Raw genomic sequence first — 118811 nt, forward strand, 5'->3', positions numbered from 1 at the left:
CTTTAACAGAATGTTAATAATGTTAATGCCATCTTGTTGATTTATTGTTATAATAAACAAATACAGTACTTATGTACCATATGTTGAATGTATATATCCATCTTGTGTCTTATCTTTCCATTCCAACAATAATTTACAGAAAAATATGGCATATTTTATAGATGGTTTGAATTGCGATTAATTACGATTAATTAATTTTTAAGCTGTAATTAACTCTATTAAAAATTTTAATCGTTTGACAGCCCAAGTTTTTCGGCTTCATGCTCATACAGCCTCTCACTCTCCCCCTGCTGCTTTTTCTAGTCAGCAGTGCCATGGAGTTTGCTATTTAAAGTTAACGATGATTGATGTTGGCGGAGAAGCTTGGTAGCACTACCATCAAAGCCGCAGATGTGTCAATCATCGTTTAGCTTGTTAAACACTAGCAGTAGTGTGCTGTGGCAACTCATTGTGTAAGTGAGGGGCTGTTCTCAGCAGCATGAGCGTCAAAGCGTGAGTGGATTTCAGTGGACTCACTCAGTAACGCATTTGATAAAGACAATCATGTTTCTATGTTTTTCTTGTTTAAAAATAATTCACATTATGAAGGCGGCATGGTGGGACAGTAACATGTTTAAAACTTTTTTTTTCCTTTAAACAAGTTAAGGTAAAATATGGCACATCATCGCTACAGCTAGAGCTCGACATTCATGGTGGAGTCAATGCTGCTGACAATGACAACTGCGTGTCTTTACACAGTGAAATAACTTTTTTTTTTTTTCGGTATCAGCAGATTCTCAAAATCAGGTGACTCGGACTTTGGTGCAAAAATATGCGATCGGGATGTACCTGTAAAATACTACAGGGTGAAATTAAAGATTTAGATAAGCATCATTTCTAAAAAAAAAAAAAAAAAATTGTCCGAATAAAAGAGACTGAAGTTATAACCCGTTTATTCTTAATATATGTATGATGTTCTGTAAATAATAAAATACAATACAGTAGTTATAGTTTTGGAATTGACCCAAAATAGTCACTTTGCCTGTAATGGGTTGAAGGTCTTCAGTGTCAACTTTTGAATAACCATCTGATGTAGTGACCACAGTCCATGAAAGGGTTAAAAAATATCGTAAAATATGCTAAAGAAATCCAACAAAGCAGCTCTGAGATATGGCAGACTTTGAGCATTTGAACAAATTCACTTGAATTTTTTCACTCAAAGATTTCAATTTGTGTCAGACGTGAATCAATCCTGGATGTAATGGACCCACAGTGAAAAATGTTGTTATCCTTGTAGAGGTAAAAATGTCTATCCCTTGACTGGTCTCCTATAGTTTCTGGCGAGGAAATACCTCTCAGCGGAGTCTTTCCGGCTTGCGTTTGGCTTTAAACTCTGAACGCTCCCAAACGCGAGACAGAATTTGTCCTGGAGATGACGGGCCAGGGCACCATCCCAGTATTTGCACACCAGAGTGCCTCCCGGCCGCAAAATTTTCTCTGCCAAGACCAGCAGAGATGCGCACAACTTGACGAGTCTCTCGTGGTCCAGCTCCCGAAAGCCGCTGGCGTTGGGCGCCATGTCGCTAAGGAGGATGTGAGCCTGTCCGCCGGGAAGGAGGTCCAGCAGCTTGGCGTGTGTGATGCAGTCGGCGACGTCGTGGTTGGACAGGAAGTGCGCGCCGTCCAGAGGTGGTATGTTTAGGAGGTCGATGCCGACTACAGTACCCAGGGGTGACGTTGAATCTTCAGTTAAAACACAGTGCTAATTAATTCATCTCTCTTTACGTGAAAAGACAACACTGAGTAAACATGACCATGTTGCTGAAAATACTGACGCATGCAAACCATGCAACCATTTCTTAGAGCTTTGATGTAGAAAATAATATTTAACACAATAAAACACTACTTACAAGTGCAACCATCTTGTGGCAGCAGTTATAGACTAGTCCGAGCAAAGCGACCGGAAGTACCCCGTCCGCCATTGCTGAGGTGTGGCGCACACAGCCAATAGCAGCTCACGTTTCTGTTTACATTGTCTGACGCTGGGCTGCTATAGGTGCGCAAACACCCCAGTGATGGCGGCCAACCACAAAAGGGAGATGTCCACAAATCTCTATGCGGATTAGTTAATACCAACGCAACATTGCTATACAGCTGCACGGGATAATGAGCATTAAAGACGTAATGAGAAAGGGCGGGCAATCTAGGATACCCACATTGATTGACTAAAATAGTACTGGCATTGATAAAATGGCTGCCACCACTTACGATGGCCACTTTCTACAAATAAAGTGTTACCTCGACAAACGAATCTTTTCGACATCTAACGTAAAATTTGACTAGCCATTTGTTTCTAAATACGACGATGAAATATGGTGATTTATGACGGCGCCGCAGTTATTTTGTTTTCCCTCAAGACAGACGCACGGCGGATTTTCTTGTGAGAGAAATCAACATGGGTCCCAAGAATGTTAAAGCAGTTGGTGAAAAAAAAAAAGGTCAGGTTTACCATTGAAATGAAGATGGAAATTATAGAAAAATATAAGCACGGTGTGCGCGTCCGAACTACTTGACAATACAGACGTAGATCTCGATGGTCTTCCTCCGACCCTCTGTTCGCCAGTCTTTATAAGTTAAGGTGACCAATATTATGATTGTAACATCGTCAAAAAAAAAAAATCGCCAGCTTCGTCAAGTTTTTAATCATTTATTTCAGAACTTGTGCAACATAACATGCCTACTGTCTGCCTAATTCCAACCCAATTTGTTACATTATTACGAGTATTATTATTATTACAATTTTTATTCACAACTTATTTGTTTGTCTCTGTGCAATTGCTATAGTATCAGCAGCATTTATTAAGGATTTAATGTAGGTCTTCGGGCTTTGGAACGAATTAATGGAATTAAGATGTATTCTTATGGGAAAATTCTGCTCGACATACGGCCATTTCGACTTACAAACAAGGTCCTGGAACGAATTAAATTCATATGTAGAGGTACCATTTTACTGATTTATTGTTTTCATACACTATTGCATCAATCTATTTGTTTTCTTTCCCTTATGGAAATACATACAGGGAGGATTGATGAGACTTTTGAGACTTTTCACTATTGAGTTGAGTGAGGAAAAAGTCAACATTCAATCCAGAAAGTACTTGTTGTACAGTTTTCAAGGACCTTTGTTTGAAAATAATAATTGGACAGTTTCAGTGTACATTATATAGTATTTAAAACGTCAAACAAAAAAGTATTTGTTTCTAAAATTGCAACTTAACCCTTTATTGCCAAATGTATCATATTTGATACGCTTAAAATTTCATGATTTTGAGACTAATTCAGAAATTTGACATTTCTTTTTGAAAAAAAAAAAAAAAAAGATGGATGCAAGTCAACACATGCATCCGCAGGTTCCATGAGAAAAAGAAACAGGATTTAGCAAGGGTTATAGATATTACAGCGCTTATTACACATATTCATTTTGACTTTACTTTTTACAAATTTGAAAAAAAAAAAGGTTTCTTTAAAGTGAGCCTCTAACTTAAATACATGTAGCCTCTAATAAACCACAATTGTTCTCTTGTACTAAAATATGTTGTTAGAAACACATAAAATGTTAAATCAACGGCAATATTTTATAATATTTAGTCCATATTTTGACCGTTAGTTGGTGCCATGGTTTGCGGGCTCGCAGTGATGACGTCATTGGCATCTTTCCAAATGTGTAGCGTGTTCAACAATTGCTTATTGCTGCCTAAACTCGCGAAGTAAAATGCCACGATGTGCTGCTTTTGGATGCAATTTCCAGTCAAATGGAAACAAGGGGAGTGAAGTGAGTGGTCAAGGTGGAATTATTATTTTTAGTGAATAAATGTGCATAAGTGGAAGCTTCTCCCCCTTTTTGGTCTCTGTATGCACGTATCCTACCAACCACCGTTACATCTGGCGCCAGAACATTTTTCCTGGATCCTCAGTCAAGTAAGGGATCCGTCTATCATCTGGATCCGACGGTCCCACCGCCTATGTAATATTGGTTTCGGATCTGTCCATTTTTTTGATTCGTCGGTCCCACAGCAGCTTTTCGGATCACTCTATTTTGTGGAATCGACGGCCTGATCGCGGTTGCGACAGTGCCATGGGATCGGTCTAATTCCTGGATTATCGAGTGAGTAAAAAACACGGATTTGGATTACTATTGCTATCTTTTATGTTGACTATTCTTCGTGGGAGTTTTCCCCAAATCATACTAAATAATTAAAGCACTATGGCACGCTACAGTGACGACAGTGACTCTGACGTGGACCTCACAACAATGTTGGAGTTCATCAGGAAACGCGTGTTTGCTTACTGCTGAGCTCCCGAGTGAAGAGTGGTCAAGGTGGAAATATTATTTTTTGTGAATAAATGTGCATAGTCGAAGCTTCTCCCCTTTTTGGTACTTATACACGTATCCTAGCTACCGCGCGTTACAATGTACTAGACATGGATTACACAAGGTGTGCTCTTTGGGCTGTACTGTATGTAAAGCACATAACAGCTCTGGATGCTAACAATCTACATAATTATATTGGGATAAGTTTGAAAACGCAATATGCTTACCTTGAATATCTGAGTTCCAAACTGTATACACTCTTGCTCCCAACCGGAGTTCCAAACAGCATACACTTTCGCATCACTAGTTTTGCCCAACTTTTGTCTTATCAAGTATTTGCTGCACACATTTTTCTTGAAGCTCGTCTTGTGAACGATCGACAGTGCTGTCCTGCTCTTCACTTTTCAGATCTGGTTCAAATAGACCCTACTCACATGACGTCACAACCACGCCCCCGCGCCATATTGTCCGTCAACTCGTCACTGTTGATGCATTACCGCTACGTAAATTCCTCCTATTATGGCGTGTTTTTCTGCTCGTTAACATTAATAGTCAAAATGGTGAAGGCGTGTGTGGCGGTCGGTTGCAATAACAGAGAAGATAGACGGAGAGACTTGAAGTTCTACCGGATTCCGAGAGACCCGGAGAGGAGAGCGAGATGGGCTGCTGCAATTCGACGAGAAAACTGGGCTCCAAACGATTACCACAGATTATGTAGTAGTCATTTTATATCTGGTAAGATGCATTTCATATATATTTAGAGGGTTTTGGGCTGACAACCACAATTAAGATCATCGCTAGGCTAATCGCCGACAACATACACTCAGACGTTGCGAATGAACTACCTGAAAATATATAATTATAAGGGGATAATAAGACAGTTGTCATACAATTAATTTACAATTTCACTATTGAGGTCAAAAGCCAAAAAATAAATTCAACTAGGGGCAATCTGGAGAAGTGCTATCGCACTTCATATTTATTACATATTATATATGTATGTAGTGAGAGTGCTAACGCTAAACCATATAAACATTAAAAGCCCTAGCTCCATTGACAAATGACATGAAATACATTAGACTTGACAGTGGATGTTAGCAAGAACAAAAGATTTTGAATTGAAAATTTCGTAACTCACCTTCCCGAGCACAAGATAGATTCCTGCCGAATTTTCGTGGACGAGGACCTGTTTCACCCAACCAGCAACGAAGTATTCATAAGCCTCCAAGCTCTTTAAGTTTTTCAAACTTTCGTGAGAATAGGCTGATTTTGTGTGGACAAGATAGTTGTAAATATCAGGGTAGCTAGCAGATGTCAGGCAGAGACGGCGAAGACAGCGGGTCGAAAACCATCGATTTAGGCATCAAATATGGATCTGGCGAATGGATAAACTGAAGCTTTTCCACATAACGCCTTTTATGCAACGCATCCAATGAGTTTACAGCGTCTGAAAGCACCGGGGCTTCCATGAATTGCTCTATAAATTGCGCGACTAATTGAAACCATTAAGAATAGGGCTAAAAAATGATGGGCAATATGGCGGCCGGATACAGCGACACGTCATTTTGTGACGTAGGTGAGTAGGGTCTATAGGAAGGGTAGAACTGACGACATGTTGGGAAAGCTAACGAGTGACACGCTGGAATTTCCGCAAGGGGACCAGTGACGTCACGCGCTGCGACATAACAAGAATGGCGACCTATCACTTAAAATAATTTTACAAACTTTATTAAAACAAAAACATTAAGAGGGGTTTTAATATCAAATTATTATAACTCATACTAACATTTATCTTTTAAGAATTACTTGTCTTAAAAATTGAGGATCCCTTTAAGACCTTATTTTTAAAATTTTGTGATTCTCTGACAATTGCATCATATTGCTGGCATTAAAGGGTTAACAATCCCCTACAATGCACTCACCGGTCCCCGCTGAGTTGACCCGGTGCACGGCCACCTGGCTCCAGGCTCCGGGCGCCGCTCCACAGTCCACCACGGAGAAACCCGGTTGTAGGAGGCGGAACTTGTCGTCGATCTCCAGCAACTTGAAGGCGCTCCTACAGCGAAAGTTGAGGGTGTGCGAAGCTTTGACGAAAGGGTCCTTCGACTGCCGCGTGAGCCACCTGTGCTCTGCGTTGGTTTTCTTCTTCGCGAGACAACTCGACGAATTGAAAAATCTACGGTGTAGATGACAAAACATGTTTTGTGGAGGTAATTCGGGGTGCAGAGTGATAGGTAGAAGCATATGTCTACGGGACATATGTAAATATGGGTAGAGTATTAAAGGTGGAGTCAGCGGCGTAAGTAACTAACGGCCATCTTGCATCATATGATAAAATGAAATATGATAAAAATACTATTAACCCGCAAGATATACAAACGATTCAGTTTATAACAAACCGTATTATCTCGTATTTTGTGGTAATGTCATACATTCTCTTCAGTATGCAGTACAATTACTGCATCTCTAACTTTGGTGAAAAACCAAGCCATTTGAAATTGTTTAAAAATTGAGCAATTCACTGCTATTTCAAAGTATATTGTGTTATGTTTATCGAATGTCACAGACGGAAAATGCCCGACGAGTGACGACGCCCGTCCAAATTGGTTTACATCGCGCACCACACATCTAGCCTTATACGTAAGATATCAATAGAGTAGTTGCAAGCGGTTGCGTTATAAAATGCGCATGCGTAGAAAATGTATCCTTCATGTATTAATGTCCTCTAAAACAAGTCGCACAGAGTTATTCCCGCCTGAACTTATTTTTCTTCATTGAAAAAGACATTTGCCTTACTTTACAGGGTATTTTAATTTCTATAAATATATAAATCACTTAAAGCTTCGTTTTCATTTTGTCGGTTACGGAAATATGAATTGGTTATGTGTGGGAAACGCAACATTTGTTTCCAGTCGATTGTGTTTAAGTGTAACGCGTTACAAGCGGGAGGAGTGAAACATTAATCATTTCATTCGTTTTAATCCGTTGGTCTGAAACGGAACAGGTGATCATTTTAGAGGTGAAACGTTCATGAAGTATCAGTGACTGAATTGATTGAAATACTTAAATTTCTTTCCAATCCGTTTCTTAATTGTTGAAGTTAGGTGAGATGGTGAGTCCCAAGCTGCTCACTCTTGTTATGGTGGTCCAACCTGGAAGGGTGCTGTTGGGCATGAAGAAGAGGGGATTCGGGGCTGGGAAGTGGAATGGTTTTGGAGGCAAAGTTCAAGATGGAGAAACTGTTGAGGAAGGTGCAAGAAGGTATGTCCATTTTTGAGGATAGGGTATTGTTGTCCAATTACATTTATATCTGTATTAAAATAATGGGGAATAAAGGTGAATCTTTTACAATATTATTTCTGGTTGTAGTTTAGTCAAAGAAAACATAAAAGAATCAAAATTACTAGTGATGCAACGAATAATCGATTAACTCTAGTAATTCGATTATATTAAAAGATTTGAATTAAACTTTGCTACTTCGAGTATTTGTTTAATTAAAGTGGCGTTGTCATGGTTTGTTTTGAAAGTTTTACTGAATTGGATACTCTGCCCCTGTAGTGGCAACAGTGAATACGATATAACTCATTTCACATGGCTTGATCCAGCGACTCTCTGTTAAGACCAACATAAGCTAAGTTTTTGTTTGAGCTAATGTTTTTTTTCATGCATTCGTAATTTAGTTTTAAGGTATATTTAGTTCTGTTTAGTTAGTATCTGTTTTCCGAGGCACCCTGAAGTGCACGCTACAGTGATGTTGTTTTGTTCATGTGATGCGGGAGTGAGACAGTCTACCGTTGAGGAAGTGTTAGCGCCGTTTGTTAATAAAAACAAAGTTGTCAGCACGTGTGTTTGATATCATTGCCGGAAAAACACGCATAATAGGACATCTTGCAGCTTCCTTTTTAATCCTGTCCTTATAGTAATGATCTGCTGCATCATAAATCACTTTGTGACTTTCCACTTCCATGATGAAACGTCTTCGTTCATGTTTGTTGGTGTTTAAACCGTGAATAAGACACTGGGCTGTTGACTCCAGGCCTGAATCCGCCCCATTTTGACGGATGCGTCTACGGCAAAAACAGAAAATAGCCAAAACCATCTGGCGGGCTCCGGCGCACCGGAGATGGTCCACAGTCAATCCGGAGCACTGACGCGGCCGGTACACAATGAACAATAGGATATAATGGGAACGGATTGGCTTACCACCTTCATTTTTACAGTGTCATCCATAATTATTGGCACCCCTGAAAAAGATGTGTTTTTAGCTTCTAATAATTTTTTTAAATTCAAATAATATGGGATCTTAATGGAAAAAAGTGAAAAACCCAACCTTCAATACAAGTACATTCATTCAGTGGGGAAAAAATCCCACATAAAGAAAAAATTATTTGACATCAAATAATGTGTGTCACAATTATTAGCACCCCTGGTGTTAATACTTGGGCAAAAGGGGGTTGTTCAACAAAACAGGGTCTGGGGACTGAGATGGCCATGGGAGGAGCTTGATTTTGTGTCTGCTGAACCATTTCTGTGTAGATTTGGTCATATGTTTAGGGTCATTGTCTTGCTGAAAGACCCAGTGACGACCCATCTTCAGCTTTCGGGCAGAGGGCAACAGATTTTGATTTAAAATGTCCTGGTATTTCTAAGCATTCATGATGCTTTGCACCCTAACAAGGTTCCCAGGGCCTTTGGAAGCGAAACAGCCCCACAGCATCACTGAGCCACCCCCATACTTCATACAGTCCCCAGACCTTGTTTTGTTGGCAAAAGGGGGTTCTACAAAGTATTAACACCAGGGGTGCTAATAATTGTGACACACATTATTTGATGTCAAATAATTTTTTCTTTATGTGGGATTTTTTCCCCACCGAATGAATGCACTTGTATTGAAGGTTGGATTTTTCTCTTTTTTTCCATTAATGTCCCATATTATTTGAATAAAAAAAATATTAGAAGCTAAAAAACACATCTTTTTCAGGGGTGCCAATAATTATGGATGGCACTGTATTTACGTTGCGATAAGTGGAATTATTGCATATTGCGACAGGCTTAATGATAAGTGCTTGGAACTCAATAGTCACAGAATGAATTCGACTCATAATTCAAGACGACACTGTATTTTCATTTTAGGGAACTCATTGAAGAAAGTGGCCTCACAGTTGATGCACTGGAAAAGGTGGGAAATATACAATTTGAATTTGTCGGCGAGACACAGCTGCTTGATGTCCATATTTTTCGGGCTGATTCGTACATTGGAGAGCCAACGGAAACAGAAGGTATGTTCCCTTCCAGCACTACAGTGCATTGTAAAGCGCTTAGTCAGGGACATTTAATCATACTATTTTGCATTCTCGTCCTTGTAGAAATGAGACCTCAGTGGTTCGACTGCGACAAAATCCCTTATGACCAAATGTGGCCTGACGACAAGCTTTGGTATCCGCTGCTGCTGCAGAAGAAAAAATTCGTGGGCTACTTTCTCTTCCAGGGCCACGATGTCATTCTCCGCCAAAAGCTGGACGAAGTGAAGGAGCTGTGAGATGACAATGTGTAGCTGTGTAGGAGGTGTCACATTTGTCAGTGCCTGATGCTCAGGAAATAAAGATTCGGTGGTACTGATGTGGGAAATAACCGTTTCTGAAATTGCCAATTCCTCAGCAATTGAATGTAAATACTAGTAAAATCCCAAATAGATGACCAAAACATCACTGCACACAAATTTGGGATGGGGCCAAAAACATTTGTCAATTTTATGGAATTTGAATGACTGTAAACCCCAGGGCCTGTGTTGGCGAATTTATCTTCTACCGTAATTTCCCGAATATAAGGTGCACCCGTGTATAATGCGCACCCCAAATTTACTTGTAAAATTTGGGGAAAATTATTGTACCCGTTTATAACGCGCACCCTAATTTTAGCACCAATAAATAGAAGAATACAAGAAAACAGAGCTCGTGTACAGATACAGAGATGTCATTTTACTGACTGGTGAAACACAGCACAAGCATAGCACATTGGTAGTTCAAAACATTACCGTAAACTGACAATATTTACGGTAATAATATGATTTGACAACTTCTCCAACTTACCAGAATCTAGGAGAAAACAAAACGGATGTGACTTTTCTTTTAAAGGCTGCTGTATAACTTGCTCGTTTCCTCATGATGAATAAATGTTTCTTCCATGGATTGATACGGTAAAACTACTGAACTATTGTTATTTGGGTTTGAGTTTCCCGAGGGACCGATATAGTTGACGGACACAGGAAGTGTGTGTCCTTACATTTGTTATGCTCCGAATTGTGGAGCTGCAATAAACGTCGACTCAAATGAGTTCAAGAAACTAAATTCTGTGCTTTATGAAGAGTGAAAAAAGCAGAATTGAACACAGACGAAATCATTCGGCCGATAGTGTGAAGTATTACCGAAACAAAATGGTGAAGTCACGTACCATAATGGTCGGCAACGGGTCGCCGCATACGTTTCTTCAACACAACGTGGCCGTGTCAATGAAAAAAAAATCGGTTTACATATATATGTAATACATAGATATTTCTGTCTCCATCCATGTACCCGTTTATAATGCGCACCATGAGTTTACAAGTTGATTTTGGGGAAAAAAAGTGTGCGTTATATTCGGGAAATTACGGTATTCGTTACTTTGATGCTGAGACCAAAACCCTAAAATATTGCTTTTTTTGCCAAGTGCCCATGTTGAACCATGTTAAGGGAGCTTTGTGCTGTGGTTTAACACCAATTTTCATTGAATTGCACTGCATTGAAACCAAATTGCACTGGAATGCCACCTAATGTTTGAGTGGTGTCACAGCAACAACAAAAAAAGCTGCTTAGTTAAAGCAACACTAGATAACTTTTCAACCTTTATAAAATATTTTCATAACATTTCTGATATGTCGACTGGCAACTAGTTGAATGGCACCTCTTTTATATCTTTAGGGTGTCTATCGCTTTCAACAGCACTAATTTGAGGGAAAAAACATTTTGCCAACTGCTTTACTGCATACGGCTTTCGCAAGAGTTCTGCAAAGACGGCAGAGCAACAAAAAAAAAAAAAGTTTTGTCTAAGGGGGACAAAAAGGGAGGCTACCATATACAGAATAAACATTAGCCCGGCTTAACGTGCCTACATGATGCCTCCCTGCCCTCAACTGAACTTGTCAACGCTGACGAATTCGGGTGAGGTAGTGGGGTTAGCCACACAGTTGCTAACCGTCGTATGCCATTGCTTAGCCACAACTGATTTCATTACCCTATTACTATTCGTGCTTCACACAGCCGCTGGAAACAAATATTTTTTAATCCGTCTGCAGGCGATTGGGAGAATGAATTCTGATTGGTTGATTTTACAACACTGTGCAGGTGTGCGCTGGTCCTCATGGGAAGCGCAGTCTTCCTTGAGGCAAAACACGGCCGCTTTTGTCCACCGAACTCACTAAAATCGACCAAAACTGAAAAGTTACCAAGTGTTGCTTTAAGCGCTTTATTCCAGTATCTCCCAATGAAGCAACAGAGTTTTCCTATTGAAATCATTCAATGCCTAATATGTATAAAGTCATATGGTGATCATTCACTGCCAGTTAAAAGGAGTTGGATGTCCATTGAAGTTAATTATGTCAGCGAAAAATAGTTTTAGTATTGGGTGATTGATGAAAAATAACAAGGTATTTTCATTTGTATTCGTTTATTTTTCAGAAAAATATCAACATATTTCAGTCAACTCTAAATCTGTTTGCCATATAGTTCAAACAAAAGACATGTTTGTGCAGTATTGTTTGTGCAACTGTATCCAAGTTTTCCTTTTTCTAAAAGGTGTCAAGTTTCTTTAGGAATTAAAGTGTTCAAAAGCAGCTTTGACCCTGGAGTTGCCTCGTTTGTCCAATTTCTGTGATACATATTGCACATTTGGAGTACGATGCATCAGGTCAGCTAGTGTTATCACTGTAATAATGTGCAGATTTGAGCTAAGGCACATTAAATTAGCTTATCAACTAACAGCACATGGGCCAAGAATGAACAATAAGGTACAACAGAAAGCATGCAAATAAAATGTCATCATTTCTATCAAAAATCTGGGATTTTGGGAGTAAAAATAGAAAAATTCCCAAGGTTTAAATAAAGTAAAATGCTTGATTTATTTCCCCCCCCCAACTTCATACACAATAACTTAGGAACAAAAAGGGCTGGAATATCCACTGTGCTAACGGGTCCCTTGCAACCTGTAGAATTTCCTGCCTCTTTGGCGGTAAAAGTTGATTTGGACATACACGCATTAACCAACAGCCAACATGTCAAAAGGCCAAACCTAATAAATCCAGTGAGGGGTAGGAAAATCCACTTGTGTTGAATTACGATGCAAAGTGTGCAGTAGGAACTTTTTTTTTCTTTTTTTCCCCCTCTTGTGTCACAATTCCGTTTATTTCACACCATTTTTTTCACCAAAGAGACAGCTGAGCTTTGGCTGGAGTTCTTTCCACACCGCACCCATCTGGAAAGAAAGAAAACACCCTATAACGCCAATATTTGTTATGACGCATTAAAACCAAAAACAACTACCATAATTTTCTGACTATAAGCCGCTCCTTTTTTCCTTAATTTTGAATCCTGCGGCTTATTTGTTGATTTTTGGGGGGTTAATAGGTATCACTGTATTTGACAGCGGTGTCATAAGACTGTCGAAAGACCGTCATAATTATGACATGACACTCACATGGGCATTATTGAATGCTTATGACAGATGTCATTCAGTGTCATCCGCCAGATTATGTCACTAACTCCATTTATGTCCAGTTTGGATCTTTTACATCCATTCAAAAGTGAGATAATTTGCCTGATAGCACGAAATGACATCTGTTATAAGTAGGGCTGTCAAATGATTAAAATTTTTAACCGAGTTAATTACAGCTTAAAAATTAATTAATCGCAATTCAAACCATCTATAAAATAGGCCATATTTTTCTGTAAATTATTGTTTGAATTCAACATCTGTACATAAGTCCTGTATTTTTTTTATTATAACAATAAATCAACAAGATGGAATTAACATTATTAACATTCTGTGAAAGCGATCCATGGATAGAAAGACTTGTAGTTCTTAAAAGATAAATGTTAGAATAAGTTATAGAAATTTTATATTAAAATTTTCGTGTTTTCGTTTTAATAAAATTTGTAATATTTTCAATGAAAAAATAAAAAAACTAGCTCGCCATTGTTGATGTCAATAATTACACAATGCTCATGGCGCTGAAACCCATAAAATCAGTCGCACCCAAGCGCCAGCAGAGGACGACAAAACGCCAAAAAACAAGTAACAAGTGGACATTACACTGTGCTGTCATTTTAATCTGAGCGGGGCATGTGCGTTAAATGCGTCAAATATTTTAACGGGAATAATTTTAAAAATTAATTACCGCCCGTTAACGCGATAATTTTGACAGCCCTAGTTATTGTAGTGACAATCAAACACTTGTGAGGTTAAGTGGTTCATAAGATGAATGAATTATATAACTGTTAATGGAGAGTTATTACAAGTATGGCGTTAAAGGGGATACAATGTAAAATGTGGGTGCGCCTACATTTTGTGCTGGTGCACCTTAAGAAAACAAGTTAGGCGCACCAGTGCAACCAATGCAAAATGTTAGTGTGGATGCCGATCGATCGGGTCCGATCACGTCATTTTCAAAGTATCGGAATCGTCAAAAAATTATCGGACATGCCTTAATATATATATATTTTTTAATTAAATCGTTTTCTAATTGTATTTAACGGTACAGACATAATATGTTACACTCATCCAGAGTCTTTAGACTTAAGGTAGGGTTATCAAATTCATCCCGTTAACGGCAGTAATTTTTTTTTTTTTTTAATTTATCACGTTAAAATATTTAATGCAATTAACGCATGCGCTGCACGACCCACTCACGCATTGTCGCGTTCAATCTGTAATGGCGACTTTTTACCTATATATAGAACTAAAAGGCAGCGTAAAATGAGTAAAGTGAATTTTGGCAGCCTTTGGAGCCTTTTTTTATTAATTAATTTAATCTAAAGCCTTACAATCCCTCTCCCTACGATAAGAAATATCGTGGGAAGCAATGTGGGGAAGAAAGGTACTAATTGATCTTTTTCTTAACACCCTATGTCATTTCCCAACTCAGAGAAGATATATCAATTGGTACCACTACGCACAGTCATGGTTGCACTTCCCATCATGCATTTGGGCAGAACAGTTAAATGGCTACAGTATCATTTACTGAAAGCTCAACAAATACACTAGATGGCAATATTTAGTCACAATATACAAAGTCACATTTATCCTTTAAGAATTACAAGTCTTTCTATCCGTGGACCCCTCTCACAGAAAGAATGTTAATAATGTAAATGCCATCTTGAGGATTTATTGTCATAATAAACAAATACAGTACTTATGTACTGTATGGTGAATGTATATATTAATCCGAGTTTTATTCATTTTTTTTCTTAATGCATTGCAATGTATATGGTCGGGAAAAATTATCGGGAATGATTGGAATTGAATCGGGAGCAAAAAAAAAAAAAAAAAAGCAATCGGATCGGGAAATATCGGGATTGGCAGATACTCAAACTAAAACGATCGGGATCGGATCGGGAGCAAAAAACATGATCGGAACAACCCTAGTGTGGAGCCTTAGCAAGATTTATCGCAATGTTAATTTTTCACAATATTGTTCTAGCCTAATTCATATTTGTATAAATGTTTTTTTTTTTTTTGGTTGTTCAAATAAAAACACTCTCCACTCGGTTTTTAACTACCACAACACATAAAATGTGACCTGGGCTGGCAGTGAAGTGAATGAGTTTTGAATTGATGCCCACTGTTTTGACCACTATCCCAGAAAGGGTTAACTTTAGAACTGTTAAGTTTTGGCCCAAGATATTTTCTATTTGCTTTTCCACCGTATTGCATTGAAAAGTAATCCATATGTATGCACCACCTCTTGGTGTCCTTGCACTTGGGAGTGGACAAAGGCTCCCAGGATGTGGGACGTGATGGGCAGGTAGTTGAAGATGAGCTGGGTCTCTTGGTGGAGACAGAACAGCGAGAAGTAGTTACGCAACTCCATGACCTGAATGGCATTCTCTTGCTAGGAATAGAATCAAAGTATAAGAACAGAAAAACATGAGTGTTCTCTAGTTACATTTTACATGATTTCACACTGGATAACGCGAAAGCCTCACCTGAACGATTCGCGATTCGAGCTGCTCCACTGAATTCTGCTCTTTGGGCTGTGCAGTAGCGCTCATCATCTGCCGCTTCATCACGCCATACTTGTGCAGGGCCCGCTGATGCTCGTGGAGCACGCCCTTCTCGTGGCGCTCGCACAGGTCCTGAAGAAGAGGCGGGAAGGTTAAGATTTCTTTTTTAAAACACATGAAAGAAGCTTAAATAGCAGACTCACTCTGTATGACTGCAGCAAATCAAGAAAAAGATTCAGTCTTTCCACGACGTCATCCTCTTCCCGTCTGCCCTGAGATCATGGAGTAAAACTGCATGTTTACTTCCCAAAGTCACTTATAGCAGGGGTAGTCGATGTGCGAGTTTTACCTGCACAGCCGCTTTTTCTGAGAGCACAGAAAATTCCGCGGATAGACTTTTCAAACTCTGACACAGGCGTCCCCATGTGCTCTGTGACGAGGCCAACGGCGGGAGAACCGTCTGTGAGCCCAGTGTTCTGTGGAGGAAATGATCTTGTGTAGCAAAATAACTTAAATTTTGTTATAATGGCATCATGATTGAATGAATGATCAACACAAAGTGACCCAATATTAACAGGAAGTGACTTCATACAGTGGGGCAAATAAGTATTTAGTCAACTACTAATTGTGCAAGTTCTCCCACTTGAAAATATTAGAGAGGCCTGTAATTGTCAACATGGGTAAACCTCAACCATGGGAGACAGAATGTGGGGGGGAAAAAACAGAAAATCACAGTGTTTGATTTTTAAAGAATTTATTTGCAAATCATGGTGGAAAATAAGTATTTGGTCAATACCAAAAGTTCATCTCAATACTTTGTTATGTACCCTTTGTTGGTAATAACGGAGGCCAAACGTTTTCTGTAACTCCTCACAAGCTTTTCACACACTGTTGCTGGTATTTTGGCCCATTCCTCCATGCAGATCTCCTTTAGAGCAGTGAAGTTTTGGGGCTGTCGTTGGGCAACACGGACTTTCACCTCCCTCCACAGATTTTCTATGGGGTTGAGATCCGGAGACTGGCTAGGCCACTCCAGGACCTTGAAATGCTTCTTACGAAGCCACTCCTTTGTTGCCCTGGCTGTGTGTTTGGGATCATTGTCATGCTGAAAGACCCAGCCACATCTCATCTTCAATGCCCTTGCTGATGGAAGGAGATTTTCACTCAAAATCTCTCGATACATGGCCCCGTTCATTCTTTCCTTTAAGCAGATCAGTCGTCCTGGTCCCTTTGCAGAAAAACAGCCCCAAAGCATGATGTATCCACCCCCATGCTTCACAGTGGGTATGGTGTTCTTCGGATGCAATTCAGTATTCTTTCTCCTCCAAACACGAGAATCTGTGTTTCTACCAAAAAGTGTTATTTTGGTTTCATCTGACCATAACACATTCTCCCAGTCCTCGTCTGGATCATCCAAATGCTCTCTAGCGAGCCGCAGACGGTCCTGGACATGTACTTTCTTCAGCAGGGGGACACGTCCTGGCGGCGCATTGTGTTACTGATAGTAACCTTTGTTACTGTGGTCCCAGCTCTCTGTAGGTCATTCACTAGGTCGCCCCATGTGGTTCTGGGATTTTTGCTCACCTACCTTGTTATCATTTTGACGCCACGGGGTGAGAGCTTGCATGGAGCCCCAGATCGAGGGAGATTATCAGTGGTCTTATATGTCTTCCATTTTCTAATAATTGCTCCCACATTTGATTTCTTTACACCAAGCGTTTTACCTATTGCAGATTCAGTCTTCCCAGCCTGGTGCAGGTCTACAATTTTGTGTCTGGTGTCCTTCGACAGCTCTTTGGTCTTGGCCATAGTGTTGTTTGGAGTGTGACTGACTGAGGTTATGAACAGGTGTCTTTTATACAGATAATGAGTTAAAACAGGTGCCATTAATACAGGTAACGAGTGGAGCCTCGTTAGACCTCATTAGACCTCGTGTTGATCGATACTCTCAGAATTTAAAATTCTAGTACGAGTTCCCATGGGATGTTGAACTTGTGGGGGGTTCGGATTCAGAATCACTTTTGTTTTCCCAAGCCGCTGGAATGACACTCATCCAATAACAAAATACCTGAGCTCATTGCCAAACATGAGGAGGTCACTGGCGTTTCCCTTGGAGCGCTCGGCAATCTTCTCAGCTCGCTCGCGCAGCTTGTAAAAGCTGTTGTGGATGTTCTTGATCAGCTCTCTGCTTGCAGTGAACTGCACTTGGATGTCTGCAGGGAGGTATTCCTGCAGAAACACACCTAAATCCTTAAATCTGAGTGGAATTTGCAAGCTTTTTATTACAACATTACAAACAGGGTTCGTACGCCTTTTCATGGGTTAATTTAAGCACTTTTTAAGGACTTTGAAGACCAGTTTTCCATTTTTTTCAGTACCTTTTAAATGTTTTCCCGAGGCTTTTTTACGATGATGAAATTAAATATGGGCCTACTCACAAGTACACAAATGTCTTCCAAAATATGTTCTACAACCCTGGAGGCTCGAGAAATTTAGTATGAAAGGTGCCTGATCTGAACCCCCCTGGGAGAGTGCGTTTTCCCCTGCAAGGAATGTTTTGTGGCAAACTGAGCTCGTCCTATTGCAGAGGTGATTGTATGCTGTTCGGTGGACGGAGACACACACGTCACGGCCGAGGAAACCATGATAAGTGCGCTCTTTTGAAGTTTGGGACCCTCGAAAAATGGCTGTCACACCTCCAACTTCTAAGCTACATGATATCTTGATGTACGTTTGTGTGAAACTGTAGTTTGCAACAACAACAAAAAAACTATTCCTTTCGCACCAAAACTAGTAAAGTGCTTTACAAGGCTGTTACTATCACTCCTACACCTTAAAATAAAACATTTTCTTGTATAAGAAGGGTAGACGATCAAGAGCCAGACTCCAAACTACTTAGTCAAATGCACTGTGGGAGAAGGGGTGGGGACCTATGGGTCGCTCATGATAGGATACGATTTGCAGTACAAGGCTCACAATAACGATTATCTCACGATATGGCGAAACAACAATTATCGACACAGGTTTAGGATATCATGTATCTTACGATACAAACAGGAAAACAAGCTTGTTTCATCCTTTTCTGCTTTGAATTGAAATGTCTGTGGCCGACCCTGCTGGTAATTTTAGGCCATTTCAGGTCAACTTCTGTTGATTTTTGGTCACCTACTGTTAATTTTGGTGCATTTCTGGGTCACTTCCTTTTGATTTTAGGTTACTAAACAGGGAGGGACCTGGGAATTTCCCAAAAGGAATATGAAGTGACAAAGTCAACAACAAGTGACCAGTAAATACCCTAAAATTAACAGAAAGTGACCTGTAAATGCCCCCAACACATGAAGAATGACTGCGAATGCTCCGATTTCATTGCAAGCGCTAACGTCCAATCCATTTTTTAATGAATTCCATGTCGAAATTAATAACATAAACAATATTCTAGTAGAAAAATTTGCTAGCGACCTGTTGGTTCTTTTTTTCCTAAACCCAACACCTTTTTAAAATGGTATTTCAATTCTTGGTGGAAAGAAATCGATAACCTATTGGAATAAAAAGTATCGTGATTTTAAACCTTGAAAACTCAACAGTAAAGTCCGAGCAATTTCAAGGACCTGTATGAACCCTTTAAAAAATGAACAAACCTTTGCCAGCGTTGCAATTCTGTTGGTCATGAACTCATCCCCCATTTTCTTATAAGCGTCACGCAGCCTAATCTGGACATCCTGTTTGCCAAGCGCAGGGAAGAATACAATGAATAACTGGAAGTTGCCATGGCGCTTTCACTCCAATGTTTGTGGAGCCAGCAAATTTGGAAAAAGGAAAACATACAGAGCCGGAGAAAGTGAGGAAGGTCTTGACTAATTCATCTTTTGACAAGATATGGTGCTGCGCCACCAGATTGAGGAATCTGGACAGTGCCCGTCTCCTCCCCTCAATGAAATCCTGCTCGGAAACTGACGTCAGGACTGAAAAAAAAATGCTTTATATTACCTTACAAGTGTCAGCAAGTAGTACTGATTACAGAAGAGCTGAGCGTACGAAAAGGAAATGGGTTACACAGCAATCAAACTGTCAAGATCTACATCCTGTTTTGTTCCAGGATCCCTATGTGAAGTTGTTGCACTGTACCTCCTTTTAACATTCTTTTAGGCGGAAGCGAAGGCACCACTCTGTATGAGAATCTCTGAAGAAGGATCTCGTGGAAGACATCGAAGTCACTGTAGCGTCGATAAACTGACATTTTGTATTGCTGGGGGGAAAAGGAAGCAAAAATAATCAAGAGATTGGAATTATTGTGTGTTCAAACTTATGTCAGTGTTGATATGTAAGATACAAAACAGGGATTCTTCCCTTGGGTTACCTTGAAGCTAATTTTAGCATCATTATAGTCCATGTTTTATTAACAAGGTCACTTCATGTAGTTTTAGTTAAGGTAAATAAATAAAACTGTCATTCATTTACATGAATATTCATCCATTAAGGAGCAAATATACTATCAGGCTTACCTGACTATAAGCCGCACCCACCCAATTTTACAAGAAAATGGTATTTATTAATACAGTCATGTGAAAAAAATAGGACCCCCTATAGTGTTTCCAAACATATTTGGTGATATGGATATTATTTCATTTTTTCAATTCATTGAACTAAACAATTAAAACTGAAAAAAAGATATTTTATAACTTTATGTAAAATGTCATTTTAAATAAATGCAATTTCTGTTGAGGAATAAATCAGGAAACCCCCACATTCAACCCCACTTATAATGGCTAAAATCACACACAAGGTGCACATGATTAGATTATCATTACCCAGTGTTTTGAAGGAGGCTTGCCTTATTTAAACCTCACATTTAGTTTGTTGTGCCCCTGACTGTTGAAGTGAGAGAAAACACCATAGTGAGATCAAAGGAGCTGTCTGAGACTTCAGAAATAAGATTGTAGATGCTTATGAGTCTGGTAAGGGATTTCAAAAGATCTCAAAAGAATATAAAATCAGCCATTCCAGTGTTCGGAAAATAGTCTATAAGTGGAGGACATTCAAAACAACTGACAACATGCCCAGGTCTGGCCGTCCGAGCAAGTTGACCTCGACAGCAGACCGCAAGATGCTAAAAGAAGTCTCAAAAAACCCTAAAATGTCATCACGGGACCTATAGCAGGCTCTTGCTACTGTTGATGTGAAAGTGCATGCCTCTACAATCAGAAAGACACTTCACAAGTTTAACCTTCATGGGAGGTGTGCAAGGGGAAACCTTTGCACTCCAAGAAGAACATGAAGGACAGTCTGAAGTTTGTCAGAGTGAATGTAGACAAAGATCAGGACTTCTGGAATAATCTTCTTTGGACAGATGAAACTAAAATTGAATTTGGACACCAGAACAGAGGACATGTTTGGCGCAACCCAATACAGCATTCCAGGAAAAGAACCTAATACCAATTGTGAAGCATGGATGTGGAAGTGTCATGGTTTGGGGATGCTTTGCTACAGCAGGACCTGGCCAGCTCACCATCATGGAATCCACCATGAACTTGGGGAACATGTGAAATCATCCATGAAAAAATGAAAGCTGAAGTGAAATTGGACTCTGCAACATGACAATGACCCAAAACATACCAGTAAATCCAACATGGACTGGCTGAAAAGGAAGAAATGGAGAGTCCTGGAATGGCCGAGTCAAAGCCCAGATCTTAAACCTATTGAGATGCTGTGGGGTTACTTGAAATGGGCTGTACATGCAAGAAACCCCTCAAAAATCTCATAGCTGAAAGTATTCAGCATTGAGGAGTGGGGCAAACTTTCTTCAGACCGATGTCAAAGACTGGTAGATGGCTACAACAGCGTCTCACTGAAGTTATTTCAGTGAAGGTGGTTGGGTGTCCTAACTTTTTCCTCAGTTAGAATATGCAATTTTGTTGATCATTTTTGGTTTAATGAGTAAAACAATGATAATGTTTGTTGTTTACCTGCAATTAAATTACTTTCTTTTCCAGAGAAAAACAAAATCAAACATTGATATGTGAACATTTCTTAATAAAGAACTGAATATTTCATGGGGTGCCCAAATATTTTCTCATGACTGTATATAAGCCGCACTGGACTATAAATCTATCCAATTGTGACACTCTCAAAACAGGGTTTCTACAGGTATCAGCATATCTCATTTACCATAATGCCTTTTAATGCCGCTTTCAACTAATTTACTGCCCAACTGCAGTTAGTTTCAAACAAAGAAATTGTGAGTTGTCTGATAATGACTTTTTGACACATAACCCGATATTGTCCAACTCCAAAAACCCAATATCAAACCGATAGCAATCTAATGTGGTCGTGGACTTAACATATTATGGCTAATTGTATTGTGATGCCCCACTGGATACTTTAATAATGAAAAATGTAACAACATAAAATGTTTTCCAATAAACATTCTCTCAAAAGTAAGAGAACAACTTCAAATGAAGTTATGGAAAAACTGCTTATATTGCACCACTATATGTAATGTTGAAATCAAAATGGTGCAAACATCAGTTTTTTGGATGAAATGCAAGCGCAAAGTGCCAATAAGGCACTGCCAGATGACATTTGACTCACACAGTGCTTCTGGCTCAAAATAACAACAAAGCCACATAGTTTCAGTACAGTGATGAGGGATGTCATGAGTTTATAATTCATTATTTTGTGATGTTCACTTAATTCTTGCACCATGAATGCAAATGGTCTGCTGGCATAACAATTCCAAACCTCTTAGTTTTGAGACATCTACAGTAATGGTCAATCAGTATAACTGCTGTGCTCAGCTGTGACCAGCCCTTGGACAAGGCAGAAGGTTTCTACATACACTTTGAAGGCAACATGCATATTGGCCCAAAACCGATCATGGAAAACCGATGTTGATATTATCCAATTTCATTTCAAAATGCTTTTATCATCCGATATTATTAGCTACCCGATAATATCGTACAGCTCTAAAACATTATGTTTAAAAAAAAAAAAAATTAACAGTCAAGTTTGTATAATTTTTTTATACTTTGAACATTTGATTTAATGCTTTTTAAGGCCTGGATTTTGACAAAATCCATTTAATGACTTTTAATGCTTTTTAATGACTTGCATAAACTAAATTAAAACTCATTTAAAGAGTTTATCACTAGTAGATGTCCAGCACCGTCAATGACAGACAATTACAATTACGATTTGAACAGAAGCGCATTTAAAAAAAAAAAAAAAAAAAAAGTTTTTTAAACAGCAAAACCCTATCTGGAGGTGAGAACACGTGAGAGCAGAATTACAGACGCCATGACTTTGACGAGATATTATCGCGTACTTACCTTGTTTCGATCCAAAAACTCCATGTTGCATGTATCACTGAGTGTCAAGCCACAGCTGTGAATGGCCACAGCTAGATTTTGGGGGGATTTTATGGGTGAAACATGGTAATATAACAAGGGTCGCGATGCAGAAATCGCAGACATCAAGGAGTGGTCGAGATGTTCTTTTTCATATACAGTGCCTTGCAAAAGTATTCGGCCCCCTTGAATCTTGCAACCTTTCGCCACATTTCAGGCTTCAAACATAAAGATATGAAATTTAATTTTTTTGTCAAGAATCAACAACAAGTGGGACACAATCGTGAAGTGGAACAACATTTATTGGATAATTTAAACTTTTTTAACAAATAAAAAACTGAAAAGTGGGGCGTGCGATATTATTCGGCCCCTTTACTTTCAGTGCAGCAAACTCACTCCAGAAGTTCAGTGAGGATCTCTGAATGATCCAATGTTGTCCTAAATGACCGATGATGATAAATAGAATCCAAATGTGTGTAATCAAGTCTCCGTATAAATGCACCTGCTCTGTGATAGTCTCAGGGTTCTGTTTAAAGTGCCGAGAGCATTATGAAAACCAAGGAACACACCAGGCAGGTCCGAGATACTGTTGTGGAGAAGTTTAAAGCCGGATTTGGATACAAAAAGATTTCCCAAGCTTTAAACATCTCAAGGAGCACTGTGCAAGTCATCATATTGAAATGGAAGGAGCATCAGACCACTGCAAATCTACCAAGACCCGGCCGTCCTTCCAAACTTTCTTCTCAAACAAGGAGAAAACTGATCAGAGGTGCAGCCAAGAGGCCCATGATCACTCTGGATGACCTGCAGAGATCTACAGCTGAGGTGGGAGAGTCTGTCCATAGGACAACAATCAGTCGTACACTGCACAAATCTGGCCTTTATGGAAGAGTGGCAAGAAGAAAGCCATTTCTCAAAGATATCCATAAAAAGTCTCGTTTAAAGTTTGCCACAAGCCACCTGGGAGACACACCAAACATGTGGAAGAAGGTGCTCTGGTCAGATGAAACCAAAATTGAACTTTTAGGCCACAATGCAAAACGATATGTTTGGCGTAAAAGCAACACAGCTCATCACCCTGAACACACCATCCCCACTGTCAAACATGGTGGTGGCAGCATCATGGTTTGGGCCTGCTTTTCTTCAGCAGGGACAGGGAAGATGGTTAAAATTGACGGGAAGATGGATGCAGCCAAATACAGGAACATTCTGGAAGAAAACCTGTTGGTATCTGCACAAGACCTGAGACTGGGACGGAGATTTATCTTCCAACAGGACAATGATCCAAAACATAAAGCCAAATCGACAATGGAATGGTTAAAAAATAAACGTATCCAGGTGTTAGAATGGCCAAGTCAAAGTCCAGACCTGAATCCAATCGAGAATTTGTGGAAAGAGCTGAAGAATGCTGTTCACAAACACTCTCCATCCAACCTCACTGAGCTCGAGCTGTTTTGCAAGGAAGAATGGGCAAGAATGTCAGTCTCTCGATGTGCAAAACTGATAGAAACATACCCCAAGCGACTTGCAGCTGTAATTGGAGCAAAAGGTGGCGCTACAAAGTATTAACGCAAGGGGGCCGAATAATATTGCACGCCCCACTTTTCAGTTTTTTATTTGTTAAAAAAGTTTAAATTATCCAATAAATGTTGTTCCACTTCACGATTGTGTCCCACTTGTTGTTGATTCTTGACAAAAAATTAAAATTTTATATCTTTATGTTTGAAGCCTGAAATGTGGCGAAAGGTTGCAAGATTCAAGGGGGCCGAATACTTTTGCAAGGCACTGTATTTACCCTTTTAAACGTTTTTTTAAATCTATTTTTCTTTGTTTGGATTGATTATTTATCATCTAACATATCGGAGAAAATGCGACAGTAACAAAAAAAAATGCAATTAAGCAATAGTTATGAGGTAGATATCCGTGACTTTTTTACAGACGCAATTTTTATCATTGTGACGTCACTAGTTTAAAAGTTTAAAATATGCGAGTGAATAATTTTTTTGTGTTTTTTTTTTTTTTTACACGAAATATTTGACATCAATTAATGATTCTAAGCTAAAAATGACAGACATTTTGAACGATAAATATAATTAATTACCTTCGTTTTATTACTGGGTCGAAACAAAAGCGGTTGCGCGACGTCTGTAATTGGGGGTTTTCAGGGTAAAATGGACAAATTAAAAATAGTTTGGGGGCTTAATGCGCCATGAATCTGCTATGGCAGCATATAGACATTGTTCTATCAAACACAACAGTTGTTTTGGCTTTAAATACAGCAGTTTCTTTTAAAGAGGAGTGCAAGAGCAGAAACTGCTTTTTCAGTCTTGTCTGTGTTTTCCGCCATATATAAAATGCACAGGATTACAAGACGTAGAGTTCAAAGTGGAGGAATAAAGGTGGGGTTTATAGTCCCAAAACTACTGTAATTGCCTTTGAAACGCCCCTTTCATATGAACACACCCCGTGTGTCATGTCGCAAACTGTCCCCACAACAAGGGCATCTCACTTTCAACCATATTGTTAAAACTTTCCAAAATTAGTATGTTCAATCACTCTCCGGACGAGAGACAATTGAGATTCAGACTTTCTGGGTTACCGTTTTTTTATCATATAAGTCACAAATCGGTACCTTACCAGGCTGGTGACCTGGTACTCCACATGCTTGAGAAATAAGCCCTTCTTCTCCGGAATGAGTTTCACCTTGACCGCGTCTCCCTCCAGCATTCCATCCACGTTCAGAGACAGCGTAAGCTCGTCCTCTTGTGCCGGCTGCATCCTCAAAGAGCGCAAGTCCCTGGGCTCCCCCAGTTGAGGCTTCGGAAGCTCTGTAACGCACACAGCCACCCCCCAACTTCTAATATTTACACATGAGCGCTACTACGTAAAACGCTACAACTTTTGACTGCGGTGTAGCAATGCCTCACATGTGAGGAATGCCGGTTTGGAAAGAAGTTATCGCCTATTTTAGGAATACGTGCCGAGGGATTGTGATCTCCGTTTCACCCCATTCCTATGCATTCCAGAATGACTTAGAGCTGAATGTAATCTGCGACTATTACATAAAACTTGTTCTACTGAGGAAGTTTTATACAGCTAGCTGCTTTACTGGCCACACCTGAAATAACAGAGAGGGTCTTAAATAATTGGCAAGCCCACATAATGGCTACCTACAGTATATAGTAAGTAAAACTCACTCACTGCTAACATCTTTACACCATGTGGAGATTTAGCACATCCAGCACATTTTTTAAATAGGAAAATCTAACATTTCAAAATTGTATATACACTGTGTATATTTTAGGTCCTTGATTGAAACCCAGTGTAAAAATTCAAACTAAGAGGAATTTATATTCATATAATCATGTATAATTATAAGTATTCTAGCGCTGCAACAATTAACTCGAGTAATTTGATTAGAAAAAAGCTTCGAATCAAATTTAGTTGCTTCTAACTTGTTTAGTTAAAGTGACGTAGTAATGGTTTGTTTTGAAAATGTTTGCATTTAGTTTTCTTGATTTGGGTGGATACACTACCTTCTAGTGGCAACAGTAAATATGACACAACTCATCTAGCACGGCTGGATCCAACTGCTCCCTGTTAAGACCAACATAAGGTTGTAAGTTTTTGTTTAAGCTAATGATTGTTTATGAATTTGTGATTTACTTTTGAGGTATGATTGGAGTGCATTGAAAAAAAAAAGTTAGCATTTTATAGTATTTAAGCTAGCAGACTTTTGCTATGCAAGTTAACCAATTGTTCTTATGTTGTTTTAATATTTTTTAACGTTTGAGGCTAAGCTCAGATATTTTCTAGGGCTGCCAAAATTATCGTGTTAACGGGCGGTAATTAATTTTTTTGATTAATCACGTTAAAATATTTGACACAATTAACGCACATGCCCCGCTCAAACACATTAAAATGACAGCAGTGTCATGTCCACTTGTTACTTGTATTTTTTTGTCTCCCTCTGCTGGCGCTTTGGTGCGACTGATTTTTAATCAGTTGCACCAAGAGCATTGTGTAATTATTGACATCAACAATGGCGAGCTACTAGTTTATTTTTTGATTGAAAATTTTACAAATTTTATTAAAACGGAAACATTAATAGGGGTTTTAATATAAAATTTCTATAACTTGTACTAACATTTATCTTTTAAGAACTACAAGTCTTTCAATCCATGGATCGCTTTAACAGAATGTTAATGCCATCTTGTTGATGTAGTGTTATAATAAACAAATACAGTACTTATGTACAGTATGTTGAATGTACTGTATATATCCGTCTTGTGTCTTATCTTTCCATTCCAACAATAATTTACAGAAAAAAATATTTGAATTGCGATTAATTACGATTAATTAATTTTCAAGCTGTGATTAACTCGATTAAAAATTTTAATCGTTTGACAGCCCTAAAAATTACTATAAGTTGTACTCACATGTATCTTTTAAGAATTACAAGTCTTTCTATCCGTGGATCCCTTTCACAGAACGAATGTTAATGTTAATGCAGTCTCTTGGATTTATTGATATGATAAACAAATACAGTACTTATGTACAGTATGTTGAATGTACATATCAGTCTTGTCTTATCTTTCCATTCCAACAATAATTTACAGAAAAATATGGCATATTTTAGAGATGGTTTGAATTGCAATTAATTACGATTAATTAATTTTTAAGCTGTGACTAACTCGAATAAAAATTTTAGTCGTTTGACAGCCCTAGTATTTTCATTTATTTTTAAATGCATTTCATTGATTGCTTCCGTGAAATGAAAGTGCAATTCTGCATAGTTGCGAGAAAAAAACACTCCGGAATTTTATTTTGTACTTGCATTTAATGCTCTTTTGAAAGTGCAATAAACATCTTCTAAATTCTACTTTACAAGGCATTAAATGTTCCTAATCCGATTACTCTATTAGATAGATTAATCGATTACTTAAATAATCAATAGATGAAGCCCTAACGGATTCATTCATTGCTGTTCTGTTATCTATCTCCAGACTTGTTCAAAAAGTACCCGTTTCTTTCTGTAAATATTTGAACTCTTTTTCTCAAAGGTATGATAAGGGGATATAGGAATCTCCCGTTTACACTTTGTATATTTCCACCGAGTATGATTCCATGGTTCAGCCCCGGTGCAGGTGCAAGGCCCAGCCTGGTTTACAATTGGACTCTCTAAAACAGGGTTGTCAAACCGGTCCTCAAAGGGCCGCAGTGGGTGCTGAATTTCATTCCAACTGGATGAGATAAATACCTTTTCACCAATCTGTTGTCTTACAAGTGTAATCAGTTAATTGCAGTCAACTGCTGCTTGTTTTAGCAGAAACCTCATTAGTCAAACTGTGTGTCCTGGATCGGTTGAAACAAAGACCAGGACCCCCTGCGGCCCTTTGTGGAATCGGTTTGACATCCCTCTCTAAAATAATGAATTCTTGTATTTTTTTCCCTCTTTTAATTTGATTCTATATTCCATGTTCCATCTATTAGTTGTGTTATTGCGTTGTTTTGCTCCCGAATTGTGTGTCGTCGTCTTCTGTTCAGTTAAAGCAAATCTAGGTAACTTTTCAAACTTTATAAAATATTTTCATAACAATCGTGATGATATTTTGACTGACAACTAGTTGAATTACACCTCTTTTATATCTTGAGAGGGTGGCAGGAACCCTGCTACTAAGCCTGTCGCAATATGCAATAATTCCATTTATCGCGCGATATATAAAAATGAAGGCGGTAACTTTTCCGTTGCGATTTATCGCCTCGCGTGCACGTGTGTGTGCGCGTGCAGCAGACATGCTGTTAAAAGTTCGTTACCAACTGCGCAAAATGCATCTTCATTCCAGGTCAGGCAAAAACTAGCGCCGGAGCCAATCGTTCCCATTATATCCTATTGTTCAACGTATACCGGCCGCGTCAGTGCTCCGGAGTGACTGTGGACCATCTATGGCGCGCCGGTGTTGTTGACGTGTGGGCGCTCCCATCAGGAGTGACATTTCACGCGGGGCGGCTATTTTTCGGCACAACGCTGGATATTTACAACGAAGTCCGCCAAAACATTGTTACTGACTTGGCTGTCACGAATAACCTCACTTTGACAACGAACAGCTGAATGAAATTAAGAGCGCTGTGCTTCAAACTCGTCCTGTATATGAAAGCCCTCATATGCTGGTGTTGTGTAGTAATGAGCAGACGTGACTTCAGCGGCGCCTGCTAACTTTTTTAATGCGCGGTTGCGCGCACACACTAGATATAATGAAATGGCAAACTAGATGTGCTACTTTCCATGCCATTGGCTACGTGAGCCCAGAGTGATTATGGGACATGTAGTCCATATACTACATCGATGAATTCTAAACTGTCATTTGTCACATGAGGTTAAGAAGGCCAAATCAATCCATACCAGTGACTATAGATAATGTTGCAAATATTGTTAATTCAGTATATTGTTAATTCAGTACGTGACTCAGATGGATTCGGACCACAAATAGGATGTTTTGCTCATGTAGTAAACCTAGCTACTAAGAGAGCTGTAGCAGTCAACGGTGTGCCCTGCCTCACTTTACAAACAGTAAAGATTGTTCTCAGCACTTTTATACAATTTTTTTTCATATCAGTAAGAAGTAAGCACATAAATATTATGCACTAAAATGCATGTTTATATGATGGCAATTTAATTTTTGCTCTTTAGCAAAAAAAACAAAACAACAAAAAATACAATTGTTATATTTTTTTACAGAGCATTAAATGTATTGAATCGGATCGAAAATCGTGTCCCTCGTATCAAAATTCGTACCGAACCATGACTTAACTGTATCATTGCATCCCTATGGAACACCATTGCAGAAGCTATGACGGGAAAAGTTTTCATTTTCCTAAATGCTGAAGTTGTTAAGTGCAATTAAAAAAAAAAAAAAAATTTAACACATTTTATTTATTCTGTGTTTCTGTGCGGTATCAATATTGTTGTTTTTTACTTAAGAGGTATGGTCTATTGTTTCTGGTTGTGATTTCTTAAAAAGTATATTTGAATTTAAGAGTAAATATCTATCGCGTTTAAACGGGTGTACTTCATCTATTAATATATACTGTAATCGCACTGTGTTATTGTAAATTGGTTAAAAAAATTGGGGGGGGGCGCAATAATATCGCATATCGCAATAATTTATGAGAATAATTATCGCACACTAAAATTTGTTATCGCGACAGGCCTACCTGCTACACAAAAAAAAAAACTACAATGTGCTGACTGCTTTATGGCATACGTCACTTCCCCCTTTCCCCATTCCTTATAAAGACGGAAGTCATTGCAAACGCTTTCGCGTGACTTCTGCAAAGATGGCAGAGTAACAGAGACAGAAAGTTTTGTCTGAGGAGGAAAAAGAAAGGGCAGCTGCCATGATATACAGAATAAACATTGGCCCGGATTTCACTCGCTGGCGTGACAAACCTCCCCCCCAGCCCCAAGTTGCCAAGTTCGGTTGGGCCACACCAAATAAAGCCCTATTCACACACATATCCAGGGAAATCCCCGTGTAAGGTGAAGCGGGATTTACTCGCATCATTCCTTTCACACATGACGAATGACGTGGGTTGGACACTTTCATAGACTTGTTTTGTTCCACAGGGGGCGTTTCCGAAATCGTAACTACAGCCAATTCAAGCTCATCAAGAGTGTTTTTAAGCCCAGGCGATCCAAGAGAAGGGTGTCGTTATATTAACTTGCTGGGCACCATTCGACAGCTCTGCCGCCCTTGTTTTGAAATCTCCTACGTTGTGCTGGTATTTCATTCGGCGGCTTCTAACCGCTGGAGAACCAGCCCAAAAGCCACCGGGGGAAGGAAGAATCCTACTGGCTTTGTTTTGTTGTCTTATCAGCTCTCTGCCTACCACTTAGGTTAATATTATTGATCCCCGTCGACTTACTGTCACGGACCCATTGTGTTATTCTGCATTTTCAGCGATCGCATGTATTTTTGTTTGTATTTAATAAACCCTTGAACGCATCCCTCCGTTGTTTTGTGCTTTGAAGTACAACCTTGTTTCCGCAGTAGCGGACCCTAACATCGGCAACAAAATAAACCACACATTTCCAAAGATGGATGATGGACTCTCTTCCTCTGCTCTACAATCCCGGAGCAATTTCATTTAATTATGTTTTCAGTTTAAATTAGCAATGTTGATAATTGCGATGTTTGTTTACCGCTTTTCGTCATACTGCGAAGAGAGAGGAAGTGACAATTGGCCCGCCATGATATTTTACGTCATCAGCTATCGTGCTGTGACTCGGGAATTTAATGCCTGCTTTCACGCACATCGCTTCCCGGGAAAGTCCCAGACATTATACTATGACGCGACCCGTGAAATGTCCGCGTAATCTCCATTTCAGTCGACCTGGGAAAATGGTTTCACACATAAGGGCTACCCATTTAAATTCCGCAATTTTCCCGGTATTTCGGGTTGTTCGAAAAGGGCTTAAGCCACATGGTTGCTGATCGTCATATGCTATTGTTTAACCTCAACTGGCTTCATTACTATATTACTTTTCATCCTTCACACAGCCGCTGGAAACAGAAATGTCGTTTAATCCATCTGCAGGCGACCATCATGATTTTACGACAGTGCGCGGGTGTGCGCTGGTCCTCATGGGAAACACAGTCTTCCTTAAAGTGCCTGTGACACGAAAAAGCATGTTTATTTCATAATACATGCGGTATTTTATGCTCCTGAATGATATGGACCGCTTGGATGTGTGTGGAAGCGAACGCAATATTTATTTAGTTTTTTTAATCTCGCGCCATGAAAATGAGTTACTTCCGGCTTCGGTCTTGCATTGAGGAGGACGGCGCTGTGACGTGTACAAGAGAAGGAGTCCTCTTCACTATACAGCAGTACTGTTGTGTATGAGGACTAAGGATTCAGTTGATTTTGCGGATTAATACGTTTATTTTTCGCATCACGCCAGCCAAACGGCTGCAGAAAAATCTTGCTGTATGAGGGAGAGGCATGTGCGCCTTTTTGGAGTTTCAAAAGGTTCCCATTCACCGTGAATATTGGTCAAAACAAGCCCCTACTACTGTGGGACCATTGGACTTACGAGGAAGTGAGTAAACATTGTGTTTTGTATTATGTCAAATACTGGGATCATTTTAATATGTAGGTGACTTGCATTTTGTGGCTGACATGCATGCGGGGCGGCTATTTTTCGGCACAACACCGGCGGCTTGTCGCACATCCACCCGCCGGGAGAGAGCAATATATTCGGCTTACTGTGCTCATGTGCCCGGTGTTCTGTCAAATTTTCCGACCGATCAGAAATTGCAACTTTGAGTTATAAATAGCCGCGAATCCAGCGATTACAAAGTAAACACTACAAACTTTCTTCAAATTAAGGACTACTTACGTTTGACCATTGATAGGGATGTAAAAAGCTCTCCTCGTGCACATTAGCTGCACGTTAGCTGCACAACAACTGCAGCCGCCCTCTTCCGGGGAACGATCTGTAAATTGCTCTCCGGCGAAGACAATCGACAACCCAGTCATCATGTCAAAACATCCGGGCTAGTTATGTGTGATTTTCCGCTTCAAAGACTTTGAAACATCACTCGGTTCGGGTTAGCATGTCGGCTAGCTGTCACGCCTCTTGGCTTGTTTACATTCTCCCAAGCCGGGGAAGGAAAATGACATAAGCCGGATTTAGGTGTCATAAAATATCGTTCGGGAGGTGCGACAGTAAAGGTGAAGTCAACAGTTTTGACCATTATAGAATAATTTTGCCATGTCGTCCTGAATAGGTGCATTTTTATTATTTCATATTCCATTTAGCACAAGACTGTTATTTGTAATGACCATGCCATTTATTTAGCAATTGGGGAAAATACTTGGATAAAAAGAATATCCTGTAAAAATATTGAAGAGACAGAAACAATGACATTTTGCAGCTCTCTTCGTCGCATTTTCCTCGTTGTGAATAATTCCCCCTCGACGGGCTGACTGGTCCTTCTCAAGCCATTTATTTAGCTATTGGGGAAAAATATTTGGATAAAAAGAATATCCTGTAAAAATATTGGAGTAGAGAGACTGAAACAATGACGTTTTGCTGCTCGCATCGTCGCGTTTTCCTCCTTTTGCATAATTCCCCTTCAATGGGGTGAATAGTAAAACCGATGAGCCCATTCTCCCGCTGACGTCATCCACCTGTTGGGGACGCTAGAGCCCTACAACGGTAGGCGTGGCTAACCGGCAGATTAAAAGACTCATTTCTCATCATCTGCACTTTGCTAAATTGTTGTATAGTCGAATCGTCTCAAAATATGATTCTAATTCACATAACAATACTATTTTAAGACTTTTTTCTCCTTTCGAATGCTCTTTAAGGCAAAATACTAGAGGTGTGCAAAATTTCCGATTCTTAGATTATTCGCGATTCGGCCGTGGAAGATTCAAGAACGATTCACAAACATCCAAATTCCGATTATTGAAATATGCCAAGTAAAGCGGAAGTATAACACACTCAGCGCGCCGCGCGGTCTTCGGGACGGAACGGAGCGAGAGTAGCTAAACATCATGCTTCTCATTACCCGGCCCCTCAGGTAATGCCAATGCTCAACTCACGGCTCTAGCTCAACTCATGCCACGAGATAAAAAAACACAACAACATACCTGACTGCTGCCGAAAAGCTGCTACAAAGTACAGCCACAAAATGTTACGGTAGATATCATTTATATAGGACTAGATGCATTAATAATTAGGTAGCGTAAGCAGCATATCTACAAAAAGCTAGATGCGTGTATTAGTAAACGGCCGCCATCTTAAAACAGTACACTTCCCTGCAAGGCTGTTGTAGCGAACCTTCCAAGCAAACCTAATTAACTTTTTATCTAAAATACTCCTAAATCGGTAAAATGTTGACTTGAATCTATCTTTAAAATAGTTTTAAAACTTTCACATGTCGAAAGTAGACAAAAGGGAAATTATGTAATAACTGGAGCAATTTTAACAACTTTAACGGTTGATTCACAACATTAAAATTAATTGAATGTAGTTTAAAGCTGCTGATACAGAATGGGGACTGGAGTTTTTTTATTTAATTTTATTTTTGTATATTTGTTTACTGCTATATGCGAACTTGATACTGAAATAGTAGTTTGGTTTAGCCTGAGAGTATTTTCGAACAATTTTGGAACTAATGTACAAAACTTTAAAAAAAAAAAAAAAAAAAAAAAAGGGGGGGGTGCATCAATAATCGTTTTATAATCGAATCGGAGCCTCTGAATCGTAATCGTAATCGAATCGTTAGGTGCCCAAAGATTCCCAGCTCTACAAAATACTACTGCTTTTGTTCACCGGCATCACTAAAATTGAAAAGTTACAAAGGGTTGCTTTAAGAGAATTACAAAACCTGCTATCTTTCCCTCAACTTTTTTCCTCTTCATTACAATGTACAATACTTTTAGAAAACATACACACTACTAATTTTCAAACACTTTCTTTTGCTACTGAATGAAGAAGTGGCACCAAACTTTTGACTTGTAATGTATGTAGGAATAAAGGCTGTCTTGTTTTGATGAACACTTGACCCAACTACACTACTATATTTTAAACCAAAACTACTAAAACAGTTTAGTTGAATTCCAAATCATACCACTTTTGAGATGTTTGACACGGTCAGATATTTTCCCCCCAACATAAAAAGCTGTTACATAATGTTCCCTTTTTACATTCCCTGTACGTACTGCATGTGGTTGAAAGAAGAGCCACCAAAGAATTCACAGTGGATGCTCAGACAGACCTTTGACACCCAGAAGCATGACCTAACCACTCATTAAGCAAAACATTTATAGCTCACGTGCTTATCCACCTTGTATGTAGCTATCCAGGGCTTTGGGACTCGGCTGCTTTCCTTGCTGAGCGATGGCAATCAAAGCCAGTGCTTTGTACAGCGACAACTTGCTCAGGAAGCCATTGGCGGCCGCATCAACATGCTCGGTGATCTGAGGGTGACAAAGACTGCCTGTAACAAACACGTCACTGTCCCACCAGTCCTTCAATCTAAATGCAACTAAGGTTTGCATTCCTTCTGTGCAGGAAAGTGCTGACTGGACAGAAAGCTTCTGTAAAACTACTGCATGCATGCCATTCCTAAAATCACGGTTTTTGGCATTACAATACCATAGCTATTGATGTACGAACCGTATTTCTATAAGTCACAGTTTTTTTTCATAGTTTGGCTGGAGACTTGTGTGTGAAATTATTAACACATTATTATATCATTTCACATGTTATTTTGGTGTTTTGGAGTGACACTGATGGTTTGGTAAACTTGTTAGCATGTTCTTTATGCTATAGTTATCTGAATAACTCTTAATAGCTATGTTAACATACCGGCCACGTTCGCATTTCGTTGTTCATGCATCATGTAACATTATCACACTGTACACTTATTCAGCATGTTTTTCTCTCTATTGTATTTTGAATATTTGTATTTTTATTTTAGATTGCCTTTGAAGATGACATATCTGTACTATGTGTTTGATTTTATCAAATTTCCCCTAAAAATGCGACTTATACTCCGGTGCGACTTATAGTCCGAAAAATACGGTACTTAAGTGGTTATCTATTTATTTATTTGGTTATTTTGGGAAAAAGTCATAGTTCTGAGCTCTTAAAACACTTTTTAATTTTTTTTTTTTTTTTCACACTTTAACTATTAAAAGAAGCTTTAGATTGACAACCTTGAATACTAAAGAAAAATGGCCAGACTTGGCCAGACAGATAAATCATGGTGTCTGTAAAATGGGTCAGAGCCTTACAGTTATGAACAGATGTTCAAAATTCTTACCTAAATATATAATCACATGTTATCAAGAGTTTAGTTATGTCGCATTTAGATGATTGTTCAGTATTTTGGTCAAACACTTTTTTAACGAAAAAAAAAAAAAAAAAAAAAGTACAGTTGGTGTAAAACAAAGCTGCACGAGTGGCTCTAAAATGCTCTTATGGAACTAGTGTAGCAAAAATGCATTAACAGCTCTCATGGCTGTTGGTGAAAAACAGATGGTTGTATAAATTAACTTTCTAAGGGGTATTACTACAACTCAACACTTTGTTTTACCAAAATCTGCCTTTCTGTAAAAATGTACTCAGCTACCTCACTAGAAACTCTGAAAGTCAGTGTTTGACTTGAAAATGTAAAACTAGTCAGAGCCAGCGTACATTTCTGTTACGAGCCATGCAGGAATGGAATTCTTTACTTTTGATAATTAAACACAAAATGGTTTGGGATTTATGAAGCTACTCAAAGTGTTCTATCATAAATGAATGCTCATAGTTGTACATACTATAATTGTTTTTTCTATATGACTCCTTCTGTATACAAATATGACTCTTTGTTCTGTAAGTGGGTGATGTGATATGACCCCAGGAAGAGTAGCTGAAGCGGTGTGATGCTTCTGCTAATGGGGATCTTAAATAAACAAACTTGTCCATTGCTCAGTTTACAAAAATAAGAATTTGTTTGTCAGCCAGTTTGTTAGCATTGTAAAGACTCAAGTCATCATCACATACCAGAAATGTCACTGAGCTTCTTCACTTCAACTCTTATTGACCCTTGTAGGTAGGGATTTCCCCGATCCAATCACGTGATCAGATCGGGTGAAAAAGATTGGCATTAATTTTTTTAAGGGCTAAAAAGTAACAAAATAATCCAGAGGTACAACGGCATTGGCAAAAGAAACAAAAATATACTGTATATGTTTTATACTCGGCAACACTCCTGGAAAAAGCACATGTTTGGAACTTTTGTTCAAGTTAAAAAAAGAAATTAAAAAAAAAAAAAACTTTCTTTATTTTCCTGTTTCGGATTGAGACTCGGCAGATTCTCAAAATCAGGTGATTCGGACTTGGATGCAAAAAATATGCGATCTGGACATTCCAACTAGTGGCTACATAAAGGTACATAAAATTAATAAATGGCAGTTCAGTTGCAGTCTGCCTTTCTTGACTTGTTGGATTTGAGTGATTTGATCTTTTATCTCCCCCTTATCTGACATGTAAAAACATATAGGACATAATGTCTTATTCACGACACACATAATTTAAAAAGACAAATTGAAGACATTTTTGAAAATTCATTAGGGCTGTCAAAATTATCGCGTTAAAGGGCGGTAATCAATTTTTTTTTTTTTATTAATCACGTTAAAATATTGGACGCATTTAACGCACATGCCCCGCTCAAACAGATGGAAATGACAGCACAGTGCAATGTCCACTTGTTACTTGTGTTTTTTGGTGTTTTGTCACCCTCTGCTGGCGCTTGGGTGCGACTGTTTTTATGGGTTTCAGCACCGAGAGCAACAATGGCGAGCTACTAGTTTATTTTTTGATTGAAAATTTTACAACTTTTATTAAAACGAAAACATTTAAGAGGTGTTTTAATATAAAATTTCTATAACTTGTACTAACATTTATCTTTTAAGAACAACAAGTCTTTCTATCCATGAATCGCTTCAATAGAATGTTAATAAAGTTAATGCCATTTTGTTGATGTATTGTTATAATAAACAAATACAGTACTTATGTAGCGTATGTTGAATGTATATATCCGTCTTGTGTCTTATCTTTCCATTCCAACAATAAGTTACAGAAAAATATGGCTTATTTTATAGATGGTTTGAATTCCGATTAATTATTTTTAAGCTGTAATTAACTGGATTAAATATTTTAATCATTTGACAGCCCTAAAATTCATCCTTCACTTGCTCCTGAACCTAAAGAGGATATTTTTTTCCGAAGATAAGGGAATTAACATTTTTCAGTTTTCTCATGAACTCCACAAATTATCTGATGTGTTTCCAGGTACAAAGAGTCTGTTTTATTTAAAAAATATATATTTATATATGTTATTCATCATCATCTTGACATCACAGGCAATTTTCACGGGCTATCTCTCGTACAGTGTCGTAAATTCTTCAAATGAGCTTCTAAATCTCTAAATTATTCTCATAAATTATGGTATGTCGATCTTTGACGAGATGAGACCATTGATTCATTCATCTTCCGAGCCGTTTATCCTCATGAGGGTTGCAGGGGTGCTGGAGCCTATCCCAGAAAACTATATACCCTACCCACCGACGTCACAAAACCACGTGCTCGCTGTGTGGTTCCGCCCACTTGTCCGTCATTTTGTCTCTGTATTAGCATTGTTTTCAATTGATCGAGGAATTTAAAATGCATTTCATGGAAGACCCGGTGCTTTCTGATGCCGTAAACTCACTGGATGTGTTGCATAAAAGGCGTTATGTGGAAAAGCTTCGTTCTATACAGTCGCCAGATCCATATTTGATCCCCAAATCGATGTTTTTCGACCCACTGTCTTCGCCCTGTCTGCCTGACATCTGCTACGCTGATATTTACAATTATCTTGTCCACACAAAATCAGCCTATTCTCACGAAAATTTGAAAAACTTCAAGAGCTTGGAGGCTTATAAATACTTCGTTGCTGGTTGGGTGAAACAGGTCCTCGTCCACGAAAATTCGCAGGAATCTATCTTGTGCTTGGAAAGGTGAGTTACGAAATTTTCAATTCAAAATCTTTTGTTATTGCTAACATCCACTGTCCAGTCTAATGTATTTCATGTCGTTTGTCAATGGAGTTAAGGCTTTTAATGTTTATATGGTTTAGCGATAGCACTCTCACTACATACATACGTGTATGTTGTCAGCGATTAGCCTAGCAATGATCTTAATTGTGGTTATTTGTCAGCCCTGTAGACGAGGCCAGTTTCTTTCACTTGGTACCAGCTAAATATTATTAAAAAAATAACGATGGTGGAAGAAAGGGAAGTCACAAACATCTTGAATTTGAAACTATGTCGTACTACGTCGTATGTTGTCGGCGACTAGCCTCGCAATGATCTTAATTTTGGTTATTTGTCAGCCCAAAACCCTCTAAGTATATCTTAAATGCATCTTACCGGATATAAAATGACTACTACATAGTCTTTGGTGATTTTTTGGTGCCCAGTTTTCACGTCGAATTGCAGCCGTTCATTTCGCTCTCCTCTTTGGATCCCTCGGAATACGGTAAAACTTCAAGTCTCTCCTTCCATCTTCTCTGTTAGTGCGACCAACAGCCACACACGCCTTCACCATTTTGATTATTAATGTTAAGGAGCAGAAAAACACGCCGTAAATAGGAGAAATGTACGTAGCCGTAACAGGTTAACACTATGTTTTGACGGACAAGTGGGCGGTACCATTCAGGAGAGCGGAGTTGTGACGTCACGTGGGTAGGGTCTATAGGCAGTAGGTAGTGTACAACCTGAATTGGTTGCCAGCCCATTGCAGGGCACAAGTGGACAATCTTTCATGCACACACTCGCACCTATGAACAATTTGGAGTATTTATGCATGTTTTGGGAATGTGGAAGGAATCCAGAGTACCGAGGGAAAACATGCAAGCTCCACACAGGAAGGCCAGAACCGGCGGACGTGCTAACCATTCATAAAACGTACAACTAATCTTTGTAAAATGGACCAAAAAAAAAAAAAAAAAAACATCCATCTATACATTGTCTGTAAGCTTATCCTCTCAAGGGTCACGGGAAGACCGGACCCCGCGATGTGCAAGGCCCAAATAGACAAATAACCATTTATTTAACCCACAAATGTTTGTACCGGTAATTTAAAATAAACACTATACATGACCTCACCTGGGCTTGGACTCCCTTGGAGAGTTTGGTGCTCTCAAGCAACCTTTGAAACACATCACCCTGAACCTTCTCATCGTTCTGGCTGCAGACGGCCTCGTATACCTCTCTATAATAGGCAGGAACCGAGCCTGGAAAGGAAAAACAGTGTTGTTTTTGGCAGCCGTCTTAGTCTTTTGGAAGGAAAATACTTATGAGTTTTAGTTGGGTTTTATTGTGTTCGGATTTTATCTGCTTTATTTTGTTTTATTTGTTGTAATGACTTTTAGCGTGGTGCATTGTTTTGTTTTGTTTTTTTCTCAATTTTATTGTATACTATGTACCAGCCTTTTATTTATTATGTACTATATTTTAGGGCTGCAGCTATCGATTATTTTAGTAATCGATTAATTGATGAACTAGTTATTTCGAATTTTCGAGTAATTGGATAAGGAGCATAAAAAATTAAAATACCTGAGCTCAGCCTCAAACGGTAATGAAAAAATAAATAAATGAGGATCTAAGTACAACAAAAGAACAGTTGGCTAACTTACCTCGCGAAAGTCCGCTAGCTTAAATGCTATAAAATGCTAACCTTTTTTTTTTTTTTTTTTTAACAATACTCTTAAATGGTTCAAGCACATATTCCCACAAAAACGGCTAAATATACCAATAAACTAAATTACAAATGCATTAAAAAAAAAAAAAAACACTAGCTCAGACAAAAACCTATCTTAACGAGGAGTAGCTGGATTCAGCCATGTGAAATGAGTTATGTCATATTCACTGTTGCCACTAGTGGGCAGTGTATCCGCCCAAATCAATAAAACTAAATGCAAACACTTTCAAAACAAACAATTAGAACGCCACTTTAATTAAACGAATACTCGAAGCAGCAAAATTTAATTCCAAACTTTTTTCTAATCAAATTACTTAAGGAAATCGATTAATTGTTGCAGCACTACTATATTTTGCTTAGTTGTAAAAGCACTTTGAGGACCTCTCAGGTTTTTGTAAATTTGAATATAATTTTGAACCTAACTAGCATTTGACAGCCATCTAAAGTTTGTCACAAAATACAACTCTTATCACCTACAAAAAAATAGCCAGAATTAAGGGTCTTCTGGAGAAGAAAATGTATGCATGCATTCATTTTCAGTAGATTGGACTATTGCAACGGTATATTTACAGGTCTTAATAAAAAATAAGTCAAGAAGCTACAGCGAGTACAGAAAGCTGCTGCTAGGGTCCTTACAAATACAAGGAAACTGGACCATATTACACTGGTCAAGAGATAGACGATAAAATATTACTGCTTGTCTACGAAACACTTAATGGCCCTGGACCAAAATACATGCTTGATTTGTTTGACCCCTATGAAAGATTTAGAACCCTAAGGTCATCCGGAACCGGTCTGCTGTATGTTCCAAGAACAAGAACCAAGCAGGGTGAGGCAGCATTTAGCTATTATGTTCCTCACCTCTGGAACAAGTTACCTGAAGGTCTGAAGTGTGCTGAAACTAGTGCTGCAACGATTACTTGATGAACTCGAGTATTTCGGTTAGAAAAAAAGCTTCGAATCAAATTTTGCTGCTTCGAGTATTCGTTTAATTAGAGTGACGTTGTAATAGATTGTTTTGAAAGTGTTTGCATTTAGTTTTATTGATTTGGGTGAATACACTGCCATTTAGTGGGAACAGTGAATATGAAATAACTTATTTAACATGACTGAATTCAGCTGCTCCCTGTTAAGACTAACATAAGGTAAGTTTTTGTTTGAGCTAATATGTTTTTTATGCATTCGTAATTTAGTTTATAGGTATTTAGCTGTTTTGAGGGGATTATAAAGAGCATTGTCAAAAAATGTTAGCATTTTATAGCATTTAAACTAGGGGATTTTTACTATGTTAAGTTAGCAAATTTTTTTTGTTTTACTTAGATCCTCATTTATTGATGATCAGGTTTTTTTTTTTTTTTTCTTTTAATGATAGTGCAATTCTGCATAGTTTGAAGAAACACTCTGGAATTTTATTTTGTATTTGCATTTAATGCTCTTTTGAAAGTGCAATATTAGCATTGGTTTTACATCTCCTAAAATTGATTCTGCAACGCATTAAATGTTCCTAATCCGATTACTCGATTATTTGAACTAACTAGTTGATCAATTAATCGACTACTGAAATAATCGATTGCTGCAGCCCTAGCTCAAACTGTTACTATTTTATATCAGGGCTAAAAAAGCTAATTGTTTTCCACTGCATATTCATAACTGTCTATATATTTCAAATTTCAAGTTATTTGCTTTTATCCCCCCCCCCCCCCATTTCCGATTCCAACTATTTTTTTCATTCTTTTGAATATTTAATCTGATTTTTATGTATAATCTTATTTCTTATTTAACTCTTGTTTCAATTGTCTATATTTTTTACTTTATTTTTTATTTATTGTGGGTTTTACGATTTTTAAAAATAATAATAATAATAATATTTATTTATTTATTCTATGGATCTTTATGTGATGTAAAGCACTTTGAATTTGCCTTGTGTTGAATTGTGCTATACAAATAAATTTGCCTTGCCTTGCCTAGCAAAACCAGATCCCGGATTAGAACTTTTAAAGTGAATGTGCTAACCACTGGGAACACAATGCTTCCACAATCTGCCATATCATCAAAAAAAAAAAATAATCATCTCACTAATTGCACCTCATCGTGTGACAGTTGTATCTGATTAGTTTATCATCAAACCTTAACGGTCTACTCACATCACTTCAACTGAAATACATGTACACTTCTATCCTAGCATACGCTTAACATTTCCATTACTTACTTCAATGAAAGTAGCTTTAAATAAAATAGCCACAAACATGTTGTTAGAGTAATTTGAGAGTGTAGCGCACCAACCGCTCATACACTTTTGAAATAATTGCATGAAAACGTTACGAATTTTAGAAGTAGCATGCAGGTTGAAGAATGAAAAAAACAATATGCTGGTTTAAAATCCGCGTTCTCACTTCAACCAAGTGACCACACGCCCCCCGAAAAGCGTTTTAGCTAACTTTACGCTGCATCTTTGCAGGCACAAAAGTAAACAATTAGTTCAAATATCTCAAAATAACGCAGGAGATACCCATAAGAGTGAGGAATGCTCATACTATACCTTCATTGATCTCTACAGCCATGGTTCAACCGGACTGTCATGTGAGCGCAAGAGCACCTCCATGTGATTTCCTGCAGAAACGAAAAAACAAGTCATTTATTTCTTAAAGTTGTAGTAGGCAGCTTCTGGTTTAAAGAGCATACGACACCAGAAAAAAAGTCTTAAATGGCATTATTATGTGAATTAGAATCATATTTTGAGACGATTCGACCATATACAACAATTTAGCAAAGCGCAGATGACGAGAAATTAGTCTTTTAATCTGCCGGTTAGCCACGCCTACAATTATAGGGCTTTAGCGTCCCCAACAGGTGGATGACGTCAGCGGTAGACTAGGCTCATCGGTTTTACTATTCAGCCCATTGAGGGGGAATTGTTCAGAACGAGGAAAACGAGACGAAGAGAGCTGCAAAATGTCATTGTTTCAGTCTCTCTACTCCCAATATTTTTACAGGATATTCTTTTTATCCAAGTATTTTCCCCAATAGCTATATAAATGGCTTGAGAAGGACCAGTCAGCCCGTCGAGGGGGAACTATTCACAATGAGGAAAACGCGACGAAGAGAGCGGCAAAATGTCATTGTTTCTGTCTCTTTACTTCAATATTTTTACAGGATATTCTTTTTATCCAAGTATTTTTCCCCAATAGCTATATAAATGGCTTGAGAAGGACCAGTCAGCCCGTCGAGGGGGAACTATTCACAATGAGGAAAACGCGACAAAGAGAGCGGCAAAATGTCATTGTTTCTGTCTCTTTACTTCAATATTTTTACAGGATATTCTTTTTACCCAAGTACTTTCCCCAATTGCTAAATAAATGGCATGGTCATGACAAATAACTTGTGCTAAATGGAATATAAAATAATAAAAATCCATTTATTCAAGACGACATGGCAAAATTACTCCATAATGGTCAAAACAGTTGACTTTACCTTTACTGTCACACCTGCCGAAAGATATTTTATGACACCTAAATCGGACATATGTCATTTCCCTTCCCCGGCTTCGGAGAATGTAAACAGACCAGAAGGAGTGACAGCTAGCCGACATGCTAACCCGAACCGAGGGATGTTTCAAAGTCTTCGAAGTGGAAAATCACACATAACTAGCCTGGATTATTTGACATGACGACCCGGTTGTCGAGTTTCTTTGCGGATCGGCAAACCGCCCGGCGGAGAGCAATTTACAGTTCGTTCCCTGGAGGAGGGTGGCTGGAATTGTTGTGTAGCTAACGTGCTAACAGCTAACCGCTAATAAGCGTGAGGATAGCTTTTTACATGCCTATCAATGATCAAACGTAAGTAGTCCTTTATTTAAAGGAATTTTATAGTGTTTACTTTGTAATCACTGTATTCGTATTTGACATAATACAAAACAAGATGTTTACTCACTTCCTTATAAGTCCAATGGTCCCACAGTAAATATCCACGGTGAATGGGAACCTTTTGAAACTCCAAAAAGGCGCATACGCCTCTCCCGCATACAGAATGATTTTTCTGCAGCCGTTTGGCTGGCGTGATGCAAAAAATAAAAGTATTAATCCGCAAAATCAGCTGAATCCTTCGTCCTCATACACAACAGTACACTGTAGCGTGAAGAGGACGTCTTCTACCGTACACGTCACAGCGCCCTCCTCCTCAATGCGAGACCGAAGCCGGAAGTCACTCATTTTCCTGGCGCGGGATTCAAAAAACTAAATAAATATAGCGATCGCTTCCACACACATCCAAGCGGTCCATATCATTCAGGAGCATAAAATACCGCGTGTATTATGAAATAAACATGCTTTTTCGTGTCACAAGCACTTTAAAGTCCAGGCAGCCAATGGGCGCTATAAAGTGTCAATTGTGAACGTTAACAGTAAAGCAAAGCTCATCATTTTTCTTATTACCTGGAATCTTTACAATTGGGAATAATACTATGGTAGTAGGTGGTCCTGGGTATTTCCATTCCTCCTTTTCTGCGGAGGGAAATTGAAAAAAGTTTTTGTAGACACATTAGACTTTTATAATTAATCTTGTGGTAAAAATAAATGCTAAAATTATATTGGAATTACTATAAAATTTGCAAAATAATTAAGCTAAAATTTGTTTTAATAAATAATTTGACAATTCATTTAAAAAAAAAAAACATACATGGCAATTAGTGACGGGATCTGTCGTTCACTTGAGTAAACGAATCCATTCCGGTTCGTTCAGTAAAAAGATTCGTTCAAACGAATCGTTCAACGAATCGTTCGCCCCCATCATCTCCCTCCCCGCCCAAATGAATCGTTCGGTTAGTGAACGGGAAGTGACGTTGCCGAACGAATCACCAAAGACCGCTTCGCAGTATAACTGAACGGGAAGTGACATTGCTTGGTCCCTCCCTCTCTTGCACATTGACCACTCATCGTAGTTTCAGAAATGAGTGACAGGCGATATCATTCTGCTTACACAGACAGCCTCGTCTCCCTCCCGCTGCTGCAAAAGCGAGGGAGAACTTCCGCGTCGTCTGTCCTAGTTCTATGGGCTCAAAGTCATGGCTCGTGCTTGCATTTCGATTTAGGACACGGTTAAACATTTTCCTTTTGAGGGGGAAGTGGGGGTTTGGGGTCGGGGGCGCACGGACTTTCTTTAGCATGATCTTGCTCACATATACAATGCTGCTGCAGTGCTGCTACCAGCCAACACGGCATGCTTGCTGTCACGAAAATAAAAATAAATCGAAAGTTTAATTTCTAAATATGGAACGACCAACACATCATATTTACCTCTCGCTCTGTTGTATTTTTGTTTTTTATTATTAAGATGATCGTATTGAATTTTTGCACTGGTATTAATAAATAAAATAATCCGGTCAGCTCCCCTGTCGTCCCCGCATCTCAGATCGTCAAATGCTGATGAGAAATAATTGTTTGCTCTTTATGATGTCGCCTTTCTACTCTCATTAGTCTGTTAAGAAAAATGTAGACATATTGCGACATCTCCCGTGTCCGCCCGCTTTGTTTTTGGGTGCTTGAGTAGCACATGATGGACGGATTGACATAATTTGTCAAACCAACCGACACCCTCTGACACGAAAAAAAAAAAAAAAACACTCGGAAAAAATTGACATGTATATACAGTTTCATTGCAAATCAGTATTATGGTGATCATACTAAATATTCTTTTTTTTTTTTTCTGTGCACATATGAGGTAAATATCGCTGCCATGAAGCCTCCATATAGTGACAGTTCTCTGCCCGCTTCACTGCCGTCACGCCACCGCAGCTCAGCTTTTGCTTGCCTCGTAGCTACGCGTGCTTTAAATTACTGTAAATTTGATAGTATATAGTCATAGGTACAGTCCTGAGTCTGTTGAGAAAAGTAGAACACTAAACCATGCTCGCTAGATTTGTGTGGTGTTTTTGTCTGTTTGAGCAGCATTTGATAGGCTCCACGTTAACAAATATGTGACAAAGTAATTTCCTTTCATTTTATGACTCGTACACCGCATAGTCATTACTGGAAAGTCATGTTAGCAGCAAGCTAGGTCAGGAACCGGAGGACCGAATCACTGAACGGGAAGTGACAAAACTCAGTCTTTCCCCCCTGCCTGCACGCTGGCTGCTTATAGGCCACACGTGGAAATGAGTGACAGACGCCTTGATTCTGTTTCCGGTCCCTCCCCTGCCCGCGATGAGGCTGGCGTCTGATTGGTCGTGTGCGATGTCAGAAGACGCTGCCGCTTGCTCAACGCCCTCCCACGCAGCGAACAAGCGCCACCAACTTCATAGAACGAATCAGTGCAGATGGTGATTAGTTCGGTCTTGCTCACCCAAACAATTCGTTCAAAAAGAACGAATCGTTCGCGACCGATACAACACTAATGGCAATGATGCGTTAAACCAACCAATTTCACATCAGATAGATGTGTACCATAGGCGGAGTTTGACTTTTGGAACAGGGGGGCACAACATGTTGATGACCCCGAAACGTAGTGTCAGCAATGAAATTAACTTACATGAATATTTATAATAATAATTTGACAAGTTGAGTGTTTTTTGTTCCCCATCATTCTTGAGGGGAGTTCTAAATCAGGCTGTTTAGGCAATACTTTTCACCAAGATGGTCATCCATTGAATATAGTACGCCTGCTGGTGTCGTGCCAATGTAGTTACCCCAGTTAAAAATTGTACCCCCTCTGCGGAGCCATATGGAGGTAGATTTGTGTCTTAGTATTCAATCAACAAAAAAAAGTTGCTTCAATCAAAATATATATTTCCAACCACAAAATAGTCACTTCAATCAAAAAAATGTTTTTGAATGCAACAATAAATTTGAAACTCAAAAAACTAAAAAAAAAAAAAAAAATGCATGTGAAAGCTATTTTTCTTTGATTTTTTTTTTTTTTAATTGAAGCAAATTTTTTGATTGAAGTAATGTTGATTTGTGTTTGGGCCACATTTTGGCTAGGACATTTTTGTCTTTATTATTCCATCAAAAAATAAGTTGCTTCAAAAAAATATATATTTTCAAAAAGAAAAATCACTTCAATCAAAAAAAAAGAAAAATTTCAATCATAGAAAAAGTTTTTAAATGTGAAAATATATTTGGGATTGAAAAAATTGCATTTGAACACTTAATTTTTCATTGAAAACGTTTTATTTGATTGAAGCAATCCTTTTTGTGTTTGGGCCATATTGTTGGTATGACATTTGTGTCAAAATCATTCAATCCCCCAAAAAGTTGCTTCAATCAAAAAAAAAAAAAAAACATTTTCAATCCAAGAAAAAAATCATTTGAAAAATAAAATTGCCCTCCCCTATTTGTTTTTTTTTTTTTTTTCTATGCAAAGCAAATGACAGTGTAAGGTGCTAGTTACATGATCTGTTCAAAAAATAAATTTGACCCATTATAAAAATATATTTTTTGTTCATTTCATTCATTTTTGTAGCAGTTATATTGCTTTACAACTTTTATATATATAGGAAAGTCATTTACATGCAATGACACTTTTCGGCCACCGGGGGGCTGGCCCCCCCTTAAAATCCGTCTATGATGTGTACTGAAAGATTTTGTCTCCTTTTACTGACAAATTGACTTGCTATGGTTTACATGTGGACCTATTGAATTAAAGCTAAATCTGTTGGCAAAAGTTTTTGGAACTTTCTTCAACAGGGTTCAATTTTGGTGCCTTTCACCATTGCTGGCACAGATTTGCAAAGATAAATTATTTGGAATAAATAATGATGCTCAACTCCAAATTGTTTGAAACGGTTTCAAGGTATACCGTGGTATGAAAACGTCATGGTTTCAAAACCGCAAAAATTTTCCGTCATACTGTCCCTAAGGTATTTGGTATATTTTATGTCCCAAAAATGCATGGAGATATCCCTCGCTTGCAGCTGCAAGTCTCAACCTTGCCCTACTGGTTGTTGCTCAGTGTCAGTGAGTCAGCTGTGCTACACGATGGCTGGAGGAGGTGAAACTCCTGAACTCCCCCCCCCCATCGAAGAAAACAAAATTGCTGGTATGGGAATACTTTGGCTACAGAAAAGTTACAGATGGCCACGGCAAACATGTTTGTGGAGGGTGGCTGCTGAGGAGGCAGTATGAGGAGGCAATATGATTTCGTATTTATACAAAATTCAAAGGTCATGAACGTTTCCCACCAACTACCAGAGTTAACGCTGTCCAACGCTGGTAAAACGTGTTTTTTTTTTCTCTGACAACTGTCTGTGTTGAGAAAGAGAGTGTGGGTATAATGTAAACATGATACGAGTCATACACATGTGCTTTTTATGGAAAATAATTGAATTATTTTTGTTCTGATGGTAATAATGTTGAGCTGTGGCTGTGGATTTACGCTCACCTAAAGGGCTGCATTTATTTTATTTAGAATATATACAGTATACTGTATGTATATATTTTTAACTTAAAATTATACTTATGTTCGAGTTTGCTAATATGTTTTGAAAATTAATCTTGTTCAATGGAAAAATTTTTTTTTTTTTTTTTTTTTTTTTTTTTTTCCTTTACCGTGAAACTGATATTTTGGCTTAAGGTCATCATACCGTCAAACTATCATACCGGCACATGCCTAGTATGCGTGTGTTTGTGCATGATTGTTAGTCTCATTGTGGCCTGTGATTGGCTGGCAACCGATTCATGGCCATGAACCATGTCCATAGTTAGCTAGGATAGGCTCCAGCACCCCCGCGACACTCATAAGGATAAGTGGCTTGGAAGATGAATGAATGAATTATCATGTTCATGCCTTGAAATCAGGTCCTTTCCCATGGTACGGCTGGTGATATTTCATGCCAAAACTGAGGGTGAAGAGACCGTGATTGAGTGTTACTGACATGTTTGTTTCCAGTCAATTCATTCATTCACTCAATTCATTTGTCGAGTTGGAAACCAGTTGAAAACTTTATTTACTCAAGCTTTCGAATAGGTTTATTGGGGCTTCCATATTTTGTAAATTTTCGTTGTTTGTGGCCTTTTAAATCTGTATTTTTTTTTTTTTATTCCATTTTTACAATATATATTTTTTACTTTATTTATTTTGGTTAATGTGATTTGCCTATGTGGAGTCCTTTCTGACTGTGTCTGAGAAAGGTGCTATAAAAATAAAGCTTGCTGACAAATTGCAAGAGTCAAAGTAGTCTCCATGTCTCCGACGGTTCGTGAATCCGTCATCACTCCGCAATGTGATAGATTGCCACATGATGGTGCTAACGCGTCGTTTAGGCTTGATCGAGAAGGGTCGGAGTCCACAAACAACATATTTATATAAGGCTTGATGTCTGATACCCGCTCTAAGCCGATGAAAACAACCGTCACTGTTTGTCGGCCATTTTAAGGACAGAAAAATTCTGGCAATATTAACACTTAAATTCAATCTAGCTTGTACTTCAAATGAATGTGGAATGCTCAATTTTTAACCGATTTTTAAATGCTTGCTTTTGCAGATGCAGTCAATTCACTTTATATTTAAAAAGAATTGTAGTTTTTTTTTTTTTAGTATATAAACGTCAATATCCAGCTTGACTCACAGATATATTAATATAAACCAGACAGTTCAACAAGAAAAAAATTCAACAAGACTTAAACGACTTAGGAGTATTTCAATGTAAATATCACTCATTTTATGTTCAACACATTAGAGCAGAAGAGAAGTTCTCTGTCGCAAAATGGCCGCCTGTTATTAATCTAGGCGCGACTCCGTTTGAGATCTAGTCTTAAATCGATGATATCTATGTGTGAGCCAGCCATCCAGACGCGAGCTCGTGAGGATTTGTCAGCTGGCATAGTGTCGTCAACAGCCACCGCGTTTGTGTCCGACTCCGGTCGGGATGTATGGAGACTGTACTCGCTTGTTTGTCGAAGCCAGCCTTTCGCCCTGGAATTAAAAAACGCAAGTCGCGAACCGAGGAAGTAGTTCACTTCGACTCGACACAGCAGGATGTAAACAAAGGCGCCGCAATGACGAGAGGAACAAAGAGACTAGTTGTCAACTAACCAACAGCTAAACCGGCTAACATTAGCCGACTTAATTGGGACTCCTTTACCAGGGTATGAGCACATCACACTTTCTTGTAGACGATAAATGTGCACGCTTACATGACTTATTAAATCGAAAATCTAACTAATGATGCTAAGTAAAGTGTTTAACTAGTTGCTAGTGGGGAATGAGCTTCTTATGAGCGCTAAATACTAGTTATAGGCTCCACCATGGGTACCATCTTAATTGCACAAGTGATGCTTTTAAAATGATGCCATTGTGAGTCAGTCATCAAAATAGGTTTATAGAGAATATAAGTAACTTTTAAGTAAGCCTGAACGATATATCGTTTAAACATCGCCATCGCGGTGTGTGCGTGCGCGATAGTCCCATTGCAAGGACGTGCCATATATATATATATATATATGTATATATATATTTTTTAAATCCACAACGCCCTGCTTTCTGCTCTGCGCAGAGCCTCACATGCTCTTTGAACCTCACAGTCACTCCAGCACTTGCTTATTAAAGTTAACGATGCTGGTATCTTTGATCTTGCCAAAGAAGCGGACATCACAGCGCAGCAGCTGTCAATCATTGTTTAACTTGTAAAACCGTTTCTGCAAGGAAGCCGCTTTGGAATCAATCTGTGTGTGTGTGTGTGTGGAGACGTTTGAGACATACAAATTAAATGCCAGAAGTGATCATGAGGAGTTTCTAATTTCTACATGTCCAACAAGAGTCACAGTTAAGGTAGATAAACAGAAGTATTTAATAAAGCCAAGCATTTTTCGACTACAGTACTTTATTGTTCAAAAATGATTTGGTTGGACTGTTATGTTTAAAACTGATCATAACATAACATTTGAAGTGCTTAAAACCATTTATTAATAGATATATACATTATGTATGTATGTATGTGTGTATGTATGTATATGTATATATATATATATATATATATATATATTTTTTTTTTTTAATTATTAAATTTATTATGATCATGGAAGCTTCCACTTGGGGAAAATATATACATACAGTATAGTCTGTATATACATAATATAATAAAAAAATATATATATATGTACAGTGGGAAGAACAAGTATTTGATACACTGCCAATGGGTTTTCCCATTGACTGTGTATCAAATACTTGTTCTCCACACTGTATATACTATATATATAAGGTGAGAAAAAAACATGCCTTATACTGTATGTATCTCTTTCCGATGCTAAATCTGAATAAATACATTGAGCACACACACACAAAAAAATAAAAATTTGGGGGGCGGGGTGCACAACTTCGCGGTTTTTCACTTATCGCGTCGGGTTCTGGTCCCCATTAACCGCGAAAAACAAGGGATCACTGTACACTGGTCATTGAGAGTCATCCAAAGTCTTTCCAAACAGCTATTCAAGTCATCTAGTGAAAAGTTCTTAAAAAAATATATATATATACAGTACTGTGCAAAAGTTTTAGGCAGGACACCTGCCTAAAACTTTTGCACAGTACTGGTTTTTTTTTTTTTTTAATTATTAAATTTATTAGGATCATGGAAGCTTCCACTTGGGGAAAATATATACATACAGTATATCCTGTATATACATAATATAATAAAAATATACAGTACTGTGCAAAAGTTTTAGGCAGGTTTCCTGCCTAAAACTTTTGCACAGTACTGTATATATATATATATATATTTTTTTTTAATATCGCAAACCCCTAAAAAATTTGCAGCAATAGTTTTTTCCAATATCGTTCAGGCCTACTTTTAAGTATCAACTTGCATTGATATGGAGAATTTCATTATAATATATATTTTTTTCTCGTTTAGACCTTTCCAGGAGGACGTACTCACATCCTTGTCTAACTCAAGATAGTACTGGTTGGCAATGGCGGCTGTGGTTAATTACACGCCCCCCTGGTGGGTTAACCTCCTGCACCGGCTACCACATTTTAATTTCAAATTCGAGCGAACAAGCAGCGACTTCCAGCCAGACGATTGGACGTACCAACAGGTAAACACATCCATAATAAACCACTCATCAAAGTAGTTTGGAATGAATTTCTGTAGTGAAGCTCACCGGATTAAAGGGATTCCTGAGTACGAAATGACTTGTTAGCACCTGTTCTTTCTCCTCACCTTTGGATTGAGTCACCATCTGTTGACGTACTATATCCTTAGCTTGGCCGAGTCCAACCTTGGTACCAGCTGGTATTGTCTAATCCAGCCTAAAGCCTCCTTTGATTTGAGTAAAGTTACATTTTATTGGGATTTTTTTTTTTTTAATTTAAATAAGCATCCGGACAAAATGTGCTAATCCATCCCTATTTAGTTGCTCAAAAGAAGCCAAATTGGCACAACAATGCCATTATAATTAAAAGCCCTTAAGCATCTATCATTGAAATATTAATGGTTTGTTCTTTGAAGTATGGGAAATGGTTGTTATCAAATCGTGAGATTTCTATTTTAATTGGAGCAGTAAAACATCCAATTTCACTGACTTTGTCAGAGGTTTGTGATTAATTACCGTGATTACTGTTTTTATCCACATATATCTCTCCTGTTGTAATATACAACCCTTATTTTCGGTTCAGGAGTTTAAAAATCGCCTATTGGCGGATATCTTATTTTGTCGTTTCCTCGTATTTGTTTTCAGTTCTCTATGATGTTGCTTCCCCTTTTTTCAGCTGGAAAAGACATTCATTTCTCGATTCCAGTTCATCTAAAACAGGAAGAAACTACCCAGCATCCATGCGTCATCTTATTGTCTTTATTGAGTAACCTCAGAGGCACACTAAAGATCAGACTGCAAGCTCTTGTTTGGCTCCGCGAATCTGTCGTTTTCAAGCGGAAGGAGCATTATAAGTCATTTTCCCTGAGTTGGCACTTAGGCAATTGTTGTCAAGCTCCCTAAAGTGTCATTCAGATTAAAATCGCTATCATTTTAGCATCCTGAACGCACACGTACATTCACTATGTGAATCTACTTCAATTGTACTTGCAAAATGTCACAGTAGTTTTGATGTACATGTAACATTATTTTAACTTTCAGTTGAATATTTTTGTGAATAAAAATCACTACTTTCACTCTGTTACAATGATCTACATCCTGCAGTGCCACACTACTTTTGTTTATATCTTTTTCATTGCATGACTCTGGTCAAGCTTTTAAAAAAAAAAAAAAAAAAAAAAAGACTTCCGCCTCGGGCGTTGGCACATGACTCTGTTTTCACAATACAACGTAACTGCTAACGATTGTTTGACTCAGTTTACCCAGCAAACAGATCCTGGCAGTCACATGACTGCAAAAAAAAAATCTCTGCAGCCACACACAGAGGTTTTCAAACTAACCTTTTTGTGCGATATGTGACAAAAACAACGCCAATGTAATTTGATGAGGAAATTTTACTGTTTCTCAAGTGTAAATCAAGAAAGTTAACTATTTCAGCACCACTGATGATGATGAACGTCCAATCATGTGGCTCTTTTCATAGTTGTCACCGGTGTCGTTTTTGGGAACCCTTTTAATTTTTGTCTTAGTCTTTCAGATGAAAATTATTTTTACTCTTAGTCAGGGGTCGCGTTAACCGAATATTTTCCGTCGATGACCGTTTTTTTAAAACGGTGACGGAAAAAACTGAAGTCCATCCGTCATTTTGACAGGCTGCAATTCACACCCCAGACCATAGGGTGGCGAGTGAGCATATTAATTAGCTATTGTCTCTCTTGATGCATGACGTCGTTGGCCTTACTCGGAAAAATGTCAAGGCAACTGAGCGTCCGAACTAAGGCTACGTTAATACTACAGGTCTTAATGCACGAATCCGATTTTTTCGTGTTTTTCCGACTCGAGTGAGGCATTAACTTGACTGTCTGAACGTGACAAGTCGCATAGAACGGGACCATTTCAAATCCAATCTGGGTCACTTTCGTATGTGGTCTAAATCCGGTCTGGGCCACATTTTTCCAGACTGTCGCGGCGGTCTGTACTGTCCAGTCCCGCAAATCGGATTTAATGCAGCAATTACGTCATCAAAAAGCGAGAGACGGTACGGTAGCTACGTTAGCGATGCAGCTGTGCGTTACTAGCGCCTAGCTTGCCTTGAACACGGCTTTTTATAGGAAGGGTTTTCTCTCTGCCCCATATAAGCAATATTTCAACATTGCTTACACGGCTGAGAGTCGGGGCAAACTGCCCGTATGTGTGTGTGACATGCACGAACAGTGCGTGCATGCTATCGATCCATATACTTTGAATATAAGCCTAATCGGGGATTATAAAGTATGTGCCTGTTATTTGTGTCCTCTTTTTAACAGCAACAAGCCTATGGCTACGTTCATACTACAGGTCTTAATGCACAAATCCGATTTTTTTGTCATATCTGTTTTTTTGCCGTGCCCGTTCAGACTGCCTTTGTCCATTGAGACCATTCAAGTATTATGCATGCGCACTAATTCGCAGTCCGACATGCGCTGAGCAAGACGACCCGCATGCGCAGAAGCATCAAAACAAATGACACACATGTCATCCGTCACTCCAGGGATATCATATTTTGCTTATTAAAAAGAGGACACAAATAACGGGCATAAATAATCCCTGTACAGGTTTATATTCAAAGTATATGGATCGATAGCATGCACGCACTGTTCGTGCATGTCACACACACATACGAGCAGTTTGCCCCGACTCCGGCCGTGTAAGCAATGTTGGAATATTGCTTATATGGAGCAGAGAGAAAACCGATCATTCTCAGGCTTATCCTCAAACCCTTTTTTTTTTTTTTTTTTTTATGACTGGTCAAGTCCGACCCTTCCTAAAAAGCAGTGTTCAAGGCAAGCTAGGCGCTAATAATGCACAGCTGCTTGATGTGTGATGGCGCGGTGTGGATTCTCTGTTAAGCTTGTTCGGACAGAATATTAATTAAAGATGAATGAAAACTAAATACTATTGAATATGTCATTGTTAACATTTTAAAAATTTAAGTGACGGGTAAAAATAGATTATGACCGGATTTTTATGACCGTCAGTCAAAATGACAGACTACGAAAAAGTCTAGCGCAACCTCTGCTCTTAGTCATATTTTAGTCATTTCATAATGGGTTCGTCTAGTTTTTGGTTGACAAAAGTCATACAAATTTTGTCAAGTTTTTCGACAATTACTCCCAAAAAGTTTTAGTCCAAATAAATAAAGGTTTCCAACAATTTCAAATGAACATAGACAAGCACATATTGTAGCGTCTACAAGGACAACGCCAACCTGGTGATGATAATACACAGGAAAAGCATCACATCATTTTCAATTAAACCCAACTGGAAGCCACAAACTATATGTAAAAAATGTTGTCTGAGTGTTTAAAACTGGGAAATCTTGGATTTTATTTTTATTTTTTGCTATTCTTAGAGTGTTGTTAGAACATGAAAGAAATCAGTATTTCCCATTTACCAAACAAAACAGCTGAAGTGGGCTAACTGCTAAATGCCATTTCGCCAAACTGGCTATCCCTTAGACTTACTAACCAGAAAAGCCAAGTAGCTCTGCATTACAGTAGACTGGCCAGTGTTTTAAGAGGACGCCCGCCAATCTGAAGCTAATGCTAACATGAATGCTACGTTAAGAGTTACATGTAGCGTCGGATGATCACTCAGCACAGACCTTCAAAAGCTAAAGCAGCATTGCTTACTCTCTCTCGCCAAGATAAGAAAACAAGTCTGTGTTTCCAAACAAGCAAGATGGAGCGCAACCTAGCTTTAGAAACATCCTAAACTCCAGTGAGGAGAGTGCAGTTGAGGCGCAGCACATTTCACATGAGTGACACGACCCAAACACTGCTGCGACGCAAGCTGACGTACTCAACGTACAATATGAAAAATGTCACATATTGTGAACATATGACAAAAAGTATGTCGCATTTTTGTTTCGTCAGACGAAAACTGGGTCTCGTTTAGGCATGTGCTGGTATGACACTGTGACGGTATGATAATCTTAAGCAAAAATATTGCGGTTTCACAGTATCACGGTACTGCAATTATTGCTCTAAAATGTGTTATTTTGAGATGTGTGGGTTTAAAAAAAAAAAAAAAAAATTCACAAATTTGCAAATTGGAACATCAACATTAATATAATGTTAAAATAAATACATAAAATAACAATAAATAACTGAAATATTTGAAATAAAATTGAAATAAATAGAACTTATAGATTAAACCCACAGCCACAGCTCAAGTGGCTCAACGTTAGAACAAGAACCCCTGGTAATATAGAACTGGACTTAACATATCGTCAAATTCATTTTATGTAAAACACATACTACTACTACTATTAATATTCATTAGTTGAATAATAATGGAGAGGGAGAGTAAGCGACAGATCCCATGTGTATGACTCGTATCATTATTTATACATTAGATATACACACACACACACACTCAACACAGAAAATCGCCAGGGAAAAACACTGCAGGCTGTATTATGAAAATGTTATTTTGAACAGATGTTTACAATGGCGGAAGACTTTAAAAAAGTAGGCTAATGGTAGAGAGGAAACTAGTTAGCTCTCTTGGCATGCTAAATAGCCACCTTATCTGCCTTGCTAACAAGTTTACGTTATAATATTTGCATTACCGTCGCTAGACACAGTAAACACGCTGGCGTGAACTCACTTAGCTGGTGGAAAACGTTCATGACAGCGTTTACTTCACTTAAATTTTGTGCAAAGTGACTGATGATGGTCACGTAAATGTGAAATCATGTTGGAGGTCCTGCTGTCCTTCCTCCTCTAAGCCGCGGCCGCCTCTTTCTTTTCAGTAGTCGAAGTACTCCCATACTAGCGACTTTGTCTTTTTTGAGGGGGAAAAAGCTCAGGTGTAGTGTCACCGACAGACACATGACAGAGCAACAACTGGAGGGAGAGGGGTGAGCGCTGCCGCTCCATGCCACAGATTTCACGCAGCATTTTTGAACTAAAAAAATAGCTAATACCGTATTACGGTATGACGGAAAATTTTAGTAGTTTTGAAACCGTGACGTTCTCATACCAGGGTAAACCATGAAACTGGTAACCGGCACATGCCTAGTCTCGTTATTTTCTAGTCTTCCAAGCCACGTTTTTAGCCTGTCATCGTCATGAAAAAAATTGTTCGTCGAAGAAATATTTTCATGATCGTCATTATTGACAAAAACGGCACTGGTTGTCACCAGTGGTCGCTACCAGCCCTCACAGTTCAAATGGATTTGGACCTGTATTGCCATCAATGGCAACCAATGAGTGTATTTAAGTTCCATGGCCTGAATTTGCCTTCATGAGGTTTATTTTAGTTAAAGTGATATTGTTGGACAAAGTTGAGGTACCTACTGGACTGTCTCAGGAAATTAGAATATTGTGTATTCTAATTTCCTGACTGTCTCAGGAAATTAGAATACACAATATTCTAATTTCCTGAGACAGTCCTGTATATATACACAGGACTGTCTCAAAAAATTAGAATATTGTGTATTCTAATTTTCTGAGACAGTCCAGTATTTGTGTTTGATATTTTTTGTCTAGTTGACACTCATCCTCTGATATAAAAAGTCCTAAATCCCTAGTTGCCATTTATTCACTACTTGAGTATTTTTTAATACTTTTAATAGTTTTAATTAGAGTTTTATTTGATTATTTTTTAAATTGGTAACAGATATCCTGATATTGTCCAACTCCAAAAAACTGATCCTGATATCAAACAGATACCGACATATGTGGCTGTGGACTTAACATGCTGTATTCATTATTTTTCAGTCATTTATTGTTCATTCGATATTTGCATCATGAATGCAAATGGTCTTCTTACATAGCAACTCCCAATCATCTTAGTTTGGAGACATCAAATGGTCAATAAGCATAACTGGTATGCTAAACTGTGACCAGCCCTTATACAAAGGTGGAAGGCTTCTACATTCACTTTGAAGGCAGCATGCATATGGCCCAAAACCGATGTCAATATCATGCGTTATCATTTGAAAATGATTTTATCAACTCTACTTTTGATTATTTGGAAGATTGCTTACTTGTCTTTGACTCAAATTGTAATGTAACAGGTGGATGTCTAATTGAGTACATTTCTGGCAGGGTATGGAAAGTATTTACATATTTAGCAGCTACTTACTCAACTCAAGCGTATTTGAACTACTATACTAAGAGACCAAATGCAAATTTGTTTTTACTGTGTGCCCATAAGTGCATAGCATTTTTGGAACATGGGGCAATAAAAAATAGAGTGGCATTCTCTCCCGAACGCTTATGTTCGGTAATGCATTATTCTGACATTGTCGATTAATGGTATCCATTATATTTCCATTACGCTGTAGTCCATCCTGTTACTGGGAGGTGTGGCACTGGTCTGTCTGGCTCTTGACCTGCTCTTCCTGCTCTTCTACTCCATTTGGCTTTGCTGCCGGCGCAACAAAAACCCGGACCAACCCTCAGCCGACTGCTGCTGCACCGCCTGGTGTGTCATCATCGCGACACTCGTGTGCAGGTGAGCGCAGAATAGCCTCTCCCTACGGCACACCAAACAGTGAAGCACATCCAGTATTTTTATTTGGAACATACACTGACGTCAATAACTTGATGCTGAATTTTATTTTGGCCAATGTGTGAAGCACGACCATCTGGACTTGTGTTGTTGAGCACTTGTTTCCTGTTTTCCTCCATATGTCGATGGGCCGCTAGAGAGCCATCACAGTTGATTCACTGCCACACAAATAGAGCTTCAGGGCCCCGTTGAGAACACCAACAGCATCACAATCATTCGTGTTTTTCCCGTTAATAGAAAACAAGATGTGCAGAGGAAGCATTAATGCTTGCAATTAGAGATGTCCTGATGCTGATTTTTTGTTTAACTTCCAATCCGATGTTTTTCAAGATTAGATGTTTTGCCGATACTGATCTGATGCCAGTCTGTTACCTATCTTTTTAGACTAGCTTCTAAAGAACCTTGTTATATTTGGCAGCCCTTTCAATTTTTGTCTTTTGGACGAAAATACTTATTAGTCTTGGGCATATTTTAGTAATATCTCAAAATGTGTTGTTTTAGTCGACTTTTACTCAAAATGTTTTTGTCTGTAAAATTCAAAAGTTTTGGTCTAAATAAGTAAATAAAGGTTTCCAACAATTTCAAATGAACTTAGACAGACGAGCACATATTGTTGCGTCAACAAGGACAACTCAGCAGGAAAAGAATACATTATTTTCAATTAATTATACTAGGCCTGTATGATATTGGAAGAAACTGTTGCTGCGATTTTTTGGGGGGTTTGCGATATATTGCGATACTGTATTGCGATATTTAAAAAAATGTTTTTTTTTTTAAAAGAAATTTTTACTAGATGACTTGAATAGCTGTTTGGAAAGATTTTGGATGACTCATCATGACCACAGTGTACAGTATTCCATCGTTTTTCGCAGTTAATAGGAACCAGAACCGGCCGCGATAAGTGAAAAACCGTGAAGTAGCCCCCCCCCCCCCCCCCCCCACACCCATTTTTGTCTCTGTGTGTGTGTGTGTCTGTGTGTGTGTGCTCAATGTATTTATTCAGATCCAGCACTTGAAAGAGATACCAATAAGACATTTTTTTCTCACTTTTTTCCCCCAAAGTATGATTTTGAAAAATGTATACATATATATATATATATATATATATATATATATATATATATATATATATATATATATATATATATATATATATATATATATATATTAGGCCTGAACGATATTGGAAAAAACTATTGCTGCGATTTTTTTTGGGTTTGTGATATATTGCGATATTATATTGCGATATTAAAAAAATGTATATATTTTTTTTTCAAGAAATTTTCACAAGATGACTTAAACAGCTGTTTGGAAAGACTTTAGATGACTTACCATCACCACAATGTACAGTCATCCCTTGTTTTTCGCGGTTAATGGGGACCAGAACCTGCCGCAATAAGTGAAAAACCGCGAAGTAGCGCACCCCCCCTTTTTTTTTTTTTTTTTTTTTTGTGTGTGTGTGTGTGTGTGTGTGTGTGTGGTTTTTGTGCCCAATGTATTTATTCAGATTTAGCATTGGAAAGAGATACATATATGACATGTTTTTTTCTCACTTTTCCCCCCAAAGTGATTTAACAAATGTATATAAATAAATGGTTTTAAGCACTTGAAATGTCATAATTATGATAAGTTTTAAACATAACTGTCCAACCAAATCATTTTTGAACAAGAATCAAGTACTGTAGCAGATAAATGCTTGGCTTTATTAAATGCTTCTGTTTATCTACTTTAGCTGTGACCGTTGAAGTGACATGTAGAAATTTCAAACTCCTCATGATCACTTCTGGCATTTAAATGTCTCCACCGTCCACCTTCCTTGCAACTGTTTAGCAAGTTAAACGATGATTGACAGATGCCCGTGTGAAGTCTGCTTCTTTGGCCAGATCAAAGTCTTCGTTGTGCCTCAGTCACTGAGAGGATCAAAAGGCTGGGAGAGGGAGGGTCTGAGGCTGTGCACAGACCAGAAAGCAAGGCGTATGTGGATCAAAAAAAAGAAAGACTATCGCGCACACGCACATCGCGATGGCGATGTGTAAACAATATATCGTTCAATATATATATATATATATTTTTTTTTTTTTAATAAATGCTTTTTAAGCACTTCAAATGTAATAATTATGATCAGTTTTAAACATAACTGTCCCACTGAATCATTTTTAAACAAGAATAAAGTACTGTAGTAGAAAAATGCTTGTCTTTATTAAATGCTTCCGTTTACCTAACATGGCTGTGACTCTTGGAGTGACATGTAGAATTACAAACTCCTCATAATCACTTCTGGCGTTTATTTTGTATGTGTCAAACGTCCCCTCATTCTCCCCTGACAGACACACACATTCATTCCAGCCCGCGCTTCTTTACAGAAACTGTTTAACAAGTTAAATGATGGTTGACAGATTGCTGCCCGGCTTCTTTGACCAGATCAAAGCCATCGTTAACTTTAATAAGCAAGTACGCAGTGACTGAGAGCTGGGAAAGGGGGTGAGAGAGGCTGTGCGAGCAAATGAAGCAGATCAAAGGTTTGTGGATTGGGGGGGGGGACTATCGCACGTCCTTGCGATGGGACTTTCGCGCATGCGCACATCGCGATGGCGATGTTTAAACGATATATCGTTCAGGCTTAATTTATACTAGGCCTGAACGATATTGGAAAAAACTATTGCTGCGATTTTTTTTGGGTTTGCGATATATTGCGATATTATATTGCGATATTAAAAAAATGTATATATATTTTTTTCAATAAATTTTCACAAGATGGCTTAAATAGCTGTTTGGAAAGACTTTAGATGACTCACCATCACCACAGTGTACAGCCATCCCTTGTTTTTCGCGGTTAATGGGGACCAGAACCCGCCGCGATAAGTGAAAAACCGCGAAGTAGCGCACCTCCCCCATTTTTTTTTTTTTTTTTGGTGTGTTTTTTGTGCCCAATGTATTTATTCAGATTTAGCATTGGAAAGAGATACATATAAGACATGTTTTTTCTCACTTTCCCCCCCAAAGTGATTTAAAAAATGTATATAAATCAATGTTTTTTAAGCACTTCAAATGTCATAATTATGATAAGTTTTACACATAACTGTCCAACCAAATCATTTTTGAACAAGAATAAAGTACTGTAGCAGATAAATGCTTGGCTTTATTAAATGCTTCTGTTTATCTACTTTAGCTGTGACCGTTGAAGAGACATGTAGAAATTCTCATCATCACTTCTGGCATTTAAATGTCTCCAACGTCCCCACAGTACACACATTCATTCCAGCGCGGCTTCCTTACAACTTTTTAACAAGTTAAACGATGATTGACAGATGCCCGTGTGAAGTCTGCTTCTTTGGCCAGATCAAAGCCATCGTCGTGCCGCAGTGACTGAGAGGATCAAAAGGCTGGGAGAGGGAGGGTAGGAGGCTGTGCGCAGACCAGAAAGTGAGGCGTATGTGGATCAAAAAAAAAAAGAAAAACTATCGCACGTGCTTGCGATGGGACTATTGCGCACACGCACATCGCGATGGCGATGTTTAAACGATATATCGTTCAGGCTTAATTTATACCCACTTGGACGCCACGAACTGTATGTATTAAAAAAAAAAAAAAATGTTCCCCGAGTATTTAAGAGGACGCTCGCCTAATGCTAACCCGAATGTAAATGCTATGCTAATGCTATGGGTTACATTTAGTGTGTGATGATCAATTAGTCATATTTTAGTCATTTCAAAACCCTTAGTCGAAGAAATCTCACACAAATCTTGTCTAGTTTTAGTGGACAGTTACTCAAAATGTTTTCGTCTGTAAAAGTTTTAGTCCAAAAATAAAGGTTTCCAACAATATAGAATGAACATCGAAAGACACCCACATATTATAGCGTATACAGCAACTTCCAACTTTGTGATGATAATACACACTCAGCAGGAAAAGCAGTACATTATTTTCTATTAAACCCACCTAGAAGCCACAAACTGTGTGTTAAAAAAAAAAAAAAAAAAAAGTTGGCCAAGCAGTTAAGAGGATGCTTTCTAAGGATGCAACAATACTCGGTGTTATATTGAACCCTTTATATTGAGGCCTGTTTGATTCAATATGCAAAAACAAAGCTCCCAAAATGTGTTTATTTTTAATTTTATTTTTAATTTATTTTTGTCGTCTCTCTCGCTTAAATGTCCGGCGCAACTTTACCTTGAAAAAACACACTCTGCCGCTAGCAGCCCTCTTCCAATCCTCCCCCAGACTGCATAAAAGGTGGGAGCTGTGGCGCATGAGGATCATTACTCGTGAGGAAAGACAGACACTTAAGGAGGCGGCTTGCCGGCTTCAATATCGTACAGATCCATTGTTTGGCAGCATGCTGGTTGAGCTGATATGCTATCCCCATCCGAACATGTTATACAAAGACTATCTTTACGGATACATACTACAAAGTCTGCCTACATTGTTGCCGACTTGACTGCTACGAATAAACTCTCTTATTACAAAAGACAGGTTAACACTGTGGATCACAGAGAGATAACTCATAGTTACATGATGAACAATGAGTGGCAAATTAGGAGGGCTGTAGTTCAAACTCGTCCTTTTTATGAAAGTCGATTGTCAAATGCTGGTGTTGTGCAGTAATGAGCAGATGTGACTTCTGTGGCGTTTTTAACTTTTTGGGGGGGGGGGGTTCCCAACAACACTCGCGCCCACACACTAGATATCATCAAGTAGCAACCTAGATGTGCAAACCTTAGATCCCGTGCCATTGGCTCCGTGAGCCCAGACTGATCATGGGATGCGTAGTCCATGCACTACATCGATGAATTATAAACCGCCATGACTGAATGGAAGTTAAGCAAGCCAAATCAATCCATACCAGTGACTATGCTAACGCTAATGCTGCAAATATTGTTAATTCAGTACGTAACACAAATGGACTCGGACCACAAATAGGATGTTTTTCTCATGTGGTAAACATACCTGCTACAAGAATAATAGCAATCAACAGTGTGCCCTGCCTCACTTTACAAACAGAAAAGATTTTTCTCAGCACTTTTATACAAAATTTCTTAAGATCAGTAAGATGTAAGCACATAAATATTATGCACTATAATTCATGTTTATATGATGGCATTGTTATTTTTGCTTGTAGCAAAATTTTTAAAAAACTTTTTTTTTTTAAGACGTATTGTTTGTTTCAGAGCATTTAATGTATTGAATCGAATCAAAACGCGTGTCCCTCGTATCGAAAATCGGACCGAACCGTGACTGTATCGTTGTATCCCTAATGCTTGCCATGCTAAAGTTGATGCTAATGCTAATATGGCAAGTTACATACAGTGTGTGATGATCAGTCAGAACAGACCTTTAGAGGCTAAAACAACATTGCATATTCTCTCTTACCAAGAAAACTAACCATGTGTTTCCAAACAAGCAAGATGGAGCGCAGCTTAGCTTGAGAGCCATCCAAAACTCCAGTGAGGAGAGTGAGAGAGAGACGCAACTCATCTCACATGAGTGATACGACCAAAACACTGCTATGATGCAAGCTGTACTCCGCGAGTCTACGTACAAGATGAAAATGTCACTCATTGTGAACATGACAGAAAATATGTCGCATTTTCTTCTCATCAGACAGAAACTGGCATTTGTCTCGTTATGTTTTAGTCTCCCAAGCCATTTTTTTTAGCTCATTGTTGTCATGAAAAAATTGTTCATCGACGAAATATTTTCTTTATCGTCATTGTTGATGAAAACAACACTTCTCGAGCAGTAGTCTCACTCAGTGGACATGTTTACCTAGTGGTTAGATTTACAGCAAGCGAAAAGCTTTATGGTACTAAAAACACGCAACTGCTGGATCGGATCAGATGTTGTGACCAAATCAGTTAACTTATTCACTCCCAGCCATTTTCACCGGAGCAAGGCCTTTCGCCCTACTGGATTTTGACTGATTTTGCAAGGCCCACAGAAAATTCTGTTCTATTGCTATACAAACATGGAACCCACTAAAAGAAATATTAGACTCTTCTTTCAGAAGGAGAGAAAGTAAGTTCATATCTTTTTCCATTCTTTAGAAATCAGCATTACAATATACCTTAGTGTGAGCAATTTTCCAATTTTTGATGAAAAAACTGAGAAATTGAGCTTTTGTAAAAGCATACATTTCAAACATAACTTTGACTTTAACACAGCTATTTTTTGCTTTAGTTACATCCCAAACATCTGAATAATGTTTTCCTTTTACAAAATATCATAGACAACAAGACAAATAGAGCTTTTGATAGCAACAATTTATTTACACATAACTGAGAGATGAAGCTGTTGTCGCCGCGACAGCCTGGTAAACTTTTCCCTCATCGCTGCCCTTTCTCATTAAGATTGATTTTTTTGAGTCTTTGCGGGGTCTGCTCGGTGAGCAGCACGGACTCAACGGCATCTTCCGCTGCACGGGTGGTCCCGGTCGTTCTGCTCGGTCATCCAGCGCCTGGCATCCCGGGCGTTCTCTCGGTTGTTCTACTGGGTCGTCCGCCGCCTGTCATCCTTCCGCCGGCACTCTGACTGTGCGGCCCGGCCGTTCGTTGCCGTTGAATCGGGTTGCGGGTCTTACCAAATGTGCTACTGCCCTCCAGTGGCCAGTTTTATTGCTTTAAAAGGGATTTTCAGCTTTGTGCTTTGGAGCTCAGTTGAATCAGGACCCAAAGATGTCTCTTATGAAAAAAAAAACATAAAAGACATATAAATACGTCTTTGGGCCACTGAAACAATTAAAAATAGAACATATTTATACGTTTTTGGGAACAAATGAGTAAATGTCGGGATACTCCAAAAATAGCTGTATTGGATACTGAATATCGGATCGGGACATCACTATTTGCGATGATATCATTTTTCAAAACGGGCAATTAAAACAGGGCTATTGCAGTTTACCCCAATGATGAGAAAAATGATGCGTATTTTCCATTCCTGCGCCCAAAGTTTTTTTTAAAGCTCTGACACAGCTCTTGTCTACCCATTTCACGCCACGGAGCGTGAGAGGAAGAGATTAGTGGCCCAGGAAGAGGGCAAAACAATGATGCACTGTTGGCTGAATACCACTCGACTGTTCTGACTGCAGCTTGAAGTGGTGCTCATGTCATCACCCCACTTGATTAGAAGACCAACTATACGCTGAAATGTCTAAATTGAGATACAAATACAGCTTTTTAAGATGCTCCACTGGTGCTCAGAACTGTTTTCAATCTTCAATTGCATGATTGCCTGTCATTTTGAACGTAAGCACTTGAAAGCAACAAATTTGAATGTAGTTGCTTTGATACAACTTTTTGTAGCTTGGATGAGACCTCGATAAGTATCTATACAATTGTACAATGTAATGTTTAGCAACCGCATTGGATTGTGCTTGCTATTTTATTGATATTTTGACAGTAAGTGAAAAATTTATTTGCCCGTCATGCTATTAGGCTAATGATATTAAAGTAAAAAAATCTTTGGAACACTGAAAAACACTTAGTGAAGAAACTGCACAAAAATAAAATCACATCTCACTCCAGCACCAGAGCTGCTTTTCCCCGACCCGAGGCCTTTCTTTCCAAATACGATCTGATAACCCACCCAGAGTGCTGCCTTTGGGGCGAACATACAGTCCATTCCGCTGCGTTTCCATGGCTTTGTGGTTGATGTTTCAGGCCTGTGAACTGACAGGGTTAATGTCGGGTTCAAATTCACACGCTTCCCTTCACTGGCTCGACACCTCCCTCGCTTGCTCTGGTCTTCTCCGTTTGTCTTTTTAAGCAAATCCCCCTTACCGAACTCTTCTCCTCCTCCCCGCCACGTCTCTCCTCCCTTTCCTTATTCCCTTTGTCTCCACACAGCGCTGGCATTGCTGTAGGTTTCTATGGGAACGGCGAGACTTGCGACGGGGTGAATCGACTGACTTATTCCCTGCGCCACGCAAATCGCACGATCACTGGTGTGCAAAAACTGGTGAGACTGTGTTTTAAGTGATTCAAGCAGCCCAATTATCCAATTCCGCCCTCATTTTCCTCATCAATTTGATTGTGCCTCGTTCGAATGCAGGTTACCGACACCACGTCCTCACTGAATCAGACAGTAGATGACAACTTGCAGCAACTTGAGGGCCAGTACGCCAAGCAGGCAGACTACCTGTCCATCATCCAGAAGCTGCAGGGACAGCTGGATGAGCTGGTCAGACAGATGGTGGAGATTCCCTTCTGGGACAAAAGCAACATCTCCCTGGAGGAGCTGGCTGTCATTTTCGAGCTATATGACTGGTACAGGTGAGCCACTCAGAAGAAAAGGTGATATATTTTGATACTTTGTTGCCCAAATGGTTATCATTTTAAAAGGTGTCACTGTTTAAAAAGAAAAGGAACCCAACAGATTGCTACAAAAAAATCTTCCATTAGAATAGTGTCTACGTTAGCTCACTGGCTGCCATTGACGGCGCTCGACACCCAATTCAATTTGAATGGATTGGATGTCTTGCGCCGTCAAAGGCACTGAAACCAGAGCATTGACAGTCTTTTGTGGGCATTACAGGTCACTTCCTGTTGATTTTAGGGCATTTACGGGTTGCTTTTTCTTGATTTTGAGTCACTGCCTATTCATTTGGGTAAATTATTGAATAATTTCCTTTTCAGTAACCCAAAATCAAAGAGAAGTGACCTGTAAATGCACCAAAATCAACTGGAAGGGACCGTAAATCAACAGGAAATGACGTGAAATGCCCCAAAGTTAATTGCCAGGCATTGGCTTCCACTGACAGACATTTGACTGCACGCACTCTCTAACGTTTGAAGTGGGAGGGATTCAAATGAACATTCGTTTATTCGCTTCCACCCTCCTACTTTAAACGGATTGGATGTCTACAAGCCATTTATTAGTTGTTTTGTAGAATATCCTCCTAGAATGATTTCCTGACCCATGTATCAATACCGTAAATTCCGGATTACAAGCCACTACTTTTTTCCCTCATTTTGAATCTTGCGGCGTATGCAATGATGCGGCCAATTTATCAATTTTTCTAACGACCGCCAGGAGCGCTCGAGCATAAAATGCAAGCATAAGGCACGTGGAATATGTGTGTCGAAGAAGACGCTAGTTGGCACTCTTACCAGTATTTTAAGTTTGTGCTTTGTGCACGAATAAAAGTAGCAGACCCTCATCTTTGTGCATTAGTAGAATTAGCATAGCCTGGTACTTCAGACTCACCGCTGTTCCAGCTATTGAGTCTGGCCACCATTAAGCGGATAAAATTTTCAGAGCGGAGCAAACCACAGCAAACAGACAGTGGAGTGGACCAATCAGCGACGGGCGGGACGAGGGACTTGCGCGCGGAAGTAAACATACGAGAAGAGCAGAGTTTATTCAACATGGCTAGCGCGAGACAGACTGTTGTCACTGACTTGTGTCAATGTGTTTTTGGTAATTTAAAACTGATTTTACCGTGGATTGGAACATATTTTCGGCTCTCCTGTTCGCCATCTGTGTTTTGGAGACGACTTCCGACGCGGAAGAGTGACACCGCTCGTTAAGAGCACGTCACGCAAATAAACGAATCTGATTTATCGATTGATTTTGTACTTGCTCGAGAGGGCGTTAATGGGCTGGGTCTCAGACTATTCTCTCAGTGTTTGAAAAACACACGGAGAACAGTCTGGCCGTGCCAGGCAAGAATTAGCATACCCGCATCATGCTAGAAGAAATGGATATGATGTGCCGAGTTGAATTGAAGGCTTGGATGGCCAGCGGCGTCAGATCGTTTACAAAAGTGGTCGTATGCGAAGAGCAACTTTTGCAAAAGTCTGACAGCGTGGAGCAGCGTGAAAAAAATCCACCATCACCAACGGGTTTCGAAAAGCCGGTCTGCTGCGTGATGAAGAGGACGACACGCTAAGGAGTGAGCTTGAGGAGGCAGCTAAGTGCCGTGTTGCTGGCGCTGTTTGGAAAGAAAAGTTAAGGTATTGTAACGATGACAAATAGTAACCCGTTAAGTTAGGTTGCAATTCTTTATTTTGGAAACTCGTCGAACAACATCCTCATGCCTCTAGCAGCCGACGCACACACACAGACACACCCGCAACAACAACGACAGCATGTCTCTTGCTCTTCCGCACCTCCCTTACCTGTAAATCACGCGCTGTATCATAACCCGATTTGTTAAAATATGGTATTTAAACTTGGAAAACTGTGTATTTCTTTATAAATATTTCAGTTTAATATGTGGGCACACGCGGCTTATAGGCAGGAGAGGCTTATGTATGTACAAAATGCTTTTTCCTTTAAAAATGTACTGGGTGAGGCTTGTAATCCGGGGCGCTTAATGGTCCGGAATTTACGGTAATTGTTGTTTCGCCATATCTTGAGCTCATTGTGATTGTTAGCCTTGTATCACGTATCATATCGTGAGGTACTCATGGGGTCCTTCCCATACTGTGCAGTATGGAAAACACTCTAGTTCTATGGCAATATTATATACAGTGGTGTGGGTTGGGGGGGGGCTACTGCAACAAAGTTTATGTATATATTGGTCATAAACTGAGGTCTAAATGCTGCAACTGTTTTTTAAAGCAGACTGGGTCAACTACAACAAAATTAACTACAGGATAGATTTCGTGGATATTCATTTTTCCCTGCCATATGAATTATCAGTTTGAAAAAAAAACTATAAACACAGGATTTTAGGTGTAGTTCCAGAACAGACCGCATTTAATGACAAGTTTATGCAAATATTTAACAATACCCTAAGGGTTTTTATATCAAATGATATTTGTCTACTGACCAAATATGGTTCTTATGTCACTGAAAATATTGGAAGGTTTCTTAAAGGGATCCACGGATAGAAAGACTTGTAGTTCTTAAAAGAGCAACGTTATTATGAGTTAAAATAATTTGATATTGACACCCATCTTGATGTTTTCGCTTTTATAGAATTTGTAAAATTAGTTTAACTAGTTGGTCGCCATTGTTGTTGACGTCGCAGGGCGGTGACTTCAGATGGTTTCGCTGCCGGGCTCCCCAGAGTATGACTTATCGACATAAACATGTCATCTGTTCAACCCTTTCAATTTGAACCCGAGAGGAACATTAATGAGAATGACAGCACTGTCGATATTTCACAAAACGAGCAGCAAATGATAAATGATCAGGAAAGACTGGATGAGACGAGATGAGAGTATGACAAAACCGGTGTTCTGCCAAAATGTGCTATACCGGCGAAAAGTCGACAAGAGGGGAATTTGACACCTAAAGTACTACCTTGCGCTTTCAGCTTGTTTTGTTTAGATGCATACAGACAAAACACACTGAAGATGCCTTAAGAAAATACTTAAACGTAGTAATATCAAGGGTGGTTTAAATATGCTACGTGACTAATGTCAACAAATTAACAATCTGCTTTCAAGCTACCACAAGAAAACACAATGCATAAAAGTATGAGAGGGAAACACATGCAAAAAAAAATTGAGGCAATGAAAAGGTAGTAAAAGACTCAATAAAAACACAAATAGTAAGTACTTGGCGCTTTTAACCGATGTACGCATGTGTTGAACGTCTTGACACGCAGAAGGAATTGCAGTAACCCGGTAGTGTTCGTCTCGTGACGGTGACAAACTAAATAATCACCACAAGCGTCCATTGCGCGCATAAAACATGGCGCCCTCCGTAGGTCAAAACATGTACTAAATATTATAGATTTTTAAATGAATTGAAATATTTTATGTGTTTCTAATAACATATTTAAGTAAAAGAGAACAATTGTGGCTTATTAGAGCCTACAAGTCTTTAAGTCTGGGGTTCCCTTTAAAAGGGTAGTTAGTGTTGACAGCAATGTAAGACATGTAAAATGTTCAAAAACGGAAAGATACATTTTCATAAATATCTTCTTGTGGACAATTAAACATATTTTGAATAGTAACTTATTAGCCTAGCCACTCAATTACACACAGGTAGAAGAGCAGTGTGCAAGACAAGTCAAATGGGGGAAAATGTATTGAAATAATGATATTTTTAAAGACTTCTCAGTGTCCTCGACAAATATTTGGCCACTTAAACTAACACTTGATTTTTACTATTCTGCTATATTTTAATGATGACTAAGTGATTCAAATGAGGACACCAAAGCTATTCTGTAGTGATATTGACCCATCTGAGTATAACCCAAGGCAGTTGCACAACACTAGTGAGGCATCTCTTCTATTGGATCTAATTAACTTTAGTCGTGTGGGTGCGAAGATTTTATGGCACTTGCGGTAATGAGCACAGATGCTATCTGGGTGTCATTCTGGTCTGCCTTTTCACCCCGATGGTCATTCAGCAAACCGTCATTCACGTCTGTTCATTTAATTTCCTTGTTTGCCTAAGTTGTGACGCTGATGAAGAATAAGAGAACGAAGGCAGACGCGGATTAAGTTAAATGAAAATGTCATGAAACAGTTCACCTTAGTGCTGTGTGTTCTATTTACTATCATCAGTGCCAAGAGAAAACATACTGTGTGTGGATAAAAAGTGAAGGTTTACAAGAACATTTCAATTGTTTACTTCACAACATGGTTGATTTGATAGATAGTAGTAGAACTTCCTCTTATGTTTTGTCCTCACAGGTGGCTGGGCTATCTTGGTCTGCTGCTTTTCGATGTCCTCATTTGTCTGCTGGTGCTGTTCGGTCTCATTCGCAATTCCAAGGGGACACTCATCGGGTGAGTCACAGAAAAAGGGATTTTAAAGTCCTTCTGTTTTAGTAAACAGAAGGAGCTGTAACGACGATACATAGGAATATGTATTTCAGCTAGTCAGTTAAGTAAAGTCAAGATGTAATCTGCTTCAAGCTGGTACACTGAAGGCATTTGGCTACACACACTCTACTGCGATTTATAATAGTTAATTCATTGGCTGCAATTGACGGTGATAGATGTCCAATCCATTTGCAAACGATTCGCTGCCAACCCCTCCCAGTCCAAACTGATTGGACGTCTATGCCTGTCAATCGCACAGAAATTTGATTGTTAGCAGCGAATTAGTTTAAAGTGTCAAATAATTTTGTGAACACTATATTTTTCAAACTATAAGTCGTCATTTTTTTTCATAGTTTGGCCAGGGGTGCGACTTATACTCTGGAGCGACTTAGTCTTTAAATTATTAACCCATTATTATATCATTTAGTGATTTGGATTGACACTGATGGTTTGGTAAACTTGTTAGCATGTTCTTTATGCTTAGTTACCTGAAAAACTCTTATTAGCTATGTTGCGTTTACATACCGGGCATATTCTCATTTCATTGTTTATAAGTCTGTCGCGTTACGTAATAAGTCAACGCGCATGCATACATTTGTGCGTGCGAGTGCTGTGTGCACTCGGCCCACATGCATATTGATTGCATATGAGACACCAGTTCCTTTCACAGATGTTTATTGGTCATCAACACGCCATACAATTAAAGTTCAGACAGGAAACACATCTGTAATAAACATTGTAAAATGTTAGCATTGCTTCATTGAGGCTAATGGAAAAAAGACAATGTACTAACCACTTTAATCTGCTATAAAACATTGGCAGTCTTCTCCAAAACGGATAATTTCGGTTTAAAGGTGACACTTCAAACATAAAAACTCGCTGGTTTGAAACATTTGCAAACGATGTGGGGGGAAAAAAATCTACTACTGACACTACATGCATGACGAAAAGAGAAGTGCACTTTGTTTTGTGTTTTTTAAACTGAGTGTAAAGCGTACGGATAGCGGCTTAACAAATGTACTTCCGGTGAACATTTTAAAAAATAAGCGTGTCGTGTTCTGAAGTTAATCTCACATACTTTAGATTCTACACTAAGAATAGCTTTAAAATGACACCGGTTATGAAAAATCTGATTGGCAATGAAGAATTTGGCTTCAAATTAGCTAACATGCACTTTGCAGTACAAGATGACCGTTATTTTGGATGAAATCAAAACTTTTGATGGGCTCTAATTAGCTGATAACAAAAATGGCGTTAGGTTTCTCACCTATTTCATATTCTGCACTTTGTATTTTATTTAGGAATAACAATTTATTGCATTTTAATGGATAACTTATTAGCATGTGTTGTCACTACATTAGCAGTTGAATTGCTTTAAAAAAAAAAATGACAATAATATCGCATATTAGCAATAATTTAAAAGACAGTACGTATATTGCATACTAAACTTTGTTATCGTGACAGGCCTAATTCTTTATGCGTCATGTAACGTGAGCATACCGTACACTTTTCCAGCCTGTTGTTTGCTATTCTATTTTTATTTTAAATTGCCTTTTAAGATTACATGTCTGTTCTTGGTGTTGGATTTTATCAAATACATTTTCCCCAAATTGCAACTTATACTAGAGTGTGACTTATACGTTTTTTTCCTCTTCATTGCGTATTTTCGGGTTGGTGCGACTTATACTCAGGTGTGACTAATAGAAAACTACAGTAATTGATGAATTTGGTAGCTCAGTCTGTCGACTAATTTAATCCGTCAATTCTAACGATGCCGGTCCAACCAGACTGAGCATCTATCACATTCATTATTTGGCACTGAAACATGGTCATTGGTACCGAGTGAGTTAATAGTTTGATTTTCCTCATACACCTTAGGGTTTGCTTGTTTGGTTTTGTGGCTCTGGTACTCAGTTGGGCCTCGTTGGGGCTGGAGTTGGCTGTCTCTGTGGTAAATTTCCGCTTTCAATTTCAAATATTCTTGTTGTGTTTTCACTGTCATTTCTGAACATTTCCCCCTACAACTGTTCTAGACCTCCAGCGATTTCTGCGTGGCTCCTGACACGTACATCACCCAAGTGACCCACCAGTATCAAGTCGCCAATCAAGGTATTAATCACTCACTTGGGATGAGTTATGCTGTCCTTTTTTTCCCCTCACCACGACCGCTAAATACTTGTAAAGGGAGACACTCACATGAGTGAATAGTCAAGTGTCAACCCCCTATGCTGCTCTCAATGCTGTGATTATTGTGCAGCAGTGAGAAGGCATTGTTCTAAAGAGGAGTCCGTGTTCACCGCTCATAAAAAGCATCTAAAAGTGGCTGCCAGCAGTGTCACAGGGCAATTGGCTGCCATTTTAGGCTGAATAGAAGCTTTTATAGTTCAGCTCGTTTTAGTAATTGCCTAAATGATGACATACTTGTAAAAAGGAAATTTTATGAAGAGCCTTGTGCATTGTGGAAAGGCAAATAAGATGTATGGAGTTGAGGAAGGGACTGTCAAAGTAGATTATTCTGAGACAAAACACACTAAACAACCTTTTAAATTTTTCATATAATCTCCTTGGCCTCTGAAGGCTGCAGAATGACAAGAGCAATCTTATTTTGTGCACCAACTGACAGAAAGAGGGTTGTTATGATCATTTTGATGACTTTATTACTTTGTAGCAAGGATAGCTGATATATTTTTCCAGAGCATCACTCCCATCTGCTCTACTTTCCTCCCACCATGCAAACGTGTCTGACAGCTAACAGGCTCATAATCCATATGAGTAATACTCAAGCCTCTTCATGACTGTGGGTGGCTGTGCTATAAAACAAGCACAAGATTATCCTGTTAGAAAAGCCTCAAAGACAAAACATAGATATGATAAACGCTGCAGGGAATGGGTCTAATGGAGAAATGTTGTTTGCAGCCCTTTTAATTTTTGTCGTAGCCTTTTGGACAAAAATACTTATTAGTCCTAGTGATATAGACCCTACTCACATGACGTCACAACCATGCCTCTGCGCCATATTGTCCGTCAACTCGTCGTGTTGACGCATTACCGCTACGTAAATTCCTCCTTTTATGGCGTGTTTTTCTGCTCGTTAACATTAATAATCAAAATGGTGGAGGTGTGTGTGGCGGTTGGTTGCAATAACAGAGAAGATAGACGGAGAGACTTGAAGTTTTACTGTATTCCGAGAGACCCGGTGAGGAGAGCGAGATGGACTGTTGCAATTCGACGAGAAAACTGGGCTCCAAACGATTACCACAGATTATGTAGTAGTCATTTTATATCTGGTAAGATGCATTTAATATATATTTAGAGGGTTTTGGGCTGACAACCACAATTAAGATCATTGCGAGGCTAATCGCCGACAACATACAGTTTCAAATTCAAGATGCTTATTTCTTCCACCATCATTACATTTTGAATAATATTTAGCTGGTACCAAGTGAAAGAAGCTGGCCTCGTCTACGGATCATCAGTTAAACAGGTGTGTCCAAACCTTTTGCAAAGGGGGCCAGATTTGGTGTAGTAAAAATGCGGGGGGCTACCTTGGCTGATTTACATAGAACAATATATTTAAACAAATTTTAGCAAGCCCTTCTGTGTGTCACATTTGCTTTATTATTTTTTTAAATTCATAATTTCAACAGTCTCGTCTTTGTGGCGTTCTCTTTCGACACTCGGGCTCTTGCGAAATACTGCTGCTGTGAAATTAAACTAGCTTCAAGTTGCTATAATTTCTCGCTGCGTATCTTCCCTGTAATGTTGTCGTATTTGTCAGCGTGTCTTGTTCGGTAATATCATTATCGCGTCACATCGAACTCTTTGAAAACAGCGACTGTCTCTTTGCAAATGAGGCAGACACAGTTGTTGCGTGTTTTGTTGAAGAAATAGTCCAATATCCACCTATCCTTGAAGCGTCGGCCATCGCAGTCAACTTATTTTTTTTTATTGATTGTCGCCATTTTAGAAAATTGGAAGTAAAGGGTCACACGGGGTAATGTTGCTTAGAGTGCTGCTCTTAAAGTTTTTTGTCTTTTGTGAGAATAGGCTGATTTTGTGTGGACAAGATAGTTGTAGATATCAGGATAGCAGATGTCAGGCAGAGAGGGCGAAGACGGCGGGTCGAAAAATATCGATTTAGGCATCAAATATGGATCTGGCGAATGGACAGACTGAAGCTTTTCCACATAACGCCTTTTATGCAACGCATCCAATGAGTTTACAGCGTCTGAACGCACCGGGGCTTCCATGAATTGCACTATAAATTGCACAACAAATTGAAACCATTGAGAATACGGATAAACAATGATGGACAATATGGCGGCCGGATACAGCGACACGTCATTCTGTGACGTTGGTGAGTAGGGTCTATTTTAGCAAGTTCAAAATGTGTTTGTCTTCGTCTAGTTTTAGTCAATGAAATCTCATCCAAATTCCGTCTAGTTTTAGTCGACAGTTACACAAGATATTTTCGTCTGTAAAATTCCAAAGTTTTAGTCCAAAAATAAAGGTTTCCAACAATTTGGAATAAACATAGGCAGCACATATTGTGGCATCTACAAGGACAACGCCAACTCCGTGATGATAAAACACACTCAGCAGAAAAAGCAGTACATTGTTTTCAATTAAACTCACTTAGAAACCACAAACTGTCTGTAAAAATAATAATAATAATATAGTTGACCAAGCATTTAATAGGGTTCTCGCCACGCTAAAGTTGATGCTAACGCAAATGCTATGCCAACGTGATGAGTTACATTTAGTGTGTAATGATCACTCAGCACAGACCTTTAAAGGCTAAAGCAACATTTTGTATTCTCTCTTGCAAAGATAAGAGACCAAATGTTACCATGTGTTTCCAAACAAGCAAGGTGGAGCACAGCGTAGCTTGAAACGCATCCTAAATTCCGGTGAGGAGAGTTGGGGAGAGGCGCAGCACATCTCACATGAGTGATACGACACAAACGCTGCTATAACGCAAGCTGACGTACTCCACGTACAATATGAAAATGTCACACATGTGAACATTGTTGCATTTTCGTCTAGTCCTCGTCTCGTCAGACTAAAACTGGCATTTGTCTCGTTATGTTCTAGTTTCCCACGCCACATTTTTAGCTCGTCATCGTCTTAAAAAAATTGTTCGTCAATGAAATATTTTCGTTATCGTCATTGCTGACGAGAACAAAACTAGTTCTGAGGTGGATATACAGTTGTACCTTGACATAGGAACGCTTCGACACACGATCTTTTCGAAATCCGACGTAAAATTTGACTCGCCATTTGTTTCTACATTCGAGAGCTCGAAATACGATGGTATGACAGCGCCGCAGACAGACGCACGGCAGATTTTCTTGTGAGAGAAATCAAAACCAGTTCCAAGAAGGTTGGTGCAGGTGGTACAAAAGGTGACGCTTACCATTGAAATGAAGATGGAAATGATAGAAAAATATGAGCGTGGTCTACACATCCGTGAACTGGCACAACAATACGGCAGGAGAATGTCTACGATCTCGACGGTCCTCCTCCGACCTACGTTTGCCAGTCTTTATAAATTAAGGTGACAATTATTATCGTGGTAACATCGCCAAAGAAATCGCCAGCTTCGTCAGGCTTTCATCATTTATTTCAGAACTTGTGCAACACAACACAGTTACTAGGGATGCAACTATAGTTAAGTCACGGTTCAGTACGATTTTCGATTCGATTCAATACATTTAATACTCTGGGGGGAAAAAAAATTGTATTTTTTGTTTCGATGTTTTTTTTATTTTGCTAACAAGCAAAAATAACATTGCCATCATATGAACATGCATTTTAGTGCATAATATTTATGTGCTTACTAATTTACTTCTTACTGATCTGAAGAAATTTGTATAAAAGTGCTGAGAACAATCTTTACTGTTTGTAAAGTGAGGTGGGGCACACTGTCTCTTAGCAGCTAGTTTTACTACATGAGCAAAACACCCTATTTGTGGTCCGAGTCCATCTGTGTCACGTACGGAATTAACAATATTTGCAGCATTATCTATAGTCACTGGTATGGATTGATTTGGCCTGTTTAACTTCCATTCAGTCATGCCAGTTTATAATTCATCGAATAGTATATGGACTGCGTGTCCCATGATCGCTCTGGGCTCACGTAGCCAATGGCATGGAATCTAACTTAGCACATCCACAGTGGGGCAAATAAGTATTTAGTCAACCACTAATTGTGCAAGTTCTCCCACTTGAAAATATTAGAGATGCCTGTAATTATCAACATGGGTAAACCTCAACCATGAGAGACAGAATGTGGGGGGGGGGGAAATCACATTGTTTGATTTTTAAAGAATTTATTTGCAAATCATGGTGGAAAATAAGTATTTGGTCAATACCAAAAGTTCATCTCAATACTTTGTTATGTACCCTTTGTTGGCAATAACGGACAAAATTTATGCTTTTAATGTTTAGTTTACTGGCTTAAATGAATGTTTCCATGACTTAATCCAGCCAATGACAGGAAATGTGTTGTTCTTGATATCCTTGCGTGATGAGACACTTGATTGACAGACATTCTCAGTATCGTTTCAAACTTGTCATGAGTCAGGAAATTTATGTCTAAATGCACATCCAATTATATTGATTGGTGTGGCAGTGGAAGAGCTCCAAAACTGTCTAAAACATACTCATCTATTTAATCTATTTTATCCACAGAAATCCTCAGTTACTACATTGGTTGCAGTTTGGAGCAAACCAACCCCTTCCAGCAGGTCTGTTGCTTATGACAAATAAGCTTTTCTTTTAAGCTTCTCTGGCTCTTTTTACCATGTTTTGCTGACGTGACTCAAATGCAGCTTCAAAAACGCATTTTTCTGCACAATGTGGGAATTTGATATAAGTGGGCACAACGGATCGCTCCCAGTGTCTCAGGCTTGATGCATGAGTACAATAATCCCATTTTGCAGGATTTCCTGTGTCTTGCTCCATTGAGTTTGGGTTGGAAACCAAGGTGAATCTGAAACGGAACGACCTTTCTGCAGCAAATCTATAGTTTGACTGCATGAATAAGTGAAAGGGTTTTGAGTGCTCAGTGGCATCTATTGTTAACGCTACTGTATAGAAAAAGATGTTATCGTGTCTGTAGTGTGCATCCATCAACTGTCAGCATGACTACAAATGGAAGTGACGCATGAAAGTCAAACTATAAATATAGAAGTATAGCTAATGTTCTCTTGCAGAAGCTTTCCGGGAGCTACAAAGCACTGGTTGAGATGCAGGACGACGTGCTGGAGCTTCTTCGCTCCGCCACCGGGGAATTCAAACAAACTCAGGTAAGTCTCGCACTTCTGGCTGGACATGTTGCAACCCAATTGTTCTAATTTGTGATGACAGGTGGTGAAGCGCAGTGCACTCGTCGACTCCCCCACCTGGGGGGCTTGCGTTATGTCCATTTAGCTGCATTAGCCTTTCGCTCAATACAACAGCACATTATTGTCCCCACTGTGTGTTGACGGGCACAAAGTGCAGCTCATTTCACTCTGCATTCTCTCACACAGACGTGCTGAGCTCGTGGAAGCATTTGTGAGAGGCAAACAGACATATTTGATACCTGAATAGTTGCAAACACAGCAAGATGTGTAAATTAAAATGGAGTACAGTTTTGGCTTGAATGTTTTTGAAATAAGTCATCCGGATGGTTTATTTATTTAGATATGAGTGCTGTATGGTGGCAGTGACTCAACTTGTCTGAAAAGCTGAAAGTTGTTTATTCCTCCTTTCCATGGATATTTACTGACATCAACTAAAGAAAACCAAGTCTAATGCTGCTTTGATGTGATGTCGTAATTAAGGTAAATGCCACTTGTTGAGTCGAAAATTGCATGTAAACACGCCCTCTAGGCATGTGCCGGTTACCGGTTTCACGGTTTACTGTGGTGTGAAATCGTTGCGGTTTCAAAACCACTAAAATTTTCGGTCATACCGTAGTACGGTATTCGCTATTTTTCATGTGCCAAAAATGAAGCCAGAAGTGACTTGGCGCGGCAGCGCTCAACCTTCCCCTGTTTGTTGCTCTGTGTGTCAGTGACGCTACTCTGCTAAACAGCCAGCGAACCTAAAAACAAACACTCCAAACACAAGGCGTACTTTTCTTCAATTTATTGAGCTCTCAAATCGTGGTAAGTGAAATATACAAAATGAATACATTTAAAACGTTGTACGATTGTATTTTTCCACGTGTGAGTAGGTTCAACAGGTTAGCACCATGAAAAAGTTCGCCAAAAACAAAACACACATTTTCCTTTCAATACAAAGACGAATGTTAGCCTAGGCTTAGCTGGGAGAGCAACTTCGTCGAGGTTTTAAGTCTCACAGCCACTGAGTGAGAAACAAGCTTGAATGAAGGGGGGGGGGATAGCGTCAAAGATAGCTAATTGCGAAAGATTATCTTGCTCTAAGCACAAATCCACGTTCGCTGGACGAGGAGAGGTCTCGCTCCCAATGTTTTTTTTTTTTTTTTTTGTAGATTAAACCTTTCCACAACAATATTTACATTTTAAGTAACTTATACATTTGTAACTAACTTATTAACTTATGAATTCTTTATGTTCTTTTTAACACAAAGGCATGACATCATGTAGACTAGAGTTGACACAGTGGCTGAAAATGGCGAAATTTCACTTGAGCTCCCCCTCTAAAAAAGTCATGCAGCATATATTTTTTTAATTTAGAGGTGTTTTTAATTTTTTATAGCAATTATTTTGTTCTTGCTCTAATCTTGAGCAACTTGAGCTGTGGCTGTGGGTATAGTCTATAAGTTATATTTATTTTAATTTTGTCTAAAATATTTATTTGTTAATTAATTTATTTTAACATTATGTTCCAATTTGCAAATATGTTCTGAATTTTTTAAATTTTATTTTATTTTTTTTATATATATATTAAACCCATACATCTCAAAATAACACATTTTTGGAGCTATAATTGCAATACCGTGAAACCGTGGTATTCTTGCTCACGGTTATCGTACCGTCAAAATCACATACCGGCACATGCCTAACGCCCTCAAGTCGTATTTTCTACTGGAGGATTGGGATTTTAGGTTTTCGAGATGGGTGGACATTTCACTTCTCAAAATGGCGTAGCGCGAACAAGAAGTTGTGAATTGTACGGAGCAATAATATTTTTAAGAAGCTGTTACGAAGCTAAAGTTACAAACAAAAACTTGTCATTTTGCATTATAAAGCATTCTCTTGTTGTTGTAATAGATATATTAGAACAGTCATGCCCACGCAACAAACCAAAATAAGGTCCGTGTCTGCTGTTTTTTTCTACGACAACAAAAGCACCTGAACAGAATGTGCTCGTAATTACCAACTAGCAAGTAGTAAGAATCATTTTTCCCCAAGCACGTGAAGACAGCATTAGCCTTATGCAGCTAGCTTAATACTAACACGAATGCCACAGCACCATTGTAAATAATTGAATCGCCATTACGTCCGGTTACACTTTTATTTACAGTAGGTATATTTCCTGTTTCAAGTTGTATTTTAATGTTTGTAGCTTAGAGGCAGACGGAAAAGGAGATGCGGCGAATGTGCGTGCTTTGATTTATTTCTAGTGGCCCCTCTTGAAGAGGCAAAGCTCATACAGTTATCGTGTTTATTTCCTTATTGTAAATTGTGGACATTTTGCATGGTTTGAGAATAAAAGACACCAAATCGTAAGTCATGTTTCGGCCTTATTCAGAAAGGGCCTGCTACAGCCATAGACTAGTATCTAGCTAGGGATGTTATATATGTTATGTATTTGAGTACAAAATTATAACTTATTAATTAAGGCTGCAACTACTAATCGAGTAAATCAATTAAAATCGAATAATAAATTAGTTGCCAACGAATTTGATAATCAATTTTTGCCGGCAGCTATGAGCAGTCCCATTTGCGTCCTGTTTATGCGTAATGTGAGGCTCCGTGCGCTCTTGGCAGTGATTAGAGTAAGAGAGAGAGTTCACTGCTACACTCAGGCTGGGGTACTGAATCAATACTATTACAAACTGTCGAGACTGTCCATGTGCCTCAGTCAGACTTGAGTAAATGAATAAAGCCAATTGTATTATTTGTATTCTTTGTTAATGAGACGTTACTACTTTGCACGGAGCGCTAAACTAGGTAGCAATTATGCTCATCAGTCTCTTGAGTGTCCATTTGTATTGTGTTTTGGAGAAGCACATTAGCACTTGGGTTATTGTTAGATAGTAAGGTTGTCTCATTTATTTTTTATAAAGAAACCACACACAAAACCCTTTCATATAACAGTTTAGTCTCCTTTCAACACGAACTCCCATTCAAACTTTATGTTGTCATACAAGAGTGTGTGCTTTGAAATTGGATTTGGATTGTATTTATGAACAACTGTTTAAAAAAGAAAACTAATTCTTTACAGTCTGCTTCCCCCTCATTTGATTTTGTTGCTTAGTTTGTTTAAAGAAAATAAATGAGTAATTGACACAATTTATATCAGCGCTTTGCCCACAAGAAATGTCAATCAGCAGCACTTTTTTTTTTCGAATGAAAGGTCTTTTGTCGTATTTGATTACTGAGAAATTCCTTTTTGTTTTATACTATGAACCTTTATTAAAAAGTAACACGTTTTATGTAGTTAAAACAGTACAGTTGTAGTCTACAGTTAAGTCTGGACGCTGTAAAAAAAATATTATTCAAGGAAATAGTCATCCATTTTGTCTTCATTGTTACTTATAACATGCCTAAGACAACTTTCACTAAAACCAGTTAAATTGTGAAGGTAAGTGAAAAAAGTGACATTTACCCGATTAGTTGATCAATCATTTAGTTAATCGTCCGATTAATCGATTATAAAATAATTGTTAGTTGCAGCCTTATTAGTAATGTATTCTTGGTAACACTTTATAATAACTATCCGTTTTACTAGTTAATAGATAATTAGTAAACTGTTGATAAATGATTTATTGTTGATTTGTGAAGTATTTGTTAAGTTTGTTAAGCATTTACAGGGTGTTCCAATATGGTTGACCCCATTCTAAATGCCCATGCTAGTTGATGGATCTTAATAAAACTATAAACACTTTATGTTGAAGGTCATAAGTTTTATTGGTTAAATATACAAAGAAAAGTACAAATATTTGTTAGTTCTATGGCAGATTTTCATAAATGTGCAACATGAGCGCTGCCTGCAAAATGCCCTATCAAAATGCCTTTTCTTTTGAAGTGAACGGCATTTCTTAACCTGAAAAGATAGAAATGCCAAACGTTACACACAAAAACTTGAAACGTTTCTACACAAACTGTGTTTCAGGTTAAGAACACCCTGTAAATGCTTAACAAATCAACAATAAATCATTTATCAACAGTTTACTAATGATCTATTAACTAGTAAAACGGATAGTTATTATAAAGTGTTACCGTGTTCTTTATCCACTGCGAAGAATGATAATACTGCTGAGAAGTTACACCTCCTTTGTATGCATATACACTCACCGGCCACTTTATTAGGTACACCATGCTAGTAACGGGTTGGACCCCCTTTTGCCTTTAGAACTGCCTCAATTCTTCGTGGCATAGATTCAACAAGGTGCTGGAAGCATTCCTCAGAGAGTTTGATCCATATTGACATGATGGCATCACACAGTTGGTGCAGATTTGTTGGCTGCACATCCATGATGCAAATCTCCCACTACATCCCAAAGATGCTCTATTGGATTGAGATCTGGTGACTGTGGAGGCCATTTGAGTACAGTGAACTCATTGTCATGTTCAAGAAACCAGTCTGAGATGATTCCAGCTTTATGACATGGCACATTATCCTGCTGAAAGTAGCCATCAGAAGTTGGGTACATTGTGGTCATAAAGGGATGGACATGGTCAGCAACAATACTCAGGTAGGCTGTGGCATTCCAACGATGCTCAATTAGTACCAAGGGGCCCAAAGAGTGCCGAGAAAATATTCCCCACACCATTACACCACCACCACCAGCCTGAACCGTTGATGCAAGGCAGGATGGATCCGTGGTTTCATGTTGTTGACGCCAAATTCTGACCCTACCATCCGAATGTCGCAGCAGAAATCGAGATTCATCAGACCAGGCAACGTTTTTCCAATCTTCTATTGTCCAATTTCGAGGAGCTTGTGCAAATTGTAGCCTCAGTTTCCTGTTCCTAGCTGAAAGGAGTGGCACCCGGCGTGGTCTTCTGCTGCTGTAGCCCATCTGCCTCAAAGTTCGACGTACTGTGTGTTCAGAGATGCTCTTCCGCCTACCTTGGTTGTAACGGGTGGTTATTTGAGTCACTGTTGCCTTTCTATCAGCTCGAACCAGTCTGGCCATTCTCCTCTGACATCTGGCATCAACAAGGCATTTCCGCCCACAGAACTGCTGCTCACTGGATATTTTTTCTTTTTCGGACCATTCTCTGTAAGCCCGAGAGATGGTTGTGCGTGAAAATCCCAGTAGATCAGCTGTTTCTGAAATACTCAGACCAGCCCTTCTGGCACCAACAACCATTCCACGTTCAAAGTCACTCAAATCACCTTTCTTCCCCATACTGATGTTCTGTTTGAACTCCAGGAGATTGTCTTAAATCATGTCTACATGCCTAAATGCACGGAGTTGCCACCATGTGATTGGCTGATTAGAAATTAAGTGTTAACGAGCAGTTGGACAGGTGTACCTAATAAAGTGGCCGGTGAGTGTATATTCGTCTGTCTCTTATACTGTCCCAAGGCATCAACACTAGGATAAGTACTGCAGTCTGCATAGAATTAAAAGAATATAAAGAATGACAAATTACTTTTCATTCTATTTAAAATGATTTGAAATGCAACTGTTTTGTGATTTAGGCAAGTAAATTATGACCTCATTGTTTAGTAGTCTTACTTTGTCGGAAGTTACATTTGAGCCGCTTGCTCTCATTAATTTCCAGGGAAGTCTGGAGGAGATCCAGGAGATACTAAACACCACAGAGATCAGCCTTCATCAGCTCACCGCCTTAGTGGACTGCCGTAGCCTGCACATGGTGAGTGAGCCGCTACACAGAAATTTACAGACATGCGTGGGAGGGGGGCGCTCACTAGTAGGAAGGTGGCCTGGCGCTGATGTGTTGTGACATCAGTGCAGCGCAGCTAAAGTTATATAAAGCCACCTTTCTTCCATGCTTGCCCAGCCGACTCCGCTTGTCTTCACAAATAACGCTCCTCACACTGGACTTCCTGTCCAACTGAAAACGGCCAAACGATGAGGAGTTGCTTGGTTGCGTCCAAATTCCAAGCGCTCACGTGCAGCCTCCCCTACTCCCTCCAACATTCCTCCCTCCTACAGCAATACCAAGCCATGCATACAGGATGCAGATCCTCATGCAACGGGGGAGTGAAGTGGTGCTTTTTTGGATGTTTGCTAGAAAATGTGCCGCTTCCTGTGTGTGCAGTATCGCCAACTGTGAGCTCAGCGCTTTGACCTAGTTTGAATGTGACGTCTGTGAAAGCAGAAACTTCAGTAACTGTATTATTAGGTGATCATTTTGGTTTTTATTAGGCTTATGTGAAAGCATTTTCGCTCCCATCTTCACAGGACTACGTGCAGGGCATGACAGGGCTGTGCTACGACGGACTAGAAGGCCTCATCTACCTGGTGTTCTTCTCCTTCGTGACGGCCCTCATGTTCAGCTCCATCGTTTGCAGCGTCCCTCACACTTGGCACAAACGGTAAAGCTCCTCTGTATAACACCTAGAAAAGCGTGGCTGTCAAAACAGCAAAAAAAGCTTTCAAGTGGAGGTTTTATGGCGATAAGCTTTGCTCCTGTGTACAGTTACAAATTATTTATGAGGACAAGCCCATCAATTAATCATGGCCTTACAACATTTATTCCAAGGTCTTGTTTTGGCGGAGATACAGTAAACAAAGAGAACAATGAATATGTACAATTTAGTCTTCAAGCATCCAGAATTCTGCAGCTGCATTGTCAAGTGGTCGGCCTAAATCTGTCGTAGCCGCTGCCAGAGTTGATGTCATTGTCTGAGGCAGAGAGGTGGAATGACTCTGATGTCCTAGTCTTAGCGGCCATGATTACACTTCACCAGAAAGAGTTGACACAAGCTCAACTGTCCGCCACCTAATTAACAGACCCCTCCGAAGCAATGGAGGGTGGGACGTTTGTTTGATCGCAGCTGGAGCTTCCTATTACCGCAGAGGCACTGTTTTCCCCAGTTGTTCCGTTAAGCTTGTTTGGTTTGAAATGGAAGCTTTTTAAATATATATACTAGGGCTGTCAAAATTATCGCGTTAACGGGCATTATTTTTTTTAATCAATCACGTTAAAATATTTAACGCATTTAACGCACATGCCCCGCTCAAACAGATTAAAATGACAGCACAGTGTCATGTCCACTTGTTACTTGTGTTTTTTGGTGTTTTGTCACCCTCTGCTGGCGCTTGGGTGCGACTGATTTTATGGGTTTCAGCAGCATGAGCATTGTGTAATTATTGACATCAACAATGGCGAGCTACTAGTTTATTTTTTGATTGAAAATTGTACAAATTTTATTAAAACGAAAACATTAAGAGGGGTTTTAATATAACATTTCTATAACTTGTACTAACATTTATCTTTTAAGAACTACAAGTCTTTCTATCCATGGTTTGCTTTAACAAATTGTTAATAATGTTAATGCCATGTTGTTGATTTATTGTTATAATAAACAAATACAGTACTTATGTATAGTATGTTGAATGTATATATCAGTCTTATCTTTCTATTCCAAAAATAATTTACAGAAAAATATGGCATATTTTATAGATGGTTTAAAATGCGATTAATTACGATTAAATAATTTTTAAGCTGTGATTAACTTGATTAAAAATTTAATCGTTTGACAGCCCTAATATATACTGAAGCATCTAAACTCATTGACAAATATGGGTATCCAGTTGATTTAAAATGGGATGGGCTATGAATACTCATCTTACAGTGCTAATTGATGGTGGTATACGTCCAATCCATTTTGATTGGGTCACTGCCAGCCTCTCTCCCAGTCAAAATGGACTGGATGTCTAGCACTGTTAATTGCAGCCAATGAATGAATGTGTAGATACATGCTAAATCTGTAGAGAAGTGGCCATTGTGGTTTTTGTCGGGCATACAGGATTGTGTTTAACAAACACATGCAATAAAAATATTTCCTGATGGATGCTAATTAGTGCAAATCCTGTGCTTTTAAATTTAAATTGCACTCTCAAGTCAAGCTTTTTACAAGTGTCTGAGAACAAACACATCACATCTGACTTCGTGGCACTTCCCTAGTGGCCTTTATTTTTAAAAGGGGGTAACATCTCCCTCTAGTGGCAACTCACAGTGTCTTTTGGCAGGGTGGACGAGGACAGCGACGACGGTTCACTGAGTCGCGGCGGGAGGCAGAACCATGACAACCTGTACAGAGTCCACATGCCCAGCCTGTACAGCTGTGGCAGCAGCTACGGCAGCGAGACGTCCATCCCCGCAGCCGCGCACACCGTCAGCAATGCGCCAGTGACCGAGTACATGTACGTGTTGCATGACTTTTTTTCCTTCAATTAGTGCAAGAAGAAAATCGATGGCTTCAAGGGCCACTTAACATTGCTTCATAAAGATCATTTGAGTGATCTGTTTCCCAAATTGAACCTTAAAGGGTATTATAATGCTAAGGGGCTGTGAGGTCTCAATAGAACCGTTATGTGGCAAGATAACAAATATGAATAAAGTCAACAAAAAAATAAATCACATTAATGAGCAATTATCGAAAATAGATCGAAAATTACCAACATTTCCGAAAGTATTCCGGAAACAGCCGAAAGGGGCGGAGACGTCATAACAAGGAAACAAAAGGTCAAGGCAGGTTCCATCGTTGTTTATCGACAAGAGAATTGCGTTCGGGTTTGATCAAAAAATCGCTAAAATGGTTCAAACCTGTCATGCTATGTGGTGTACAAATAGCCATTTGTCGCAATGTAGCACTCATGAGTTCCCAAACGCGAGAAAAAGAGCTGGACTACGCAGACAATGAGTAAAGTTCGTCCGTGCTAAGAGGGCTAATTTTGCAGGCCCAGCCTCCGGCACGGTTTTGTGTGGTGCGCATTTTACACCTGAAGGCTATTCGAACTGTGGACAAATGAAATCAGGTTTTGCTAAAAAATTGCTGCTGAAAGCAGATGCGGTGCCCACCATACACGCGCAGCCACATAAATGTCCCGAGATATCAAGAAAGAGGACGACGCCTGGCACTGATGACACCACCCCACCGTCCCAGGCAAAGCAAAGAAGGCTAGCTGCTAAGCTCGAAATGGCCAGAGTGAGTACTCTTATATAATAAAAAAACATATCATGCATTGGATATAGGACTGGACACATCTACATATAAATTACCGCTCGTAAAATATATACAACAAATCCTTTATCCCATTCATATTTGTGTCAGTTGGCAGAGCGAAAACCAATGATAGCACAATAAACGATAATTATTCTATACATTATTTTGCGGTCACAGTGTATCAGCTTCACAAAAACGAATTGCAAAACATACCATTTGGTGTTTCCCACACGAACTGTTGCCGGGGTTTCATCAGTGTGATTGCTCCCCTCAATGATCCTTTCATTAGGCTGCATTGGCTTTCGTTTGGGCTCAAATTGATAACCCAAAACACCAAAGAAAGGTTCATAACTCTCCTCGTCACCATTAGAAGAACGTTCGTTATGTCGGATTCGTCGCTGCTACTAGAAACAAAATTGTCGCCGCCATTCAGTACTAAGCACTGAGCCGGTTGTTTCCTTCTCGTGACGTCACGCACACAATATGCTAGATTTCCGGGATCTCGGGGGGCGGTCCTCTTAGCTTGACAATCGCTCCAAATTTCTATCATTTTCTAGGTGTTGCGATGTGTGTAATTACACAAAGTGGCATGATTTGAATACAAAAGACATGCGTTTATGGATAAATGATGGAATATTAGCATTTCCCCAGGTGTTGTCATACCCTTTAACCTAGAGCAGAAAGGTTTAAAGCAGTGGCGTCACACTCCTCTTAGTCGCAGGCCACATCATAGTTATGGTTTCCTTCGGAGGACATGATTAATCGACAGCTAATCGATCATTAAATAAGTATTTTGATAGGTGATTTATAGTTTAGAGACATAGTGACCTGAAAATTGTCCAAATCCATCATTTTCTTTAATAAAAAGAGTAAATATTCTAATTTCGCTATTAAAAAAAATATACGTATTTTTCGTTTTTTTTTTTTTTTTTTTTTAAACATTTTTAATAACAAAAACAAAGGATAAAACCAGTGAACTGTATTTTTTAATGCATTTTTTAATTAAAACGGGAGTAAAAAAAAAAACTTTGTTTTTTAAATTAAAAAAAAAGTACATTTAATTTTTATATATTTTTTAAACTGCTCTCTGTCATCCTTGATTTGTTTGCCTTTGAGGACTACTGTTGCATAGTACTTGCAATTAGGAGTGGGAACCTTTTGGTACCTTACGATACGATTTGCGATACAAAGCTCACAATAACGATGATCGGACGATATCGCGATACAACGATTATCGATACATTGGTCAGGAAATCATTCTAGGATATTCTACAAACAACTAAAAAACAGAAAAACAAGTTTCTACTGTGAATTGGAATGAGTTTATCACTAGTATACGTCCAATCCATTTGAACTGGGAGGATCCCACTTCAAACGGATTGAAAGTCTATGGCTGTCAGTGGCAGCCAATGCCAGGCAATGAGGCAATTTTGGGCCATTTGAAGTCATTTACCTGTTGATTTTCAGTTACTTCCTTTTGATTTTGGGGCATTTCATTAGTCACTTCCTGTTTATTTTGAGTTACAGAACAAGAAGGGACCTGGGAATCACCCAAATAAATAGGCAGTGACTCAACCTCAAAAGGAAATGACCTGTAAATGCCCTAAAACAGGAGTGGCCAACCTTGGTCCTCGAGAGCCGCAATCCAGCTTGTTTTCCATGTCTCCCTCCTTTAACACACCTGAATCAAATGATGACAGTTGCCTGATAACAATCCTGATAACTTGATTCAGGTGTGTTGGAGGAGGGAGACATGGAAAACAAGGTGGATTGCGGCTGTCGAAGACCAGGGTTGGCCACCCCTGTCCTAAAATGAACAGCAAGTAACCTGTAAATGCCCTGAAAATCAGACAGAATGACTGTGAATGCTCTGGTTTCGAATGAACGAACGTTCCCAGTCTAAATGTATTGGGCTTTGAGCACCGTCAATGGCAGCCTGAGAGTTAACTGAGACACTATGGAAACTAACTGTGAAAGATTTTGGTAGCAACCTGTTGATTCCTTTTTTTTTTTTTTTTTTTTCTTGACACCTTTTTAAAACAATATCTCGATTCTTTGCAAGAGCATATCGATACCCTTTTGGGATACAAAGTATCACGATATATCACCATTTCGATATTTTCTTACACCCCTACTTGCAATAGTAGTTGCACACGATCGGCTTTCGCAGGGCACAGAAAACAATGTGTAGGGCCGGATCTGGGCCCCGGGCCTTGAGTTTGACACCTGTGTTTTAAAAATTTAAGATGGCAAGCTGCAAATGGCCCCTGTACCACTCTTAGAAAAGTATTCCAGAGAGACAACTGCTCAGTACATGCAGCTGTTGCTCTCCAGCTGTGAAATCTGATCCTCTCGTGAACACCGGGGTCAATAATTGGAATTTTCTCTGCTAATCTTCAAGTTAAAATGCTGCAAATGTCTCATTTAGCTCATTGCCTGCATTGACGTTGACCTAGTAGTAGTTGCTCTAAAAATAAACTGGTTTTACATTGACCGCACAATACCTCTGGCATATGAACACAACATTGAAACTCGGAGAAACAGATCAACAACCTTCCTACTGTTGTAACGGTTTCAATATTTCATAATTGAACAGATTCATGTTAGCATAACAGTGCATCTTTCCTCACTGAGCTCACTGTGCTTTTCATCCACAGGGCTCAGAATGCCAACTTCCCTAACTCCCGCTGCGAAAACACGCCCCTGATTGGACGAGAATCTCCTCCACCCTCGGTGAGTTCTAACTGGGAAACAGGCTTTCTAATACTGAGGCACCTTCAGCCATTATTCCACCGAACGCTATTATTTAGCTTAAGGTACAAACGCAATAGAAAAAAAGGCAAAAAAGGTCAAATTGTTCTGTACCTTCGACACCATTTGACAAAAAAATATCAATCCAAGCAGTATTGTTTGGTCTCACCGTAGCTATCATTCAAGATTTGTCCTGTATCCTATATTACAGGTGTCAAACTTGAGGCCTAGGGGCCAGATGTGGCCCGTCTTGCGTGGCCAATGAAAGTTAAATCATATGCAACCACTACATATTTCACTCTAAAATAAAATTTCTGCAGTCCTCGATGTCAGATGAAGAAGTATAGAAATTAGAGAATACAGTGTTTACAGATTATTTAAAAAAAAAAAAATAAAAAAAAATGAAACACTTAAAAATAATAAAAAATAAATTGGCAAATATGTAGTTTTTTTTTTGTTCTGTAATTAGAAAAAACTAAGTATATAGTTTTCCCCTTTTTATTATAAAATTCAAGAAAAAAAAATCCATAAAACGGTATTGACAGTTTCTTCTTTTGTAAAATAAAAAAAAAAGCTTTTCACTGTATTAGTTTTTTTTAAGTAAAATATAAATCAAAAAAGTTGTTTAAAAAAAAAAAAGTGAATATTTACTACAGATATAAAGAGGGTCAAAAATGAGGATTTGGACCATTTTAAGATGACCTATGTTTCTTATTCACTCAACCAACAATCAAATTAGTTGTCGCTTAGTTATTTAATCATGTTAGTAGGAACCATAGCTACAATGTGGCCCGTGACAAAGATGAGTTTGACACCACGGTCCTCCAGTAATTCTATATAATTTTGCAAAAACATGAGACGAAAGGTCCGCAAATTCCCTGTTTAAGATCAGCTACATTCTAAAAGCTTGGCCACCTCTCCCCTCGATGCATCTGTCTGACCTGGACACTGCTTCACTTTTCTTCTCTCCACTCTCTTGTGGTCTTTTCTTCCTCCCCCTTCGCCAATCCGTCCAGTTGTATTTGACTCCCGCCCACACTAACAGTGGCCACAGCTGGCAGCTAAAGCCTTCGGACAGCTCCAGATCGTTTTGGTAACCTCGTCTGCTATGCTAACAGGTACACGATATGTCAAACCCCAACCCACCCCACAGTGACACCCTAACCCACCTTATACCCAACTCTACTCCAGTGTCCCACCTGATGTTTGTTGCCTGTGGCCCTTGTCCCCGAGGCTGCATGTTTCCTTTGTCAACAACCAACAACAACAACAACAAAAACTTTTGCCAAATCAGTAGTTATGTCAAATCAGGACTGGCCCTACACTTACCGTAGTTGAGGTAGGCGGTCGCCGAGAGCCCTACGTAGTGGTCAGGGCGGCAAATTGCTTCAGGGGGATAAAAAAATAAACGGGGAAAAAATACTCGACCTTCCTGAACGTTTTCTGACGGGGGCTAGGCTAGCATAACGCAACTGATAAATGAATGTCTCATGACATTGAAGAATTTTAATATGAAAAGGTGCAAGCCCTCAGAGGCTGCTTTCAGAAAGCGAAGTAAGGAGGTGAAGGAAAAACAGGCCCAGGGGTATAGGTATGTCCGTCAATGTCTTTATAAAAGTGAAACATGAAATTAGTGTTAGCTTAATAGCTAGCTTGTAACCTGTCAACCACCCACCCCTAAATCCATGAAATTGCACAAGCAGCACAACAGAGTGGGGCAAAGCTCGTTTTTGTAATTAAATGAGTACTTTATTATTTAATTTATGCAAGATAAAAATTGCATGCTGGCATTTAATATGAACAAGTACATATCGTATTATTATATTATTAAGAGTAAACACCATTCAGCAGGAATCAGGTGAAGTGCACTTTAAATGGGACTAATGCACGTGGCAGAACCTTTAATCACTTGTTTCAGGAGAACAATAAACAGTGATGGATGTACACCTTTTAAATTGTGAAAATACAATACTTACTAAATACAAAATATTTAAAAAAATATACGTTGTCATTTTTGGGCTTCACTTTTGGCTCCTAGCTACACTTTCGCCAAGGGCACCAAGTCACCCTGTGTTAAATAGGCTAGGTTCATACCGCAGGTCATAATGCACAATTGCGATTTTTTTGTCATATCGTTTTTTTGGGGGGCATGTTCGTTCAGACTGCTTTTGTCCATTGAGCCCAATCAAGTGTCACACATGCGCGCTAATTTGCAGTCCGAAATGCACTGCCAAACTGACCCACATGCGCAGGAGCATCAAAACAAACCACTACACATGCTGGCTCAACGTCATTCAAGGGTGATGATATTTTGATTTCCAAAAAGAGGACACAAATAAAAGACATACAGTAAATAATCCCTGTTTAATTTTATATTGAAAGTTTGTATGGATTAAAAGCATGCACGCACACACATACGGACAGTTTGCTCCGACTCTCGGCCGTGTAAGCAATCTTGAAATATTGCTCATTTGGAGCAGAGAGAAAACCGAGCAATCTCAGGCTTAACCTCAACCCATTTGATTTTTTTATGACTGTTCTCAAGCCCGTCGAGTTCAAGCTAGGCGCTAACACTAATGCACAGCTGCATCGCTATATCTTTGCTGACGTAATTGCCGCATAAATTACAATTTGGGGCACTTGACAGTTCAGACCGCTGCCACATTCTGGAAAAATGTGGCCCGGATCCGATTTTAACCACAGACGAAAATGACCTCGATCGGATTTGAAATGGTCCACTTTTATGCGACTTTTTCCGTTCAGATCGTCAAGTTAATGCCTCACTGGAGTCGGAAAAACACAAAAAAATCGGATTGGGTCATTAAGACCTGCGGTATGAACCTAATCATACAGTGGGGCAAATAAGTATTTAGTCAACCACTAATTGTGCAAGTTCTCCCACTTGAAAATATTAGAGAGGGCTGTAATTGTCAACATGAGTAAACCTCAACCATGAGAGACAGAATGTGGAAAAAAAAAACAGAAAATCACATTGTTTGATTTTTAAAGAATTTATTTGCAAATCATGGTGGAAAATAAGTATTTGGTCAATACCAAAAGTTCATCTTAATACTTTGTTATATACCCTTTGTTGGCAATAACGGAGGCCAAACGTTTTCTGTAACTCTTCACAAGCTTTTCACACACTTTTGCTAGTATTTTGGCCCATTCCTCTATGCAGATCTCCTCTAGAGCAGTGATGTTTCGGGGCTGTCGTTGGGCAACAGAGACTGTCAACTCCCTCCACAGATTTTCTATGGGGTTGAGATCTGGAGACTGGCTAGGCCACTCCAGGACCTTGAAATGCTTCTTATGAAGGCATTCCTTTGTTGCCCTGGTTGTGTGTTTGGGATCATTGTCATGCTGAAAGACCCAGCCATGTCTCATCTTCAATGCCCTTGCTGATGGAAGGAGATTTTCACTCAAAATCTCTCGATACATGGCCCCATTCATTCTTTCTTTTACACAGATCAGTCGTCCTGGTCCCTTTGCAGAAAAACAGCCCAATAGCATGATGTTTCCACCCCCATGCTTCACAGTGGGTATGGTGTTCTTCGGATGCAATTCACTATTCTTTCTCCTCCAAACACGAGAACCAGTGTTTATACCGAAAAGTTAAATTTTGGTTTCATCTGACCATAACACATTCTCCCAGTCCTCTTCTGGATCATCCAAATGCTTTCTAGCGAACCGCAGACGGGCCTGGACGTGTACTGGCTTCAGCAGGGGGACACGTCTGGCAGTGCAGGATTTGATTTCCTGGTGGCGCGTTGTGGTACTGATAGTAGCCTTTGTTACTGTGGTCCCAGCTCTCTGCAGGTCATTCACTAGGTCCCCCCGTGTGGTTCTGGGATTTTTGCTCACTGTTCTTATCATTTTGACGCCATGGGGTGAGACCTTGCATAGAGCCCTAGATCGAGGGAGATTATCAGTGGTCTTGTTTGTCTTCCATTTTCTAATAACTGCTCCCACAGTTTATTTCTTTACACCAAGCGTTTTACCTATAGCAGATTCAGCCTCCCCAGGCTGGTGCAGGTCTACAATTTGGTCTCTGGTGTCCTTCGACAGCTCTTTGGGTATAGTGGAGTTTGGAGTGTGACTGACTGAGATTGTGGACAGGTGTCTTTCATACCGATAATGAGTTAAAACAGGTGCCATTAATACAGGTAACAAGTGGAGCCTCGTTAGACCTCGTTAGAAGAAGTTAGACCTCTTTGACAGCCAGAAATCTAGCTTGTTTGTAGGTGACGAAGTACTAATTTTCCACTCTAATTTGGAAATAAATTCTTTAAAAATCAAACAATGTGATTTTCTGTTTTTTTTTTTTTTTTCCATATTCTGTCTCTCATGGTTGAGGTTTACCTATGTTGATAATTACAGGCCTCTCTAATCTTTTCAAGTGGGGGAACTTTCACAATTGGTGGTTGACTAAACACTTATTTGCCCCACTGTAGATACATTTTCAACATAAACAACTTGTGAGTAATTGAGATGAACAATAATTACTGTTGTTCTATTAAAAAAAGTGAAGTAATTTTTTTTGTATAAATATGGATGACTTTAACAATCATTACAATGTTAAATAAAAGCTACATTAAAATGAATAAAAACAGAAATATACTCTAGATTTTTTTCCCATAACATTTAGCCTATTATATTTATTGTACCTATTGCATTATTTAAACTGGGAGGGCTAACAGTTAATACGCATCTTTCATTGCCATTGATGGCGCTAGACATCCAACCCATTTGACTGGGAGGGGCGAATGAACGAATCGTCCCTCCCAGTCAAAATGGATTGGACGTTTAGCGCCGTTAATGGCAGCTAGTAAGTCAAATGAGTGCTCTGCAAGAGTTTAAAAACAAAAAAAGTCATAATTCGTGCATGAGACGCTACAGGTAGGTACAAAGGTATCTTGTACACCCTCCGTCTACTGTAAGATCGTACAATTATCGATTTGCATGTCACGAATGGCTGAAAAAAATTATATTTCAGTTTTCATTTGAGTCAGAGGTTGGGAATCACTGGCCCAATTTACTTTTTGGTGTTTAACTTATAAGGTGACTAGTTTGCAGCCATGATGGGTGGTGCATGTGCAACCCCTATGCCCCCCTTCTCCTTCCTCTTTCCCTGTCATGAAAAAAAATCTACTCCATTATAAAAATCCAATCATAATTTGGAATCTTCAATCACACTCTTGATGTGATTTCTTTTTTTTTTCTCCTATTCTAAGTCACGATTTTGTCCCCATCTACTTCTTGTACGCAGTACACCTCCAGCATGCGGGCAAAGTACCTCGCTCACAGCCGACCAGAACCCGAGACCCCCCCATCAAACTAGCCGGAACGGAAATGGCCGCCACAGCTTTAAAGTGACTCCGCTTTTTTTTTTTTTTTTTGTCCTTAAGTAAGTTGTTTGCTCTTGTCTCACGGAAGAAATCACATTCACTTAGAGTTCACCTTTCAATATTCTTTGTTAAATATGGATGCGTCTTACTGGGATTTTATTTTCTTCTTCTTGCCTAAAGTGAAGACCTTTTACAGAGCACTGCCTCAGTTCAAATGGCATTTAGTGACCTTTGTCTTAACTCTGGTGTTTGGGACCAGTCGCCCTACAAAAATGTGTGTCTTAGAGGACTACAGCAAAGCATTCAGAAAGTCCTCCAGCACCCGAGAGCTACAAAGCTGTGAATTTGGATGATTCAAAGACCTGGCAACGAAGCCGTCAGAGGAAGGAATCAAAACTTGATTTGTTTACATACTACTGGAATACTTTTGATGACCTGCCTACTTCAAAATACATCTGTGACGTTTGCAACTCTGCCCAGCAACAGCGCCTATCCCAATCCAGCTGTTTACAGTTGAGGTAAAATGTGGGGTTTTTTTTTGTTTTTTGTTTTTGTAGTTCCAAAAAATGTTTGCATCGCAATGTGACGTCTCACAAATGTGTTTTAGCATTTTAATAAATAGTTGAAGGTGATAAGTTTACACCTATTGAAGAACTTCCAGGTGGTGCCAATCCAACTTTTTACATGTCTTAAAGGAGCCTGATTTTGTTTTGTTTTTTTTTTAACAATGCTTGATGCTCTCTGTACACTGATCAGTTTTAGGTTGGCTCTCGTGTCTGCTTGCTTTGTGCAAAGTTGTTGGAAGCGGAACATTTATTGTATTAGAAAAAAAAATACCTTGAAGATTCATTTTTACATTTAAGGTTTGATTTCCTTTTGATTAGAGTGAAGCAGTTGCTTCAATCATGTGAATATGGTAGCTATTTAAATTTTTTTGTTTTTTTTTTTTAAATCAGGTTTATCCTTTCAGCTTGTTTTATACAAAATCTTAAACTTGGGAGAAAACAATGTTCCGGTTGTATTGAGTTTGACGTGTTTAAAAATAATAAATCCACTTTCACTGTTCTCCTTTGCTGAAGAGTTAAGCTCAATTATCAGACACTAGGTGGCAGCAACACACAACTAGTTAACGGTAGGAAAATTGAAGTTGTGAAATAATAAGTTGTGAAATTATTTTCAGATAGGCGTTAAATTTCTTACAAAAAATGTGACACACTTAATATAAAAAGTCTTTGGAACATCTAACTTTGATGCGGCTTGCGTAATTTAGTTCTAAACTATTTACAAGAAATTGACCATTGACAATTCCGCCAGAAGAGGGTGCTGTCATTCAATTTTGGCTTAGTATCAATACTGAAATGTATCCCTATACGATATTTCATTGCAAAATAATAGATACTCATTTTTTAAAAATAAATTTGCATTAGCACAGGTCACCAGAAATTTGATTTTGCACTACTTTTGACCATAATGAAGTATAAATTTAGTATTTTTCCCGTTAACACATTGACTGCCATTTGTGGCACTTGACATAGAATCCTTTTGAAGTGGGAGGGATGGCAGTGAATGAACGTTCGTTGGATTTGGACGTCTACTAGTGATAAACTTAGTTATTTCAAACTTTTATTTTTTAAGAGTCACGTGATTGGACATCTATCACTGTCAATGGCAATTAGAGAGTTCATAAAAGTAATAATAATTTGAGGCTTTTTATTTATGTAGTACTAAAAATGATATCGAGTACCGGTACTATTTTGAGTTTCAATATCGAATTGAAAATTTAAGTATCGTGACAGCAGTACTTGATACTTGTCAGAATACATGAATTCACTTCAATCTGTTCGAAAATCTTTGGTGTCATGTAAAGAGCCTAATTTGATTCAAAATTTCTCACTATTGTTCAACCTAACAAATCAGAGTAACATTTCTTTCTTGGGAACGTATGCCACCAGATTAAAAGCCACTATTTTAATGTGCAAATTTAAATGTGCTGTGATGATACATTGTGGCTTTCAGTGCCCCACAACAAGACGCAGGATTTTTTTTAAAAAAATGTACAATTTTCTGGAATATTATTTAGGGATTCATTTCAGCTGGATGTTCATACTGTACACCAAAGGTGGTTAGAGTAGCCATAAATTTTACTCAAGACTGGCGTTACTTCTAAATAATATTACAAAAGTAAAAGTCATCCAGAAATGTACTTAAGTACACGTAAAAAGTATTCATTGAAAAGAATACTAAGTAATGCGTAGCATTGTGAATAACCGCTTACAATGTGTGATTTAAAAATTTAAAAAAAATACAGTAATTATATTTTTTCTCTATATGAAGTTCTTTTTATACTGCCATTTTATACTATATATATATATATATATATATATATATATATATATATATATATATATATATATATATATATATATATACACACAGTGCCTTGCAAAAGTATTCGGCCCCCTTGAATCTTGCAACCTTTCGCCACATTTCAGGCTTCAAACATAAAGATATGAAATTTAATTTTTTTGTCAAGAATCAACAACAAGTGGGACACAATCGTGAAGTGGAACAACATTTATTGGATAATTTAAACTTTTTTAAGAAATAAAAAACAAAAGTGGGGCGTGCAATATTATTCGGCCCCTTTACTTTCAGTGCAGCAAACTCACTCCAGACGTTCAGTGAGGATCTCTGAATGATCCAATGTTGTCCTATATGACCGATGATGATAAATAGAATCCACCTGTGTGTAATCAAGTCTCCGTATAAATGCACCTGCTCTGTTATAGTCTCAGGGTTCTGTTTAAAGTACAGAGAGCATTATGAAAACCAAGGAACACACCAGGCAGGTCCGAGATACTGTTGTGGAGAAGTTTAAAGCCGGATTTGGATACAAAAAGATTTCCCAAGCTTTAAACATCTCAAGGAACACTGTGAAAGCCATCATATTGAAATGTAAGGAGCATCAGACCACTGCAAATCTACCAAGACCCGGCCGTCCTTCCAAACTTTCTTCTCAAACAAGGAGAAAACTGATCAGAGATGCAGCCAAGAGGCCCATGATCACTCTGGATGAACTGCAGAGATCTACAGCTGACGTGGGAGAGTCTGTCCATAGGACAACAATCAGTCGTACACTGCACAAATCTGGCCTTTATGGAAGAGTGGCAAGAAGAAAGCCATTTCTCAAAGATATCCATAAAAAGTCTCGTTTAAAGTTTGCCACAAGCCACCTGGGAGACACACCAAACATGTGGAAGAAGGTGCTCTGGTCAGATGAAACCAAAATGGAACTTTTTGGCCACAATGCAAAACGATATGTTTGGCGTAAAAGCAACACAGCTCATCACCCTGAACGCACCATCCCCACTGTCAAACATGGTGGTGGCAGCATCATGGTTTGGGCCTGCTTTTCTTCAGCAGGGACAGGGAAGATGGTTAAAATTGACGGGAAGATGGATGCAGCCAAAAACAGGAACATTCTGGAAGAAAACCTGTTGGTATCTGCACAAGACCTGAGACTGGGACGGAGATTTATCTTCCAACAGGACAATGATCCAAAACATAAAGCCAAATCTACAATGGAATGGCTCAAAAATAAACGTATCCAGGTGTTAGAATGGCCAAGTCAAAGTCCAGACCTGAATCCAATCGAGAATCTGTGGAAAGAGCTGAAGACTGCTGTTCACAAACACTCTCCATCCAACCTCACTGATCTCGAGCTGTTTTGCAAGGAAGAATGGGCAAAAATGTCAGTCTCTCGATGTGCAAAACTGATAGAAACATACCCCAAGCGACTTGCAGCTGTAATTGGAGCAAAAGGTGGCGCTACAAAGTATTAACGCAAGGGGGCCGAATAATATTGCACGCCCCACTTTTCAGTTCTTTATTTGTTAAAAAAGTTTAAATTATCCAATAAATTTTGTTCCACTTCACGATTGTGTCCCACTTGTTGTTGATTCTTGACAAAAAATTAAAATTTTATATCTTTATGTTTGAAGCCTGAAATGTGGCGAAATGTTGCAAGGTTCAAGGGGGCCGAATACTTTTGCAAGGCACTGTATATATATAGTAAAAGTCTAATTTCAATATTTCATATGACATAGAGGCCCAAATAAGTCCATAAGTCATAACAACAGAATTTCTTCGCAAGCGGATTCATGTATTGGCCTATGGCACCCCCTAGTGACTTTTGGGTGTTAAGCCTCACAACACACAAATTCCTCTATTTCGATGTTTTGGACTCGCCAAAGAAGCGATTGCGTCAGTAATCCCGGAAAATGCATTATAACACATCAGGTTTACAGCATATCAAAAATTATGATTTATAATGGGAGTCAATGAGCCAGAACATGGCATTAATACAAGAATTTAGTGCGAATCTCCCCAACCTGTTTGCAATAAGTTAGAAATTGCAGCATGGTGCCATTTGGAGCTTTACATGTTTTTACTATCCTGGGGAAATATTAACTCCCTAGTGTAATTTTTCCAATGATTTTTATTTCATGAAACTAAAAAAAACTAAAAACAAAAAAAAAGCCAGAGCATGAACAAAAAACACCGACGGGTATTAAGCCATGAAGTTAAACATCTAGCAAGTCCAACTGTCTTGAAATTTCTCACACGATGCCACCCTGATGTACTATATAAAAATAAGAATAATTATTTGGGACAATACCACGCTACCTAATGAGTGTAAGTTTTAACAAGGCAATTTATTCACCAAACACTGACTTGAAGTTTGTCAAATCCAGCTCCTCGCAATTATACTCAATTTTTCAAGTGAAAAGTGTATTAGGGCAGTGGAGCCTTTTTCATGGCTTCCTCTCCTAGCATTTGTGTGTGTGTGTGTGTGTGTGTGTGTGTGTGTTAAGATGACATCATCTCCCCTGCTGTTGATTGTTCTGCTTGTGCCAAACAAGGCTGTAAACAAACAAAGCATGTCCGTGGAGAAGGAGGGGAATGAAATGGCGGGCGGGGGTCATTATCAGTGAGTCTGGATGCAAATGAAATTTCACACAGTCTGGCCGTCGAGAAGATTAAATTAGCTTGCTTGTTGCTGGACTGGAGGAATGCATCACTAAAGCTTTTGAGGCAAGGAGCTGAATGGCTTGAAGGTCGGCGTAGCAGACGCCAGCAGCCTTCTTGTCCCAACTCCCCTCCACCCCCCCTCCGGACACTTCCTGGGTCTATTCAGGCTCTTTGCCAGCTGCTTGGTGCACAGAGCTTCTTGTGACACCACACTGGACAGCTGCAGCATTAAAAGCATTGAGAAGCACACAAGGCCACGTCTATTTCAATTCATCATGGCTTCTGTCTTCCCGCTTCTGGAGTGTAATGGCACCCCCATTTTGGCCTAATCGCGCGCTCTGGTCATGAACACTTTTGCTAAGTGCAGGGTTGTCAAAACTTTTCAACGAGGGGGAATCAGAATCAGGTGGAAAAAAATCTGGTTCTTAACTCATTTACTCCCAAAAACGTATGAATATGTTCTATTTTTAATCGTTTCAGTGTCCCAAAGACGTATTTATATGTCTTTTATGTTTTTTGTAACAAGAGACATCTCTAGGTTCAACTTAGCTCCAAAGCACAAAGCTGAAAATCCATTTTAAAGCAATAAAACTGGCCACTGGAGGGTAACAGCGCATTTGGTAAGACCCCCAATCCGATTCAACGGAACGAACGGCCGAATGGACGTCCAGGATGCCAGGTGGCGGACGACCGAGCAGAACAATCAGGAGGATGCCTGGGACGCCAGGCGCTGGACGACCGAGCAGAGCGACCGGGACCACCAGTGCAGCGGACAATGCTGTTGAGTCCATGCTGGAAAGACAAAAAAAAAAATCCATCTTTATGAGACAGACGGCAATGAGGGAAAAGTTTACCCCAGCCTTCGCGGCCACAACAGCGTCATCTCTCAGTTATGTGTAAATAAATTGTTACTTTGCTATCAAAAGCTATATTTGTCTTGTTGTTTATGTTATTTTGTAAAAGGAAAACATTATTCAGATCTTTGGGATGTAGTTAAAGCAAAAAATAGCTGTGTTAAAGTCAATGTTATGTTTGAAGTGTATACGTTTACAAAAAGCTCAATTTCTCTGTTTTCATCAGAAATTGGAAAATTGCTCAAACTAAGCAATTTTCTAATGCTGATTTCTAAAGAACAGAAAAAGATATGAACTTTTTTTGTCTGCTGACAGAAGAGAGTCTAATCTTTCTTTTAGTGGGTTCCATATTTATATAGAAATAGAATTTTTTGTGGGCCTTGCAAAATCAGTCAAAATCCAGTAAAACGGCCAGGAGTGAAGGGGGTTGCACCGGTGAAAATGGCTGGGAGTGAATGAGTTAAAATGTATTTTTAAGTGTTAACTCATTGGCTACCACTGATGGTGATATACAGCCAATCATTCGAACGCTGCCAGCCCCCCAGCCAAGTTGGATTGGACATCTATCGCCCAATAGCTTCAATCATAGCCATAGAGGTTGTTCTTTGACGTCACGCCGACTGCGAGAATTCTCGGCAGCCGAGGGAGAACCGTTGGTGAGGGCGGTCGTCGTGACGAACCCAAGCCGAAATTGGCACTTCTCGGGCGGACACGTGAGAACCGGAGAAGACAGTGGGTCGCTGCGTGAGTCCGGCCGGTGTTACAGGTGTTGTGCCGAAAAATGCCCCCGCCCGCCGCGTGAAATGTCCCCCCTGACGGGAATGCTTATTTATAACGCTTTATTGAGGTGAAAACATCAAATGTTTTCATGGACGCATTACAGTAATGAATTTACGACTGTTAAACAGTTTTAAATAAATAGATTACGGAAAATACTAGTACTGTATTTTAGTAAAAAAAAAATCGTGGACTGGGCCACATAACCATCTTTGAACAGAAATGTATTAGTCTACAGGTTTTCACGACCATATCCCAATGACAATCACACAGGCATGACATTTATTAGCTCAAGCAGAGTAAAATAATACATTTTCACAGTACAAGAAAATCGTTTCCATGTCCATCGATTGGTAAGAAAAAGCTGTTTGTACGGGTGACGTGTGGGTGCTCAATAATAACATAAAAGAAATAAAATTAGCACTCAATAAAGCGTTATATATAAGCGTTCTTCCGTCAGGGGGGGCATTTCACGCGGGGCGGCTATTGTTCGGCACAACACTTGTAACGGCGCACAGCTCTTCATATCTCTTTTCTGTGTGCTCTTGCTTAGTTCAAAAATACTGCGCACACTCTGAAAATGACAGCGCCACTACCACCCACTGAATGGATGTGCAAGTTTACTTTATTCTAGTACAGCAAAAAAAAAAATCCGCGCTCTTCGCGCCCCACTATTTGAGAAATACTGGTCTAATGTGAAAGTGCCCTTAGTTTCAGTATTGCCAAAGTAAGAAAAAGTTCATTTTTAGCGCAGATCCTGTTCGTCTATCTCCCTCAATGGCTGCCAACGAGTTAGTAATTTCATACATCGATGTACATCTTTGTATCTTCAGTGTGTTCTAGAGATTGTAGTGTCTATTCTCAAGGAAGCAGCTGTGTCCTGGATGGCTTTTCAGATAGGGGGTTGGGGAGCGCGGAGTCAATGGCACTGGGTGTCAAGTTATTTACAGCTGACCTCCTCCTTTATACGCGTCAGCCACACCAGTCAGAAGGAGCAAGCATCCAATGAAGGATTTATGGCGCTGCCCACTTATGCCAGAAAGAGAAAGCAAGAGAACCACTGGGATGCATTTTTGCCCTTCACTTAACTCCTTTTCATTCTTGACACAGAGTTTAATCACTGTGTCTGTGCCCGCAGAGTTGGCATTAGAACAGAGCAAAAGTCCAACAGTATATGCGGCACGCAAATGGAAGGAATTCTTTATTAACATGCAAAGTAGTATTGAAATATCAGAAATCCATGTAGCTTTTTTACATTGGAATGTCAGTTTAGCTTAATGCTAATGAACAACTAAACCACAATAGGCAAGCTAATGAAAACAACATCAGTGTTTGCTGTTTAACACTAGAAAACCCAGCATAGGCCAATTCGGCCTTTCCCAAAGACAAATACTCCTAATATTCCCAAGCAATGGCCGAGGCAGGAGATTCAGAGTCCCTTGTTTTAAGTTAAATAGGACAAAGAACTCCTTCCTACCCAGTGCAATTCGGTTGCTAAATTTGCACAATTCTTGCACTTAGATGCAAAACTGTCTATGGCATTTTAAATTTGTAGTCTGTGTTATTTTATTGCATATGTATGAGTTGTTGTGTTATTTGTTATCTGTATGCTTACCTGCTGTAAGACAAGTTTCCCCTTCTTAGGGGACAATAAACTTAAACTGCACTGAACTGAACTGATTTGGCCTTTCTTATAAAACCCAGAGGTGGCCCAAATGACCCAAGTGGTTTTGAAGTAGCAAGTCGTTGTCTGACAGACAGCAACAATTCATATGCAAATGCAACCACTAGACATACATTGTGTTAGAATGCGGCCCAAAAGGAGGGGAACTGTTAGGTCTAAACTCACTTTTGTTAATTAATTAAAGACCCAGAGGAGGACGGGAGAAGGATCGGACCAGGAACGGAGATATGTTTTCACCGGCGGCCGCCAGGGAGAGGGCTGACAGTGCTGTACGCTTTACTCGCAACGTCAGTGATTCCCTCTCTGAACTCTCCCGCGCTGCTAACTTTTATTGAGGGCTTGTTGATGAGCAGAGTACAGTTACAACGCTGTTGTCCAACGTGGCAGGTTCGGTCGGGCAAATTCCTTATTCTAGTCAGTGATTGAACAGTCACACTTCCTGATTAAACCTTCCTGATTGAATTACCTGAGCAGGCGAGATATCTTTGTTTTGAACCCACATTTACACTCAAAGTACTGCAGCTTGGTAGAAAAGTACTGAGACGTTGTGTGATGAATCAACATATACAGTATGTGTGTTTCTATTCATCAACAGGATGTGAACGATCACCCGTAAGCACATGATGATGGCTAAAAATGTATTCTTTATAATAGCTTGGGAGTGCGCGTATAATAGCTGTGGGAGAGCAATATATTTGTCACCCAAAAACAAGCTTATCTTACAGAACACACCACGGTTGCACAATTCATGTGATAGTTTGTGTCAGTTCAAGTCAAGCTACAATTATTTCTTTACATTTATTTATGCAGTTTTACGCTTTTTAATAATTTTGAACTCACTTCTCCTTATACTCCACACAGAAAAACAGAAAAAATGGCCCAAATGTGTACATTGTTTTGCAAAAAAGCGTTTTAGAACTGAAATTTGAGTTTAAAGCAGGATCGTGTCTATAGTTTAGAATGACTGGATCAGGGGCATGAAGCATAAATTGTGGTCATTTTGTCTGAAGTTACTACAAGAAAACGGGTGAAAACCTTTGAGTTAAAGGTCCAGTTTGTTCTTCATACTCAATAAAACGGAAATCAATTCACTTTTGTCTGTTCCACAGACTATTGTACTTGTTGTGTGGTACCATTTTTGGGACCCGTAACAACAACACACATTAATAAAATGTGCAAAACCCCATAAATGTAGCTTGACTTGAACTAACACTAACTATCACATGAATAGTACTACTGTTGTGTCTTCCCCTCCACTTGGGCCGCATACCAACACAATGTATGTCTAGTGGTTGCATTTCTATACGAACGGCTGTTGTCTGTCGGACAACGACTTGCTAATTCAAAAGCATTTGGGCCACCTCTAGGTTTTTTCAGAGGATAGGCCAAATCGGCCCTTGCATGGGACTGTAAGGAGTACCAGAATTCTCTGGGACTTCTATTAAGCAATTTATATCCAAAACAAAAGGTGGAACAACAACTAGTTGTGGGGATGCTTTCCATATGATATTAGCATTTACGCCACAAATCACACACGATGTCCCCCCTAATCTTTACGGTTGTGGCAAAAGCACAGATTTTTTTTTTGCATTCATTCTGCATTCATTTCCAAACGCAAAAACATTGAAGTTTTCACATTTTGAAATGTAATTTGTCTCACAATTTTACTCTTAATTTACACATTAAAAAATCAATGCACAAAAAATGGTGCACAATTTTTTCTGAAAATGTACGCTTCCACCAAAATTTGACAAAAACATCCCCATTTAATTCCAATGGCTAAATTCATTTCCAGTAGAGGGAAAAATGACCTGATATCAACATGAAGTGACATGAAAAAGCCCCCAAATCTACAGGTAATGCCCTAAATTAAACAGAAATGATCCAAAGTGTACTGGAAATGACCCTGGAATGCCTCAAAATGCGCTGTAAGTGACTTAAAATCAACAGGAAATCACTTGTAAGCAAAGGTGGGTAGCCTAGCCAAAAATTTTACTCAAAATAAAATCTCTCGAGTAAAAGTACTCATCAAAAAATGTACTCAAGAACAAGTACATAAGTGTTTGGTGAAAAGAATACTCAAGTATTATGTAATGTTGTGAGTCGCTGCTTATGTTTTTGTTTTAAAATTTTTTAAACAATATTTTTTTTCTCAACACAAAGTTATCTATATAAACTGTTATTATTATACTTTGAAGAAGACTATTACTTACTACATAACTACAATAAACCAAAGAAATACCAAAAAAAAAAAAAAAATCGAATTCCATCTTGAGAAAAAAAATACAGAAATTAAGTCTTGTTCGTCCAAAGAGCATGAGTGCCCTCTAGTGGGGAAAACAAATTTCCTATTATGAAACTAAAAGGATCATATCTCCGGTTTTCCGTAGTCAATCGGTGCCAAATAAAAACTGGGAGAGAGGTTAAAATCTGCGCTTTCGAGTCTGCGCTCTATGTCAAATACTTAATTTTTTAACGGTGCTTTAAAGACGCCATGTGATTGAACTGGCCGGCATGATCATGGAACGCGAAGCTTGAGTCTGATTAGTATAACAGAGTCATGTGATGATTACTGCAACGTCTCTGGTAGCGCCGCTGTCTCTGTCACAAAAAAAGCTGAATATAATTTGTAGAATAAAGAGGAAAAACGTAAAAACTGGTGTAGCCCAAAGTAGTGTAGTAGGAGTAATGTTTCTTCTTCACAAATCTACTCAAATAAAAGTAAAAAGTAAAAGTAAATTTTTCTCAAAAAGTTACTCCATAGACTTCATAATTGTATTGAGGGGTCACACCCGTCAGCCACTGTGCAACGCCTTCAAGGACTGGAGGACGGCCCCCCCGTCCTACAGTCCGCTTCAGTTATTCGCAGTCGCAGTTAGTCAACACATGCAGCGATCCAACGCCGGATTTAGGTTGAAAAAGTAAGAACGCTGTACCGCATACAAACAGGAAGGATTGTCTCAGGAGTGATTTGTTAAAGGATTCAAGGTAATTATTATATTTTAAAAAAAAAAAAAAAAATACGGACTAGCACCATTCTTTGACATATTTACATAAAATAAATGCTCACTGCCCAGTTTTTTTGCTGTTTTAACAAAGAATCTAGACTGTTTTACGTTCATATCTATAAAGAATTCGGGGATTTAAGCATTTATTCACAAGAAATTTCAAGGGGAAAGCTCTGTTTACATATGTCGGCCGCCACATTGACTAACAGACTAGCGACGTACTTCGACATATTTACGTAAAATAAATGCTAACTGTTTTTTTTGTTTGTTTTTTGTTTTTTTATGCTTTTAACCAAGAATCGAGAATGTTTTACGTCCATATCTATAAAGAATTCAGGGATTTCAGCATTTAGTCACAAGAATGTTCACCGAAAAAGCTATGTTTACATATGGCGGCCGCCACATTGACTAACAGACTAGCATCGTACTGCGACATATTTACGTAAAATAAATGCTAACTGCACGTTTTTTTTTTTTTTGCTTAGCATGGCCAGACTGTTCTCCCTGTATTTTTCAAACACTGTAAGAATAGTCTGGGACCCAGCTCCTTAATAGCCTCTCGAGCTGAACGAAATCATCCGTGCAATAAGAGTCGATTATTTGCGTGACGTGTTCTTAACGAGCAGCGTCACTCTTGCGCGTCGGAAGTCGTCTCCACAACAACACAGATAGCGAACGGGAAAGCTGAAAATATATTCCAATCCGCGTTAAAATCAGTTTCAAATTACCAAAAACACAAGTCATTGACAACAGTCTCTAGCGCTAGCCATGTTGAATAAACTTCTCTGCTCGCGCTAGAGTTTCTTGTCGCTTTACCAACGTCACACCCGCCTGTCACTGATTGGTCCACTCCGCTGTCTGTTTACTGTGGCCTGGGAATTTGATCCGCAGGACGGTCGCCAGACTCAATCGCTGGAACAGCAGTGAGTCTGGAGTTCCAGGCTACGTTTTTTTTTGCTTTTAACCAAGAATCGAGACTGTCATGTGTCCATATCTATAAAGAATTCAGGGATTTAAGCATTTACCGTAATTTCCGGACTACAAGCCGCTAATTTTTTCCCTCATTTTGGGTCCTGCAGCGTGTGCAATGATGTGGCCAATTTGTGTATTTTTCTGACGGCCGCCAGGGGCGTTCGAGCATGGAATGTGGGAGTGAGACACGTGGAATATATGTGTGGAGGAAGACGCTAGTTTGCACTATTACCGGTAGTTTAACTTTGTGCGTTGTGCATCCGCCTTTGTGCATGAGTAGAATTGGCATACCTGCATCATGGAAAATGCTCAAAGAAATTAAATTGGCCATCCGAGTTGTATGGGAAGCTTTGATGACGAGCGGCGAGAGATCGTTTCCCAAGACTCGCCGCATGCAAAGAGCCGCTTTTGCACAAGTTTGCCGGGGGAGCCTGGCAGCATGAAGCGCTGTGAAAGAGTCCGCTATCACCAACGGGTTTCGAAGGGGCCATTCTGCTGCGTGACGAGGAGGACAGCACGGGCTAGGTGTGAATTTGCCTCATTATGGGAGACATTGAAGGCGACAGCGAAGGAGAGACTGAGTAGGTGCGTGGCGAAGTGTATCTGAGCGTCTTCACATCCGACACTTAGGGTGAAGACTTCCATGATTTGAATGCACAGGAGGAAGATGAAGATTGCTAACAAAGACTTTTATGTTTTTATTAACCAGCACAATTAGTGCTGCACCGCCATGTTGATGCTATATAACTTCCGTGCCGCTGCTGTATAACTGCCGTGTTTGCCGGCGCCGTTTGGAACGAAAAGTTAAGGTGAGTTATTAAAATTTTGAAAACTGTGTATTTCTTTGTCAATGTCTCTTGTTACTAAGTGGGCACACGCAGCTTATAGACCCTACTCACCTACGTCACAAAATGACGTGTCGCTGTATCCGGCCGCCATATTGTCCGTCATTTTTTAGCCCTATTCTCAATGGTTTCAATTAGTCGTGCAATTTATAGAGCAATTCATGGAAGCCCCGGTGTTATCTGACGCTGTAAACTCATTGGATACGTTGCATAAAAGGCGTAATGTGGAAAAGCTTCAGTTTATCCATTCGCCAGATCCATATTTGATGCCTAAATCGATGTTTTTTGACCCGCTGTCTCCGCCGTCTCTGCCTTACATCTGCCTTACATCTGCTACCCTGATATTTACAACTATCTTGTCCACACAAAATCAGCCTATTCTCACGAAAGTTTGAAAAACTTTAAGAGCTTGGAGGCTTATAAATACTTCCTTGCTGGTTGGGTGAAACAGGTCCTCGTCCACGAAAATTAGGCAGCAATCTATCTTGTGCTCGGGAAGGTGAGTTACGAAATTTTCAATTCAAAATCTTTTGTTCTTGCTAACATCCACTGTCAAGTCTAATGTATTTCATGTCATTTGTCAATGGAGCTAGGGCTTTTAATGTTTATGTGGTTTAGCGATAGCACTCTCACTACATACATATATAATATGTAATAAATATGAAGTGCGATAGCACTACTCCAGATTGTCCCTAGGCAAGGCAAGGCAAATTTATTTATATAGCACAATTCAACACGAGGCAATTCAAAGTGCTTTACATCACATGAAGATCATAAAAATCACATTTAAATCAATACAACGTAAAAACCAAGACAAAAGATCGCACTTAATCACAGAATAAAAATAAATATATACAAATAAAAAATAAATAAAAAATAAAACAAAAACTACTACTCCTAATAATAATTGAAATCAGCAATGGAGATAAGCACAAGAGGAATAGAAAGCAGGTAGACTGAAATATATAGACAGTTATGGATATGCAGTGCTAAACAAAAGCGTTTTTAGCCCTGATTTAAAAGAGCTAACAGTTTGAGCATACTTCAGAGGTTCGGGTAACTTGTTCCAGAGGTGAGGAGCATAATAACTAAATGCTGCCTCACCCTGCTTGGTTCTTGTTGTTGGAACATGCAGAAGACCGGTTCCAGACGAGGTCTGGAGGTCTCATAGGAATCTAACAAGTCAAGCATGTATTTTGGTCCAAGGCCATTAAGTGTTTTGTAGACGAGCAGTAGTATTTTATAGTCTATCCTTTGAGTCACTGGAAGCCAGTGTAGCGATTTCAAAACCGGTGTAATGTGGTCCAGCTTCCTTGTATTTGTGAGGACTCTGGCTGCAGCATTCTGTACTAGCTGCAGCTTCATGACTGATTTTTTTATCAAGAACTGTAAATATACCGTTGCAATAGTCCAATCTGCTGAAAGTGAATGCATGCATAAGTTTTTCCATGTCTTGTTGTGTCAAAAGCCCCTTAATTCTGGTTAAATTTTTTCGGTGGTAATAAGCGGATTTAGTGACGGACTTTAGTTGAATTTATTTTTTGGCTTTTGACCTCAATAGTGAAATTGTAAATTAATTGTATGACAACTGTCTTTTTATCCCCTTATGATGATATATTTTCAGGTAGTTCATTCACAACATCTGAGTGTATGTTGTCGGCGATTAGCCTAGCAATGATCTTAATTGTGGTTGTCAGCCCAAAACCCTCTAAATATATATTAAATGCATCTTATCAGATATAAAATGACTACTACATAATCTGTGGTAATCGTTTGGAGCCCAGTTTTCTCGTCGAATTGCAGCAGCCCATCTCGCTCTCCTCTCCGGGTCTCTTGGAATCCGGTAGAACTTCAAGTCTCTCCGTCTATCTTCTCTGTTATTGCAACCGACCGCCACACACGCCTTCACCATTTTGATTATTAATGTTAACGAGCAGAAAAACACGCCATAATAGGAGGAATTTACGTAGCGGTAATGCATCAACAGTGACGAGTTGACGGACAATATGGCGCGGGGGCGTGGTTGTGACATGTGAGTAGGGTCTATAGGCAGGAGAGGCTTATGTATGTACAAAATGTTTTTTCCTTTAAAAATGTACTGGGTGAGGCTTGTAATCAGGGGCGCCCAATAGTCCAGAAATTACGGTATTCACAAGAATTTTCAACAAAAAAAACTCTTTGTCTATGATTCCACTCGGTCAGCTTTGACGGCCACGCCAACAATTCAACAATGCTATTAATCGGCCCCTCACCCCGTGTCCCGTCAGTATCATTATGAAGTCTATGAGTTACTCAAGTAAATGTAACATGTTATTGCCACCTTTGCCTGTAAGTACCCAAAACTTAACAATGAAGTGACCCAAAACGAACTCATTGCTCGTTATTGAAAAACTGTGCTTAACGGCTTGAATGCTGATCCTTTTGTGCCATTGACGGAGCTGGACATCCAATCCATTTTGACTCCTCCCATTCAAAATGGATTGCATGTCTCATGCCATCAACGGCAGCCAATGAAAAACAAGGAAGTGACCTGAAAATATTCCAAAAATTTTCAGAAAGAGAGCAAAGCATCCCCATGCAATTTCTCCAGAAAGTTAGGTCATTTAAATGTAATTTATTTATAAGGTTCTGATGTGTTTCTATGCTCTACTACGACCCAAACAATTCAAAAATCTTGAATCCCCTACACTGATCTAATACACCGTCCACCAGGAGTCAAGTTTAACTGCAAGAAAACTCTTGTCTCAAGTACACTTCAAGTCGCTGCTGGAGCGTGTCCTCTCCAAAGTTCAAGTTCCAATAGTGACACGTGATAGCGGGATTAGGCTCTCTTGTGTGTGTGTGTGAGGCTGCATGTTGAGAAGGATCAAGGCCTCTGCCAGTTGCTGTGCAATGTCTGACAAGGCCCGACACGGGTCTGATCCCGCCTCATAATTGGACGCCTTGTAGGGAGTGGTCACCGTCCACAAAATTGTGACTTGAAGGAGCTGACAAACTTCACAAGTTCTTTGTGGTCGTTCAAGGCGAGGCGTAAGGACCCACGCCACTTTATTGGCGTTGAATGTGCTTTGTCACTTGAAAAATGTCGTTGCTGTTATGCCATTATCAGCTTTGTTGGAATAAGGGCCAACTATAAATCCTTCCATTATGTTTTGTTAAACAAAGGATGGCAATTGGGTAAAAAAGGATTTTTATTTTTTTTTTAATAGGCAGTCTCCGGGTCACGACAGACTCGACTTACGTGATTTCAACTTTAAGACACCGGAGTCTTGTCCGACATTGTCTCCAGTCTTTTTTTTAAAACTGTGTAAACAGTACTATAGGTCAATACAGATTTATTTTGCATTAATCATTTAGCCTATCAATTAATTAGGTTCATATTGGTGAGAAGTGTAGCCCTGACCCCCGTTCACCAAATATACAGTGGGGCAAATAAGTATTTAGTCAACCACTAATTGTGCAAGTTCTCCCAGTTGAAAATATTAGAGAGGCCTGTAATTGTCAACATGGGTAAACCTCAACCATGAGAGACAGAATGTGGAAAAAAAAAACAGAAAATCACATTGTTTGATTTTTAAAGAATTTATTTGCAAATCATGGTGGAAAATAAGTATTTGGTCAATACCAAAAGTTCATCTCAATATTTTGTTATGTACCCTTTGTTGGCAATAACAGAGGCCAAACGTTTTCTGTAACTCTGCACAAGCTTTTCACACACTGTTGCCAGTATTTTGACCCATTCCTCCATGCAGATCTCCTCTATGTTTTGGGGCTGTCGTTGGGCAACACGGACTTTCAACTCCCTCCACAGGTTTTCTATGGGGTTGAGATCTGGAGACTGGCTAGGCCACTCCAGGACCTTGAAATGCTTCTTACGAAGCCACTCCTTTGTTGCCCTGGCTGTGTGTTTGGGATCATTGTCATGCTGAAAGACCCAGCCACTTCTCATTTTCAATGCCATTGCTGATGGAAGGAGATTTTCACTCAAAATCTCTCGATACATGGCCCCATTCATCCTTTCCTTTACACAGATCAGCTGTCCTGGTCCCTTTGCAGAAAACAGCCCCAAAGCATGATGTTTCAACCCCCATGCTTCACAGTGGGTATGGTGCGATTCAGTATTCTTTTTCCTCCAAACACGAGAACATGTGTTTCTACCAAAAAGTTCTATTTTGGTTTCCTCTGACCATAACGCAGTCCTCTTCTGGATAATCCAAATGCTCTCTAGCGAACCGCAGACGGGCCTGGACATATACTTTCTTCAGCAGGGGGACACATCTGGCAGTGCAGGATTTGAGTGCCTGGCGGCGCATTGTGTTAATAATAGTAGTCTTTAGGGTTGTTCCGATCATGTTTTTTTGCTCCCGATCCGATCCCGATCGTTTTAGTTTGAGTATCTGCCGATCCCGATATTTCCCGATCCCATTGCTTTTTTTTTTGCTCCCGATTCAATTCCAATCATTCCCGATAATTTTTCCCGATCATATACATTTTGGCAATGCAGTAAGAAAAAAATGAATAAAACTCGGACGAATATATACATTCAACATACAGTACATAAGTACTGTATTTGTTTATTATGACAATAAATCCTCAAGATGGTATTTACATTATTAACATTCTTTCTGTGAGAGGGATCCACGGATAGAAAGACTTGTGACTTTGTATATTGTGACTAAATATTGCCATCTAGTGTAATTGTTGAGCTTTCAGTAAATGATACTGTAGCCATGCCCAAATGCATGATGGGAAGTGGAACCATGACTGTGTGTAGTTCTACCAATTGATATACAGTGGGGAGAACAAGTATTCTCCCCACTGTATCTTCTCTGCGTTGGAAAATAACACAAGGAGTTAAGAAAAAGATCAATTGCTACCTTGCTTCCCCACATTGCTTCCCATGACATTTCTAATCATGGGGAGAGGGATTGTATGGCTTTAGCTAATTAAAAAAAGGCTCCAAAGGCTGCCAAAATTCACTCTACTCATTTTACGCTGCCTTTAATCTCTCTATATAGGTAAAACGGCGCCATTACAGATTGAGCGTGACAGTGCGTGAGTGGGTCGTGCAGCGCATGCATTAATTGCGTTAAATATTTTAACGTGATACATTTTTTAAAAAAAAATTAATTACCGCCGTTATCGGGATAAATTTGATAACCCTACCTTAAGCCTAAACTAAAGACTCTGGATGAGAATCTGTAAAGTTTAATACAATTAGAAAACAATTTAATGAAAAAAAATATATATATATATATTTAAAAAAGGCATGACCGATATTTTTTTGCCGATTCCGATACTTTGAAAATGACGTGATCGGACCCGATCGATCGGGACATCTCTAGTAGTCTTTGTTACTGTGGTCCCAGCTCTCTGTAGGTCAGACATGTCCAAAGTCCGGCCCGTGGGCCAAATGCGGCCCTTGGTCAAATTTTATCCGGCCTGCAGCCTCTGTCATAAAATCAATAATGTCTGGCCCGCACACAGGCTTAATAAATTGGTCATAAGTACTGCTACCAGCATATGAAGTAGCTTACACTCTAAAATGATGCTCCTCATTTACCCACTAAAAGGCAGCAGCACTCTAAGCAACATTACCCCATGTGACTCTTTACTCCCAATTTTCTAAAATGGCGACAATCAACAACAACAAAAGTTGACTGCGACGGCCGACGCTTCAAGGATAGGTGGAAATTGGACTATTTCGTCACTAAAAAATGCAACAACTGTATCTGCCTCATTTGCAAAGAGACAGTCACTGTTTTTAAACAGTTCAATTTGAGGCGATATTACCAAACAAGACACACTGACATGTACGACAAGATTACAGGGAAGATACCTGCGAAAAGTTGAAGCAACTTGAAGCTAGTTTAATTTCACAGTAGCAGTATTTCGCAAGAGAGTCGAAAGAAAACGCCACAAAGGCTAGTTGCGAGATTGTTGAAATTATTAATAAAAAAATAAAATAATAATAAAGCAAATGTGACACAAGGAATGGCTTGCTAAAATTTGCTTGAATATATTGTTCTACGCAAAGAACGTCAGCCAATTTTTACCACACCAAATCTGGCCTTCTTTACAAAAAGTTTGGACAGCCCTGCTGTAGGTCATTCATTAAGTGCCCCCGTGTGGTTCTGGGATTTTTGCTCACCGTTCTTGTTATCATTTTGACGCCACAGGATGTGGAGGGCGTTGAAAGTCTGTGTTGCCCAACGACAGCCCCAAAACATCACTGCTCTAGAGGAGATCTGCATGGAGGAATGGACCAAAATACCAGCAACAGTGTGTGAAAAGCTTGCGAAGAGTTACAGAAAACGTTTGGCCTGTGTTATTGCCAACAAAGGGTACATAACAAAGTAGTGAGATGAACTTTTGGTATTGACCAAATACTTATTTTCCACCATGATTTGCAAATAAATTATTTAAAAATCAAACAATGGGATGTTCTGGGTTTTTTTTTCACATTCTGTCTCTCGTGGTTGAAGTTTACCCATGTTGACAATTACAGGCCTCTCTAATATTTTCAAGTGGGAGAGTTTGCACAATTAGTGGTTGACTAAATACTTATTTACCCCACTGTATTTGGTCTTATTAATCCCCAGAAAAAAGTGTCCATGCAGGTTATGCTGTTATATTTTCCCTACCAATATTGAGACCAAACCTACGTCCTTGTGTTCATTGCAGGGAATGCAGTTAAAGTGGGAGTCTCTTTGTTCTGTCTAACAGACATCCATCATCTTGGACGTGCTTGCCATAAATCTTTCCAGATGACACAGAATTCTCCACAGATGAGTTGAAGACTGTTTTATGTGGCGACTCAAACGCTTTCACCCGACTTTGGCGGAAAAGCGGGCCTCTCCCCGGCACGCGCTCGGGAACTTGAACCAATCGACAAGTGTTAAATGCACAACTTGATGCAGTTTGATCTTTTCCAGTAATGGAAATGTGTTATATCCATCCTCCAGCATTTCCTCCAGACTGTAGGCTCCAGTTCATGAACTGAGGGATATTTGTACAATAATCCCACGGCATTCTTCCCACACAACCGCCCGTCACATCAATGGAGCCGCCAGTTATTAAATGTAATTACTAGTCGTTGGTGGTAGACCAAAGTTTGCTGTTGCAACCATGCGTGTTCCCATGCTCGCCGCCGTGGAACAAGGAGGACCGCGGTGCGCACCACACAAGGGGATGGTTTCCAGGGCCATGGGTAAGATTAGACCTCCCACAACAGAACCCTGCTTTAGCATTCCAAATTGAGTTCAAACGTTTCATCTTCAAAATATACTGTCAGTAGTGTTCTTATAGAAAAAACATGGTGTGGTGCGGTACGTCTTAAACTCTTTCCAGTGCAAGTAGTGGGACAGTAAGCACTCACAGGAAAATTAGTGGCAGGACTATCAAACATCTAATGGGATTCACACATGACTGGGTGCATTGAGACACACTCAAGTAGAGAACCTATCGGTGCCAGAATTAGCGATAAGGCATCATAGAATAGGATGTCAACATATCCACCAACACAAGTGATTCACGTAATACTAGGTTCTTGTTTTCCGAAATTTCCAGGTTCGCGGTGAGTCAGCAGCCAGCACACTTTTGCTCAGTAGACGATGTTTGTTGATTAGAAAATGGAGAATAAATGAGATTTATTGATTATAATCCCACAAGAGCAAGCAAACAAGTATCAAAAACAAGCATAACAAATGGCAACGATGACGCTAGATTTGAGTTTGTCAATCGCAGAAGTTCGCCGGCGGGTCACGTACGGATCGCCTGGCTTTGTTCCTTCGCCGCCTTACCGGAGCGTTGGCTCCCGCTCATTTGTCACGGTAAACGATTTTCATTGCTAAGGAACACCTGGTTGTGCTGTAACGGTAGCGCGGGGATTCTGCGATTGACAAACTCAAATCTAGCGTCATCGTTGCCATTTGTTATGCTTGTTTTTGTTACTTGTTTGCTTGCTCATGTGGGATTATAATCAATAAATCTCATTTATTCTGCAGTTTCTAATCAATAAACATCGTCTATTGAGCAAAAGTGTGCTGGTTGCTGACACACCGCGAACCTGGAAATTTCGAAAAAACAGTTCTACACCTCACATTGTTGATTTATGTATTCTCCACCCCACTTTAACACTTCTTTGTGACCCCCACTCCCTCCTTTTTCTCCTCAGTCATTAGGCCCCCCTCATGGTGTCAACCAGAAACACAATTAGCTAATGATAGCATTACTATATTCATAGTGTAGGCGTTGAATGTACAGTGGTATGAAAAAGTATCTGAACCTTTTGGAATTTCTCCCATTTCTGCATAAAATCACCATCCAATGTGGTCTGATCATTGTCAAAATCACACAGATGTAAAAAAAAACAGTGTCTGCATTAACTAAAACCACCCAAACATTTGTATGTTTTCATGTTTTAATGAGGGTAGCATGCAAACATTGACAGAAGGGGGAAAATAAGTTAGTGAACCCTCTGCCTAAGGAGACTTAAAGAGCAATTGAAATCATTTTTTATCAAACAATTTAAGTCAGGTGTGTGCCCAATCACTGATGAGTGTTTAAAGCTGCCCTGCCCACTATAAAACACACACCTGGTAAGAATTGTCTTGATGAGAAGCATTGTCTGTTGTGTGTCATAGCTCGGCCAAAAGAGCTGCCTGAAGACCTGCGATCATGGATTGTTGATTTTTTATAAAGCTGGGTAAGGATACAAAACATTATATCAAATCAACTTCAGAATGTTTTCAGAAGAACAAATTGAAAAAGTCCAGACTTGAACCCCATTGAGATGCTGTGGCATGACCTAAAGACAGAGATTCATGTCAGACATCCCAGGAATCTGATTGAACTACAGCAGTTTTGGAGAGAAGAATGGGCCAAGATTAGTCCTGATCTATGTGCAAGACTGATCTGCAGCTACAGGAAGGTTTGGGCCACACAATAATAAATGTGATGATTCACTTTCTTATTTTTCCCTCCTCTGTCATTATTTGCATGCTATCCTCATTAAAATATGAAAACCTATACAGTGGGGCAAATAAGTATTTAGTCAACCACCAATTGTGCAAGTTCTCCTACTTAAAAAGATTAGAGAGGCCTGTAATAGTCAACATGGGTAAACCTCAACCATGAGAGACAGAATGTGGGGAAAAATAACAGAAAATAACATTGTTTGATTTTTAAAGCATTTATTTCCAAATTAGAGTGGAAAATAAGTATTTGGTCACCTACAAACAAGAAGATTTCTGGCTGTCAAAGAGGTCTAACTTCTTCTAACGAGGTCTAACGAGGCTTCACTCGTTACCTGTATTAATGGCACCTGTTTTAACTCATTATCGGTATAAAAGACACCTGTCCACAAATTCAGTCAGTCACACTCCAAACTCCACTATGGCCAAGACCAAAGAGCTGTCGAAGGACACCAGAGACCAAATTGTAGACCTGCACCAGGCTGGGAAGACTGAATCTGCAATAGGTAAAACGCTTGGTGTAAAGAAATCAACTGTGGGAGCAATTATTAGAAAATGGAAGACATACAAGACCACTGATAATCTCCCTCGATCTGGGGCTCCATGCAAGATCTCACCCTATGGCGTCAAAATGATAACAAGAACGGTGAGCAGAAATT

General features: G+C 39.2%; 4 protein-coding genes across 9 annotated transcripts; 2 read left to right on the forward strand and 2 right to left on the reverse strand.

Annotated features, from left to right (window-relative positions):
- Positions 1 to 915: 915 nt before the first annotated feature.
- Positions 916 to 6674, reverse strand: mrm2 (mitochondrial rRNA methyltransferase 2). Its single transcript, XM_057860893.1, has 2 exons — positions 6274 to 6674; positions 916 to 1722 (listed from the first exon to the last, which is right to left on the reverse strand). The coding sequence occupies exons 1-2, from the start codon at positions 6608 to 6610 to the stop codon at positions 1289 to 1291; spliced, it is 771 nt and encodes a 256-aa protein (XP_057716876.1). The 5' UTR covers positions 6611 to 6674; the 3' UTR covers positions 916 to 1288.
- On the forward strand, positions 6273 to 12218 carry nudt1 (nudix (nucleoside diphosphate linked moiety X)-type motif 1). 4 transcript variants are annotated; one of them, XM_057860894.1, is made up of 4 exons: positions 6273 to 6425; positions 7452 to 7612; positions 9485 to 9630; positions 9718 to 12218. In XM_057860894.1, exons 2-4 carry the CDS (start codon positions 7461 to 7463, stop codon positions 9888 to 9890), a joined length of 471 nt encoding a protein of 156 aa, XP_057716877.1. In that variant the 5' UTR covers positions 6273 to 6425; positions 7452 to 7460; the 3' UTR covers positions 9891 to 12218. The 4 variants fall into 4 exon arrangements, with proteins under 4 accessions (XP_057716877.1, XP_057716878.1, XP_057716880.1 ...); XM_057860895.1 differs by having other exon boundaries at positions 6286 to 6561; XM_057860897.1 differs by lacking the exon at positions 6273 to 6425 and adding an exon at positions 6673 to 7370.
- snx8a (sorting nexin 8a) lies at positions 11888 to 44724 on the reverse strand. 2 transcript variants are annotated; one of them, XM_057860891.1, is made up of 14 exons: positions 44685 to 44724; positions 42794 to 42864; positions 39660 to 39787; positions 34808 to 34940; positions 25584 to 25774; positions 19729 to 19849; positions 19429 to 19565; positions 19242 to 19322; positions 17672 to 17832; positions 15953 to 16079; positions 15807 to 15875; positions 15586 to 15735; positions 15342 to 15491; positions 11888 to 12856 (listed from the first exon to the last, which is right to left on the reverse strand). In XM_057860891.1, exons 2-14 carry the CDS (start codon positions 42813 to 42815, stop codon positions 12785 to 12787), a joined length of 1542 nt encoding a protein of 513 aa, XP_057716874.1. In that variant the 5' UTR covers positions 42816 to 42864; positions 44685 to 44724; the 3' UTR covers positions 11888 to 12784. The 2 variants fall into 2 exon arrangements, with proteins under 2 accessions (XP_057716874.1, XP_057716875.1); XM_057860892.1 differs by lacking the exon at positions 44685 to 44724 and adding an exon at positions 44185 to 44570.
- Positions 44725 to 50017: 5293 nt separating this feature from the next.
- ttyh3a (tweety family member 3a) lies at positions 50018 to 97071 on the forward strand. 2 transcript variants are annotated; one of them, XM_057817106.1, is made up of 16 exons: positions 50018 to 50333; positions 52094 to 52277; positions 58609 to 58778; positions 66677 to 66788; positions 66882 to 67102; positions 71426 to 71521; positions 73436 to 73508; positions 73591 to 73666; positions 78251 to 78306; positions 78775 to 78867; positions 84493 to 84585; positions 85137 to 85270; positions 86931 to 87104; positions 90565 to 90640; positions 91675 to 91776; positions 95928 to 97071. In XM_057817106.1, the coding sequence occupies exons 2-15, from the start codon at positions 52152 to 52154 to the stop codon at positions 91753 to 91755; spliced, it is 1581 nt and encodes a 526-aa protein (XP_057673089.1). In that variant the 5' UTR covers positions 50018 to 50333; positions 52094 to 52151; the 3' UTR covers positions 91756 to 91776; positions 95928 to 97071. The 2 variants fall into 2 exon arrangements, with proteins under 2 accessions (XP_057673089.1, XP_057673090.1); XM_057817107.1 differs by lacking the exon at positions 91675 to 91776.
- The last annotated feature ends 21740 nt before the right edge of the window (positions 97072 to 118811 follow it).

Source organism: Corythoichthys intestinalis, chromosome 16 (genome assembly GCF_030265065.1).
Source record: "Corythoichthys intestinalis isolate RoL2023-P3 chromosome 16, ASM3026506v1, whole genome shotgun sequence".
Taxonomy (NCBI): domain Eukaryota; kingdom Metazoa; phylum Chordata; class Actinopteri; order Syngnathiformes; family Syngnathidae; genus Corythoichthys; species Corythoichthys intestinalis.

What these genes read in the sequence shown, in the direction of transcription:
- snx8a (XM_057860891.1), bottom strand. Translation starts at nt 42,815, where the DNA reads ATGGCTGTAGAGATCAATGAAG. An exon ending in CCTGGATAGCTACATACAAG is followed by an intron (nt 25,775 to 34,807) that starts GTGGATAAGCAC and finishes TGTGCGTTACAG; the next exon opens with AGCTTCCGAAGCCTCAACTG. An exon ending in ATTTGCTGCAGTCATACAGA is followed by an intron (nt 15,736 to 15,806) that starts GTGAGTCTGCTA and finishes CCTCTTCTTCAG; the next exon opens with GACCTGTGCGAGCGCCACGA.
- nudt1 (XM_057860894.1), top strand. Translation starts at nt 7,461, where the DNA reads ATGGTGAGTCCCAAGCTGCTCACTCTTGTTATGGTGGTCCAACCTGGA. An exon ending in GTTGAGGAAGGTGCAAGAAG is followed by an intron (nt 7,613 to 9,484) that starts GTATGTCCATTT and finishes TTTTCATTTTAG; the next exon opens with GGAACTCATTGAAGAAAGTG. An exon ending in AGAGCCAACGGAAACAGAAG is followed by an intron (nt 9,631 to 9,717) that starts GTATGTTCCCTT and finishes TCGTCCTTGTAG; the next exon opens with AAATGAGACCTCAGTGGTTC.
- mrm2 (XM_057860893.1), bottom strand. Translation starts at nt 6,610, where the DNA reads ATGTCCCGTAGACATATGCTTCTACCTATCACTCTGCACCCCGAATTA. An exon ending in GGTCAACTCAGCGGGGACCG is followed by an intron (nt 1,723 to 6,273) that starts GTGAGTGCATTG and finishes TTTTAACTGAAG; the next exon opens with ATTCAACGTCACCCCTGGGT.
- ttyh3a (XM_057817106.1), top strand. Translation starts at nt 52,152, where the DNA reads ATGGCGGCTGTGGTTAATTACACGCCCCCCTGGTGGGTTAACCTCCTG. An exon ending in TCCAAGGGGACACTCATCGG is followed by an intron (nt 71,522 to 73,435) that starts GTGAGTCACAGA and finishes CATACACCTTAG; the next exon opens with GGTTTGCTTGTTTGGTTTTG. An exon ending in GAGAATCTCCTCCACCCTCG is followed by an intron (nt 90,641 to 91,674) that starts GTGAGTTCTAAC and finishes CAATCCGTCCAG; the next exon opens with TTGTATTTGACTCCCGCCCA.